The sequence below is a fragment of the Lytechinus pictus genome, chromosome 10 (assembly GCF_037042905.1).
Source record: "Lytechinus pictus isolate F3 Inbred chromosome 10, Lp3.0, whole genome shotgun sequence".
NCBI lineage: Eukaryota > Metazoa > Echinodermata > Echinoidea > Temnopleuroida > Toxopneustidae > Lytechinus > Lytechinus pictus.
The window spans coordinates 29,605,700-29,749,878 of NC_087254.1; the positions used below are offsets into that span (position 1 = coordinate 29,605,700).

Consider the following 144,179-nt stretch of genomic DNA (forward strand, 5'->3'; position numbering starts at 1 on the left):
ACTTGCCGAGTTTCACCCATTAGTCTTTTCGTCATTTAATTTGTCTTTTCGTCTTCTCATCTCGTCATTTCGTGGGTGCTTATAAGTTTCCGTACAATCATCATTACCATGCATTCATTTCCAAATCTTTACAGGTTGGTTCCTGAACACGACGGGTGACATATCGGATAAGTACGATGTATCCATCACCCCTGCTGGTTGGGCCTTTTCAATCTGGTCTGTCATTTATATCTGGCAAGCAATTTGGATCATCTACGTCATCGTCAACATCTTCAGAACAAACAAATTTGGAAAGGTACGCGTTTCCGCTACACATCGGTTGATAATTCATTCTCATATAGACAGTATACTTAGGTGTTCTATCAAATATTTAAATTAATCATTAGATTATCCTTCAACGTTATGTAAGAGAGAGATTTCTCTAGTCAAGACGCGTTCTCGGTGGAAAACTTCTTTTTTAAATAGAATTTTCAGAGTATTTCGCTACACATCGGTTGATAATTCATTCTCATATAGACAGTATACTTAGGTGTTCTATCAAATATTTAAATTAATCATTAGATTATCCTTCAACGTTATGTAAGAGAGAGATTTCTCTAGTCAAGACGCGTTCTCGGTGGAAAACTTCTTTTTTAAATAGAATTTTCAGAGTATTTTTCTGAGCACGGATTTATAATTTGGCGTATCTTTATTCTTTCATTTAGTGAATTCCTGTTATTTGCTAGTAAATTGTAACTTGGTCATTCTAATAAGACATGATTTATATAACCAAGTTTTGCAAAGAGAAGAAATAAAAGTAAAACTTTTGATGAATTCCCATCATTAAATGTACTGATCTTAACCCCGAATGAAATTCCTTGATCATGTTGATTTACCCAGGTGTACCTGAACCCATCGCTCGTCCCGCCAGTATTTCTAGCATCCTACTCCGTCAACCTAGTCCTCAACATTGCCTGGTTGTTCTGCTTTGATAGACAGTATATACCAGTCGCCTTCGGTGTCTTAGCCCTCATCGCATTCAGTGCCTATGTATGTCTCTTCATCAGCTACCGAGCCGTCAGTAGACACATAGATCAACTCTGGGAACATCACAGGTAATTTTCTTATGGTTAATTCGTCAAGAGTCCGCTGAATATGCCTACCCGGACGACTTTTATTTATTAAAAAACGATTTTGATTTCATTATTCATTTCATAATTTCTTTCTCTCAAAAGTTTTAGATTTGTATCTTGACTGATTCTGTTTTTCCTTTAACCCTGATTGTTAAAGTCATGTTAGTCATTCGCAGGTACAATGTCCAAATAATGAGGATTATTTCTAATTTGTAAATTCTGTAGAACCAAGTTGTTTAATGAACTTTGCAATTGAACGTATTTATACGACCATGTAGCAATTAAATATACAATGCATTTATCTGACCAATCTCGTAACTTCTTCTTTGTTCTTAAATACAGGCTCGATCTTTGGCTTAATAGTATCTTCATCCAAAACGGCATCCTCATATACGCAACTTGGTGTTCAATCGCAACTCTCCTCAACTTTAGCATGGTCTTGACCTACTGGGCTGACGTCGAAGAGAGGATCGCCTGCCTTATTTGTCTCTCCATCCTCGCCGCCGAGCTCGTCCTCTACTTCCTCGTCGATATCTTCTTCCTCGAGTACCACCTGCGATCTGCCTTCATGGTCTACCCGGTTGTCATCTGGGCCTCGACGGCGGTACTCGTTAACAACTGGGACCCCAACAGTAGTGTGTCTATTTTCACAGCCGTCATCGTTGGCTTAGCTTCCGCTGCATTCGTGGTCAAGCAAATCAAATCAATCATGACATGTTGTTGTTGCAAGGATCAAAAGACTGATGCAAGCAAAGAGAAAATGTCGATGGAGAACGTCGCCTAATTTCGACTGCCATTTCAATATTTTGAAGCAGTGGACTGTTAAAGCAAAGACTTTCTGTTGCAGGAAAGTAGTTGAAATACTTTTCATTAGTGAAATACCTTTATTTCTCCTGACGTCATATGCAGTGAGTCTGTAAATAATTTAATGAAACAATCAATAGAATTTTGCCCATAGTTAATTAGCGATCATGAACCATGAAAACATGTAATGTGACAAATGTTGGGATCATTTTATTACGAGTCAGTATCAAGCGTTTGTATTTAGAATAGACCACATGATGTTTCCTCGAAATGAATGTGGATAAATGCATCGCATTGAAATATCCGTATATCGTTGCTTTACCAATTCGCATCTCAATTTTTGGGCGGGAAATTCGCAAATTTCTTGACAAGTCACATTTTGATCTCAATGCGGTAGGCTCTATTTGAACGGATGTTCCCTTCTTTTTTTTAAGTGACCTGTTTGCATGAAAATAAATGTATATAATTTATCTTATGTAAGTCTATCTGGAAATTTTGGAAGAAAGGACATCCCTTGAAAGTTCCTTATTGGAGCCACACCCGGAGCAAGCTAAGGTAATTAGCGGGGGGGGGGGGCACAAAGTATATTTGACCACCGTTTTTCACCGAAAGAAGGGGGGTTGAGGTATTCGAATGGGTGCGTTTGCTCTTTCGCAATTTGAACCCTAAAATAAAGTAAATATTGTAATACCGTTTTTTCGTGGACATGATTGTGACTCCCTCCCCTTGGCTATTTTGGCAAGCTGGTGAGAGATTGAAGTTAACATGTGGATATCGTCTTCGCTGACTTCGTCGTCGAGTCAAAGTGAATAGGTATTTTTATTACCCCGCCCCCCCCCAAAAAAAAAAATAATGATAATAATAATCATCTCAAATAATGAATGCACAACCAATTTGTAAATATTTATCTATAATTTATGTACACTGTAAAAACGCTGTTTGAAATTTTAAGCACGTTGTTTAATACCGTCACTTGCTTGACGTTTTCAAGAAGTTGTTTTGAAAAAAATATTTACAAAATGGTTGTGCATTCACTTTCAAAGCAATTTAAACAACTTGTTATAGTGACGGGCTTAAACAAACAACGTTTTTACAGCATAGCAAGGCCTACTATGTACGGGATATCATAATTGCATAATTATGAATGTCTTTTGATTGAAACAAAGAGAGAGATATATACATATATATATATATATAAGATAGATATCAACTTGCTACTATTTATTGTCTTTTTCATGTATTTACTAATAAAAAATGAACTAACTACATTTTTGTACCCATTGTTTTATTTTGTATCAAATAAGTGGCATAAGATCCGTATTGCAAGCATGATCAATAATTAACACAAGTGATGTGGCACCGTTGTCCTGTAAAGCAAGAAGAAAAACTGTATTATTGTACTATAGAAAAATGAATGATATCCACTCCTCATTTACATTAAGAGAAGAATGAATACAAGTGATTCTCATCACTAATTTGAAGTGATCACAGGAATACTGATTACTAGGATATTTGACCACTCGGACAAGAGAGTATGGGGGATGAGAGGGGGGGGCACAGGGAACGGGAGGAAATATAAGACGATGAGGGAGATAGAAAGGGGGAATAGACAGACAGATAAAAGGACAGATAGAGAGAGGGGGATCCGGACAGAGAGAGAGAGAGAGAGATCGAGAGAGGTGGGGGGGGGGGGAGAGAAAGAAAATGGATGAAACTAAAAAATCATCAAGTATTTCCTTGGCTTGTTGTGCAGTTCGAAAGTTACCTATCTCGAAAAATCGGAAATAAAAATATTGTCGTGTGATGGAGCTATACTTCATAAATGCGACGTTATAGATCAACTCGCCCTTTTTCATGAGACAATCACTTCTTATGAAAACTGGTTTTGGCTAAATGATATCTGCTGGAGTGTTGCTAGACTGAATTTGTGTGAAAATTATTTTAAAATATAAACATGTTCACTTGTTCGATATTTTGAGATCGAAAACCCCATTACGTTCATTTTTTGGGCAAAATGCATCTTCACATAACTATCATAATATTGCTTCAAGGGGAACATCCCAGGCTGGAATATATGCATGTTGCCATGAATATACAATGAGTGAGCTGATGGCGTCACGTCAATCCCTTTCTTTTGAGAGTTTATTATATGAAATCACATTTCTTTCTCTTTTTGTATACATGTGTATAAAAGTATTTCATGTGACAGTATGAGTTACAACCATAATGATTTGACACCTCCCAGGCGTCCAATTTAAATCCCCATTGTGGGAGGAAAAAAATGAATGATTTTAATTTAATCACCAATAGTTGAATACAAAAGAATAAGATAGGAGATGATATCCCATGACATCATCAGCTCGCTTCTTGCATATTCATGACATGCATAGACCAGAGATTTGCTGAACTGATGCAGAACTAAAAAATGCCATAACTTCTTTATTTTCTCCAGTTTTTGATGAAGTAGAAAGGAACTACAAACTGGCTTATAAGCCAGTTTGTAGTTCCTTTCTGCGCATGATCAAAAATTCTGCGCATGATCAGAGGAAGGTCATTTGTAATAAAGTGACATGGTGGTTTAAAATCTAATGAGATAAGCACCAACTTTGATGTCTTGATTATTCATATATTCTTTTGAATTGTGTTTTTCATTTACATCCACAAAAAACAACAATGCGTCCACGAATGACTGGTATATTTCACAGTTTGCCAAGTAAATTGTGCAACATGCTATGATATGCATTTAAAGTAGGAATGCAACAAATACCTTCATAAAATCCAATCAATGTCATCATATTTTTTACAGGAAATTTGCAGAATGTCCATTTTAGACAGAGAAGCAAATTGAATTTAAAAAAAAAAAAGGATGAATGTATGAATTATACATCATATCTAGAAAATATTTTGAAATATACATTTTAGATATTGACGTTGCTGGCTTTCCATAGTTGTGGTTGATCGAATCAATCCAACTCTTTGTAATATGTGACCCAGATTAAAGGACAAGTCCAATCCAACATAAAGTTGATTTGAATAAGAAGAGAAAAATCCAACAAGCATAACACTGAAAATGTCATCAAAATGAAATGTAAAATAAGAAAGTTATGACATTTTAAACTTTCGCTTATTTTTCACAAAATAGTGATATGCACAACTTAATGACATGCAGATGAAAGAGTCGATGATGTCCCTCACTCACTATTTCTTTTGTTTTTTATTGTCTGAATTGTACAATATTTCATTTTTTACAGATTTGACAATAAGGACCAACTTGACTGAGCCATATAGTATTAAACAATGCTAATTCCACATGTTCAGGGAGGAATTAATCGTTGTTTCACTTGACAATGATGACAAAATTAGAATATTTCATTTAATAAAATACAAAAGAAAGAGTGGATGACGTCATCAGTCTCCTCATTAGCATACCGACCAGAATGTGCATATAACTGTTTTGTGAAATTTAGCGAAACTTTAAAATGTCATAACTTTCTTATTTTACATCCGATTTTGATGAAATTTTCAGTGTTATGCTAGTTTGATTTTTCTCTATTCATTTAAACATGTGAAGAATTATGTTTGTTGGATTTTTCTCTTTGTATTCAAATCAATTTTTTGTTGGGGTGGACTTGTCCTTTAATAATGCTTTTTGAGTCAAATGAGCTGATAAACTGAACCTCTACTGTTCGAGATTTATGTCACAACTGGCTTTCCATAGTTAAACCACAACTTTAGACAAGAGTTTAAATTAAACCTGACTTCAGAATACGGGCCTAAGAGTATTCTCTGTCTACTCAAAGAGACACATTTGCTTGAAGATCATACGATTTGTGTTGCTAAAACATACATCACAAACCAAGAATTTCTTCCTGTCCTTCAAACGGTTGGTAGAAGAACTGGTTGTATACAAGCTAAGATTAGACCAAGTGGGATGAGAACTAGAAAATGACAATGTACCTTCCTGTCCTCAACTTCCTGATCATAAGTACCATCACCAACCAAATAATCATCCTCACAATCACAAATTATCATCACCCAAATTCATCAACTTCATTTTCATCATCATAATATTAAACATTTAGCGTTTTAGTCATCTTCAAACAGTACCCCAGACATTTTCAAAATCAACATGATTTCATTTGCTTTAACCTCACCTTTCCTCTTCTCAGTAAATATCCGAGATGTGAGAAGTGGTCACATTATTACCAAGAAAACAAATTTGAAACAATTAGGAAAAAGAAAAGACATAACACTTTGTGATACTTGTATCAGTTCTTTGCTATATTTTCATCCTTTTTTTAAGAGCATGACTAAGCCACGTCTTATCATGCAAATGAAGGCCACGTGATGGAAACATAGGAATATAATCGGTTCTCTCGTATTCTCTTTTCGTTTCCTTGACAACAGTGGCCCTTATAGCTAACTAATCCCCTACACTGCGCATACTAACTCTGTCACACTAAAATACACCTGACAAAAAGACCTTCAAACGTTGATCTACCATCACATACAAAAATACCAAAACACTGCTCCAAAATAAATAGCATTGGACAAAATGGGAACAGAGATATTGAAATTTTACACTCGGTATCAACCGATGGTGCCCAGAAAGAGAAATTATTGGAAACAAGGATGGGACAGGATATTCATGATTTGTGCAAAATAAGAAATTGAGAAAGCTTGTAACATTTTAAATCAAAGGTGATGAATAGTATGTGTAAAAGAATAACTCACGAGGATAAAAAAAATATCAAATTCTGAATGTGAATAAAAAATAATATAAAAAACATTAAAATTCTGAATATATGTAGATTTTTTCTCAATGATTTAGAACTGAAAACACCAAGCATTGATTGTGTTATTTTTTGCCATTTCTTTACTAATAGCAAAGGAATTAAGGGAACAAAATCAAAGCTACTCAAAGACAGACAGGGTATATTACACCTTAGAAATGCCATTTAAAGACAAGGTTATCTCGAACAATATGTTAGGAAATTGAGAGGAATTGTTCACTGTTCTACAGCAAGTTTTCAATCAAATAAAGCCAGAATCAGATCAAGAAATCCTTAGGAATAGTATTTACTAGGCCTAGATAATATACAAAAATCATTGTTATTGTCCGTTTTACACTTTTTATATTGTTAGTTATCTCTATATGGGATTTTTGTTATCATTTACATATCTTTCATATGCGTGTGATATGGGATTGTCAATTACACAAAAGTAGCATCTTTTAGGCATTTTTTTCAGTCTGCATGAAGAAATAATATAAATACAGATGGAAGGCTAAAAATTACACTTATTACAATGTTGAACCAATAATAAAATATACCATAAATCATAGCTTTAATGCTACATACAGTATGTATGCAGTCTTGAATAGAAGTTTACATTGTACTGTATAGAAAAGTGTAGTGCTACACATTATGATCTTACACATGAGGAACGCTATTAAAGTCTAAGTATCACAGTGTTCTACACCAAGCTCTACATGGTAACATGGGAACACTACTTAACACCAGCGACAAGGCAGTGTTTACACTGAGAATTATCATCACTTAGCACTCCCCGTGTCCAGCATCATAAGTGAACTAAACGTTTGTGTATATTGGTTGAGAGCGCACAGCTTATAACATTATACACCAAAGTGCTTAACACTTTAGACCGTAATGTAGTGTAAAATATCAAGAGTAAAGGAAAAGGGTGTTAAAACGGTATTAAAATGTATTGGTTAATATAACCCAGGCTCTTCCAAGAATGATATAAGAAACCCATCAAATCACTTTGCACCAATAAGCGCAGTTCCAACTCAATGTCAACCAATGACCTGGGGGCTATTTCACAAATAATTAAGAATGACCTAATGCCATGCACAAGCCGTAACACCAATATATCAAATTCATCTCAACCATAAGAATGTGGTACACTATACATGGTCTGACTCGTGTGGAAAGGTGTTTTAAGAAACCACATGCAACTTGGACTTTAACTGCTATTTTTAAAATCAAACTTAACTATTTGTGGAAGACCCCCCTTGATTTCACCTATCTAGCACAGCAAAAGCAATATAAAATATTAAATCTGATTGGAACCATTAAATCCACCATCTAAAAGTTAAATAATCTAACTACACATTGTCTAGGTATAAACCCTAGCTCCACGACCACAAAAATCATACATAAACTTTATCAGCAGAAAAAAAATAGAGTGCTAATTTACATGCTATAAGATAAAAATTATTTCACACTAAATAATAAATCAATTGTTTTGTTGATTCATACAACTAAATCTCTATACACACTATACATCTGACTAGCTAGCCATCATCTACTACTATACTAATCTGGTCTGCTAAATACCTCTGTGAATATGTACAGAATCCACTGTACGATCCAGTCATTACAATGGTGAAATATTACAATCCTTCTCTCACAGTAAACACAAAAATTACAAAGAAACATCCAAACCATTAATATGGAAATATCTAATGTGATATCTCATGTCTATACACAACAATATGGAAAATTTCAAAGCTTTAGAGGGAAAAATATCTAGTCTATTTCTAATTCACTCTCCCTACTGATAAATCTTGAAAAGAATTATAAGAAAAAAAAGGAAATGTTGATGGTTCTAAAATGAGCCATCTTGGGAAATATATATTTATATATTCATGTATTATTTACAAAATTGAAATTATTGTGATAACGAAGCGACAGTAAAAATCAGCATCATGCTACCTTTCCACATCTCTTGCATTAACAAAAATAAGGATATACCAACTAATTAAAGATAACGAAAATCTCCCCAAAATTTTATATACAAATACATATAACACACTGATTATTCCTAATGCTTTTTTTTTCTTTATGCAAGGGGTGATAAACCCTATTTATCAAAGGAAAACAGATGCTCTGTATTGCTATACAGCTTGATAGGTTACAGGTGAACTATTTACAGAAAATATAGTTTAGAAATATATTTAGACTAGCAAAAAAAGGGAAAAGGTTATATACAACTATATTGGTATATTTACAATGTGCGTAAAATTAAATGTCACCAGTGCATTTTATATATATATATATTTCTTTTGAAGAACAGTTACCCATGTTCAAGAATATCCTTTGAGTGAATCTGTACATATTTTTGTTTCCCTATGCAAGGAATCGTGCAGAGTAGAAAAACCACTGTGCTCTATTTACAGCAATAGATTGAGTGAAAAATTGTGATGATCAAACAGTTTTTATCTGGTCAAACAGTAGAGAGATACCATCAAGGCCCGACTACACAAAACATAGGCATGGATCATATAATTGATTTTTACCACTGATTGTACATAATGACCAATACCATCAAGCTTACAAACATGCCCTGTGATCAATCGCTAAGTTTTGTGTAAAATGACCTTGGTCATCCAAATTGGCAATCCCAGTTGATCAACCAATACTTTTAATGCCATAAATAAAAATATGGAGTTCATAGATTATACCACACAGAATACATACTGTTAAGGTCAGTCGTAAATTTTCCACCAATATCTGTTACACGCCAGAATTCATAACATCCTGTCATCGACATCCACACATTGGAGAACCCCAAGTAAATGTACATGATTTTAACTGTGATCATCTTTAGATAAAACTTTCCATAGAATTATTTACATTTCTCACATGGGCATCATGGTACCTTACAATCAATACAGAAATTACCCTGAGAATGAATTTTATCCAATTATTTTGTTTGAAATGACCTAATATATTGCTTATGTTTCTCTTAAAGCATAGCAAAAAAACAATCCTACTATAGAATCCCCACACAAGGGTAAAATTTACATTGTAACTAGGAATTTCACAGCAAAGGCATATTTTCTTTCTTTATTTGTTTTTCTACAGGAATGTGACTTTTGAACAGTGTAACACTTTTGGTCAAATTCTACGAATAGTATATAAATTTGATAAGTTTTCCTGTCTAACAGTAAGCTTCAGATGTCAAAATAGTGGTTATTTTAAGCCAAATTTCTATTTACAATATAGACAAGATAGCTTTTATAGGAAGGTACATGTATATATATATCTACAAAGAGTACAGTCCATGTATCTATGTATGACATAATGTATAAATGGACACGAGATACATATTATAATAAAATACAATAAGCATCTTGCTATCTCACCCAGAAAAAAATTGCAAAATTTAAATTTACACCTCTTTGTTGATATCAAGACATCATGCTATTCACACAATTTCTCGGAAGCTAAACATACAATCTAAAGTTAGGTTACTATAAACAGTGTCTGTACAAAGTAAATCATTCTACATCTATGTACACCATACCATACTTTATATACTGAGTCACTACATAATAAATCCTACAAACATGCTAATCTAATGTTTTTGTATTTTTCATTTTTTTTATTGATTTTTTTTCCAATTATTTTTTTTTCTTCTCTGGATATACAAGAAACAAGCGATCAAATTCTGACCAAGCAAATGCAAAACAAGTTTTCACAACATATCAAATCAAGCATGATTTAGCAGCAGATTAAAATATTAATTTCACTTGAAGCAAAAAAATGACTAACAATCCATGACTGGAATAGGCAATAACCATCCATACCTAAACACTGCATTCTAGAATGGCCAAAAAGGGACATATACCTACATCACTATCACTTTGAATTTCACAATCACTGACTTCACCATGACAAAATATGACACTAAATTACATGCCAAGCAGTAGAAAATCTGCTGAATCCCTCATTATAAGCCAAGCAGGCAATTCAATTTATTGTGTATATTGGACATCTCTCTTTACAAAAAAATAAAAGCTATTGATTTCTGATTGCTAGTAACAGAAAAGGAATTGACTCACACTGTATAAAAACAAACCTTTGACACTAATTTTCTGGCAGCTTTTCATTTCAAATTTCATCATGAAGAGTTTGTTTTTCTCAAGAGAGAGAAGGTTAACTACTATAAAGTCTTGTCCAGTATGCTTCATATAAACAGTCAGCTCACTGAATAAGATCATTATATTCACCCTAGCAACCTACATCTCATATTAATCACACTCTGAATGTCTGAAACCAAACCATAAATAAAATCTGATTGCTTAAACACTTCACAAAAAAAAGTATCAAACCAATGAAATTTAAAAAATCGATCACAATTTCCACCATGATACAATTGAAATCACTCCAACTTTTTGTACTGTGTAAACAGTGTTAAAACACAGCATATACTTTTATCATGCATGATTTTTGCTTTTTTTTTAAGGGAAGAGATATTAATACACAAATACCCTTGGGCAATGGAACTGCAATATTGCAACTGGAATGCTAGATTTGTTTTGCTTTTTTAACTATGTGTAGTATAAATGTATGTACACTAGAATGTACTCGTTATGCATGGAGAAGAAAATGAACCAGCACAAAATGATGGGGGAATCCCCATAGTATGGAATGCCACAAGGTCAGTGTCAAGAATAGGTTCTATTGCAGATTTATGCAAAGATGTAAATGTGAATGTGACTTGAATGGCATTTAGAAAATCAATCAAGAAGTATGGAATGACTATTCATTAAATACATTTCTTCTACATTTATGAAGCATCTTGATAAAAACTAAACTTTATTCTTCATTATTCCAAATGATCATCAAAACAATAGATTAGATACATGATATTTTATATGCATCACTGATATGCATCCTGATTTTGTTTTAAATGAAATCATCAATGAAACAGCGATATAATGCATTGTTTGATTGCCAAAATAAATAACACAAAAAGAGACTTCTGTTAGTGATTCTTGTGATGAATTGCCAAACTGAAACCAATACAGAGTCCAACAACAGAAAGTGGTGTACTTATTAAAAATGCCATCCATGTCACATTAGAAGCTTTAGAAGATAGAGTAAAAGCCATCTTTTGTGTGCCTGTTACCAAGATCTTTAATCAGGGACAAGGGATCAGGGGATGCAGTTTTTGTTCTCTCATCTTTAGGTCGAACCTTAGGCTTTGGAGGTGCTCTAAGAGCACTGGCATAAGACATTGATGGCTTACTATCATCCTTGAAGTTGGTAGGGCTAGTGGACAAGCCAAGGAGACTACTGGTACTACCTTGCCCATATGGCGATGAAGGGCTCGGGAGGCTCTCTTGACTAGACAAGCTGGGAGTCGTAGGACTGAAGTTCTGGAGACCTCGCGACTGTGGAAAGTTGTTGTACTCTTGCTGATGATGCTGAGGAGAGAGCGTGCTTGAGAAGTTGTTGCTCATAGAAGACTGTGGCCATCTCTGGTGCCCAACTGGAGGAGCGGCACCGAGGGGACTTGTTGATCTGTCATCCTTGCTGACTGGTCTGAAGGTATGCTCTTTTCCAAGCATTGGCTGATGTCCAAAGCTTGTCTGGGAGTTGGGTGGTGCAAGGTGGTTGGGATCATCTCTTGGAGAAGTCAATGAACTTGTTCCATTGAATGAGAAGGACTTGCCCTGTGGTTTTCCAAGGAAACTGCCTTTCGCATCTCCTAACTGAATTGCCAGCTCCAGTGGGCTTAGGCCAGGACTTGCATCCATGAAGTTGGCAGGAGTGCGAGGGCTAAGGTCACTTGGTTGCACTGAGAAATCCCTCTGGTGTTTGGCCTCATGGTCATGGTAAGGAGGCATATGGGAGTCAACGAACACATTGGGTGGCATCTCCAAGGGACCGAATGGCATCCTATGCCCTGGTTGATTCTTACTGAAGGCTGGGCCTTGGTCAATGATTGCCGAATCACAAATCCTAGGCTGATTCCCTGTCGAGTCCAGGGTATCCCTTGGATTGTGTGACTTTAACCTTGAGGGCCAGGGGTCTCTGTTAGATTGGTTACTCTCTGATGGTGTATTCCAATGGTTGGAATTTCTGCTAAAGGGAAGCTGCTGTCCACTAGCTCCAATAGCTTCAGTCTTGTCTGTGTACAAAGATTGGCTTCGTTGCCCCTGCTGCTGCGGCTGAGATAGCTTTGATTGAGGTGCAGTGTCACTTGTTGGTCTTCCAGGACCAACCTTTGGTGATTGCGACCTCTTAACATTAGCCAGGAAGTTGTCTGCATAGGTTTGTCCTCTTGTCCTCAACAAATATTGATATTCCTCATTGATCTGCATCTCCTCTATCTTAGCCACTACTTCCTGTCTCTCATGTTGGCTTTTACTAGAATCAAACTGTCCAATGGGTAAGCTCATTGGCCTTGGGTCTCTTGCTGGAGAGCCAGGGGCAATCCTGTGGGTGGTGCCTGGATGCATCGAAGATGAGGATGCTGATGCCTCCTTGAATGCAGATCCCTGAGAATTGTCTTGAGCTGACTGGTGAGCAGGTGAACCTGGTTGCCCATGCGGATGTTTCACCCCTTGGGGGATCATAAATCCTCCTTGATGCATAAACTGAGGGTGGTAAGGCACGGCAGGTTCCATGTACGGGTAGGGAGGGAATGGGTAATAAGCATTAGGAACCATCCTGACAGGCACTGGCATATGCATCATAGGCATATAGACAACACGTCGTCCAGTGTACGGATCAATCAAAGGCACAGGACTCGCTGGCCTCACCATGTTTCCACTTGGTATGGCACCAACACCTCCGAAGAAAGGCAAAGGCTGGTTTCCTGGAACAGGAGGGGTTGGTGTGTGACTTGGTGATAAAACTGACCGATGTAGGTTGTGGTTGATGGTCGCTATACCTTGGGCGGGTGATCCCTGGATGAAAGGCACCCCCATCATCTGGTTGCGCATTGCTCGAGGGATGAATTCCTTTGCCAAAGGATTCAGGACATAGGTCTTCTTCATCTCCACATTGGAGAGCTGATTCTGGATGGAGGAGAACGTACATCCATGGAGACTGTTGTTGTCATTGCACATGGAGATGAATTTCTCCCAGAGTTTCCTGTCATGAAAAGACAGACAAATAATTAGTAGTATTTTATTCATCAAACATCAAACCACATTCAGTAAAACAAACATCAGGTGTGAATACATTATAAAGAACCGGTCTATAACAATGACAGGTTCATCTGGTCAGATGCATGGTTTTGATAAAAATTAAAACAAATAATTGTAGTCCATAATCTGTCTCCCCATACCTGACCAGGGGCTGTTTTACAAAAATTTACAATTACAGGAACTTTTGCAATGATGTTAACTACCATGGAAACCTTGATCATGATTGGTTGCTTAGAACTGTTAGGTTATTCCCATTATTGTAGCCCTATGTGAAAAAGAACCCTGATGCATCTGATTCAATATACATTTAAAAACTTGATTCAACTCTCAGAATTAAGTCACATTATTCAAATAATTTACTTCTCTTTCTTAACACTATCATCAAGAGTAAAACATAACACCAAGAACACATTAAAAATAAAAACTGTATTATTTTATTCTAAATCCCATTTTTCAGATATAAAAACAAACATTGGATGGCATTTGGAAGATATGAGATTTGAAGTCACCATCTGTCAATGCGATCTCTGTTGGACTAACCTGCACTTGCCGATTGAGCATGCAGAGACGGGATCCCCGACTACAGCCACAAGAGACTGAGCTCTGGTGATAGCAGTGTTCAGGAGTTTGTCATTGGATAGAAAGCCATAGTCTGGTTCATCTTCACTCGAAGACTGAGGAAGGTCTTTAGAAGACTTGGACGAGGCATTAGACTTCTTGGCAGGTTGGGCTTTGACCATATGCTTACAGGTGTGGTGTGTTCGTACTGTACTGATGAATAGGGCTCGGAACTGCTTGCCTGAGGAAAGAAGAGTGGGGACGCATAAACAAAAGTATGTATCCTGTCATGAATCCCACTATGAAGTGGTATGTGTCTTTCAAAGTGGCTACCCTGTATCCCTCAATGATTTGTCTATGATGTACATGTAATAGTGCGGATTATCTATGAAAAAGACAAAATGAAGGATGTCTGATGAAAGATGCTACACTAAATTTTGTGAAGGTGCCAAAGCGCACTGTCTTGTAATATATGTTTGGTTTCGATACGGATGGTTGTGTTAATTTTTGTGGGATTCCACTTCCACATAAATTTAGAAAACATACAAGCAGTGGTTATATGTGTTCAATTTATAAATCTCCTAAATAATAAACTTAAAAATCTTGTACTGCTTCTTTATCAGTATAATGATTTAAATGTCTGACAAAAATTCTGACAAAGAAATATTAGTGGATCGCTATGATGATTGGGACACAGATCAACATGGTGTAATAAACAAATTGTGCATTTGATTACTCCGTAAATTTCAAGTTTAACCCTTATAAGACTGGGGATCATTCAGGTAGGAATAGCAAAGCATTATTTGATTGTCTAATGCTTAAATTTACATATTTTGTGAAACAAAGACATTTTAACTACAAGATTGTCTGCCATAAGAATAAACAGCCATGCATCAAATCTTTTGTCAACTACAAAACTTGATTCCAGTGAAAACAAATGGAAATGCAAACCCTTTTTTAATGAAACAATCTATTTAAAAAGACCAATTACCTTACTTTTACATATTTTGTGAAACAAAGATAATTTAACAAGATTGCCCACCATAAGAATAAACAGCCAATCTATTGTCAACTACACTTGTTTCCAGTGAAAGCAAATGCATATATAAGCCTTGTTTTAATGAAACAAATATTTTTAATCTATTTCTAAAAAAAACATCATTAAAAAGAAGACCAATTACCTTGGACGTTCATGACTCTCTCAACGGATACACTGAAGAGTTTTCTCTTCCGTAGCTCATGTCTGATTCTGAAGACCTGATCTGAGTAGTGAGCTACCACACCAATGCTGTTCTCATCGCACGTCCCCCATTCCTCTGGCCAGGTCTTCTGAAGCTCTTGTACACGGTCACACAGTTCAAACACCTAAACAGTGATACAGAGTTGATTTATATTGTTAACCTCACGACTGATCACTTAAAACTTTAATGACATCTAGTGCAGCAGCCATCTTGCATAGCATTAACTGTACTCCTGAACTACTGTTACTTCATGATTGATAACTTTCGACTTAATGATAGAGTCTAAGAGTATTCTCTATCTACTCAAAGAGAAACATTTGCTTGAAGATCATGTGATTTGTGTTGCTAAAAACATACATCACAAACTAAGAATTTCTTCCTTCAAATTGAATAATTTCTTCGTGACTTATGATTTCATCAAGTCTTACAATACGTATCCATGAAAACAAATCCATCAGTTAAGCCATGGACCTATAAGAAATGGACGATTAACGCGAGCATTCTTTTGATGCAATCATAGTCGCCGTCTCCTGATTATGTGCATATTAATGATAACATACAGGTGCTTTGACAATAGCGACTACCAAGGCGAATCTGATCTTCACAAAGGAATGTTCTGCTCTTTTTGCCGTTTGTTGGCTGATGTCTTGTAGCAGATTATACCTTTCAATTAAGATGTTTCAGATTTGGAACAGCAAATTGAGAAGCAGACGATTTTTGTGATATCAAATTTATTATTATCGATTTGCACGCTTCTGCACACTCATAATGACTTTTCTAACAACGAGAGGGGGACGACCCCTACAAGAAACCCACCATGTTTCTCTGGAATATTATGAGGAAATCTTTAAAATGTGATTATAAATTACAATCAATCAATTTCATTTCAGCCTCTATCTTGAAATATTCATACATTTTTCCAAATAAAGACCATGGAACTAAGATAACCATTTGTAAACCAGAACTGCACATTAATTTCCGAGAATTCAGGTAATTTATTACCTTCTGCGCATACAATTTGTCTAATGTTAAATGTCTAATCACCGAAAACTTCTGTAACTCATGGTTTAATTGACGGCGACCATGATGGTATCACAGGAGACAAATATGAAGAGGATGTTATTCACATGACAATGACAGTCAGATGTTAGTGAATTCATTAACTAACCGATGAATGTCCAGCTTTCATAGGTCCATGGTTAAGCTAAACAACATCCGTGCTACAAATATGTTGGCAAGGAAAACAAAAACTTTTCATGTACAATTCTTTTCAAGCAATTTTTTAAAGACACAGCAATAGACTCCTCAATCACCTGCATGGCCATTCAACCATACACCCATTCCTGTATACCCACTTTTTTTTTTTTTCCGGGGGATTATGCTGTTGCTGGCTTTCCATAGCTATTACCCAATTATTTATCATGCAGGATGTTGAATGAAACCTACATTCAATTGTAAATCCAGCATTCAGCCTTACTTATTTACATATAATTTCTTTTAATTTGTTCTGTTATTATTGTCATCATGAATCATTATGAAATATCTGAAACTATCGTAATCATGATTTTTTATTAAATAATACATAATTTTTTCAATGTAATAAAAATAAATCAAAATCAAGCATATGGGCCCAAATCAAGCATTAACAGGGTGTTGCAAGAAAGTTGAATTGCAATGGAAGGCAAATGGACTACAATTTTTGTTAGATCTAAGGACTTATGCTTGATTTTTTAGTTTCTACTTGATTTGGAATTGAACGTAAGTTTCTTGCAACACCCTAATATAGAGATTCTCCTGTACACTGATTCTTGTAAATACCTCTGCATTGTTGTAGAAGGAGATACTGTTCTTTTCCTGGACATCCTCACCCCTGGCTGTGAAGAACGTCAGCGGGTACCACTTAGGATGCGGAGGCTGCTTCCCAGAAGCCAAGAGCTTCCCGTCATAGAACAGATCCGAGGTGTAGTCCACGATGGCATCATGAGAGCGGTAGTTGGCACACAGAAGGATCTTGCAGGGATGGGTGTCGGGGTAGTGGTCGTAGAGACGCTCCAGCAATGAGATGTGGAGTTTACGATCATAGACAAACTCACTGTGCACTTGCGGGCTGATCTGTGGCATACGCAACAAGGTTTCAGAGAGATATATCCAAGAATGTTGTATAAAAAGGAACTTCTACTTCTGACAGTTTTAGATTATAAGTTCTTAAAGGCTCCCTCATTGTTTCTTACCTTCTTTAAAAGACCAAAAATTATGATTTGACCCTGATGCTAGGCATGCATAGTGTCACTTTTCTAGAAACAATCTATCCTGATATAACATGCCTAACAGAAATGCTAATAACTCAAACATCTACTATGTTTAGTTTTATATCATATTTTGTTGTCCACATAAAAAAAGAAAAAACCTACTTTAACAGGGATATTAACCTTGAAAACAGCATAGTATCATTCTCATGGAAGAAAAGCTTTTATTTGTGGTGAAAACCCCCAATATTTTGGGCTGAGAAATATTACCTTTCATGTAACAATACAATTATGAAGAGCATTTTCCAAGAAAAATGCAAAATCTATGGCAAAAAGTAATTGAAGAAATATTGCAAAATGTAGGAGCTCGCAACTCTGCCTTTTTGTACTGACCTGCATGTAGTCTCCAGCCAGAACAATCCTGGTATTTTTGGTCGCGAGGGCTAGGGGCATCACTGTCTCACACTCCATGGCTTGAGCTGCTTCATCCAGGAGGATGTGAGTGAAGTAATCTTGGTCTAGCTCCAGGTGGGTCAGAAATCTAGTGAAGACAAACAAACAGGAATGAAACAGGGCTGGGAATGATGGTCTTATGTTAAATGTGGTCCATCCTTTCTGGAGATTGTGCAACTGATACGTGACATTCTTGGGAAGATTCCTGCAGAAAGACATTTCTTAAGGCGCACAAGCGAAGTGCCTTATAACAAGTGATGTCTGCTTTCAAGATGGATAACTGTGACAATTTTTGTGTGTGGGATTTCAAATAATTCTGGAAAACATACAAGCAGAGGTTAAATGTATGAACTAGATAAATCTTGTATGGCATCTTATAATTGTTTTATAATATTTAAAGTAGAAATATATTGCAAATCATAGAAATTGAGAATTATGTATCAAATTAAAGGAGAAAATAAGTAGAACACGATGGTGTAAATCGTTTATCATGGAGACCGTTGAAACTCAGTTAATTGATAGTTTAAATTTCTCTCTCTGAATGCTTCAAACACGCAGAATTACGTTCACGAAATTGGGGATTTTTGATGACGTGGATGGAAAACATACAAGCAGAGGTTAAATGTATGAACTAGATAAAACAATTTACCTCCATCCACATCATAAAGCAAAAAATTGAGGCAAATTAAAATTAGATATAAAAGATCATCCGCGTAGCTCGCATGCGATTGTAAACAATCAGCAAGGCGAGCAAGCTAACCCTGTGTTTGTGATGGCGGATGATCTTTTATATCTAATTTTAATTTACCTCAATTATTTCCTTCAAAAAAGTTTTATCGTAATTCAAAATTCAAAAAATAGTACCAGGTGTTACTATATTTTTATATAGAAAAATAATTCCCAGAGTTTCGTAATTTTGTCAAAATAATTTTTTCTAACGTACATAACAAGTGACAATCTATCCCAGCCCCGTAAAGTTCATCGTCGGTCCATAACGTCTGCTGCTATTCGTCGAGTTGATTTGCCTTCAGGTTCGGATATATTCACTTGTTTGTAAGTACAGTTATATCATTATTTTCCTTCTCATTATTTGTTGATAGACTCTGTCTGGATGTGGTCATGCTGGAATTCAATTTCATGGATTTGACCCTTGGTGCAGCTCGCAGCTGCATGAGTTGGTAGCGAATCGGCATGCAAGTTGAATTGTCCGACTCATCATCACCGGCGTAATTCCCCTAATTTACCTCCATCCATGTCACTTTGTTGTTCTAGAGCTACAAACTTCATCATCATTCTCTTTATCTTCAAAATCATCAATTTGAAAATCCAAATCTAGATAAACTTCTGGGTTTTCTTTCATTTCGTGATCGAAGTATTCAGTGACAGTGTGGAGAAAACGTACCCTCGCAACAGGTTTTGCTTGCAAGTGGAGCTTGACGGGGGAGAGCCAATCAGGTCTCTCGTACACTCATGCACATCATCAAATTCGAGTCAATTTAGAGACCGATGCGAGGCATATTTCGGAGAGGCATTTTAGCGACTTTTAATTGGCGATTTCCACCTTATGATAATTTTTGTGATCTTTTAATGACCAAATGATAATCCCCACATCATTACCTTTCCACTGATATATAATAAGGCCATATTCATAATCAATATATTTCTCCTTTAAATTGTTAACAAAAGAATTAGCCATGGTTGGTGATGATAATTGGCAAATATGGTACCAATGATAATATACAAACATATTTGATCAGTATGTAAAATTTTAATTTTAACCATGAAAAACCCTTGGATAGATTCTAACTTTGGGAACAAGGAGACCAGAGTTAGCCAAATGTAACTGAAAGCTTCAAATTTCTTTTTTTTTTCTTTTGTGGAAGCTTCACGGTCTAGTGGTTCTGACTTTTGCCTTTCAATCTGAGGGTCATGGTTTCGAATCGCAGCCATGGCATTCTCTTAAACAAGGGATTTATCCACACTGTGCTGCACTCAACCCAGGTGATGTAAATGGGGACCTGCTAGGATTCATTCCTGAAATGCTTGCGAGATGCATAAGGCTGAAGGGCTAAAGCTCTGGTAAATATATCAAAGTCCTTTGGAACAGCACTGGGACGCTATACCATAATGTCATATACAAGAACTGCATATCATTTTTTATCATTATACTATCTTTACCTTGAGGTACTGAGTGTGGCAACCACCACCCGATGCTTTTCCACCTGTTCCTTGGTAGGCATGACAAACCGGTCCTCCCCCTCAGACATGCAGCAGTAGAGGCGCACCACAGGGTGCACCGTTGGCACCCATCGATCCTTGAAATAGATCCTCAGGGGCCTGGCAGCGGTGTTACCAGACTCCACAAAGGAGTGGAAGTAGTCTCTGATGTATAGGTCTGCCGCACTGTGAGGGTGGAGAGAAAAGACACAAGGGGGTGTAGGATGGGATACTGGTCAAAAAGTACAGATATGTATATTTTCAAATACTAAGATAAGCCTAGAGACAAGAACTTCAATAAATGGAAGAAACACTGAAGTTCTTAGGAGAGCTGGTGGGTGTTTCATAAAGCTGTTCATAAGTTACAAATGACTTTATACATGACGAGTGACCTTTCCTTGTGCTAAATGATACATTTCTATGTAGCTGACTTAGCACCTCAGAACGTCCTCCAGTCGTATGTAAAGCCGTGGTTAATTTTACAAATAGCTTAATGAAACATCCACCTAAGGTGCAAAGAGAAGTGATAAAATGAGGTCTTGATTAGGTAGCAACCCTACCCATCAATTTGAGCATTTAGATTTATCAATTAAAGAGGAATAGACAAGGATACATCCCTCCTTACCTGTTGGAGTGGGTGCAGATAAGTATCCTTGTCTTGGGCTGTTGTAGGATGAGCCTGGTTGCATGGGCCAGAGTGTAGGTCTTCCCAGTGCCATAGGGACCAACAAGGAAGATTGGAGGAAGTTGATGGACTAGAGGAGTCGTCATGGCAACGATGGCTTCTCTCTGTTTGCTGTTCATCTGCATATCCATCTTATCACTCCATTGCCTGGAAAACATGAAAAGGGGTTCGAAAAACTCTCAAATACCAGAACAATAATCACATCACATTCAACCTGCCCAAGCATATTAGGTACCCACTTACACCTGGGTGAATGAGGGAAATACATACAAATTTCTTACCAAAATGGATTTGCCCCCCCCTTGCAGACTTGTCGATTGTTCCAAACAACCTACTGACACACTTTACAACTTGCCCTTTACAATTATCACTCTTAATCTCTGGATTCCTAATCTGCGAACAATCTGTATTTGTTATGGATCACTTATACCATTTTTCATTGTATAGAATGCATTGGGTCCAACACTCCTCGCTGGTATCCCATTGCCCCTGGGTGCAAAGTTGCAAATATAGATTAACATCTGTTTTGCCAAAACATGCTACTACTGTGGTGGGATTTGCACCCTGGACTTTGTTGGTCAACTGACTGCTGTTACGTTGATCCATTACACTTCTACCTGAAATTTTTGGGATACTATAGCGAGGCTTTTAATAAGAAAATAAATTCCTTTTCTTTAAGTACTCAATTCCTATCAGATTCCATAATTTACATACCACTATTGATAGAGATGACTATTGCACCGTACTGAATGAACAATGTTTTGTTATCTTACATTATCAAAATATATTTAAAAAAACACCTTAGCTTGAATTCTATTCAGACGAATTAACATAGATTTCAAAGGAGACTTACTTGTTTGGGGTCCATGGAACTTTGGCATTGGAACGTACATCAGGGAAGAGAAGGCTCATATCTGGGACCTTGTCTACTGCATAGTGCATTTCACATAGGTGTAATCTATGGTGAAAGTGGAAAATAGAAAATAAATTCATCTCCAAGAATGATAATCACCATAGAACACTAAATGAAATATTGTTTATAGAAATTAATGCTCATCCAGACGCGATTTAATTAATTCTCCTACCAAACATTCCTAATCATCCCATACAGATATCAACAATAAACTTGATATTCTGCTTGGGATCTGGAGATTGAAATTCACAACCGCTAAGTTTTGTGTACATTCTCAAGCCTTGACAACTCAATCTAAAATTCTAAAATCATAATCAATTAAAATTTCATCTAAATGATATTAAAAAGAGAAACTGTATGATAGACAAGGTCTTTAGGCAACAATTATGGAAAACCAGCAATAAATGTTATAATCCCCTGAAAAGACGTTTTATGTGGTAATATATCAATTGCACCAGGTACATTCCCTGAAGAATCAAATTTTCAGGTAGTCAACACTTCCTTACCTACTGAGCTGGAATTGTAACTCCACCTTGATCTGTGAGTTGTTCTTCAACTTCAGATCATCCACACACTCCTTGCTCAGGGTCATGTAGATAGAGTCCTTGCTCTTCTCTATGATGGGTGCTTCATAGACCTTTTCCGTTGTCTTCCCATCCTGGACCGGGGCTAGGAGCACTGAACTGCAGCTGTTGAGGATCAGTCGGCCACCTGGAGTATCGTCGGATAGGTCATCGTTGAGGTGCATGAGGGCGAAGAGCTGGCCATCCTGAGCGTAACGGGCACCGCTGTTCCGTGACGGCACCAGCATGAAGGTGGTGGCCATCTGAAGGGTTGTCCTGATGTTGAACCTTCAAATGAAAAATAACAAGAAAAAAAATTCATACTTACAACCGACCATAACCTTTTGGACATGGTTTGCGATAGACTTTCATGGACACTTAATTGTACAGTTGATTGTATATTATATCTTACAGAACCAAGATGTTACATGTCATTATCCGCAAGATCTTCAGTTTTATCAATCACCCATCATTTTATAACATCTGAATCAAACAAATCATACAAGACAAACCACATAGTCATTTGATTTGGTTATCTTTACCTTCACACATCTAACATTTCTAACATCTAACATGTGGAGCGTTGTGGCCCAGTGGATTAGTCTTCGGACTTTGAAACAGAGGGTCGTGGGTTCGAATCCCAGCCATGGCGTAATTTCCTTCGGCAAGAAACTGATCCACAGTGTGCTGCACTCAACCCAGGTGAGGTAAATGGGTACCGGTAGGAAGTAATTCCTTAAAAAGCTGTGTGCGCTATGAACACCTAGCTTAGCCGGGTAATATAGGAGCGCCTTGAGCACCTAACAAGGTGGATATGTGCGCAATATAAATACCCTATATTATTATTATTATTTCAAAAGATTCATGCCATGAAACATTTTACTCTCATCTGTAATGTCAGCCAGAAAAAGTTAACACATACTGTTATACTGCAAATAAATAGCTGGTCTAATTTTGATCTGGGGATGTTCTGCAAGCATTAAGTCAGACTAAAAGTCATGGCTGAGTGCTAACGTGCACATAATATCTATTGCAAATCTTATTTCATTGAGTACACCCTATGGGCATGATCTAACCAATGCAGTGATGAATTCTACATCCATACATATACCACACACAACTGGGAATTTAAGAGTGATTTTAAGTCAGACTTAATCTATGTGAAAAACCCAATGGTGACAGTTTCATTGGTGAGACGAAGGAACAACTTACTTGCTGATATCCCTAAACCTGGCTGTCTCCTCAATATACAGCAGATCATGCATCCTGTTCTTGTAGTTATTCTTGGTGATTGTCTTTTCCAATACCGAGCGTTTGAAGAGCTCTTCCGTCGAGTGCGGAGGCATGTAGAATGAAAGCAGACCTTTATCCTCCTCTGTCCCCATCTGGATAGGCGGACTGAAGTTCACCACCGTCTTGTTGGTTCCGTCCCAGCGCTCCGTCACACACATCATGGATTCCCTCACCTCCTCTAGCTCCTTCTGGTCCATGGCGGACACCGAGTCCACAGAGATCCTCTTCATCAGCACCGGCTCGGTGCCAAAGTCAAAGACCACCGACTGACGGAACGTGCCGAAGATCTGCGAGGTGAACTGGATCTTGACCCGGTAGATGCGCTCCTTGGACTTTGCGCTGTTGTAAGGGTTGATGTTGTTGTTGTTGGTGCTCATCTTGCTGCTCCACTCCTGACAATTCTCCGGAATATCCTGGGAGCTCTGACGCTTGGAGTCACCCATCAGGATGCTGGCGATGCTGAAGTGCGGTCGATGGACGTCGAAGAAGAGAGCAACCCGTTGGAGCTGTTTGCTAGGCTGTTATTAAGTAAAGAATGCAAATTTATTCGTAATTGAGCTTGTTTGTTATCATTGTGTATTTGCACAAAATTAAAGAATTGATGGATAACTTAGAAGTAACTTTACTGTATAGAAGTATAATGTGAGTCTTCCTACTCTTGAATTCATCTTTTTTTTTAAATTCAAATGGGTATCCCAGCCTAAAATCAAGATGAATCAAATAAATATAGTTTAATTACTATTATTCCAATGATTTGTTCAAAGGAAATAGAGCAGTATTTACTCATTGAATGAGGAAGACCACTATTGCTGGCACTTAAGTTGTTAAAAAAGGGAAATGCATTTCCTACACACATGTATAAAACATGAGAAAAGTTACTAATTCATACAATTAATTAGACAATGAAAGGGGATGATCTGACATCATTAGCTCACTCCTTAAATATTAATAACACCAGCACTTCACCAAAATAAGCCAAAAATTGAATTAATAACTTGGTTGTCCTTTCCATTTGATCCTGATGAAGTTTCAACAATTTTGCTCTTTCAAAAATAATCTGATTAAACATTTTGAATAGTATCGATTCCAGGCCAGAGAACCCCATCAGTCTTTACATAGGAATGCAAACACAACAACAGACATATTTCAACAACTTAAAGTAACACAATCAAGTAAACTCAAGACCAACGAAAGGAAATTTAGAATAGTGTATTTTGCTTTACCTTACAATGCAGTGTGAAGATCCAGGAATGTGCCGTGTTCTTACTTGATACTGTGACATTGGTATCAGAATTTATGCTAACCTTCACATCATCAATTGATTCACTGAGCTGGAAGGAAAAATGTAAAATAAATCTGTCAAATGATGACGACGACGATGATGATGGTGATGATAATGATGACAGAGCTGCAAAGTTGTATTTTGCATTTTCAGTATTCTTGTCCCCCAAAATCAGTATTTTGCAGGGTTGTAATAAAAAACATTTTTTATTAAAAAAAACAAATAAAACGTTTTTTATTGTTTTAAAACGTTTTAAAACGTTTTTTTCCAACGAACGATGTAATTTTCCTGTAAATCAATTAAATTATACGCTTAATACAATATGATTTAAGCTCTTGATGTTTTAATTACATTTTTGGAGTATTAAGAGATGACTACAATTTTTGTTACTGAATTTTCAACAGAAAAGTTCATATTTTTCCCAAAATTACTAAATCAAGGAAATTGAATGCCAAAAAATTAAGTTGACATTTTATAAGTTTATTCCTCATACATGTAGTCTCAGGTTTTTTTTAGTCTTATCAATCTATAGGGGTGAGAAGAAGTTGCACTTTGTAAGAAAACAACATAATCTATAGACTATAGGCTTTCAAAGCTTAATTTCATTTATTCAATATGCTTTATTTCATTTGTATCAATTATACAAATTTTAAGTAATAATAATGATAATAATAGTCCGCTTTTATATAGTGCTTAATACATTGGAACGACGTGTCTAAGTGCTTTACAGATATATAATTAACCCAGTCATCGGATTCAATCAGTCATTCCCGCACACAATGTATGCACATCCTCCACTCCCTGGGTAGTATTCCAGTCAGTCGCTAGTGAGGCGCACACAGGACTGGACAAGCTACAATGACTTTCACATCCTACCGGGTACCCACAAGTGCATGAAATATAAGTTTGGGTTTAAATCTATAAATATTAGGCCCTTGAACTGCTTATTTCTTTAATTGAGGAATTTTAATCAAATTGTTTTTTTCAATGTTTGTTTTAACTGTTTTTTTTTTTTTCTTATGTACAGTTTTGTGGTTACTTTTGTTGTTTTTTTCGTTTTTTAATGGAAATTATTGGCAATTATTTTCCAATCATTAACAAAAAGTACAAATATTGATACAGATAAAATGTTGGCAAAAAATTTGCATTGGCTTTACTTGTGTAATATCATGGAGCTATCAATGTGTTGATACATGTAGCTCCATGGTAATATCATAACCGCATATCCATGCATGTATCCAAAAAATAGTCTTTAACAATATGGCGTGGCCCTGCTGTTCTTATGGATTTATCATAGAAATTTTTAAGGGGGCCATTACAGTCCCCTGGGATTGTTAGGGTTAAAGGTCAAATCCACCCCAGAAAAATGCTGATTTGAATCAGTAGAGAAAATTCAAACAAGCATAATGCTGAAAATTTCATCGAAATCGGATGTAAAATAAGAAAGTTATGACATTTTAAAGTTTCGCTTATTTTTCACAAAACATTTATAACAACTCAGTGATGTGCAAATGAGGGAGTTGATGATGTCCCTCACTCACTATTTCTTTTGTTTTTTTAATTGTTTGAACAATAAAATATTTCAATTTATACATATTTGATAATAATGACCAACTTAACTGAACCAAAAAATGTTAAAACAATGGTAGTTCCACTCATGTTCAGGGAGGAAAAAAAAAATATTTCACATGACAATGAGAAAATAACGACATACAAAATAAATAGTGAGTGATGTCATCAGTCCCCTCATTTGCATACCAACCAGGATGCGCATATAACTGTTTTGCGAAATTAAGCGAAACTTTAAAATGTCATCACTTTATTATTTTACATCCGATTTTGATGAAATTTTCAGCATAATACCTTTTTTTGGGGGTGGACTTGTCCTTTAAGGTTTGCTAGCTGATTATCTTATTCTGAATTAAACTACTTTTCTTCATCTTTACAAAGCGCAAAGTTTCACCTACTTTCGTGTGTACCTCAAGGTTACAATGTCAGTTATACTGTCTATTTGCAAAATATTATTGTGCTTGTGCAACACTTCCATTTCATTCAAGTACTACTATTACATATTTGAGCTTATTTTAAATAGTGTTTCTTTCCCTGTCTAAAAGTGAGCACAACACTCAAATGCTTGTTAAAATGAGAATATATAGATTGATCTACATAATTGAACAGGAGGAAAGGAACATGACAAAGCAATGGAAAAGGGGAGAATAAGGGGGGAAAGAGAGAGGAGAAAAAGAGTGGTGGTGAGAAAGAGATTTAGTTAGAAGAAAATAATATACAACTTAAGAAAAAAAGTATAAAAAATATATTCATGTAAAATCACATCCATGCATATTTATAACACACAAGTCTATGAGGTGTTTTAAAACACGTTTTTTTTGTAAAAAAAACGGGTGTTTTAAAACGCGTTTTAAAACATGTTTTAAAACACACCGTTTAAAACGTGCCAACCCTGGTATTTTGACAAAAAAAATCAGTATTTTTACTGTGTGAGATAAATATGCAGACCTGCCAACCTCTGGGAATGAAAAACTGTATTCTGTGATAAAAAAAACTGTATTTTTCCCAAAAAAAGTGTATTTCATAATAAAATGCTTGGCGCACTCGCTCATCGTGGCGCTCAAGCTGCATGCAAGCTAAAATGCGCACTGCTCTTGCAGATGAAAAAAAAACATGTGTATATCTTCACCCTGGTTTTAACAAAATGATTGAAAAAAAAATAAGTTACCTGAAATTAAATTGATTTAATAACCATATTTGTGTACGTTTTATGAAATAGAGACATATAGAGATTATTTTTCTCAATAAATTACGATTTAGTAAAAAAAAAAAGATTTTTTTTTTTTTTTTTTTTTACAAAAATATATTTTCAAAGAAAAAACGTACTGCCGTATTTTGGTTGCAAAAACATACTAAATACGGCTAAAACGTACTGGTTGGCAGGTCTGTGATGATGATGGTGATGATAATGATGATGATAATGGTGATGATGATGGTGATGAAGATGAGGCTGATGCTGAAGATGATGATGAAGATGATGACAATTAAGATGATGTAATGATGATGATGAAGATTATGATAAAATAATTTGTATCTTTGTTCTCTATATTCGATATTCTATGCACGTATAGTATTTTTATGTATTTCTCACACGTAATCCATCCCTGTACTTAATCTACGTACAGGTCACTTTGCCGAAGTCAAAGCTATTGGGATTACAAAAATCTGTTTGACTGAGAAAAGATATATAAGACACATCGGCCCCAATTCACAAAGGTGGTTTTGAAAACCATTGGTTGAACCTATGGTTCATGCAGATTTCCTGTATAAATTACGCTTAATTTTAGCGCGTATACTGAAGTGTCCAATACTGATGCACGCTCTTGTCACAGTGAGACAAATTGACGCATGTTGCCATGGATAAGTACGCTATTTTATTCATGAGTCCACTATTTTGAATAGTGGACTCATTAATTCAAAACAGTGGACTCATGAATAAAATAGCGTAGTCAACAATGGCAACAGGTGTCAAATTGGTGCACTGTGACAGAAGCGCGCATCAGTATTGGACACTTTTCAGTATACGCGCTAAATCAAGAGTAATTCATACAGGAAATCTGCATAAACCATGGATTTTCAAAACCACTTTTGTGAATTCGGGCCATTAATTGCATAATCTGGGCCCTGTAACAATAAACTTAGCGATTGATTGTGGGGCTAATTCTACAATTGATTGCATCTAGTATGTGTAAAAGTCAGCTCCATGATCAATTGCTTGGCATTATGTTACAATACCCCCTATGAAAAACTGCTTTGACTTCAGGAAGTATATTGTGTTATGGAAGGTCGACTAATGCAAGTGTGACCTTATTTGTTTTTTTATGCAAAAGTGAAGTAAATGAATAGGAGAAATGACATAAAACTAGTATTCTGGGGTGGATTGAGACCTACCACATTGAGAGGAGCTGGTGAATTCATCCACTTCTCAAAGAGTTGCTCTGCAAAACTCATTCCATGTATCTGTTTGTCCCTCGCTCGTTGGTATTTCATCTGTCTATACCTGTAGCGTTCCTTCCACTCGGCTAATTCATCCTCACTATGGGCGTATGGACATTGTTGACCAAACCGGCATTTCAGACGACTGCAAATGAATCAGTTTATAATTATAGTGGTCAGTATTTGTAATGATTAGATATATATTTGTTGCTCTTGAAAATTCAATTTTGTGATGCTTCCTTTTCACGAAATGCCAATTTAAGATAAAATTGTATGTTAAAACTTCAATGTATGTTTCTGCATGCAAAATGGGAGCAAAATTTCTGTTATATTTTATGAGACTACATTTATTTCAATAAATAGATATCCGAGAGTGATAGCGAGCAAAGAGCATTTAAATATTTTCAATCTAACTTTGGAAATTAAAACAAACATCTTCATCACGATGATAAACATCATGATTTCATTATCCTCATCACCTCACATCATTATCATCATCATCCTCATCATCATAATCATCTTCATAACCATCATCATCATCATCATCACCATCATCATCACCATCACCATTATCATCTTCATGATGATGATGATGATGATCATCATCATCATCATCACCACCATCATCATCATCATCATCACCACCATCATCATCATCATCATCATCATCACTGTCATCATCATCATCATCATCATCATCATCCTCATCATCGTCATCATCAACACAACCATCATAATCGTCATCAATACTCACTCAGCACAGAGGAGATATTCCTCCCCCACGGCACCCCTAGGTGGCGGTCTATGCTTCCAATCCCGTCCTTCATCCGATGATATGATAGCTCTGTGACTCTCACTCATGCTATGGAGATGGATATCCACCTGGGTTGAACATTGCACTTGACAATAGGAACAGAAGTTTTCAGAATCTACAAAAAAATAAACATAATAAATGGAAAATATCCAACAAATTAAAGAAGATAGATGCACATGTAGGTTACTCTGACATGTATCTTCAGTTCTAGAATAGACATCAATTGCAAGATTTCTTAAATAAAAGTCTCGAGGAAGGTTTAGGGTTGATATTGTTCATTTCCTTCTTTTTCTTTGTCCTAATGGCATTTGCATAAAGATACATGTACATTTTGTTGTAGGTAAGGTCATATGTGACGTCATTATTATGAGCAATTTGTCAAATAAGCTTCTCAGATGACCCTGAATACTCTATTTTTTGTACTGATCAGAGGTGGATCCACCATTTTAGAATGGGGAGTGGGGGTACTGAAATATATACTTCATTTTGACAAAAGTAGTTGAATTTTGATGTCCTATAGCTATTTGCATGAAAAATATTGACTTCAAGCGACTTTTTTGTAGATTCTGGATAACGTTGGGGCCTGGAATCTGACAATTGTCACTTTGTGTATTAGAGCACATTGATCTTAAACCACAATGACATCACCTTTGCAGATAATTTGTAACCCCCTTCTACAACGCGATTACAGTTTTTAACATATTCAATCAATTCACATAGTTCTTGTCCTCCCTCCATTTTTGTTCTTTTTTTTGTTCAACTCTTCACCAAGCTTTTGTCCTATTTTTGTTCTTTTTCTTCTTTAAGAACAATTTTTCCATTTACAAAGGATTCCCAAATACACCATTTAAATATATTCAAATAAATGAATCACTTACTCTCTTGCTTACTAGCATCTTTTTTATGCTTTCCCTCAGATGCTGGTTTGCGTTTACCCCTCTGGTGATGAGAGGAGGAGGCCGAGCTAGCACTACCACCACTGGCTCCTTGGCCTCTTCCACTTGACTGTGAGGGGTGTAATGATGCTTCCGTCCCATTCTTGTCTCTTGCTGATGTGTTTCTACTAGTTGATGGGTTCTGTAAGATAACATGAAGAGTACATGGGGAATGTTCACCATTTACTTAAATCAATTCTACTTAGATGTAATCAAATTCATGTAATATCTGATTGGCCTTTAGCTTCATTCCATTAAGACTAGAAGTAAATCACATACACACATCACACCCATGTGGACATAAATAAGGTTTCCAAGAAAGATTTAGTTGGTCCATATCAAACTACAATACAGAAATTACAGAAATATCTGACTGGAATACTTTGATTTTATAGAAAACAATTTCTTTTTCATGACTATGGCAAACCCTTTCACTTATGCTACAGTAAAAAGATTTATTGAATCAAATAAAAAATCACTGCTCGTTTTTCTCATTAAAGTCGTTTTCAGTTTTGCCTTTCAATAAAGCTGAGATAATGCTGAAAACTAAAAATAAAAAGATAAAACTGACAAAAAAGCCTGACACAAATTAATTAAAACAAGTTTTGTTTTTTATTCGAATTCTCTAAACAATGAATATGTAAACAGCATTTTGCTTGTGCAACTAAACACATGTTTAATTCATTAAAAAAAGCCTTAGCACTGAGAAAAAGCAAGTCTCACATCTGAGAACAGGTGTTGGATAAAGCAAGTTAAATTCTTCTTCAAATACCAAAAATATTAGAGCTCTACTTACCTCTGTCTTTTCATCAAGTAATTTCTTAAGTCTGTTTACTTCTTTAGATGCTTGGCCATTCTGCATAAAGAAAAGTAGAAATTCACTGATACAAGAATATAGTGACCCAAATACATTGGATCAGAAATATATTTCATTTTTTGCAATATAAATATAAGTAGATGAATCTAACAAAATATATGCTCATCCAAATATGTCATTTCTAGCATGCCCATTTTTTACTTTGACAACAATGTTCATGCTCCTAGGCAAAAGTTTTTATTTCATTGTGATAATATGCATTCTTAATTCTACTATAACAGATTTATACATATACAATTTGCCTAGTGCTCAATAAAAGCAACCCTCTTAAAGTCAATAGTAGCTTTCAGCAGTCATTAAATTGCTAATAAAAAATGATATTGACTATGTCTTTTCATCAGGTTTGTTCGTACTTAAGGAGTTAAGGGTACTTTCATTTTTTAAATCATATCAAAGAGCAAACAAGCAAATTGCTCACTCCAAATTATCCACCCTCTGTAACTTTGTACAAAACACATTGACCTCACATTTTTTCATATTCAACACCATGCTGCTGATGATCTTTTATAGTGCCCATCACCCTTGGCAATGGGCATTTTTGGCAAAATATTCTACACCCAAATCCAGAGATGCCAAGCTCAAAGACCAGCGGGGAGTGAGATTTCAGGCAGGGAACTTTGACTCGGCGTGAGATGATCAGGCATTGTGTATAATATGTATGAGGATATGCTGTAATACAGGCATGAGAAAGTGATTTGGGGAAGATCAAGAGTCCAGAAGAGCGTGAGTTTCACGCCTGACTTGGCATGTATGCAAACCACCCTCCTCACTTTAAAGAATACCTCCATATAGCTTAATTTCAAAATGAAACAAATTGAATACCAATAGAATCTGAAATAAATAAAGATTCCATTGATGTATCATCCAATGGCAACAATAAGAATAAATAACAAGTGGAACGCCTCTGGCAGTCTTGCCTGCATTACGCAATTTAATATAGCAGCAGTGCTAACTTTGAAAACTACTATAAAATAATCATTCACAAACACACCATTCATATACCGGTAATGACATAATACCACGTTCATTGACCATAGATGACATTTGAACGGTGACTTAAGACTTGTCAAATACACCCATGTCCACATTTCATTCACTCTATCTATAAACTTTCAAAGTTATGATGGCAATTCAACAATTACCCCAACATTTTTTTTTTTTTAATCTTTTTCCCCTCCACAGGGATTTTATTGGCAATCAAAAATCAATAGGTACAGAGCACAATGAATAATACAATCACTGATATAAACAATGAACTGACAAGTATAACAAAATAATTTTACATGTTGAAGTCAAACAGTAAAAAGATTTTTCAACCGAAACCATCTTTTGTCAAATCTGCGTTGTTTGAAATTAAGTTGGGCAATGTATTTCTCATTTTGATAATAATTGATTATTGAGGATTTAATGATACTGAAAAGAGGAATTGTATTGTTTATTTTACAATCATATACAGTTTTTCTTACTATAATAAAAATACAATTAAGTGCACAATTGTTTTTTCCAATAAATCCGAATATTTTATTTTCATCTGAAAAGTGTAGAGTCTCACTGGTTTTGGTCCTAATCCAGTCCTCTAACTCTTTCCAAATGTGATTAACATGCCTGCACTCCGAGTATAGATGCAAAACCGTTTCAATTTCTTTTCGGCAGAAGGTGCATTTGTTTACTAAAACTAATTTCAATTTGAAAAGCAGATCATTTGTAAATAATATACGTTGCACAACCTTATATTGAAACCAACGCAATGTTACATCAATGGTACACTGAAAACCCAATGAGCAATAGGATTCCCACCTTTTATCGTTCAGATCAAATATGCACTTCCATTTAAGAAAGCTTTTGTTTTCTGTTTTTCGTCGTTTCAATAGAATGGAATAAATATGCGAGCATCCTTTTTTATGTTTAGTAATAAATGATAGCACATCTGGAATTAATGGTTGGGGGATTCTATTGAAAGTGGACCTTTTGTAGGCTTCCTTGATAGCAGCACACAGTGAATGATAAAAAAGAAAATTTGACTGGACATCATAAAGATCCTGAAAATCTTTGAAAGATAAAAAATGCCCTCCTTCATCCAAAATATCATTAATGAAACGTATACCCCTTTCACTCCATTTCTTCATATATATTGGCAAATTGCCTATTTTTATGTTATTATTCCATAAAGGATGTGAAGGTATATTGACATGATTATTATAATAGATATTTAAGAAATTACTATAAGCAAAAAACATTTCACTCCAGAAAGAGTTATAGGTCTGTTTTGATAATTCTCGAAAGTAGTGACTACCCATATATGTCATATACAAAAGAACATCTTGTAGTCTTGGCAAGGATAACGTAAGAAAGCTTAGAATGTAACTATCAATTGATCCGTTTACAATTCTCCTAATCCAAGAAATCTTTAATGATTGACAGTGTGAATATATGTCTATCATTTTAACCCCACCGTTTAAATATGTTTGGGACATTTGAATCCTACAAACTTTGTCCGGTTTTTCCTCCCATATGAATTTGTAAAATAATGAATTTAAATCCTTTAAAACTTCGTCACTAGGATTCGGAAGAGACATAATGAGGTAATTAAGCTTAGAAACCAACAAGGATTTAACCACAGTTACTCTTCCTAACACAGTTAGATATCTTTTTAACCATGATGTCATTTGACTCTTTATTTCTATAATTTTTTCGTTGTAATTATATTGTACCATCTTCTGCAAATCCGTACAAAAATCAACACCTAGATATCTAAAGAATTCATCAAATACCCATGTTAAATTACGATCAATAAGTATCTTGTCTTTTTTGTTTTTATTTAGCCCTATCCAAATCGCTCGTGTCTTATGAATATTTATTTTTAATCCAGATATTGCAGCATATTCATCTAAAATATTTAATGCGATATTCAATTCCGAAGCGGTACCGTTTAACGTGAGTAAAGTATCATCCGCATACTGAATCAATTTCAAATTTTGTTCAGATATCCTTATTCCATTAATACACCTTGTATTTCTAAATAAAATTCCAAGAATCTCTGCACACAAGAGGAAAATATAGGGAGATAATGGGTCCCCCTGGCGACAACCTCTTTCGATTCTAAATCTCGGAGTGAGGTGTCCATTTACCACAATACAAGATTGAATATTTTCATAGAAGACATTAAACCATTGTATAATTGATGGGCCAAAATTAAAGTATTTAAAAACTTTTATAATGAAGCTGTGAGAAATCGAATCGAAAGCCTTTTCGAAATCGATTAAAAGCAATAAACCGGGGATATCGTTCACATCTGTATACAAAAGCAAATCATATAACATTCGAATATTTTCACCAATAAACCAGCCCTCCATGAAACCTTTTTGGTTCTCATGTATTAAAAAAGGAAGCACCTTTTTGAGTCTATTTGCGATACATGCCGAAGCTATTTTGTATGTAACATTCAATAAAGATATAGGTCTCCAATTTCGAAGATAAAGTCTTTCTTTTTTATTTTTTGGAATAAGAGATATCACACCAAGTTTCTGAATCTGTGACATGCTACCTGATTTAAAGGCAAAATTTAAGCATCTAAGCAAAAAAAAGTTAATATCTTTCCAGAAATGTTTGAAAAACTCGACTGTATACCCATCTAGTCCGGGAGATTTACAATTCTTCATATTTGACAATGATTGATATATCTCCTCTATAGTAAGCTCGCCTTCCAAAGATTGAGATAAACAGTCTGTTAACTTGGGTACATCAGCATAATTTAAAGAGGTGTTCAAATCAATATCAATGACCTCGTTCTTTCGATACAATTCTGAATAAAAACGTAAAATCTCGGATTTAAGATTTTCCTGAAGACAAATAGTTTTATTTTCGTTATCAATCAGTCTATTTATTTGTTTGTTCACTGCATTCCTTTTTTCTAAATTTAAGAAGTATTTTGAAGGTTTTTCACCAAATTCCATCCATTTGACTTTTGATCTCATCTTTAGACCATCTATCTTTTCTTTTCTTATCAAATATAACTGAACTTTCTTGTTTTCCAACATCTCAATATATTTATTTGTATCATGTCCATTTAACATACCAATTTCTAGAGCTACAATTTCTTTTTCTAAATCATTTTCTAAATCACGCATTCTTTTCTTTTTATTCACAGAATATGAAATCGTCTCACCCCTTATTAAAGTTAATAAGGTGTCAAAAAATAATTGGTCATTAACCATAAATTTACAATGCTCATAGTTATCGTGCGGGAAGTTTATATCACCGTCACGTTTTACAATATAAGTTTCAACAGTTTCTGCAATTAGCTGTCTTATTCTACATGTATAATCACCGTCTTTCAATAAGGAGTTGTTAAATTTCCAATAACCGGGACCGATTTTGTCACGATTCAAACATAATGTTAGGTTTACCCATGAGTGATCTGATCTGTAACCAGGTACTACCTCTGTACTGTCAATTACTGAAATTAATTCTTTTGATATCAAAAAGAAATCTAATCTGGCAGCCTTGTAAGGTGTAGGCTGACGCCATGTAAATACTGTATCACTGCCATGCAATTCCCTCCATGGGTCAATCAATTCTAAGTTAATCTTCATCTCGTCAACCCTTTGTTTCGCTTTGGGATTATTTAGTCGGATATAATTGTGTGTATCTTTTTCAAAATCCTGAACCAAATTCCAGTCACCACATATGATTGTAAACGGGTTGTTGAAATCCAATATTAAGTTCTCAATGTGTGCATAAAAGCCGACATTATCCGTGTTAGGACCATACAGTGAAATCAAAGTAATACTGTAATCATATAACATCATATCTATAGCAACAAAATTTCCATCATTACATTTTTCAGTTCTTATTACTTTCACTGGTACATCATCACGAAATAAAATCACAACGCCTCTTGCGTTTGATGTTTTGTTACTAAAAAAACAACAGCATATATGATAATTCTTTAATTTCAATAATTCAAAAACATCTCTTCTCTTCACTGAATTGCCTAAACCTCGGCAGTTCATTGAAACAATCTTTATACTACTCTTCATAAAACTGTTTTTTCTTTATATTATAAAAACCAACAAATCCTGTGGAGTTTATCCTTTCTTTAAAAACAGAACACGACGTTATTACTAAAATAATAAACAAGCTACAAATACAAAAGTGGTTTCCACTTCTCCTGAACAATGACAAAATACATATATAATAATTCAAGATAAGATAAGGTGGTCTGTTCAGTCGTGGTTTTAGCCTAGACTTATAGGCTCGAGGCAAATAACCAACAAATACAAATGAGACAAAACACATAGTGATCCTGGTGTAATTACACACAGTGTTCACAATTAAAAACATTCAGATAGAGGACTGATCTTTACTCCAAAAAAGAGAGCAGGAGGATTTATACTTTCTCTCTTTTTAAAAAGGTATGTAATAGCCATACTAATATCATAAGTATTAAAATAAAAACATTAACCGTCTTCTTGGTCATGAAAATATTCTGTTGATGTGTCGATGATGATCATAATCTGTCTTTACATTTATCTCACTCCATTTGGTTTCCTCGATTATTTTTTTGACACATTTTACCTTTTGGAATGATTCTATTGTAAGTCTGTCACGCGGAGTGTTTTTAACGGTCCTGGACTATCTTTAGCACCTTCCTTGTACTTAATTACTCTGGGAATGGAGTTAGGTATGAACGCAAACTTTCCTTCTTCTCTTAGCTTCTTCACTCTTATCATCAGCTTTTTGTGCTCCTCGCGTGTCTCCGGATGTACATCATCGCTAATTCCTATTTTCTTATCTTGTATGCGGACGTCCTTCAGCGCAGCACTCCTTTTCAGAATCTTTTCTCGGTCGTTGAATCTCAGTAGCTTCACGTGAATGGGACGGGGGCGTGCTGTTGCCATGGTTGCATCTCTTTGTCTAGATCTTCCACCCGGCGTTCTATGTGCTCTTTCGACCTCTACGTTGGAAACATTCATATGCGTATCGAAGAATTCCTTGACGAAATGCGAGCAGTCATGCGCGTCACCTTCGACTCCCTCCGGAATTCCATGGAGTACGACGTTATTCCTCTTGCTCCTATTCACGAGATCAACAACATTCCGCTTTAACTCATTTGCATATTTCACATCCGCTTTCATTTCCTTCATTTCTTCAACTTGCCGTTTCAAATCCATAACTTCTGTTTCAATGAACTCAAAACCCTGCTCTAAATCTATGATCCTTGTATCCAATGCTTCTACTTTCCTTTCAATGCTGATAACTTTCTCAGAAATAATATCAACTTTCTTATATAAATTTTCCAGGCCGGATACTTTGTTCAAAATTTCTCGTAAGAGTTGGTCAGTAGAGTTTGGATTCGAATCACGTACCTCTGCCATGTCCGTGTTGGGATCAGAGCTGGGTGTGGCGCCTCTCTCACGAACTGTCGTCTTAAAAATCCTGTTTTCTCCTCTTTGTTCTTCCTCTTGAGAAGGAGATCTCAGTCGTTTCATAGAAAACATCGTAATTAATATCAAATCAGTACCTTGTTGACCGAAGATGTGTATTCCAGGCTAAAATACGGATTTTTTTCTCCTGCTCTCCTTTCTGTGTCTCTTTAGCTTGACATCAAGGGCGCCCTCTCTTGACATCAAGGGCGCCCTCAACATGGTCTAAGTTTATTGACCTTAACTGACATTTGACCTTGGTTTTGTGACCTGAAACTCACAGGGGATGTTTAGTGATACTTGATTACTCTTATGTACAAGTTTTATGAACTAGATCCATAAACCTTCAGAGTTAGGATGGTAATTTAACAAAGACCCCCAACACAGCCAAAGTTCATTGACCTTAAATGACCACCGACCATGGTCATGTGACCTGAAACTCAGGAAGGATGTTCACTAATACTTGATTAACCTTATGTCCAAGTTTCATGAACTAGATCCATAAATTTTCAAAGTTATGATAGTAATTCAACAAATACCCCCAACTTGACCAAAGTTCATTGACCCTAAATGACCTTTGACCTTGGTCATGTGACCTGAAACTCGAGCAGGATGTTCACTAATACTTGATTAACCTTATGCCCAAGTTTCATGAACTAGGTCCATATACTTTCTAAGTTATGATGTCATTTCAAAAACTTAACCTTCGGTTAAGATTTTGAAAATAATTCTCCCAACATGGTCTAAGTTCATTGACCCTAAATGACCTTTGACCTTAGTCATGTGACCTGAAACTCAAGCAGGATGTTCAGTAATACTTGATTAACCTTATGTCCAAGTTTCATGAACTAGGTCCATATACTTTCTAAGTTATGATGTCATTTCAAAAACTTAACCTTAGGTTAAGATTTGATGTTGACGCCGCCGCCATCATCGTCGCCATCGGAAAAGCGGCGCCTATAGTCTCGCTCTGCTATGCAGGCGAGACAAAAATACATCCGTCCTACCTTTGGTTCTGCGGAGGTCCACTGTTTTGCTGTTTCGTAGGCTTCTTGGGTCTTGCGTAGCTTGCTGAGGGCTTGGGTTTTGCGCATTAATAATTTACCTAGGCTACTTCTGGTTGGAGACATGGATAATAACTTGTTGATGTCATCTAGGGCTTTTTCATTTTTATCCTGTGGAATGAAAATTTCATTGAAGGTCAAAGGTCACAGTCAACTCCATTCAGAAAGATGATGAAATTGGTGGTGTGCACAAAGATTTAAATGTAAAATCATGCTTAATAGCTACCAATGCTATTTGACATGTTACCTCTCAGCATGGTCTGACTAATGTAGTGACATGTTATAAATGTACATGTACATCATACAACTACTAGTTTGAATGAGAGTTTAATTTTAAGTCACATTTTATCTTTGTCAAACACCACCTGGATAAGATTTTGATAAAAAGGATTGGGAAATGTACTTGAAGTTGTCTTGTTAGCAATTTGAATATCCATTTTGTTATCAAACTCTCCCTGGATAACAAAGTAGTTTGCCATTGTACTGTTCAAGCAAATATGTGGCTATTAGATATGAAGGAATTTTTATACATGTATCTAATGATGTTTACCTTAACCTCTCATCCTTGTTCTTTATCATTTCATGGTGACAGAAACAAGTATACAGTCCTTCACACAAGACTGAATTAATACAAGAACACATCCTTGATTGGGTAAGATAAAAGAGATTATGACAAAAAATGTGGATTGTTTATATCTTTACAGATAAAGTAGGCCAACACCTGTTAATGAAAATATGATGCACATGAATCTAGATCTACTCCTACGATACATGAATTTTGAGAAAAACAAAGTTCATGTGCTATCCATGCACATGTAAAATGTACAGTGCATTCGTACAGTCTCAAAGTCATAAATTGGGAGTGAAATACATTTGATATAGAACAACCCTTTCTGCATTGTATTTCTTCTGAAATCTACAGGTATCAAGATTTTATTGCTTGGGGATATACAATTTTACTCTCATTTCCTGTTATGCTGCAATTTTCATTCAAAACAATTTCACAAAAATTTAAAACAAGTCAAAAAGGTTCCATCACATTCACTACTCACAGCCTCTCCATCTGTATTATAAAATTTGCTGTATAGCAGTCTTGGCTTTATTCAATATTTTTTTCTTTCAAAATTACCATCCTGGAACAGGGGACTCAGATTTCAACTCAATCATAATACTGTGTGGTAGTGGTACTTCTCATAGTAAAAGAAATGACCTTAGGTAATATTTCTTTACATTATGCTGGTCCTACACATTCACAACACAAATAGCCTACTGTACATGTAATTCAATGACTAACTTCAACATGGTTTTCAAGTTTGACCAATATATGTGTAAAAAAGAGAATAATTTCAAATTGGATAAATGGGAGGCAATGATAGTATAATTTGCTATGAGGATTGATGAGAAAATTTCAGTCACAATTTACATGAAATAATTTCAACCCTTTAATATTTAACAGGGGGGGGGTCAAATTGACCCCCCAGTTAAATATTAATAGGTTGACCAATTTTGTCACTACGCAGACGCACACATTTTTTTTTGACTGCGCCACTCACTGACTCATTACTGTCAGGTCGTGCGCATCTTTTGAGACCAAATATGCGACGCCTGGTTACGAGGTTCCGAAATTACATAACATTTTGTAAGTGCATGTCAGACCCCAAATTGCCCCAAAACATGATTTTGTGTACTATTAGTCAATGCCAGTTGTGTTTTCAAGAAAGGAAAAAAAATAAATGTATGCTTATTTTTATTTTTGCTTATTTTTAAATGGATTTACTTTATGTTATTTATGATTGCAAAAGTGTCCCTGACAAAGTTCATTTAAAAAAAACAATAAAAACAAAATTTTCAAAAAAACAAAGAAATACATATAAGAATTTAAAAAACAATCAAATACACGGGAAATTAATTTTGGCAATTTTTTGTTGATATTTGATAGAATGAAAAATTTGATATTTTCACTCAAAATTATCACTCTAATAGCTATAAAACTTGAATTAAAGGCAATAACATACACAAAACACATTTAGAGCAAATTTCATACATTTATTTGCATAATCAATAAAAAAATATAAACAATTTATTGAAAATGCTACTATAGTTTTGTAGTTTACATCAGGCTCTACACACGTGCAATTTTTTGCAGTCATTGATCAATCTGCAGCTGAGATCAGAAGGCGGATCAAATTGACCCCCCCCCCCCATATCCTGGTGTGAAATAGCTTTAGGGTTACCGGTATTTTTTAAAGTGAGTTGATTTCATCAATGATGGAATAAAAAACATGCTTCATACATGTACATGAAGACCAAATTTCTTTCACCTGGCTTCAAAATTCTGCAAAAGATGTTGCAAAATATGACGTCAAAATTTTAATTAGAAAGTTGATACCAGTTTTAACAAAGGATCGTATAAAATAATATTAAAGTGCAATCAGTTGTACAAATCAGAATCGCTATAACCTGTATGTTACGGCCCCAGGTTGTTGTATGATCATGACATGTGTTTATTACATACTGTACAGTATGTAAAATGGTCTACTGCAATAAAGGCCCATAGACATGTTTACTAGTGTTCACACTGAACCATGACCTGTAACAGTAAATTACTTAAAGGGGAATCCAACCCAAATAAAAACTTGTTTTTATAAGACAAAGAAAAATCAGACAAGTCGATAGGTGAAAGTTTGAACGATATTGGACAAACAACCAGAAAGTTATGAATTTTTAAAAGTTGTAAATATTGGTAATCACTATACCCATGGAGACTTCAAATTGGCCGCATATGGGATGTCATAGTGATGTAAGGCAAGGACTACTCTTCCATGTACTCCAATACATATTATGGCTAAATGTAATTTTTTCCAAAGGTTTTATTTCAAGTTTTATTTTTCTTTCATGAGGACATAAAACAATATACTACCTGGATTATATTAAGATTACTGCCCCAGGGGAATGGGTACTTAGGAGAAAACCACAAATCCCTGATAATAAAGTACATGGCCTATGGGAAAGTTGTCCTTGCCCCTTGTCATAATTTACTTACCCAGTTGCCAATTTGAAATCTACATACTATTAGTGATCTCAATTTTAAAGCAGCTATAACTTTCTTATTGCTTGTCCGATTTCTTTCAAACTTTCACCATTCTGTTTAAATCATTTTTCTCCTTCCTAACACAACATTTTATGGCCAAGGCTGGATTTCCCTTTGAGGTCATTCGCTTAGTGTGAACACTAACATGTCTCTACATGTAGGCTTTGTGCTGAGGTTAATTGCAACAAGGCTTAAATAGTTTTTTTTTAAATCCACTCAAAAAATTGTCATCAATCACTAATCAGTGTTACCTACATGTACCAAGTATAAACCAAATGATCTGAATCTAAAATGTAGCAAAATATGTGTCATACAGGAGAGGAAAAATAAGCAGGTATTTGTTGACATTAGCTTTTTCCTTGAAAGGAAGGTCTAGAGGGTGGGAGGATATCATAGTCCAATCATAACATTAGCTGGGATTAAATGTTTACACAATGAAAAGGAAGTGCAGTTCCTGCAATTCATGGTGGTTTACTCTGAATCTGAATTACAACAGCCACTGTAATACATTATTTCCAATGTTTTCATCTGTTTTCTCTGCGAGTAGATTATGAAATGTTGTACGGATAATCTCCTACATGTATCTACATGTACCATGCCATTGTAGTAATGATACATGAATAATTCAGAATCTCATGCTTTTCCCTTAGGCTGGTACATGGAATATACACAGTCTAGTACTAATGAAGGAAAAATGAAATTTTGATTATCTTTTGTTACAAAATGACACTTAAATGTAAGTATTGGAGCAAAGGGAGTTGCCCCAACCCTTCATCACATATGCCACCTATATATAAAGCTAATTACTACCACAAAGGTAGAGGGAAATTAATAATGTTTTTATTGTTAGTGTGATTTTGTTCAAAATTTCAAAACCATTTGGCTATCATAGCTAAATTACAGTTCTGGTATAAAAATCAAATTTTGACAGGAGTGGTTGGAAGCAATTGTTAAGTTTTCTCATTCCAGAATGCTTATTTCGAATAACAAAGTTAAATTAAAATAGATAAGGCAAAATTAAATTAAATTCAGTTCATTACCAATACCACATGCTTTTCCTGGTGTAGCTAACACAGGAAACAACATGTGGGACCACTACAGACAGGCATTTTTCAGCAATTATTCTGATATTTAAACGCATTTTCCTGAAAAATTGTTTGGTATATCATTCATTTATAGTCTTTACAATTCTGTGCGAGTTTTGTTCAATTCTAGGAACATTTTATTTTCTGTTGTTATCAGTACTGTACAAAAGTTATCTTAAAAATTAATCCTTTTTCAAATAAAAACAATTTTCTGTTTGTCTTGGATTTTTACCACACACGTTCTGTATATGGCCCTTCGTAAAATTTCAATTCTTTCTTTGTTCTCTTCTCTTTTCTATTTCCAGGCTTACCTCGAAGTGTTGCATTGCAACCTTTCAAGAAAAACAGGGAAGGTGCCAACACCGCAATGATGCACTTCGAGATGAGCCCTTTTTCCAAGGGTGACATTCATTGAGAAACTTACCAACTTGAGGAAGCAGGTGGCACGTTTATTGAGGCAGGAGAGGTGGAGATCTCGAGGGTGATGGTGAGGGTTGGTTGAATTGTGGTTGTTCTGCTGCGTGTGGCTGTTATTACTGTGTCTGGGACTGCTACTTGTTAGATGTTGCTGCTGTTGTGGGGTCTGCTGTTTGGTGTTGCTGCTGCGGCTGTTGCTGTTGTCCCCCCATGAGGAAGTTGTGGCTAGCTGCTGCAGAGCTTGGGTGAAAAGCTCTGCAGCCTGCTGGTACTGCTGCCGTGAAAATAAATCATTGGCCCGGTCATGGAGCTGTTTGTGCCTAGTGTCCATGGTATGCCACCGGACCTAGAAAGATAGAAAATAGACCAGATAAGCATTTTTTTCAACTTCACCGAGCATCCATGAACTTGAAAGCTGCAAATGTTTAATCTTCAAACTTTAATACATGTACTTGATACTTTAGCCTTGGCTCTTGTTTTTTTTTTCTAGATTACATTTTTTTATACACAAAATATGAAGAGTCAAATCCAAATGCTTGAGTGCCCGATCAAGGTACTAGCCGTGTTAAAGCCGGGGTAATACATTTTATCATGTTAAGCAGGGCTCGCTGAGAGAACAGTTTTCAGAGCTGAAGTGGCTACCCTGGGTAAAATATAACTGATGTTCATTAACAAATATTTACAAGCTGAATCATTAATGTAAAGGATTTCTTTACTTTTCACTGAAAGAATACCATTTTGATGCATTGTAGATAGGTATAGCATCTAATGGGAATCTGCTTGACTTGCTGCAATCGCAAGTGGTCATACATGTACTTATGATTATGCAACGTTTTTTAATCTGCAGTGAAATGTGAAGAAATGGGTAGGCCTACAGATTTTGAATAATTGATTTTGAGACTGATAGAACCATGGAAACACAGTGAACTAGCTGTTTATCATTAGGGCTACAGTCAGTACTACAGTACTCATACAGTGTACCCAATTGAGTGTACATGCCTGGTAAGTTCATATTTTGCATCAATTATTTACCTCATACCTCATACCTTGAAATTACATGTAGGCATAAAGCTATAACTTTTTGCCTTTGGGTGTCTACAGATCAGCAATAATCACTTAGAATTAAAGCATCTTGTTGCTGAAGAATTGCATGGACAATTAAATAGCTCATCAGGATTAAACTTGTCCTTCTTCTGTGACAAAAATTTGTCTAGGTTCAATAACAGACTTTCTGCATACAGTATTTATAGATATTCAGTTGTAAATGAACGGTCCAGATTCTAAGGACTCAACTCCAGTTGAGTCCTTAGACCATTGTCTGAGCCGAGGTAAACAGTTAAGTCCTAACTATTTCACTGACGACACTTTCTTGGTTAGTTATGGAGATCTAATATTATCTTCCGACAATCAGTAGAGGTGCTGGTCTGAAAATGAGGTTCATTCCTGTTTACAGGGATTGTCTTGTTTTTGGTTACTCCTGTCCACACACAAAACCTAGGAAAGTTCTTTCACTTGTCAATCATGTGTGTTAGTCAACAAAAACATGTTGGGTTTCATAACAAGAGTACAGGAAGGTAGCAAGTGATAAAAAACAGAGGTGAACTGGGGGGAATTGAGGTCACAGAGTCTTATTTTTAGCACTCGCAATTTCTGTAATTGCTATCTATGTGCCACAGAGAGAAGTACCAAAAAAAAACGTTCTCAGTCATTAACAAGGACAATCTAAATTTATCAAGATGTGGATGTGAAAACTATGACTGAGGAGACCTTGTTTTCTGGGACTATCACCATTTTTGGAGTAGCAGGCAGCACCGACTGACAGTCAATGTGTGAACCTAGTTCAGCCAGTTGAGTAACTTCTAGTCCAACCACGACAAGTCTACATCTGAATTCATCCTTTAAATGATGCATGCACTAATGACTAACGTTAGATGTTCATGAATAAGGGTCCGGGTTTATCCCAAGTTGAAGACGTCTTCATCACGTTCATCATCTCATGTAGGCTTTTGTAGCCTTAGACAAGGCCCTGTGTCTGGTATGACGTGTACACAGTGTATTTCATTTTTAGAAACTGAGCGACTGGTAATCAGCAAACGTATCGTTCGCATTCATGAACCCTGACCCCGTACCATAATTTAGCAGCAATCATAGATCTAGTAGGATGGGGGATCGGGTGTCCGGACACTTTATATTTTTGAAGCCTTCTTTTTTGTCTTAAGATTACACTAAAAATATGAATTCAATAGTTGTAATCATCTTCTATTTTGTTCTCTATAATATTTTCTAAAATTTTGTACTAAAATTTGATGAAACTTCAATTGTAATTTTTTCCAAATGACTCTCTAAAATTGATCGTCCGGACACACAACCTGTCCGGACACACAACAACTGGGTATACTAGTTACATGTCCCATAAGGCATTACATCATCAGGCATAGAAAAACATGTAGATCTATCGTTAGGCCAATAAATAGGTCTATTTCTGTCAGGGATATGCTCCGCTGAGACTTTGTCTGGCTCCGCAGCATCCCCTCGGTCAATAGACCGATGATAGCCATTCGGTTCGTACTGGTGGAGCTCCACGGACGCCTTATCTCGACTCTACAACGTCTATGGAGAAAAGGGTGCAATTTCGCACCCTCCTTGATTACTCCTAAATCCGCCTCAACTTGAATTGTTTATTTTTTCCTTTATGATGCGGGTTATTTCCATTGTGTTTGCTCATTCTCATTTCCATGATGTAGGTACAGGCTTTCTATCCAAAGGTATTGGAATAATTATTACGAGCACCAAAAAATACTCTAAATTCTAACTATCGATTTGATCAGTTAATTAAGATAGAAAAAACAGCTTCATCTTGCCCTTCCCCCACTTTTTTTTAATTCATAGTTGACGTGTAATAAAAAAGGAATGTATCTATTATTTTTTTGTTAATATAAATCAAGAGCCGGTTTGAGATTACTTTTAATCATTGAAAATTGTTGGATTGGTGTTGAAGTGATGAATGATTTAAAAAACTGCGGTAACAAAATGAATACCTGACGAATAAAATACATAAATTTGCTTTTTCACATGCAGCCTTTCATATTTTCCTTTTCAGTCTCATACAGTCAGACTTGTTGATTTTGTTTACTCCATTCAAACCCTATTTTAACCTCAACAAAAAACATTTTAAGCATAATTTTCAAAATTCTCACTTCAAATAAGTAGACCTATTAAATAAAAATTCAGAATATAGAAATAATATTATGTCGAAATTACTTAGTTACTTTTATTTTTGGACAAGTGTCTCTTTCATTGAAAGGTGTCCTTAAAAGGGCACCATGTTCTAGAATACTGAAAATAATTAAAATTCAATTTTATCCAATTATGGTTGTGGATCTTTAAAATTGTTTCTCCCTTTACCTTGTAAAGTAAGCTCCATAGAATAAATCAATTCTACAAATTGTAATAAATGAAAAATTATTTGGTCGCTATTTATTGAAATATATGATTTTATGAAAAGTCATCATTACGTAGTAAAAGGTTCAGGTGATGATGAAGACTAAATATTTTGCCAATACTATCGATATCAAACAATGTCACAGACTTGGGACACAAAATTGCCTTTGTGAAACGGAAAACACTGATTTGTCGCCAATCTTCCTATCTCGTAAGAATGGTCCTTGGAAGTTCCTATGTATCGCTCATCTAGTCAATGAAACAGGCCACAGATCTCTTCTTCGAGTCGACCACTACTAGATACATGTAGATCTAATGTTAGACTGGAAGATCTACATAATTTTTCAGCCACTAGCTGTCACTAGATTTAATTGACAAAGATTAACAATATCATCTATGTCCCGATGCCTTGACAATAGACCTTATTGCAAATAGCGTTCGTCGCATGAGGGCGTATGTCACCGCAAAGGATCACGGGAATAAAAGGGAGCAAATGCGGAATCGGCTTTCGGGAAGCGATACAACGCCATATGTTTTGTGTAGTGTCACTCAAAATCCAGACTTTTTTAAAAGTCTGATTTCTTCATATTGAAATTATTTTGGATACTTGAATGTGAATTTATAGAACAATATTTGTATCATGATTGCACAGTGAAAGTATAAACTCAATGCTCACATTATTTTCAAAGTTTTCTGGGGCTAAATTTGGGAAGACTTTGTAGGAAAAGTGAGCATGGTGATTGCGGGACAATGCCGATCGACTTTTATAGAAAAGAGCACGTCGCCGATCTGAAGAGAGCCTGAGGTTATTTTTCCATTACAGAATGAGAATCATAATGTAGACCATAATATATATTTTATTTCCCTAACTAGTAAATTTAGCTATTTTTTTTATTTTGGGGGGGAAATGTAGTCCTTGGCAAATCAGGCTTTTGAGTTTGATCATTACAAGATCTATAATGGGGGGGGGGTGAGACTCCGGGGATCGAGCGCCCAGAGAGACCAAATATAAAGTATATTAAAAATAAGCTAGTGTATATATACATGGTCTCCCTCTAACCTCTCTGTAATTTTATTTTGTCTTGAAGCAGCTGATGTTTAATTCATATAAATGATATATATTCCATTGTTTCAATACAACAAATATTATTTCAAAATTTGCATCTTCAATTAATTTCATCGCATTCACTCACTATATAATTCTCTCACAGATCACCTTCCTCATTTCATTTTTTTAAACTTATTTTTCTCTCATTATACTTTAATCTTTTCTCACATTTTTTCTATTTAATTCATTATTTTGTCTTAATTGCAGTATTATAAAATCTTGGGACCAGGCCACTAACACTTGTTCACTGCAACCACCCTGCCTGTGGGGAATCTACAGGTTGGACTATGGCATGCCAATGCTGTACAGAGCACACACTTTAAAAAATGATTAAAATATCACTTTTGTGACCAAAATTACTAATTTCCATACAGTTGCTATTTATTTTTAATTAGTAACTTGAGAATGAATTTTGTATTCACTAGAGCGCTCAAAACCTTGAATTTTTGGGCATATTTTTGTGGAAAATAATATGGCAAGAAAATTTTCATTTTTTTATCTCTATTTTTAATTAAGAAAAAAATAATTAAAAGAATCAAATTTACTTAAGGGCCAAGTTCTATGACGAATAGGTGTAATGGAAACTGTCAGTGTAAAAAAATCAAGCATTTGTCCCAAGGAAAAAGAGAAAATAAGCCAAACATTGCCATCCTTATTTTGCCACACATGGAGATATAACTGAGAACAAGGTTATATCATAACCTTGTTCATTGAATGAGTGGCCACTAATAGAACTTCAGAATGTCCCACCATAATCCTGAATTACATGTAATGGAGAGAAAAAAGAAAACACAGCTAGGTTAATATCTGAATAAAATCATGATTGAGATAATTATTCATGAAACATGTATTCTTGACAATCGATTGATATATTACTAAAATGACTAGAATAAAGTAATCAAATCTACTGCAGAGTTTGTTTTAATGATCATCAATTTATTATTTTCCTTGGAATTCCGGGACTTTCCTCCACCTCCCCACTGTCCCTGGGCCGAGAGTGCCCGCAGTCCTGCATAACGTTACAAGCGCACTTTGCACAATCACAGCTGCACAGCTCAGAATACGCACAGTGCGCGAAAATGACACAAAATTGCACTTGTCTTCATAAATTTGTGGTTAATTCTTGCAGCTATAGACAGCACATCTATCTCTGCCACCCGTAATTAAGAAGAAAAGTGATTGTTAGACTTAGACTCTGGAACAAATATGAAATATTACTGGAAGTTAGCAAAATGTTGGCTGCGGGCGTCCATCATATTTTGAAACACTATGGAAATCGTACACGTTATTGTTGGCTGCTTGCATTCGCATGGTCGCATCCGGACAATAGCGGCGCTATCGCTCCCTTTTTGATCCCATGATCCTTTGCGTGAATCTATTTGCGATAAAGGTATAGTCTCTATGCCAGCTACATAGGATGGGGGGTCGGGTGTCCAGACACTTTATATTTTTGAAGCCTTCTTTTTGGTCTTTGGTTTACACTAAGAATATGAATTCAATCTTTGTAGTCATCTTCTATTTTGTTCTTTAGAATATTTCCTAACATTTTGTACTAAAAATTGCTGAAACTTCGCTTGTAATTTTTCCAAACGACTTTCTAAAATTGATCCTCCGGACACACAACAACTGGGTATACATCTCATGCCCCCCCAAAAAGGAGTTAATATTCATATCAAAATGTAACCCAGGGAGCACGGGCGGGAGCCCAGGGGCTTACCGTGTATTTGACCATACTCACGGGACAAGGGTGATTTATGGTCTAAATATTTATAAACGAAAAGTTCTCTCCTTCTACCAGTCTCGATCGGCCATTTTGTTACGATTCATAACAAAAATGGCCGATCGAGACGGGGGTAGGAGAGAACTTTTCGTTTTTTGAGGTTCCAGTCTGTGCCCAGATGTCAGGAAACTGCCACTCGTTAGACCTTCATCAGTAGAGGCGCACGGTCAATATTAGAGACTGTCTCCAATGTGGGAGATTATCTCCAATATCAGAGACTTTTGTAAAGAATTTGGGTATCCAATTTCAGAGACAGTCTCCAGTTTTGGATACCAATTTCCTTTGTTTACATTTGCTGCAAAAGGATTACCTTGGCGGCAAATAAAAATGTGATAAGCAGATTCCTCATGAAAAATTACCCCTTTTCACCGTCTACTTTAAAAATTCACCATCTACTTTTGTTTTGATAAGGATTTTTGTTGTCAATCACACACAAAACGAATGGGCTTCTGACCTCAGTGAGACAAAATTTTGGGTGGAAAAAATCATGCTTTTGTTGGTGTTGTTTCTTTTGTCCTTTTGCAAATTAAGCAAGTCTCCAATGTGGGAGATTGTCTCCCCTATTGGAGAGAGTCTCCCATATTGGCCGTGCGCCTCTACTGTTCATCCATATAATCGTGGTAAGTGCATAATTTCTGTTTTCACAATTCATTTGGAGAAATATTTAGACCATAAATCACCCTTGTCCCGTGAGTATGGTCAAATACGCGGAAAGCCCCTGGGCTCCCGCCCACTGCGCGGGCGGGAGCTCCCTGGGTTAATCAAAATGGTACGCACCTTAAACAGTTAAAAGTAAAAACCAAGATAACAATGGCGAGCAGCGACCATTCATTTTAATTTCATGCACACTTCTCTCTGTCACTCTGACCAAGTTCAGCATGTTTCATGTCCGGGGTTTCATGTTATTGATGAATAGTGTAGCTCACCGACTAGTAGACAGTCATGACAGTAAACTTGCTGTTTGTGGAAATTGTGCTGTGCGTCGCAATCAATGAAACATTACGAAACAAAAAAGACCTCGACAATAAAACATTTTCAAACTTAGCATTAAAAACCCAATATTCTACAGGCATAGCCCCTTTCCACATCTTCAGTTGTATTTATGTTAGGAAAAATATCAGGGAAAATATGATGGGTTTTTAACTCACCTAAAATTGCACAAACCTTGTCAAGTATCTCCCTCATCCTCCGCCATTATGCCAACAACACGATTGTAACTAGCGCGCGCGCCTAGTCTAGCTAGCGATCGAGAATATAGCAGCGCTAGCGCAGCATGCATAGCAGCAGTGCTCGGGTATGATCAGCTGACTAGCTAGCTGACCGTCACGGCGCGCCCGTATATATTCATCTTTATTGTGATATGCCTTGAACGTGGAATACAGAATACTGTAACTCATATAGTATGGCTACAAAATTTAACAAAAATTGATAGGGCTCAATTTGATCGAATATGGCAGACCTTTTTTCATGCATTGAAAATTAAAAAAATAATCTTCTTTCTCAAATTTGGATGTATGCAGTTACTGGCCCTCACTGGCGGCCCTGGCGGCCGGGGATGAGGTGGTGCACCTGTCACTGCATGAGCAATGCTGTCCAATATCCCCATATCCAAAGTAAAAGTGAATTTATATGTGAAATATAGGCCTACAGTGACAAGATATTGAAATATCAGTATCTTGTCACTGTGAGCTTTGTATCCCTGACAAAGACGTGAGGTTTGTGTCGAAATATATATATATATATAATATAAATGTGTGAAGTTATACATGTACAACAGCTTTGGCAACTAAGTTGTTTAAATATTTTGTGAAAGAAATGGATGAAGAGAACAATTATATATATATATAATATATATATATATAAAATGTATATATATATATATATATATATATATATAGATGCATATATATATATATATATATCTCCCAGGACCAAAATCCAGTTGAAACCATGCATTAGAGCAAAACCAATTTGAAACCAGTTGCCAATTGGTTCCAGTTAAAATCAATTGGGCAACTGGAACCATGCAGTTGGCAATTCGTTTCAATTGGTTCCAGTTGAATCCAACTAGGCAACTGCCTCTCAGTTGGTTCAAGTTGTTCCAATTTTCCTATCAAAACCAGCTGAATCCAATTGGAGGCAACTGGTTTCAATCCAGTAGAAACCAATTGGAGGCAACTGGTTCCAGTTGAAACCAATTGGTTTCAACAGGAACCAGTTGGAACTTTCAGTTGGAATGAACTTAATTAATTACAAATTAATTAGCATTTGTACTAACTATTGCTTATGCCAACACAGAAGCATTGTTATATGTCTATTAATACCAATGTAAAGGTCATTAGACTCTCGTACATATATACATGTATTTATATGGAGGAGCTTCGAATATATGTATTTGTATTTGATGTAATTTGGTAACAGTTAGTGGTGTACTAATTATCTTTTAATCTGTTAAAATCCTAATCTATAATAATTTTAAACATGGTTTTCACTGCTAACTATTCTAAACATTTATCTTAAACAAATGAGGCACTAATTGAGAATGAATAGATACATTGTGGCGCAGATAATCTACTATAGATTGAAGAGCGCCAACTTAACTCCAACACCAACCAACCATTGTAAATGATGATGAACATTAATCTGTACACATTGGCAGATAATATGCAAATCAACTGGTTTCAATTGGATCCAGTTGGGTAACTGGAAAAATTTCCAATTGGAAACCAATTGGAAGTCATTTCCAGTTACCCAACTGGATCCAGTTAGGATTTCCAGTTACCCTACTACTGGTTCCAGTTAGGATTCCCAGTTTATCCAACTGGTTCCCATTAGAAGTCAGCAGTAGTACCCAACTTTCCAGTTAGAAGTCATTTCCAGTTACCAGGGGAGCGTTTCATGAAAGGACTTGTCGGACGTTTTATCCGACAAGTCCTGTTTTATCCGACAGTTGCTATAGTAACAGTGCTTCTCAACCAATCAGAATCCAGGAAAGTTGTCAGATCTGACAACTTGTCGGACAAAAATATTGATGAAACGCCCCCGTGGTTTCTGTTTCTGTTTCTGTCTGTGGTAACTCCCGTAGGAACTCGGCAGGACAGCATTGTTTGCTGGTAAACGCCAAGCTGGTATATAACCAATTACCTTGGAAACATTTTACGTCTAGGTTAATCAGTCATAGTGGCTGACGTAATAGACGACAGATATCACTCTTGGGCCTTTTTATCAAAGTGGAGACAATGGCAGAGTTAGGATTCGAACTCACAATCTTGCGATTATGATTCCAATGCTCTAACCACTGGACCACACGACCCGTGTTTCCAGTTAGGATTTCCAGTTACTCAATATATATAATATATATATATATATGGAAAAACAGAAAACATTCAGGGAAAATACTATTGGGGCATAATCACAATTATAAATATTGTCCCTTAAAAGACGTTTAGCTGGCTTCATCCAAGGGGGGGGGGGCGAAGTAGGCGTAGAAGGCGTGCATGTCTCGACCTCCCGGGACATTGCGAAAAAGGGGAAGAAATTCACCAAAAACAGAATTAAGATAAGAGGACGAAGGAAAGTAAGTGAAACCAGGAAAGTGGAATGACTGGATAATAATAATAATTATTATTATTATCATTATTGATAAAATTAATAATGATAATGATAGCAAACTTTCATGGGTCATTGTATAAAACAGAGAGTTTCGCTTGCGCTTCGCGCTCGCGCTGTCTTCAGTGAGATAAAAATTTGCTCAAGCTGGGGTTCGAAATATATTTTTACAACATATATCCCGTTTTCTGAAGTCGATACGCACAAATTATTATCCTCGCGATTTGAGCTTTCATTACATGTATTTGTTTCAGCGAGATATATATTTAGGCTTTATTTTTTCCACGAGGGAGCGTAGCGACCGAGTGGTTTGTCACAACTTTTAAATCTGAAGTTGTAAAACTTACTTTTTGGGTCATGGCGCTGCATCCTTAAAAGATGTTGAGAGCGCTAATCGCGAGCTCACAAACTTTTGGACATTTCATGTAATACAAAGGCGTAGGCTGGGGGTGCACTCTGGTGAGGCAGAGTAGTTCCGACATTGGCAAAACGAAGTTTGTACCCCTTCTGCTTTCATCAGCTGATTTTCCGAACTTTGTTCCACCTCCCAAAGATGTGCACCCCCAAAGGCGGATCCAGGGGGGCGAGGGGCCCGGGCACCCCTATTGGCGGAGCAAAAAAAATGAAAAAAGAGGGAAAGAAAGAAAAAAAAAGAAAAAGAAGGGGAAAGAAAGGAGGATAAAGAGGAAAAAATAAGAGGGAGACGAATGAATAAAAATAAGGTCAGGGAAGACTTGGAAAATGTCACTATATTAAATTTTCGCTCGCGCTTCGCGCTCGCATAGCCTGTTGATGAGATACACATCTTGCTCAATAGGCTGATATGTAGCTTAAAATATCAATTTTTGAAGTCAATATACACAACATATTTCAGCTCGGATATCGAGCTTTCATTATTTGGTTTGATTTACAAATTGATTTTTTTAAAGTGCTCTGTAATGTCAGTTTTATGTTGTTAATATCATTAGCATCTTTTTGCGCTGTGCGCTCGCATTACTAGTATTTGATTTGCCAAGTAGGCCTACATACAAAATGAGTCGTCAATGTAAGTGCCCCCCCCCCCCCCCGGGACTCCTCACAACCCACCAAAATCTTGTTTCACCTTCCAATGAGGAGAAAATTAAAATATTTAATATATCATTTAATTGAATACAAAAGAAATAGTGAGTGAGTGACGTCATCAGTCCCCTCATTTGCATACCGACCAGTATGTGCATATATAACTGTTTTTAGAAATTTAGCAAAACTTGAAAATGTCATAACTTTCCTATTTTACATCCGATTTTGATGAAATTTTCAGTATTATGCTTCTTGGATTTTTCTCTATTTGTTCAAATCAACTTTTTGTTGGGGTGGACTTGTCCTTCAAGGGTAGGGTTTTACACGCCAATACTTGTTAAGGGGTGCATTTTCAGTATATGGAAAATATGTGTTTAGGGTGCTTTTCGAGACCCCATGGTCGCGCAAGGTATCCACTCGTGAATGGAAGTGCCCCCCCCCCCCCGGGAGTAAAGACTAGACTATAATTAAAGGAAAAGAGGAAAACAAGAAGAAAAGAAAAAAATGATACAGAGAAGAAAAGGAAGAAAAAGAAAAGAAAGACAAAGAAAGAATGAAAGATCAACAGAAAAGAAAACAAAAGGAGAAAAAATGGAAAAAGAATGAGAAGGAAAGAAAGGAAATAAAATAGAAAAAAAATGGATGAAGGGAAAGAAGCTTTTCATCCTCTCAAAGAAGGCCCCAAATTCAGCCCCAAAAGCAGTGGCAAAAAATGTCATTTTTTACTGGCTGCCAACACACCACAAGACAGAAAAAGAAGCGCGGTGTCTTTGTCAGAGCATGGACCTATTAAATAGGTCCATGGTCACTATGGACCTACTGTGTGTAGTAGGTCCATGCTATGGTCCATGGTCAGAGCCAGTCACAGTACATAGTGAATCTAGTCTCACTACTTCAGACTCTCTGCATTGTGCACTATGCGAATTACGAAAACCATTTAAGGGTCTGTGCCTGCAGACTAACAGACGTAAAGCTCACGTAGCTAGCCTGCCTACGCTGCATGATTATGGGCAGCCTGAAAGACCAGAATAAATTGTAATGAATTTGTGCGCTTGATATATATAGAGTCTTTCATTTTGAGATTCTCAACATTTTCTGCATGTATATCTTTATTTTTTGTTTTTTTTCTTCTAAATTTCATTTGCACATGGCTGTTTGCAGAATTTTTTTGCGGGAGGAGCCTCGGCAGGATCGATGCATACAAATTTTATAAGAAATTTGAAAAATGATAGCGCGAAACGACTAAGCTTGCATTTAATTGGGGCGATCTTGCATTTAAAATTGCATACTTTGCATGCCTGATACTTTGGGTGAAAATTTTCATTAAAAGAATTGCCCGAAGAACTGCTTGCAATGCTTACAACTTTTTACAAGCATTATGCTTTTTTAGCAATCGGGTAAAAAAAAAATCACCAACATTTTATTTACCATTTAGCGCAGGGGCGGATCCAGCCTTCGCCAATAGGGGGGGGGGCGGAATTTTTTTTCAGCAATATTTTCCCAGATCGGCCGCTCGAAGATGATTTTTGGTTTCTTTGAAGGGGTAATCCTAATAGTCACTTTTTAGCTCTATTCTTATTAATCAACATGAATATATAATATCATAATCCTTATTTATATAATGCGAGCGAGATATATTTTGACATTTCTACGTAAAGAATGGAAAATTTCAATAAATTTTTACAATCGTGAACAAGATAGCAATACAACCGCGTAGCCAGGATTTCATTTTGGAGGGGGCAGTAAATGCACGCGAAGCGTGCCAGCACTTATCCTGAAGCTTACGGTGTTTCATAAATTAAAATGAGAAGGAGCCGTCTCTCTTGTCTCTAGTACCTATATCAGCCCCAATTCAGTTGACTATATTGTGATTTTGAACCTTGTTTTCAAAAGTGATTGTGAACACACAAAAAAGGGATAAAATGGAGTAAATTTGAATAATATTAACCACGCATGCACGAAGCGCGGAAGCTTAAGCGTTTTATCAATTTTTTTGCAAAGAAAAGGGTCCCGAGAAAAGGGTATTCTCTATAAGTTATATTGAATACTTCCCTTGGAAAGATCATATTTGATTACAAACAATTTAGCAACAGTGCATATCTTAACTCGCAAAACAGAGGAGAAGAAGAATATATGCCGGGAGGAAAATATTCCTCCCCGCGCAGAGCAATGAAAATCTGAAATTTCAAAGGGCGGACGTTTCATCAAAATAATGCAGATATCTCTAATACCCCATCGGCTCTAATTCAATTTATTTTCTAATATTATTGAACTTCATTACAAGGAAAATAGTGCGCAAAAAGTTGAAACTTCTGTGATTTATTGAAATTATATAAAATAGGATGATATATAATTTCTTTGACTTATCCTGATGCGCTTCATTTTGAATGATGAAGAAACTCAAGAGTCATTCAAAATGTCAAACTGAGGGCGCAAAACATGCAGAACAGGAAATGAATGTGCAGGGAAATGACATGAAGTTTAGTAGAATTTGATAAAAAATATTTTACTTTTTTTTTAATTTAATACGGCACGAATTTTATACCTTCCACTTTTTTTAATTAGGAACTTGTTTGCCCCAAAATTATGGTTGTTTAGTATTAAAATGAGCTGAAAAGCGTGAGAAGTTGCCTATATGGAGCTGACGGCAGAAATTGATATTAAGATTTTACCCGCCCGGAGCCGACCCGACCAGAAGTTACGCGATCAATTAAAAAAAAGATAACTTCATATACTTCGGCCTATCCTTACTCTAATTTCATGCCGTAATGTATATTTGAACTTTAACTGGCAAGAAACAAATTATAGCTGAGGTGGAAAAACAGGGTTATAGAAAGGGTGAGTGAAACAAAGGAAAACTGCAATAATTATTGTCATTTAACCGCGCGCAGCGCGGAAGCAAAATTCATATATATATATATATGAATTTAGAGCAAGAGTGAAGGAGTTTCTTTTTTGGGAAAAAAAATAAAGTATAAAAAGAAAAACCCACAAAGCTACCTTTCTTCCCTTTCCTTCCTTCGCTTTTCCTTTTCTCCTCTCTTTTTTCCCTTCTTTTTTTTTTTTTTTTTGGGGGGGGACGTTTTTTTTATTGGGGGGGGGGGGGCGACCGCCCCCACCGCCCCCCTGGCTACGCGCCTGTAGCAATATAACTAAACAATTGATGCGAGCGCGAAGCGCGAGCGAAAATGAATCGAGATTTAGACCTCAAAACGGGACACTCTATTCATGTTTTGTAAATCATGAAAAGAATGAGTAATAAAGGGAGCTTTCTACATTAATAATGAGAGCACAAGGCGCGAGCAAAAAACTGTTGATATTGTGATCTGAAACTGGATAATGATAATGTCCTTAGGATTATGTCATCATATGAAAATGAAGACTGTCTTCCTATTCCTCTTGCTAAGCTCGAGATGAAACAAAAGGGACAATTCAATTATTAAATTAATATCTTATTCATTAATGCCTAATGAGAGCGCAAAATCATGATGGCCTGAAAACTGGACATTTCAATCACTTTTGTAATTATAACTAGGATGCATCAGTAAATATATTATTAACTATTAATTCGAGTGCAAATTGCGAGCCAATTTTTTTCTGTACACTGTCATGAAAAGGGGATTTTTAGTAGTTTATTGTATAATAAATATTGAGACATAACTCGCCAATCAAAATGCGAGCGTGCAGCGCTAGCTGATACGTTTTGACAATCAGACCTGAAAAGGGTTATTTTGAAAACTTTATGGAATACACGGAAATAACAGGTACCTGATAAATCAAAATTTGCGAGCGCGCAGCACGAGCAGAAAATGTTATTATTCAGACCATAAAACTGACATTTTTACAGAACACTTTTTAAAAATCAATTTGTAAATCACACAAGATAATGAAAGTTCGATTTCCGAGATGAAATATGTGTTGCATATTATATATTGATATTTAAACTCCATATTGAACAAGATATGTAAATCACCTAAAATGCAATGCGAGCGCGAAGCGCGAGCGAAAATTTTATTTAGTGGCATGAAAGATTTTCTTAATTATTTTCCAAGTCTTCCCCTCATCTTATTTTATTCACTCGTCTTCTTCCTCTTTTGTTTCCCCTTCTTTTTTCTCCTCTCTATTCCCTTCTTTTTTTTTCTTTCTTTCCCCCTTTTTTCTTTTTTTTGCTCCGCCAATAGGGGGGCCCGGGCCTCTCGGCCCCCCTGGATCCGCCTATGATTTAGCGTGATGTATTTTGCTGACTGAAGGATACAGATCATAGAGATATATACTAATAACGTAATTAGTATACATCTCTATGATACAGATACAGACACCATGAAGGTTTTCCAAATACCCTTATTTTGCATTGTCGGCTCCGGCTGCCCATAGTACACCCGTGCAGCGCAGCTACGGAAACCCGTTACCGTATTCGGTATCAGTAATTCTGCGATGCAAAGGTAAACATGGCGTCACGGAAGGCCCGGAAGGTGCCATCAGAACAGTTTTAAAAGCACTTTTGACGGAATTAAATTTATCAAACACAGCATCACCAGTTGGCCTTCAACGCAAGGGATCCAAGCATAAATCATTCGGCTATATTGTCGAGAAGAAACCATTATTTTTAGTATTGAACCGTTTGAAGTTCACCGCATCACGCCAGTGGAGCAGGCCCGCACGCAGTCAGAGTTCGACCCTTTTCTACATTGAATTGAAGACTATCATCACTATCAGAAGTTTAGTTGGCCATACGGTACGCTACGCCAACGTCTACGATTGTCCAACTGCAGCCTTTGTGCTGGGTTGTCGTCATTGACTTAGCCCGATCGTGATCTGTCTTGGACTTGGTCTTGGAGCTGGAACTGTTCTTCCGATTTTAATTCAAGCCGTAAGTTTATGAAAGTCAATGTTAATTGTTATCTCCTGTCCTGGTAATCAGTAGAGGCGCACGGCCAATATTCAGATATTGGACTCTTTTGGAGACTGTCTCCAAAGTGGGAGATTGGGTGATTTCAAGTTCGGTGTTCGGTGTTGGTGTTGGTGTTGGTGTTGAGAGCGTAAAAAGGCAGCTGAACCGAGCTGGGTTCAGAGGAATGATAGTTGATACCGATTGCGTTATCGATAGCACATGACGTCACGCCTCTGCGCTGCGCTGCTAAATGATTAAATCATAGGGTGTCTGAAGCCACACTGAAATTAGTGAAAAGTGTCGGCATAAAACAGGCTGATTTAGGGGAAAATATGGCACATTTTTTCGGGGAAGTTCAGGCTACTGGAAAAATGTGATCTGAATTGATTAAATTATTAATTTGTGTTTGGCATGTATGGAAAGAGAAAATTCAGGGGCTTCTTTTTACAGTAAGGACAAGTTTATATGATCATTTTAAATAAGGATTTAGAGATAAATTGCAAACACTTATTTTGGGGGTGTTGAGATTGCCATTTCTCCATGCGTTTTCTATGGGAAAATGAAATTTCTGTTTTGCACAATTTTTTTCACTTTGTCGCAATTTTTCATTGTGATCTGGTTTCCAAATCTTTATAAAAATCATACCATCAGATAGAGCATAAAAAATCCTATTGGACTCTTTATGGACAAGTTTTTGGCATTAATAATAAATTTATAACAGCTCTCAGAAGCTAAAAATTTTGATTTGTGTGTGTCCATTTCTTAACTACACAGTCTATGGCAGCCGGCAGAGAAATGCTGAAAATTGACCTAATTTCATTCTTCTTTTTTGCAGCCAATAATTTGATTTTTTTCAAAAATGTTACATTTCTGTCAGTCTGAAGGTCATTTCTCTTCAAATTCACAAAGAAAATGTGATATTTTCTTGAAATAAGAAAAATAATTTTTTTCTCCAGACACCCTAAATTCTCAACTTCACGCGAGAAGTCTCGACGACGAAAATGAAATCGGAGAGAAATGCATTAAATTCTCATCGTACAGAATACCAATGTTTTAATTAATTCAAGAATTCGAAAGAGTGAAAATTATTCTTCATCAAAATATATACAGCTCAAATGATTTGTACTCATCTTAACTGTAAAAGCTAATTTTACGGGGATGTTTCATCGTGTTCGCCGCCTGTTCACGAGCTTGAGATTGCCAACACCAAAACCGAACTTGAAATCATGATTTTCCCAATCCCTGGGGGTTGGTGTTGGTGAATGGGGATATTGCACGTAGATCGTCAACACCAGCCGCAGTGCTGGGTTCAGCAGATGACATTCAACACCAGCATTCAACACGAACTGCCGGAAATACGTCATATTTTCTGAGGTCAATCCCAACACCAGCCTGATTTCAAGTACGGTGTTGTGGCTGGTGTTGGTGTTGTCACAACACCAACACCAGATTTCAACACTACTTGAAATCACCCATTATCTCCAAATCCAATATTAGACTTTTGTAAACTAAACTTAGAATTTGGGTATCCAATTTCAGAGACAGTCTCCACTGTTTTGGAGATCAATTTCCTTTGTTTACATTTACTGCCAAAGGATTACCTTGGCGGCAAATAAAAATGTGATATGCAGATTCCTCGTGAAATATTACCCCTTTTAACCGTCGTCTTTAAAAATTCACCGTCTACTTTTGTTTTGATAAGGATTTTTGTTGTCAATCACACACAAAACAAATGGGCTTCTGACCTCAGTGAGACAAAATATTGGGTGGAAAAAATCATGTTTTTGTTGGTGTTGTTTCTTTTGTCCTTTTACAAAGCAAGTCTCCAATGTGGGAGATTGTCTCCCCTATTGGAGAGAGTCTCCCATATTGGCCGTGCGCCTCTACTGGTAATAGTTGTTGTCAACTCATGGTTGTGTGTCCGGACCATAGTTATTAGTATGAATTATGATGGGGTAACCATAATTTGTGCACATTATAAAAATCATTATGAAGTTCCATTTTCAATCAAAAATTTCTCACAGCTCACACTAGATTAATAAAAATGATTAATACCAAACGGAAGGCAAGATCCTAAAGTCAAATTAGCTTGACGGAATTGTAAAGTAGGTCAATGGTTTCGCTGGTATATCGCGATCTCAAAATTCTACGGCGATTGACTAGTGCGCGCTCAGCTGAAGAAGTGTCATAAAAAAGTGTGACCTTAATTTGCACACGATTGTTTTGCAAAGCTTTAGAAAATAAATCAAACAGACAAAGGTAAGATAATTGTGTCAGATGGAGGTTGAAATGCCATAAATTTGGTTGGTATATATGGCAAGTTCCCCCAACTTCCCAAGTCTGCGCAGTCCCCTTTGTCTGCACACATGCGTATTTCCACTATTCTAGTATAAGAAGATAGGCAACGAACACAGACTTTACACATGCAATAAGCCAATACATAGACAGATATTCATTAAAGGTCAAGTCCACCCTGGCAAAATGTTGATTCGAATAAATAGAGAAAAATCAAACTAGCATAATGATAACACTGAAAATTTCATTAAAATCGGATGTAAAACTAAAATAAGAAAGTTATGGCATTTTAAAGTTTTGCTCATTTTTCACTTAACAGTGATATGCACAACTCAGTGACATGCAAATGAGTCAGTCGATGATGTCCATCACTCACTATTTCTTTTGTTTTTTATTGTTTGAATTATACAATATTTCATTTTTTACAGATTTGACCATAGGGACCGACTTGACTGAACCATGATATAGTATTAAACAATGCTAATTCCACATGTATAGGGAGGAATTAATCACTGTTTCACTTGACAATGAGGAGAAAATTAGAATATTTCATATAATGAAATACAAAAGAAATAGTGAGTGGATGACATCATCAGTCTCCTCATTTACATACCGACCAGGATGTGCATTTAAGTACTGTTTTGTGAAATTAAGCAAAACTTTAATAAAGTATCATAACTTTCTTATTTTACATCCGATTTTGATGAAATTTTCAGTGTTATGCTTGTTGGCTTTTTCTCTTTTTATTCAAATAAATTATTTATTGGGGTATACTTGTCCTTTAAAAATCTGACTCAAAATGGTAGAAAATGAATTTTTTGGCATTTCATGTGATGGCCTCAAAATGCAGCCTTTCTCATCAGAATCTCTGAATCGTGTGCAAAGTTAATGGGTGCGCAGACATGGGGTACCATTTTTTTTGTTAAATCTGAATAATGACTTTCTTTCAATTTTTTATGAGATATTTGGTACACTTTTTTACTCATAATGATATAACAAACATCTGAAAGATTTTGTGAAATAAAATGAAATTCATATTAAATCCGAACTCAAGTTGTTAGGTGCGCAGACTTTGGGACCACCATCATAACATTTGACTCATTTGGATACCTCTACTTGCAAACTGGCGATTTCGTGATGCTTGTCGAGAAGTTTGGATTTTCTTGGAACAGACGCAAAAGTTAACAAAATTTGCTGATGTTTTGCCAATATTTTCAGAAATTGAGATCTTACCTTCAAGAATTTTTTTTACCATACTAAGTAATTTTGGGTCGATTTTTCTGTTGGTGATATCGGTTTTTCAATATAGATTTATTAGATATTTAAATATTCGACCGTGTGCAAAATTAGATCCTAGAACGTAGTAGATTTATTGAAAATGCCTTTCAAATAAAAAAAAAGGAAAGCTGATCAGCCTGAGAGAAAAAGTGCAAATATGTCGTTTGTCTCGAGTCAAAGACAAAAACTGCTGTTTTGATTCACCAATTTTTGACAGAAGGGCTTTTGACAATAGATGTACATGTATGTTCTTGAGGTGTTGTGGGTGCATGGGGGAAGTGAAAACTCCCTTTATCAATTCTAAGAAAACACCTTTTGGCCATATAGGTGGAAATAATTTTCTTCACACTTAAAATATAATGCAACTATTATTACATGATCTTTGATGTTATGACATGTATGAGATAGATAAAGCCTGAGTCGAATCGATTTTAAAATCGGTGTTCGATTGATGTCATCGAGCGCCGGCGCAGATTTTGCAAAATCGGTACATTGAAAAAAAAACTATGTCGGCTGGCAATTTCGTTTGATTCACACAATGATAAATATAAACAGTAATGACTATTGAACTTGACTACTACATGTACTTACCCGATTTATATTCCCCCCAAAATGAAACCGATTGTGTAATTATGATGCATATTCAGTTTATTCACCATTAATTTGAAGTTTATTTCGATCAGAGTTCGAGTCTTACTCATCTGCTCGATTGTGCTGAGATAATTTTATGCACGATGTATTAATGAATGGAAGCCATCTCCATCGATCGCGCATGCGCAGTACTGTGCTTTAATCAAACCAGAAAATTGACGTGATCAACTAAATAAAATTTGCTTTCATGAACAATATTAATTTTTTATTATCATGACCATAGAACATAATTTAATCGTAATATTTAACAATAATTTGCATATGATAATCATTAATATGAATTTAGAGCTTGATGTGAAACATTTGTATTTTGTTTCAATTTTTAATGACGCACATCACATCATGATCGACGTGAGTAAGTGCACTTGTCTGAAAAAAATGATTATCACGTCAGGATTGATTCTCGAACATTGTCAACATGCAGAAACTCTTTTCAAGATCGTATTATCACCATAAAATAACATTTTACATGACAAAACAGAAAATTATGTTTGATATTTTTTCCATCAATTTGAAGCTCGTTTATGCCCAACTTTGGGCTCTGAATTCATGAATGGAAAATATTTCATATGTCATCAAAGGCGCATGCGCATTGCGCTTCTTTTCTTGGAGACGTCCAGAGATGGAATAAAAATAGTGACAGTATTAATACTTCCATTGAACATAACATACAATGTACTTTCCTGTCATTGTCAATATTTTTAGTATTGCCATAAAATCTTATTAAATCGTAATTATTTAACATCCAATAATAATTTATATAGATTTAGAGCTTGAGCCGAGCTTTAATTCGATCAAACATCGATGCATCGAAATTTGAAGGCGGGGAAAATACCAAAATAGAGTAATTTTTTTTGCTCCGGCCGACCGTCGATGCATGCGCTATGCATGCACCACATGCACTGACTGTCTGCGCTGGCCGGGTGAGCGTTGCAAAAGCAGATGACAGAGCAAAGTTCGTTTGTATTTTCCATGATCACAAAACACAAAAAAGGCTGGGGAGCAATGCAAAATTCTTCCCAAATTACCTTCAACAATGATATTTGCAGATGATAACATATGAGTTTAAAATGAAACAATATTAAAGACATGAATCACGCAGAGTCGATCCGAATGATTTTCGGTCAACTAGCATTCGCAGTCCAAGTTGTTTTTTTTTTTTAAATTACCATCATAACTTTAAAAGTTTATTGGTCTAGTTCATAAAACTTGGACATAAGAGTAATCAAGTATCACTGAACATCCTTTGCAAATTTCAGGTCACATGACCAACGTCAAAGGTCAATGAACTTTGGCAATATGGGGGTATCTGTGGAATTATCATAATAACTTTGAAAGTTTATGGATCTGATTCATGAAACTTGGACATAAGAGTAATCAAGATCCCATCAAAGTTTCAGGTCACATGACCAATGTCAAAGGTCATTTAAGTTCATTGAACTTTGGCCATTTTAGGGGTACATGTAATCATTAGATTGCTGTCATAACTTTCAAAGTTTATAGATATACATCATGTAGTGTATAAATATGGATATACATGTAGGGGTAATCAAGTATCACTGACAAGTTTTAGGTCACATAGTCAAGTCAGTTAAATGGATTGTAGAATGGATTGACCAACACCAGGATATTTAATACTTATTTCTGTTTCATTTTTACCCACAGGACTGACAGGAAGTGAACAGAACTGGAATATAAACAACAGCGAGAAAATAACGCGAGCAGTCATGTCCTCTGTGCACTACAAGTTTAAGAGTAGTATTGACTACGACACGGTGACCTTTGATGGCCTCCATATATCACTCGCAGACCTGAAGAAAGCCATCATGGAACAGAAGAAAATTGGCAGAGCAGAGTTTGACCTTCAAGTGACGAATGCACAAACGGCAGAAGGTACAGTAGGTTTATTAACCTAACAATGATCTGATATTAAAATTAAAAACAACAAAATTGTGTATAACAAAAAGTTCTGGCTTTTTCAAAGTTATTATACCCCCGCTAAACAAAGTTTGAAGGGGTACATGTAGGCATCAGCGTACCGTTGGTCGGTATGTATATAGGCATCAGCGTACTGTCAGGTCGGTCAGTCCGTTTCAAATCTTGATCATCAAACTTCTTTCAACCAATTCTCATGAAATTTGGAACACACATTGGTCTTGGGGTAAAGATGTGTTGCCATGGTAACCGCTTGTAATTTAAAAAAAAACTCAGGAAAACTACTTCCTCAGTTTTTAGCTCATCCGGCCCAGCTTATGCTGTGGCGTCCATCATCCGTCCACAATTTCAAAATGCTTCTTCTTCGTCATTTCAAGTCCAATTTCAATTCTGTTTGCTTTGTATGATAGCACTAGGTGGGGGGGGGGGGGGCTCAAAACTTATACACAGAATTTTGAAACTCATTAAATATGCTGATTTACGCGCATTTTTCAAAATTCACAAAAAATGCATCTTTATTTCAGGGCGCGACAAACCCGCTTGCCCTGGGCAAGTGAAAATGACGTGCGGGCAAGCATTTCTCAAAGTCAATTGCCCGATCGGGCAAGTGGTTGTTTTGGAAATAATAAAATATCAGTAGACCATCTGAATTTCACTATCTTTTGGATAATCACAACTATCTCATATTATGTCGAACCAGTAAAAAAAGAGTGGAAACTGATATAAAATCAGCGCCAATTACCAATAATTTATCGCCAGGTACCTCGTTCGAAAAACCGTGCCATCGCATCTTACGTTCTGTGTGCAATGACTGCGCATGCGCTACTATCTTGCGCAATTTGCTGATGCAAACCAAAAAAAAAAACCCACCAAAAGTGGCTAAAATTTCACATTTTGCAAATATCCATGAAATGGTTATCTATTTTCCATATTACCTTGAAATTGTTTTGATTTAGTTGGAAACTACCGAAAAAATTGAGAATATTCAGCTCTTTCTTGACTCTGATTTATGATGATGTTACACTCGGTAAATGTTTTTTATTATTGTGGTCCCACATGTAGACTTTCATGGTGTGGACCAAGTGTAAAACGATCAACGATCGTTTTCTGTTAATGTTGCAACACCATTAAAAAAAACATGAAAGTCTACATGTGGGACTACAATAAAAAAAAATATTGACCCAGTGTAACATCATAAAAGGATGAAGAAAAAACAAGAGAGAGGTGAATATTCTTAATTTTCTTGATAGTTTCAAGCAAATAAAAAAAAATCAAGGAAATATGGAAAATAAATGACCATTTCTTGGATTTAAAAATGTGAAATTTTGGCCACTCCACTTTTTTTTGATGATTTTTTTTTTTTTTTTTTTGCATCATAAAACAATCTTTTTCAGAGTCAATAAAATGCTGAATATTTTTCACAGGCTTTCTTTATAATTTCCATCTAAATCAAAACAATTTTAAGGAAATATGGCAAACAGATGAGATAACCATTTCATGGATTTAAAGATGCAAAATATGAAATTTGAGCAACTTTTGGTGAAGGTTTTTTTTTTTTACCTTAAACGCCCATTAATGAATAGCGAAAGGTTTTTTCAAAATAAACGTAATGACTCAGGCCTACGTTGCTGAGTAAACTTATAAATGTATGACCTTTTATACTATACATGATTCTCAATTGTTATTTTGTATGACCTTTAAAAATAAGAGTAGTGCCATCATAATAAAACTATAAAACAAATTGGGCAAGCAGTTTTTTCTATCGGGCAAGCAAATTTTTTCATCACTTGCCCAACAGGGCAAGTCACAAAGATTTTTTTTGTAGAGGCCTGAAATTTGTTGACCGATTTTGATTTTTTTTTGCTCCCATCTGGTAGAGCTCCACGAGGTTCACCAAACTTCTGCACAGAAATTTGAAATTTTGACTAGAATAATTTTTATGCTAATTTATGCATATTTTTCAAAATTCACATAAAATGCTTCTTTATTTGTTGACCGATTTTGATTTTTTTTTCCCTTTCATCTGGTAGAGCTTCATTAAGTTCACCAAACTTCTACACAGAGTTTTGAAATTTTGACTAGAAAATTTATGCGACATTAATTTATGCATATTTTTCAAAAACCACATAAAATGCTTCTTTATTTGCTGATCAATTTTAATTTTTTTTTCCCTCCATATGTAGGGACAGTGATTTTCCGTTTCAAAAAATTGCCTTTTCCGTTTCAGAAAATCTCAAATTCCGTTTCAGCATGTCAGAAAACGGAAATTCCGTTTCCCCATAGACTTTGTACACACGGAAAAGTGACAATTCCGTTTACACATTGAATAGCAAAATCACAACACATACACTCGCGCTGGTCAAAATTTGTATCTGCTACTGTACCAACAACACAATAGAATCCGTTCTAATCGGATCTATTCGGGTGCATAAAATATTTTTACAAACCCATTTAGTATGCATACATCCTCACCTTTCACATTATTAGCATTATTTCATGGTGAAATGATATTTTATCGATAATTTTGGGGTTTTTTGGACATCGTTATCATCAGTCAACAGCTTTTGCCAATCCGCCATCTTGGATTTTAAGACCACGATATCGTGCTGTTACATCTTCAAACGTAGAGGGCAGCAACACACGACCGTGTAGTTGAAGGATATGTGTGCATGTGAAGCCCAACCCGGCGCCGGCCGGCCGGGTATGGGGTACAATCGAGTGTGCTGATGTCGAGTGCAGTCACGATGTGTGAATTGTCATGATAGTAGCGAAGTGAGATCGTGTTTTCTGGGGTTTTGTGACCATATAATATTCTCATTTTGTTGTGATTTTGGAGTAATTTCTGTTGCTATTCTATGTATTTTGAGGGAAAATACATTTTCCGTGATTTTCCGTTTGAAATGCCACTTTCCGTTTCAAAAGGCCCTTTCCGTGAATTCCGTCCGTTTTCCGCGATTGCGGAAAATCACTGTCCCTACATATGGTAGAACTGCATGAGGTTCAGCAGAACTTTGAAATTTTGACTAGAAAATTACTTATGTTAATTTTAATATGCAAAATTAATTCATAATCACAAATAAATGCTTCTCTATTTGTTGACCAAATTTGATTTTTTTTTTCATCCATCTGGTAGAGCTACATGAGGGTCACCAAACTTCCACATAGAATTTTGACATTTTGACTTGAAAATTGAGCTAATTTATGCAAAATTTATTCATAAATCACAAAAAATGTTTTTTTTCCTTCATTTCTTCAATAATTTCGATTCTGTTTCCTCAATTTATGTCCCCAATATGATTCACTACAGTGTCAACTGGGCTGAAATTAAAAATTGTGTTGAATTTCTTTGTGAGCGAGATGCCGAATGAGCTCCACATCATTGATGTGCTAGTTTTTTTACCATTTGAAATTTGGCCCAAACATTCATCTTGGGTAAAGACATGCAAGCTTATTAAAGTGTATTCGAAAATACATAGCCATGGTAACAGCATAGGGCAGGGGTATTAATCTTCTTCAGTGATATCTGATAAAAATTCTTCTGGGGTGGACTTGACCTTTAAAGGTCAAGTTCACCCCAGAAAAATGTTGATTTGAATAAATAGAGAAAAATCAAACTAGCATAACGCTGAAAATTTCATCAAAATCGAATGTAAAAATAAGAAAGTAATGACATTTTAAAGTTTCGCTTATTTTTCACAAAACAGTGATATGCACAACTCAGTTACACACACATAGACAGTCGATGATGTCCCTCACTACTTCTTTTGTTATTGTTTCAATTACACAATATTCCATTTTTTACAGATTTGACAATAAGGACCAACTTATGTTATAGCTTTCTTATTTTACATCCGATTTTGATGAAATTTTCAGTGTTATGCTTGTTGGATTTTTCTCTCTTTATTCAAATCAACTTTTTGCTGGGGTGGACATGTCCTTTTAATAAAGATTGAATCATCAAAAGATATTTTTCATATAATTTAAAATTATTTGTGGTGATAAAAAGAATGAAATTTTGAGGCTATTTTCTTGAATTGGTTATTAGAGATTCTCTTCGGATAATGGTACTGTCTGGTTAATTATTTTTCATCAACATAATATAATGAATTCGCCTTTGAAAAGACCTGGAAAGCTCTTCATTGTCACTAAAGTAATAATTCTGAGTGATATTCAACATTTATTGATAGTTTCACATGATTTATACTAGAGAGATGTCCTACTGGTTTTGTAATTCATTAAAAAATGTTGGCACTGTAGCATTCAGTTTAGCAGGGAGGGGAAGGTTTCTTCCCTGGTTCTGGCGGCCTAGCTATCTGCTCTTTAGTGCTGTGGATGAGTGAGTGTGCGTGCAGTGTGATTGAGGCTGAGCTGTGCACATCTGAAGTGATCTACAATGTACGATGGTACTTATGTGGAATGATTTTAACTCCTTATTTAAAGATCTATTTGAATTTTACATTAGGTTGATTCATGAATAGTTTTTGATATTCGTGGAATGTTACTTGCATTTTCTGAAACTTTAAAGGGTACTGTTTGGCAATAGCAATCTTACTTGGCAAGAGAAGTCTGAGTTGATGTGAACTTTTTTTTATTTCTCTTATTCTAGAATTTGGTAGTTTTGTTAGGAAACTCAATAGAAAACAATGAATTATTTTTAAGAAGTGGAAAGGAAGCCCCAGAAAAGTGGAACCCTAAAAATTTTCACCAGAATTGATTTTGGTGCCCCTGAAAAAATTTTACTTGACAGATCTACACTCTGATAAGGAAGTGTCGGAGTAGGTTGCACTACAAAGGCATATTATATAGGGGAGATCAGGGTTAGTTGGAACGCGGGGTAAGTTGAAACATTGTAATTTTCTTTGACACCTGTAAAATAAATTTATGCAATACTGCACTCAATTTATTGCTATTAATAATACAACACTGTTGTATTATGCAATAAATTGAGGGCAGTATTGCGTAAATTTATTTTACAGGCATTAAAGAAAATTACAATGTTTCAACTTACCCCGCGTTCCAACTAACCCCGATCTCCCCTACTTGTCATTTTTAGAAAAATTTGCCTTGGTGCCCTTTTGACCAGAATGAAAGTGGCCTTCATGCCTTTAGAATGGCCTTGATGCCCCTTGAAATTTTGGGGCATCCAAGGCCACTTTGCCCCAAGCTGAAAGTGTCCTTTTAAAAATGGCCTTGCCCCTCTCTTAATTTGAGCCCTGATCTCTAGTTACTTTCTCAAAACAAGTTGTTTCAAGAGGTGTCAACTTGCTCTTTTACATCATATTATAGTTAAAGAAAAATACTTCAGGTTTCATGAGAAATACCCACCCCCCTAAAAAAATATTCTACTGTAGAATATGTAGTACATGTAGGACTATGTTAATTGCAGGGCTCTTATAAAAATTATTTCCTAACCCAAGGCTCGACATTAGCGGTGGCCCGGGGCCACCAGAAATTAACCTCGGGCAACCATTATTGAAAAAAAATTAAGTTTTGGTGGCCCGAATCGGGCAACCAATAATTTTCAGAATAGCGCAATTTTTCTCCCCATTTTGCACGCATTTATCAACTTTCTACAGTTCAAATTGCAAGCCAGTTCGTCATGCGCCCTTTTTGTTGATCTACACACAAACACACACACAAAGTTGGCCTACCGCTATAGCATTAAGTAGCTTTTATACAGCCGGCCGCGCCGGCCGGCTGGCGTGAGCTATGCATGCTTCAAGCAGCTGTGCGTTAGCAGCCTATTCAGACTCAGGGAGCTGCAATACGAAATGTTGCTGCTAAGAAATCTTCCACAGAACTGAAAATCCAAGTCAAAGTCACATTTTACACCAATGAAATACCCTTCTACAGACCTTTTTGCTAAAATCTGGTGTATCCTGATTATTTGTAAGCATTAAAAAGAGGAATCATGACCTCTCTTTTGACTCAAAAAGACCGATTTCCAAATGAAAATAATACTCATAAAAACACATAGGTGAGTACATCACAGTCCCACGTGTGCATTTGTATGTATGTTGTTACTTGGTTTCTTTCGAAGCTGTGTTTTTTTCCGGTCTTTTCTAGCCAAAAATAAACAGACAGTTACTTTCTTTCTTGTTTCTAAATGACTTAACTTAAACAACTCTTGAGAAAGAAAATACTTTGGGAAGGCATTTCATTAATATGAAATGTGATTTTTTTCCAACATTTGGCAAATATAGGGAAGGAATTTTCTCACACTTTTTTTTGGCCGTTTTATTATTTTCTTTCATTTTTTTGACAGTGGTTAAACCATTTATTCATTTTTAATGTTTTTCTTTATATTTTTCGGGCCACCAAACTTTAATATCGGGCCACCAAAAAAAATTATTTGAAAGGTTTTGGTGGCCCGAATGGGCCACCACCAAAAAAAGTTAATGTGGAGCCTTGCCTAACCTCATTTCTGTCCTATTAAGGATTGATATTTTTTTGACTTGAATCCCATGCTTACTCTTCTTATTTCCCAGCAATTACACAATTTCTTCTACACATATTTGGTACATATTTTTTAAAGAGAAATGCCAGTAGTTGCAGTAAACACTGATTTCATGAGAAAGTCTGTAAACCAGGCTTAATTGTCAGTATATCATCGAGGATCTAGATCTGGTACAGTTACATAAACTGAACTTTGTGAAAGCATAAAATCTAAGCTGAAATACGATCACACTGAAGATCGCCAACACAGATAGGCACATGTGGGACAGTTTATTATTATTGCTGGAATAAAGACCCGACGGAAGTGACCGAATCCGCGCTTATTTTGCTTATTTCTCAGCAATTACACAATTTCTTCCAGAATCCTTTGGCACATATTTTTTATTCTTACAAACAGACACTTGGTGGTCATTATATTAGATTCTGTAAAAAGTCATTTTGAGATCGTTACCAGAACTGGAATTTACCTTTAATATGCAAACAGACATTTAGGTGATAATTTTATTGGATTTTGTATGAAGTCATTTGAAATTGTTACCACAACTGGCATTTATCTTTATACATCATAACTTGTGTACCATAGGACTACCTTAACCCATTAAAATTAAAAAAAAGGAATGATAATTTGACTATGTAAATTTTTTAGATGCGGACACTTAAAAAGTTTGTATTGTAATATTCTTTTAGTTAACTCAGTTCTTATTGTCTTCTATTCAGAATACAAAGGAGAGGGAGATCTCATTCCAAAGAATGCATCAGTGCAAGTCCGCAGAGTTCCACTTGGTGGAGTTGGAGCAAACCTAGTTGCGTAAGTACAGATTATTATTTTTGGGGGGGAATAGATGGTAATAAGAAAAGTCCTATTTGTGTACACTTCTCTTTTTGCTTTTTTCTGCATTTCCAGTACATGTGTGTCACCTCTTAAAGGTCAAGTCCACCCCAGGAAAACGCTGACTTGAATAAATAGAGAAAAATCAAACTATCATAGTCTGAAAATTTCATCAAAATCGGATTTAAAATAAGAGAGTTATGACATTTTAAAGTTTCGCTTATTTTTCACAAAACAGTGATATGCACAACTAGGTGAGTCAGTCGATGATGTCCATCACTCACTATTTCTTTTGTATTTTATTGTTTAAAATACACAATATTTCATTTTTTATAGATTTGACAATAAGGACCAACTTAACTGAACCATATAGTATTAAACAATGCTAATTCCACATGTTCAGGGAGGAATTAATCGTTGTATCACTTGACAATGAGGAGAAAATTAGAATATTTCATATAATAAAATACAAAAGAAATAGTGAGTGGATGGCGTCATAGTCTCCTCATTTGCATACCAGCTATTATGTGCATATAACTGTTTTTTTTAATTAAGCGAAACTTTAAAATGTCATAACTTTCTTATTATACATCCGATTTTGATGAAATTTTCAGTGTTATGCTTGTTGGATTTTTCTCTTTTTATTCTAATCAACTTTTTGTTGGGGTGGACTTGTCCTTTAAAGGTCAAGTCCACCTCAGAAAAATGTTGATTTGGATCCATAGAGAAAAATCACACAAGCATAATGCTGAAAATTTCATCAAAATCAGATGTAAAATGAGAAAGTTTTGACATTTAAAAGTTTCACTTATTTTAGTCACATGCAAATGAAAGAATCGATAATGTCCCTCACTTAGAATTTCTTTTGTTTTTTATTGTTTGAATTATACAATATTTCTATTTTTACAGATATATGACAATAAGGACCAACTTGACTGAACCATGAATGTTAAACAATGGTAATTCCATAAGTTCAGGGAGAAAACTTTGTTTCACAGGACAATGAGGAGAAAATAATAAAATGCAAAAGAAATAGTGAGTGATGTCATCAGTTCACTCATTTGCATACCGACCACGATGTGCATATTACTGTTTTGTGAAATTAAGCGAAACTTAAAAATGTCATAACTTTCTTATTTTACAATTTACATTCAATTTTGATGAAATTTTCAGTGTTATGTTTGTTGGATTTTTCTCTTTTTATTTGAATCAACTTTTTGTTGGAGTGGACTTGTCCTTTAAGTTTTACAATGGCCAGTACATAGAGATGCTGGGTAATATTTTGATGTGATGGAAATCCAAGTTATGTTAGATGGTGCGAAATTTCGAAAAATGTATTTAGCGAAAAATGGTGCGAAATTTCGCATGAGGTGAAAGGAAGATGCTCTATTCAACGAGGCGTTCATCTAACATCACTTGGATTTCCATTCACTCATGCCTATTCGCAATTTGTATATTAGCTTAGACTGAAAATTTGAATTGGGTTTAATGGTAATGATACACAATGCTTTTCCCAATAGGGATAGTCCCTGGGTATGTTGTGTTACTGAATACCCTCGATGTGTATGTCTGGCATTTTACCAATTAATGTAAATTAGTAATTTCAGGGATGGTGCGAAATGATAATGGTTGTTTTGATTATTTATATTCCACCAAAGAAAGATTGAAGGGGATATATAATAAAAAAACGGCTTAACGTTGAGCAGTCGGTTTTGTCCGTTGAAAATCTTGTGGATCAAACTTCTCGGCAGCCACATTGATCCTGAGATCGAAGATGTGCAAGACACATTTTTTGGAAGTGTCAAATACTGTAAACGCTGTTATTTTCGCGGAATTAATATTTCGCGCTTGGCAGCTTCAAAACATATTCACGGGTTCTTGAATTCGCGCTGTACACTCTATAATCACAAATTCACTTCCTTCTTCCACTTCTGTGAATGGTTTAATTAACATTTCAGCGACAAAATTCTATTATCTGATCATAATACTAGCTCTAAAGCGGCGTAATTCAGCATCGTTTTGATCCAATCATGAGCTTTTGTGACATTTAGCGCAACTTTTTGCGGGACGGACATCGGTGAAGGCAAAACGGAGGCGCTGCTGGCCTGGTATGGACGGCCGAGCACCGGGTAAGGACCTTGGGGATTATGGCTATTCAAAGTGCACGGGATCAATCAACAAACCTGGGCGATCTACCCAACGTCTTCTTAAGCACTAAACGGATCTAGACACTCACCAAACAGCAAAAGAAATTTATATTTCAACCAAAATCATAATTTAAATACCGATCTGCGACTTTTAAAAAAATAATTGCATTGCTTTGGAACAAATTCTCGCGATGTATATGATTTTTTTTTTTTTTTTTAAAACAAGTGCACACCTAGTTACCAATAATGCACATAGCATTTCCATTTATTTGAAAGCAGGATAAAAGTGCAATGTAGATTAAATGCCTTGCTCAGGTGCAGAGGTGCCGCGGCCCTTACATGTAACATGTATAGCCAGGCGCCTTAGACCACTCGGCCACGGCACCTCCACTTTGGAGCTCAAGATTGCTTAAATGTCGCCCTCTATAGGTCAAATTATGCAGTCTCTTTGACAAAATAGTTACATACGATTGAACCGCAGTTCAAACCTCGCGGTTCAAACCTTGCATTGAAATAGATACTCATAAATTCGCGCTTGCCGATCTTACCGCGAAAATTTCCACTTTTACTGTAGTGTTGCCATTTTATGTCAATAAAATCAGTATTTCAGAGGGAACCACTTAATTTTTGTTCAACACCCATCAGACTTGGTACACACATTGGTCTTGAAGTGTGTTGATTTATGATTACAACATGTGGCAATAAATGGGGGATTTCGTGTGTGCTTATGACATGTTTTTCTGGAATTCCTTGTTTATTAATTGCCTGTGATATAAATTCTAGTCATCCTTCATTTTTAGCCATATTTCCCCCCACTTTCTTTCCATGCAGGGCCCCTGTCAAAATGGAAGCGACTTCGTCTACAAAAGCAGTACGTAATCAGACCTGGTGGTATCTATCCCATTTCCATTTTCTCTTATAAGAAATTGCAAGTATTGAATGTAAAACATTCGGTCAGGTGAGGTGCACAATGTGTTTTGTTTAGCAAAACGTCCACTCTTTTTCCTTTTTTTTCTTTGAATTTTTAACCAGTTTTATATATTCTTTAATATGTGAACTGGATTATTTTTTCTATGCAACTACTGTGGATTTGTGTATAATTATTGCTGTCATATTTAGCAGTGTTGCACAAGAGAAGCTTGGGACTGCTTTGAGGGCATTCCAAGGTCATTATTGAATAGTATACATGTACATGTAGTTTCCATTCGTCGATGTGACTGATATAATTTCAAAGTATTTGTAAATCACATCCTGCGTTGTTCCCCGAAACGTATTATGGAAATAGTTTCAATGACTTTGGCACTGGTCTTCAGCTCTTTTTTCATTTTTTTTTTCATATGGGTCTTAGATTTTATTTAGATTTTCCCTTTTTGGGGGTTGAAGGGAGTGGGGGGGGGGGGGGAGCCTCAGGATGAAAAATTTGCTCAGAGAAGCCTTCCTTATAAGCGGCTTTTCATCTTGCCGAAAATTTTGCTGTTTTAAGCAAGCAATTGTTTATCCATTTTTGGACATAATGTCACTGTTCTAAGTGATTTTTTTTTCATTAAAAATTGTTCAAGTCATGAATGAATGAATATGTATCACTGTTTTAAGTGAAAGCCACTGTTCATATATTTGTATGCAAATATTGATGTCATTTTCTTTGATTGTTTTTATAATTACAGTCAAATTTTAACTTGAGGTTTGCATTACAACATCAGTATGTACTTTCTATAGTGTAAATCCTGTATTATGAGGTTGTAACACTCAATTGTGCTGAAAATCTCTTTCTCAAATGAATAGAAATCAATAAAATATAAACTTGTCTCGTGTTTTTATTCTTGATATCACTTTGTGCTTGACCATTAATAAATTGAATGTTATGTAAAAATGTGTGTTAACTTTTGATGCAGTGTGAATGTATTTGGAACATATAAACAGAATTTTACGATTTTCACTGGGAGAAATATGGACCATCAGATTTTTTGTCTGTCTTGCAGTTAGATGATAGCAAATTATTAGAAAAGAATGGCATCAACAAAATAGAACTTCCGCTCCCACAAAAATATACAAATAAGCAAAGAAGACTGCAGTATATCCAGTATCTAATCAGGTATTTTATTATAACACTGCCCTTTTACACGGTAAAAAAAAAATCGTAATTTGAAACTTTGAATGATTCCAGTGAAAAATAAGGCTTATGACAAATATTTCGCACGTGTGAAACCAAACTATAACATGATTAGAATCACAAACGCTAATCACAATCTTAAATTAAAACTGTACTTCGGAAGTGAATTCCAGTTAGTTTCACTCAAATTATGGTACAAATTTTGCGTGAGAAAGGCTTGACCTCCAAAACATCTTCGGGGGCGGAGCTTACGTAACCTTTCAAACACTTCTGTAGATAATGTAATTGTCATGTACTCATCGTAGTTTGTATTTGCGATGCCAAGCTTTGATTGACAAGTCACCAAGGACACATACTACCTTCGCTCATGATTTGAATTCAACTCAGAGTTTTTGAGTGAGCATGTGAAAGGTCCGATGATTCTAAAGACGAATAGCAATCATTACAATGATGATTCAAGATTCACGTGTGAAAAGACCCACAGACTTACATGTATGAAGAACTTGATTACATTCGGTAATCATTCCGAGTGAATTGTCAGTAACTGAACTGTTATCCTTTTGTGGCATACCATAAAAGGTCATAACGCATAGTTGCTCACCAATTCGTCTTTCTCAACATTGCTTATTATTTAGTAATGAAATTAATTCAGACAAATAAATCCTTTCATCACGATATTTCCACGTTATTGGGACATTGTGCAGCTAAAATTATGTGCACATTTAATGATGACAAATAAAAAAAAATAAATGGCAATCTACATTGACATGTATATTTTAAGATTGACAACTACCAACAAGATAGTTTTTACCTTAAAAAGATGTTTTTGAGTTGTATGACTACTATACTATGGGAAATTTATGATAGCACTATTACCATGCTGAATTTTACACACACAAATGTTTCATTATAAATGTTGTATGTGTATTGCTGATGCATTGTACTGTGGTGATTTGTTTCTACGTCTGAAGTGATATTTTGTAGCAATGAGCTTTCCCGATGCAGAACGTCTTTGACCAGTGGATATCGCGTGTTGCTGCTGTGGATCAACGTGGTCAAAAAAAATGAAACGGAAACCCATTAGCGATATTCAGTGCACGCAAGGAGAATTACATTTAGAAGAAACATCATGGATTCGGAACCTGAAGGACATTTTTCTTGCATTGTTTACTTGTTCATTTACTTTTTTTTTTACCTCTCATACATGAACATGTGTACATGTATTTCACTTGTAATGTAATGCATTTTGATAGGTAAAATACATGTAGTTCATGAAGTAACATCAACATAGTAGTGAAGTGCTTAATAAACTTGAATGAATATAGGCCTAATTGAATTTCAATGAAGTGAACAAATTTATAATTACTAAAATAGCAATATTAACATCTTTTAAGATTCCCCTAATTTTGTAAATTGATTTATGCTTGACTGTTATCAATGGAGTCTGATGCAGACATGCTGTATGTAGCAAAATAAGCTTTGCAGAGAGATTTTCCAGATATTTTTTCCACATAGGCACAGACAGTTCCTATGTGAATATTGAAATTGGTTTTAGGATCTGCATAAACTTGGATATAATTTTTTTATTAAAGAATTTTTTTTCCTTATTTGAGCTTAATTCATGAGATAACTATTAAAAATTGTAATTTAATCAAATAAATGAATCAACATTGTTAATATTGAGTTTTAAGGTAAAGCTCAATTATTTTTTCAGAGCACCTTTGAAATTGCCTTTGATACTATTTTTTCAAATTTTATAAATAAGAATACATGTATACGTATCTGCTTTGCATCAAGTTATAAAATGATTTAAAGGCTTGTTCAGGTACATTGTACACTCTTGACATGACAAATCCTGCATTGTTTGAATGTAGGCTGGTGCGACAAAGGGGCAAAGTATGAGAAGGGGTTGAACCAGTCAGACTCTTTATAAGTTGCCAATGTATACAATGTCTGATATTGAGAAAAATTGGGAATGTGTGAGCACTTAGCATTTCATGAACAAAAATGCGCTAGTAGGGCGCCATACCAAAACTGTCGTGTATTTTCGCAAAATTCCTTCCTAGTGTCTTTCACTGGCAGGATTCTTGTTGACGGACACAGCTCTGATTTTTGGTATGGTACCTAGTATATTAGCGGTTTGTTACTCAAATGAATATGTTGCAGATTTTTGTCATGTCGCTTGAACAAGGCTCAACAACGTGAATGTAGAAAGAAATAATGAGTGGACATACTGGTTAAACTGAATACAGTCAAATTTTCAGGATTGATGAAACTTAGACTTATTGAAATTTATTTATTATGAGAGGTATTGTAGTATCAACATGTCTTATATAAACTGACCTGGAACCAGTGTGCTTATTCATCTTCTGATTTGCTTCTGAATAGTTTATTGTACATGATTGTTTCATGCAAATGTATTAACTATTCTACTTTAGTTTTCCCATTGTAATGACTTACGGTACATTTAGGTGTGAACATCCATGGTGTGAAGGAAATAAAAAATATGTACATGTCCCTCATATAATTGCAATTTGCAGATATTTTCATTTTATAATTTCTGTCGTCACATCTTAGTTATTGGGGCAATACAGTACACCAGAGTTTTTGTATGGTAAAATGTTGATAATATATCATTTTCAAATAATATTGGTAGTATCAAACCTTGCGTGTATTTTAATAAAACTGAATGGGAAATCTGTTTTCTGATCTTTTTATATTTTTCCTTTACATGTACGCATGTTTCCCTAACTTTATTAAAATCCAGTATTAGAAGTACCCATATTTGTTAATCCCTAAGTTTTGTCAGGAGATTTTCTTTCCCAAATTAACTTCTTTTTTTGGGGAAAAAATAGAGCTTTACTCGTTATTGTGTTAATTCCTTCACAGAAATAATGATTCACTTATTTTTTGACAAACTGATACTACATGTAAGGTCTGCTTGTTCCATTCTCTGGGCTATTCCATGACATTGGCCCAAAAAAATAATGTACATGGTCTCAAAGGGTTGCAGAGATACACTTTTCTAGTTCAAAATGTTGACCAAAAAAAAATGTAGTAGCAACCCCTTGTCCTATCAGCCCAAATGAGATCAGCTCATTTTAAAGCTAGAAAATAGAACTATTTAAATAGAACTATTTATGTTAATTCATACATCTAAGAAAAAATTAATAGACTGCTTACATAAAATAAAGAACAAAAGGGCATCAGAATGTATAATGTGAGGTTGGGGAGGTGGAGGAGCAGCTATGTGGGAAAATGTGTAAAGAGTCAGTGTTTCAAGTCGCATTTTGATTCAAGTTTTTTGTAGCGTTTTAACTTCAAATGTATAATGAATAAGTTCTGGAGATATGAACATTTATAGCATTTTCCTATCCATTTAAAAAATATTTTTTTGGAGGCCCATGTTGTATAGACCGCTAAAATATTGAAATGAGAAATCAAGTTATCACCAAAGACTATGAATATCACCAACATTCAGGTCTATATTTCTTCATCTAGATATTTATCAGAATAAAACTATATTTCTAAACCTTGAATCAACCAAGCAGAGGTTTTGAAATAATAGTACAGGATTTTTCAATTCATTGTGAATTTTTTGGCCCATAAAGCCACTGCAAAAATGCAGCTGAGTAACTAAAATTCGGAAACAGAACATAATGGCTGCGCCCATGCACCGGGATTATAAAGTTATGGGCCGATTAATTCAAGCTAGAAAATTGAGAAGTTCTGCTTGGTACTAAGTGAACTCTAACAAGGATGTGCATTTTCTCACCAAGTTGTCTAAATACCATTTTGTACTTACGAGGTTAGCATTCATAATGGGATTTAACCATGTTTTTTAAACTAAATATATTTTTGAAAGCCTATGCTTGTACAAAAAATGGAAATTTTATGGTTCACCTGTGATCCAGCTGCATACTGAATTTCAGTCTGTTTGTTGCTACTAGAAGTTGCTGGATTTAGGGTGCACACAACAACATTTGCCCTGTTATGGAAATTGCAATGCGTTTCTGTTTCTGTGACATGAAGGTTGATTACAGGAACAATTACCCTGGTATCATAATATACTTTGTATTGGAATTTACGTTTCAGATGCAGTACCTTCATGTACTGTATGTATATGAAAATTAAAATGGATGATATCACACAGTAACATTCACAATTGTTTGCATTCCAAGGTCTTTTAATCTGAAAGAGAAGTTGTGTAGCTTTAATGAAAATGTATTAATTGCAATAAACTCACCATTCTCTGCACTCAAAATCGTTTAATGATAAATATAAATGTTCTTTTATATCTGTTTATATGTGAGTAAAGTTTTTAACTCATGTCATTTGTGCTCTAATCATTGAAACGTTTTCATATTTCAATTTGTCTTTTTATGATATTTTTGCATTTAATTGATTTACTCTGTAACTGTATGAAGACCATTTTATCCATATTTAACTTTTGCAAATCAATCATGTTCCTTTGTTGGCATCTATTTTTGCATTTCAACAGTGACAGATATTTCATTTTTTCTTAAATATATTTACTCTCCCAAATGTGATACAAACAATTATGTTTGATTAATTGACTTGCATCACACATTAACGCAATATTCAGTGTTTTGTGTTGTCTTTTACATAATTTACACCCATAATAAATTATCATTGAAAACAATGGCATTTCAAGGTCATTTTTGTTGACAAGTTTGGGGGAAGCACACTGTAGATAGGATGTTTACTACTGAACAACATCACATGCCTTGTTGGTATAGTCCGATCCCAAACTCTTTTTTACAGTCTCTTTTTTCTTTCACCCTGCAGAAATATTTTCCTGAATTGTTTGATTAGGAATGTGTGATTGTGTGTATGAGTGCTTGTTGTTTGTGAATGTATCCTGTAATTTGGTTTCCTGTGCCAGTTCAAGTCCTAGTCCAATCCATACATAGTTTTTTTTTTATTATTATTATTGAACACATATCTTGGCCTTTTCTTACTTTTTTTGAAAGACCATTTCATGACTTATGAATTATAGAACTGGCAACATTTTCCATATATTGTGTATTCCTTCTAATCAATGAATAGATACATGAGATCACAGATGAACAAATCAATGCAATTTCTTTTACAAATATAGAAGAATCAAATACATTGATATTTGTAATTTAAAATGAAAGCCAATTGAAATAATTGCGTTGTGGGGGTTATTTGCTGTCCATTTTGTTTGAATTTTGTTTGATTCTATTTTTATTGAAAAAAATCAAGAAAATCACAATATTTACAAGAATCATTGCACGATTAGAATACAAAATCAGAGAAAACAAAGAAATTTAAAATAAAAGTTGTTTGAAGATAATTTGATTCTCCAGAGTACATTTAGTTCTTGGCACTATTTAAAGAACACATTATTTTTTGTTAAGTTAAGAATTTTTCAATTTACTTACAACGTTGAAACATGAAATTAAAAAAAGCCTGTGACTGAGTTTTTTTTTCTATTTTATGCATTTTCTGTATTTTTAATACACTTTGGTGATTGCAAATAGGCGATTAAGGCTAGGAATACAAGAATAATGATAAGAATTAGGCCTATTGACGAGTCCCCTCACTCTTTGATTCCTTGTCCTGTCCGAAACTTTGAAATGCGAGTCCTGAATGCTGATTATGATGCTCCAGACCCCAAAACAGTTTTAAAGAGAGCTTATAATTCTGATTATTTCTAGCTTTCCCACTATATCAAGATTCAAATTTGATTTTACATCAGTGCAATAAAATGATGAAAGTGGGACTGGCATATTGCATTTCTTCCATTTCTTGTCTTGGTTCGTCAGTGTCTGAGACGTCTTCTGTGAATGTTGTAGCCATAATGCACGCTTGTGTCTCCATGATGAGCGTATGCTATCTCCATGCAGTTTATCACGATGATAACAAGAATTAGATGTTTGAGATTGCTATAATAAAGCGCCAAATGTGGCAAGAAATAGTGCATGATATGGCTGCATCCTTTGCGGAAGATATAAACATTGGCTATTTTGGATGGGAAAATGAAGAGCGCTGAAACTAGTGCTTATGAAGAGGATTGGAGGAAAGCTGCAGAGCCGAAGATGATGGATGACATACAATGTGCAACCTTCAAACTACAGTGCGTATATAAAAAAAACGGGACAGATTTGAAAAGTCTATAAATTTTTTTGTTTCAAATTATGTCTATATTTTGGTGTTAATAGGTGCTCTGAAGTCTTATCTTTCAAATGCCATTAAAAGATTTTAGTTTCGTTCATGCTTGAGCAAACACGGAATGTTTTTGTCTGGGGTTAAAAAGGAGGCTTGCGCCAAAATGGCATAAAATGATAAATATGATGATCGGACTTCTTGATAATCAGCAGACTTTTAACCTTTTCATTATCTTTGACATAATTTCAAATTATGCGGTCAAAATTCATTTTTAAATCTATTCATTTGCTTGAATTGTTCTGTTTCTTTTTAATATTTTCTCTTTTAGCTTTGAATACTCCTTCTTCAAGCAAAAACATTTTTTTTTTCAACCGAAGTATGGGAGAGCATTTATTTTTTTCCAAATCCTTTCATTGTGTGCTACAAAGGTTATGGTGCCTTTTGAACAGTGCCATGCAGATGGGCGGGGGCTCGGGGATGCTCCCCCTTCAATAAAAAAATCATGACCAAGAGAAAAAGTGGAAAGGAAATAAAAGGAAAGATAGAGAGTAAAATATGATATTATTTTCGGAATATGTCAAAATATATCACAATATTTCATATTGTAATAAAAAAAGTGGGAATATTTGCGTGCTCTCTTCGCTCGCTCACAACTTTTTAATATATTTTACCCAATCTGCAATATCTAGCTCCTTCAAAATTGACTCAATGCACCATTGCCATTGAAAGACATGAATCCCTTCCTGTTTGTCCTGTCAAGCATATAATTAAACTTGGTCAAGGAATCAATAACCCCTTGAAAAATGGATTCATGTCTTTTAAAGTTACCATAACATAATTTGCTTCACATGATAAAAAGGATTTGAATAATTACAAGTTTTCCCAATTAATAATGCAAATCTTCTTGCTTGGGTTGACAAAAAGTCTTCTTTTCTTACTTTATGAAGGAAAATTCAAAGGTAAAAGAAGTTTAAATGAAAAAACAAAATAATTCAAGTAAAAAAATTAATTTGTAAATAGAATTTGACAGCATAATTCGAAAATTATGGCACAGGTAATGAAAAGGTTAAGAGGAAGTCTGCTGATTAGCGAGAAGTCTGATCATCATAGTACTCATATTCAGCCATTCTGGCGCAAGCCTCTTTTTGAACCCGACAAAAACGTCCCGTGTTCGCTCAAGTATGAACAAAAATTTTTTTTTTTAATTGCATTTCAAAGATAAGATTTCAGAGCATCTATTAACATCAAAATATAGATATCATAATTTGAAACAAATTTTTTATAGACTTTTCAAAACTGTCCTGTTTTTTTTATACGCACTGTAGTTCCTGCTTGCGTCGAGTTAAATCGCGGCAGTTCGTAGTAGGTTTAGTTAGACCCATACTTCACTGAGAAGTTTTGGGAACTCAGGGGATGGGCCATTTTATTTAGCTATTAGAAAGTTATGCACAACTTTACACACTTCTAGTGACCCATTCTTGTGTATCACACATCCCTTAATGTTCAAATGGCTCTTTTCAAAGGAAATCATAACTATAGAGAGGGAGCACTGAAATATTTAAAAAATCAAATATTCACAAAGAATCATATGATGAAAAATGATTGAAAATTCATCACCTTTTGTAAGATTGGAAAGTTAAATGATACACCCATTATTATTATTTACATTATCAAACCTTAAGACTTAACCAGAGCTGTAGGTCATGTAAACTACCGATCTAACTGTTGGGAAATAGTAAAGCATTGCTGAAATATGACTTGTGACACAGTCTTTTATTACATCGTAATCTCTTATTTCGGTTGTCCTTGTGTTTATTTAAAAAAAAATGACTGTGTTGGGATCGAGCTTGATGGAATTCCTGCATAACAACAAACAAGAAAATATAATCAATACAAGGCTTTCAGTAACTTTAACATATTCATAAGAAGTACATGTAAATACCACAAGTGAAAAAAACTTTAAAAGCTTATTCCAACTTAAAACGTTCAAAGATTACTCTTCAATTAAAAATCTTAAGTCCTTCATGAATTTCTTTCTCCAGAGGGCTTCACCGTGTTTTCTTTAAAAAAAAATTAGAATTCAAATAAAACTTTAGTGTTGCTGAATTCAAAAGTTAAATCCAAATATAATGAAACACTATAATTCCCTTCGGTAATTTTTGAAATAAAACTAGTCCCATACCTAATCACTTAATACTTATTGATGTTACATGTATTCATCCACTCAAGAATTCACCAAACTTCCACAATATGCCTACATACTTAACATACATAAATGTCCATCCAGGAACATATTTTTGTTCTTGAAGCTACATGTATATTTGACACAACTGGTAATTTCTCCAACTAAAAATGTAACTGAAAATCATCTTTCAAACGTCTCTAAATAATCTCTAACTTCTATATCCCTTCTCTCTTGAAAAGATGGGAAAATGTGATATTAAAGTTCAATTACAACGAAATTACAGATACTACCTTCAAATTCAACAGTTATGACTATATTACCCATCTTCAGAACAAACTGTTGACAGAGAAAAAGTGAACTAAAGGGATTTCCAGTCTAGAATTTCTGTAGTCTGTCCCAAGTCTTTAGCTTTCGTAATTTGATAAAACTGTACTCTAGATCCAAGACACAAACATTGATTCCTGTGGACATAATTATATTAGCCGACATGTTGGGATTTTTTTTATCAGCAAATTTACTTCTCTGGCAATTCACAAAATGAAAGATAGTAACTTTGTTTGCTAACTTCTCCTTCAAGCTAGTAAACTGCACATCTGCTGTTATTTTGAATTGATTTTAGAAATCACAAATTTCAATATGTCTTCTTTGTCATAGTAACCATATGTCATATTGTAGTGACAACTAGTTTTGGGGGTCAATAGGTGAAAGGTCACAAAGGTATTTACTCAAAGGTCAAGTCCACCCTAGACAAATTTTGATTTGAATCCAAAAAGAAACATCATACAATCATAACACTAAGATTTCATCAAAATCAGATGTAAAATAAGAAAAGTTCTGCTTTTTCGCAAAACATTTATATGCACAACTCAGTGGTATGCAAATAAGAGAGTCGATGTCCATCACTCACTATTCCTTTTTTTATTGTATGAATTATACAATATTTCCATTTTTAAAGATTTGACAATAAGGACCAACTTGATTGAACCATGAAATGTTAAAACAATGTTTATTCCACATGTTCAGGAAGGAAAAAAACCTTTGTTTCACAGGATATTGAGGAAAAAATTAGAATATTTCATGTAATAAAATGCAAAAGAAATAGTGACGTCATCATTTGCGTACAGACCAGGCTTCGTAACACAAAGATTAGCAATCAAACACTAAATGAACTGACCAATCAATGTTAAACACGCATTAGGTTTATAATACTGACCAGGGACCAGTCAGTGTGGTTCTTTCATATTTGCAATTCATTGCAAACCTTTGTGTTACGGAGCCCAGGGGAGCGTTTCATCAACATTTCTGTCCGACAAGTTGTCAGATCTGACAACTTTCCTTGATTTTGATTGGCTGACAAGCACTGTTACTATGGTAACTGTCGTATAAAACAGGACATGTCTGATAAAAAGTCTGACAAGTGCTTTCATGAAACGCTCCCCAGGATGTGCATATAACTTTTGTGAATTTAAGCGAAATTTAAACTTAGAGTATCGTAACTTATTTTACATCTGATTTTTATGAAATTCTCTGTGTTATGCCTGTTGGATTTTTCTCTTCATATTTAAATAAACTTTTTATTGAGGCGAATTTTCCTTTAATTAAAAAAATTTGTACTGAAAGGGTGCGTAGCGTCATTTTAATGGTAACCTCCCTCCCCAACTCTGCCATTCTGATTAGTTTTACCATGGACCTATGAAGAGATGGACATTCATCGCTTAGATAATGAATTCACTAACAGGTGACGGTAATTGTCATCTGAATAACATTCTCTTCATACTAGTCTTCTTTGGTCCTATGATCGTCACCGTGAGAAGGGACTGAATTAGTTCGTGATTGGACATTTATATTTCACAAATTATATGCGCAGTTGATAGAAAATCAATGAAATAATGGATAATCGATGTGCAGTTTTTGTTTACCTTTGTTAATCTTAGTTCCATGTGTTTTATTTGGGGAAACGTCTGCATATTTTAATATAGAGGCAATATCGTGATTGATTGTTTACTATTTAAAATTCAATTTTCCCAAGTTTCTCCATAATATTCCAGATATACGTGGCACATAACATGTGTAGATCGTGTATCTTTCAATGTTATTGAGGTCCTTATGTGTGAGCGGTAGTTAGCGGATCGAATAATATATTTTATATCATAAAAATCGTCTGCTTCTCAAGTTTGCTGATCCATATATGAAGCATATTGACTGAAAGGCACATACTGAAACAGGGGATCAGCCAACAAAAATCAAGACCGGGAAACTGTTCCGTCTTTGAGTGATCAGATACCCTTGGTAGTCATGGTAATTGCTATTGTTACAACACCTGTATGTTCTCATTAAGATGCGCATAACCAGGTGACGGTGACTATCATTGGGTCAAAGAAATGCTCGCGTTAATCGTCCATCTTTTCATAGGTCCATGGTTTCACCAAGTTTTGAATCTATATCTAATCTTCAAACAGCTATCATCCTGTTTGGTTAATAACCACTTGGTCTACAGCCAGTTCTAATAATTTAATTGCTTTATTTTCTGCTTTCATTTTGTCAGATTTACAATAATGATGCAGTTAATTTAGTATTATGCAATCACATTTCAAGAACATAAAAAAGATCAACATTTACAGTACAATAAATATCAAGACAAAATATATAAATTGACTGAAAACTGAAAAAGCAGAGCTTGTATGATGTATCCCCACCCCCCTCCGGAAAAGTAAGCCCAGGTATCTACATGAATTGTTGATATTAAAAAACAACAGAAATAAAAAATGGACCATACGTCTACATACCAAATGACAATTAGACCAAGTGGTTATTAGATGATGATACGCCAGCTGAGGTTAAATAACTGGGCAATGGACCAAAAGAGTTTCACACCACAGTGCTATTTGACAAATTTGGTTTTAATAGACCATTTGATGATTAAGGCGAAATGGCAATTAGACCAACTAATAATAGACCAAATCAATATTTGATTAGACGAAAATAATCAAATCGGTATTAGACCAAATGACTATACATGAATTGACTGTAGACCAAATAGTAAACCAAATAACAATTAGACCAACTTATAATTATACCAATTGATATTAGACTGAATAATGTTTGATAAATTGTCTATAAGACCAACTGACTGTAGACTAAGTGGTAATAAATCGATCCTGATGATAACCTCTTTGAAGGTAAGTATGAAAACTTGGTGAAACTAATCAAAATGGCAGGTTTTAAAAGAAAAGTCCCAGTGCACCCTTTTAGCAAAACCGAGGGAAGGGGGCTTTGGAGGAAGGGTGGGGTTCAAGTCAACCTGACGCGACCCAACGTTTCTAACCCACCCTTCATTCAAATGGGGGGGGGGAGGCTTTCACGCTACTCACTCCTTCGGTACAAGCCACTTGAAAATATCCTGTTCTCGTGATTACCTAAGAACTGTTTTAGAGTTCAACTTCAAATTTGGTGCATGTTTACGTATTTAAGAGATGATCAGGGGCCCGTAACAAAACTTAGGATCGTAGGACATTTTTCTCCAATTGATTCCAATGACTACAATGTACAATCAATCGTGAAAATCGATTTTACACTCAATCGCTAACCTTTGTGTTATGGGACCCTGATTAGATATAGAGTTGTAAGGTCAGAGGTCATCATACATTGAAATGTTGAGTTCTTGTGGTAACAAAGGTATAAGAACCAAATTTCAAACTTAGCTCATGAATGTATGCCTATTGGAGGGATTGCAATGACCTTATCAAATTTTGAGGTCACAAGGTCGAATGTTTCAAAGGTCATATACCTGAAAATATCTGCTATAGAACATGGTTCCACTTCAAAATTGGCTCATGTGTCCATAAGGAGGGGGATGACATGGGAGGTCAAAGGTTAAAGTTCACAGGAGTCAGTATATGTTGGTATGAAGTTAAAGGTCACAATGGTAATTTTATACTTGAAAATATTTCTACTTAATGATAATCAAAAAAACATTAAAGAGGTATCACTGCCCATTCCCCATGATTTTTCAAGTAATGGGGGGAGGGGGGAAAAAAGAGATAAAATGAAGAACGGAGAAAAATCACACAATGGGTCATGTAGCTCTATTGTGCTTTTCACACTGCACTTTTTCGTCTCACCTGTATAGCAGAGTGAGACTATAGGCACTGCTTTTCCGACAGCAGCAACGGTGTAAACATCAAATCCTAACCGAAGGCTAAGTTTTTGAAATGACAGCATAACTTAGAAGTATATGGACCTGGTTCATGAAACTGGGACATAAGGTTAATCAAGTATTTATGAAGATCAAAGGTCATTAAAGGAGAATGAAACCCTTGAAACCAGCTGAATCCATATCAAAGAGAAAAATCAAAGAAACATATTGTTGAAAGTTTGAGGAAGATTGAATGAATAATAAGAAAGTTATGAGCATTTGAATATTGAGATCACTAATGCCATGTAGATCCTCCTATTGGCAATGCGACCAAGATCTGTGATGTCACACACGTACAACTCCCTCATTACTTTAGTACTTATTTCACTTATATTCTCACTTTTATAGAGTCTATCACAATGTGAGGTGTTCTCTTTATGAGAGGACAAGTACAGAGGTTTCACAACATAATATCATTGATGAATCGTTTGTCATATGATTAGAATGAGCAAAAAGAGATGTTTTGGGGTATATTTTCAGTGTCCAAAAGGGGAGAGTTGTTCATCTGTGACATCATAGATCTTGGTCGCATTGCCAATAGGAGGATCTCCATAGCATTAGTGATCTCAACATTCAAATGTTCATAACTCTTCTATTGCTAGTCCTTTTTTACTCAAACTTTTGTTGATCTTATTCTTTGATTTTTCTGCTTTCACAAAAGCTAACTTGCTCCAAGAGTTTCATTCTCCTTTAAGGGTCAATGAACTTAAACCATGTTGGGGAGTCAATTTCCGAAATCTTAACCTAAGGTGAAGTTTTTGAAATGTCATAACTTTAAAATTATATGGACCTAGTTTATGAAACTTGGCCATAAGGGTAATCAAATAATACTTAACATCCTGCCTGAGTTTCAAGTCACATGACCATGGTCATTTAGGGTCAATGAACTGGTCAAGTTTGGGGGGTTTTGTTGAATTACATCATAATTTTGAAAGTTTGTGGATCTGATTCATAAAACTTGGAAATAAGAGTAAGCAAGTATCAATGAACAACATGTGCGAATATCAGGTCACATGAACAAGGTTAAAGGTCACTTAAGGTCAATTAACTTTGGCTACTTTGGGGGTATTTATTGAATTACCATCAAAACTCTGAAATTGTATTGGTCTAGTTCATAAAACTTGGACATTATAGTAATCAAGTATCACTGAACATCCTTTGCGAGTTTCAGGTCACATGACCAAGGTCAAAGGTCATTAAGGTCAATGAACTTTGGCCATGTTGGAGGTAATTATTAAATTGCTGTCATAACTTTCAAAGTTTATGGATATAGTTAATGAATTGTGGACGTAGGGGTAATCAAGTATCACTGACAAGTCTTAGGTCACATGAACACAATCATGGTCAAATGTCATTTAGGGTCAATGAACGTAGTATTGTATCATTATATGAATGGTGTTTTTTGTGAATAATTATTTCATAGAAGTTTTCAAAGTCAGCACTACTTGTATATTGAATCGCGTAATGCAGGTGAGACTGCCAGAGGTGCTCCACTTGTTTCCTTTACCCTGGGAAATAGGTGGGGCTGAGAGATGCAATGTGAAATGAAACAGGGCTAAGGAAATGTGGGGCTAAGCATTACCCAATCACAGAAGTTGAAATTGCGTATTAATCACGCGCTGTGTGGCAAAATGAATCATCAATATTCATGAGCTGTGTGATAGTCCAGGGTTAAGGCGTTAACCTCGGGTTAAGAAAATAGGATGGGGTTAAGAAAGACAGTGTGAAACCAAAATATATATACCGAGGTTGTTTTACCTGACTGCTAAGAAAGCACGAATGCCTGTGAGCAAGCAACCAGGGGACCAACGGCTTAAGATCCTCTCCGAGGGACCTGGTAATGAGGATAAATGCCTTACCAAAGGGCACTAGCGCACCACTTGGGAATCGAACCCGGGTCACCGGAATCCGAAACCCCCGCTCTACCGACTGAGCTATCGCGCCTCCCCCAAAATATAGTGTGGGGTTAAGGAAATGCAGTGTGAGAAGCATATAAGTTACTCCCGTTATTCATCAAGATAAGAAAATTGCAACCTTTAGCTGCCCCCCCCCCCACCAATCAAAATACCAAGGTGACTGATACATATGCAAAACATTTTTAGATAGCTTATCCTTATTACAGTGTGAGAGATAATTGTCTCGAGTGACACTAAAAATATTATTCCCTTTCCAATAAACTATTTGATTCTAACCAATATTTGCCATTCCTCTTGTCCCTCTGCTTAAAGTGATCATTTCACTTTGTTCTGATTTAAAAAATTATCCTTTTGGTTCCTGAAAATGGGCTAAACATTAGGCTTATAGTGTAAAAATACCATCCCAAAAGTTTCAAAGTATTATATTTACAGGATCAATTTTAAAACCTTGGAGATGTAAACCAAAGTTTGAAATAATTCTCGCTACCCCAAATAGCGATTTCGCCGAGATCCGGGAAAATCCCTGTAACGCGCATTGCATTATGGGATAGCTTTTCGGTATTACAACTTCCTGTTCGGAAGTCCAATGCACTGTTTTGCCATTCAGATCAACAGTGCCGTCACGCACAACAACACAACGTCGCTTTCGCTCAGAAAGTTCGTGATCACAACCCTCTCTTTCACGATACAGTTTAACGACCTTTTCTGCTAAAGTCACCAATTCTGCCCGATGCTTTCCATTGCACGGTATTCCTCTGTCAGTTAAGATTTTTTTGAGTTCCGAAACTGTTTTTTTTATCCATTTTGTGGTCGACGAAAACTTGAACGGAATGAATGCTGTATATATTTAGCGTCTAGTCGAATACGATTGTGATGTCAGGCCGGTCGCTAAATGCAAAATTTTTAGGTATTCATTTTTTGTTTACTTTTTTATAACCAAATAAAAACATTAATAAAAATTATTTTCACGTAAAATATGTTTTTTATTTTTATTTATAATTCAAATGGAATCAAAACTGACCAAATTAAATAAAAAGTATTATAATTTGTACATGTTACGCTGATTGGCATCGATTTCAGCGTGGTGAAAAAACTCAGTATCGCGAACCTCGCGTGAGCATGACTCTGAACCGGAAGTGGTGATGACGACCCGACGGAGTGAAAATTATCTCGTCTCGCGCATTATGAGATTTTTGTTCCTATTTGGGGTAGCGAGAATTGGGAGTTGGTTTCAATGACTATGTGTATACAGGGAATCTGTGCACCACAACACATTAATTCTAGATGAACACAGCATGACCTACATACAGTGTGTATAGGAGATACACATAACAGAAGGCAGTCAAAATAGCCAACAGACTTTTTGAATTGGAGAAAACTGGTCATAAGCTGAACCGGTCTACTAGACGGTTCTCAAAATCAGGCTAATAAATTGCTACTTGTATCTAAATTAGAGTTTTTTATCCTATATTGTGGTCTGTTTCAGGGTTTTTGAGGACAAATACAGGCACTCATACGCACGTTTCAACTCAGTTTGAGAATTTTTTTTAATCAGCTGCTCACAAAGTTAAACGATCCCTTTAATAAGTCGCTCAGCTCAAAGCCTGTCTATTTCTCAATATTATCCTTGCACTTACTAACTTACAAAGAGGTATTTTTATCTTAAAAATGATACTGATAACTTTATTAAAGTCTGGCCTCTGTTAACATTCAGATGTGTATTCAGATGCTTATCCAGACTCACTTATGGGAAGATAGAATACAGTGAAACACACAATTTCATCAAAGATAATACATAGTATGACATACTTTGATTTGTGTCTATAAAAAAAACAACTATTGTGAGTATTGTCAAGTTCTTAAAATTAGAGAAAACAAATGTACCAAACACCAATTTGTGTTTGATAGATCAATCTATCATTTACCATGTAGTACACTTTCACAAACCAGGCAGCAATATTATTTTGTATATCTACATAAAATAATCCACATCAGTGAGGAGCATTAGCAAGGATGACTCACAGAACAGGGTCATGTTTCATAAAGATTTGTTATACAGTAACAAATGCACAATTCCTATCACAATTCAACTTTCAGCCAATCAAATTGAAGGATTTCAGTAGCTTTGATCTGTTAATGCAAATTTGTTATTATAGCAAGCTTTATGAAACGGGCACCTGAGTTTGGATTCTTTCGAAGGGATCAATTGGAGTTAATGCCCAAACAAAATGATGTGTATAGTTCGTCTTCTGTCTCGAAAATATCACTGGTAAATGACACTTTAGTAATGACCGCTCGTCATCGGTCATAAGTAAAATTCTGTTGTAGGCAAAATACATGTCTGGTCACTTGTGAGTGCACAACTAGTCATTTATTAGGATCCACTTCATGATTGAGAAATCTAAATAGTTTATTTAATGGCCTACTCTAACGAAACAATTCTCGGTAAATTCAATGCACCAGTAAGTACTGAAATAAATATTGATGATTCTTTTAGCCATAAATCTGATTGATGATTGTCTGAGCTATGTTGAATGGTTGTGATTTGAAGTTGAACCTATTCCTTAGCAGATGTGTGAGAAAGTTGAGAAGTGTGAAAGCCAGGGCTTATTTCTTCTCCATGGCTATACCATGCATCAAATCCACAGTGCCCAGCTTGCAGTCATACAAATCTATGGTGGCAGGCCAGTGAGCATTTCACGAAAGGACTTGTCTGATGTTCTATCCGACAAAGTATGTTTTATCCACAGTTACCATAGGAACTGCTTCTCAGCCAATCAAAATCAAGAAAATCTGGTAACATGCTTCCCAGCCCAAATCACTGAACTCCAATTCAGCAATATATTGCTTGGAAGCATTAGGGTGAACAACATGCACACTCTGTTCTGTAGAGAAAGTGAGTTTGGCCCTGTTGCATAGAAGTTATTTTTCGATTAACTTTGCCATTGTCGTTCAATGGCAGTTACCACAAAATTCTTGAATTTGATTGGCTGTTGAGCAATGTTACCATGGTAATTACCATTGGATGGCAAAGTGACCATGAAAGTAACTTTCATATAGCAGGGCACAGGAAACGGTGAATATTTTGGACTCTGAGACAAATAACCAACCAATGCTTTATACTAAGGAGGGTAGAAAAGTCCTGGCTTTGATGAGAGAAAGAGGTACCAAAGTGAACAAGAGATATCAGGAGAGATGACTTGTGAGTAATGGTGGCTGTGGTCTTCGAGTGTTGCATAAGTTTGAATGAGTCGCAGTGAAAGTGCCCTCTGCAAAGTTGTAAATTGCTTCACTTGTTTGGTTTTCCAAACTGAAAGCATGAAAATCTATTCATTTTTCTTTATCTGGGAATCCTGAACAATACTGAGCAAAAACTCAGGAATATTACTGTAGTTTTTAACAAGGGTATCCCTGTGGTATCCAGAGGGGGAGGGTGTTTCTCAAATGAGCCTTGGCTGTTTCCATCTCATTTCCTCTCTGTTTTCTTGTTTAGACCTTTCTTCCCCCTTTTTCTGTATATCTTAATACCCTTATTTTATTCCAATTTATATATATATTTTTTTAGGGGGGGGGTGCTAACTACGACCTTGGGCAACCCCTACTGCCACCTTGGACCGTATTTCCACACAATGTCTATATTAGAGATAGTTCCAGAGATATAGCTTTTTTGTATCCTCTATCCAGTTTTCTTTCTCGCGATAACCGAAAAAATGTTGGACTGATCACCTTCATACTGGCCAAGTATAGCTATAGGAGTGATCTAAGTAGTTTGGGCATTGCAAGGTCAAAGGTCTCAGTTAACTTTATTGAAGTACCTTGTTCCTGTCCCTGTGATTAGTAAAAAAAAATGTTTGAGGGATCAACTCAAATTTACTTGTGAGTATATGTAAGGGGCAATGATCTCATTTGTGGTCATGAGGTCAAAGATCAGATGTCACAAAGATCATTCTATATCTGATTTTTTTTTTTGCGATATCTAAACTGTTTAAGGGACCAGTTTGAACTTGATGATCTGATTAGATTTGGTGGGTCACAAGGTCAAAGGTCTTGTTCCAGAAAATTAATCTTGTGGTAACTGGGAAACTGAGGTTCAAAGTCGGTTCGTGTATCTAACAGGAGTGAACATCTGATTGAATTTTTTGGTCAAAACTCACAGTGAAAATATGAAAGTCACAGAAATTGACAATTATAAAAAGCCGGGTGTGTTGGACATTTCCAAGCCAACGATGGCGCGTGTAGATATTGATCACGTGCAGTCAAGGTCTTTCCTTTTTTGTTTACTTTGTTGTTTGTTGGGGTTAGGGGCTACAAGCATACTACAACCTTGGGCCATCCCTGTTACCATCCCTGACCTCCATTCACATATTCCCATACACCTTGTTAATCTTAGGAACATTTTATTCATGAATTTCCCAGCCCCTCCCCAACGGCATGCACCCCTTATCTGTACCATTAACACCTTGTTCTTGAAATTAAATCCAATGCATTGTCATATATGGTTCTCCATCAGCCCAAGTTTGGTCATTCTCTTGCCTAATGATGAGCCTTTCTTGAAATAAAACTAAAAATTTAAGAATCCCTTCTCCTGGGTGGAATGTGATGCTGAGTTACACTTTGGGGGCCTCATACATGTATTAAGATAACATGTAATTGTATGGTATCATGTATCTATTGTCCTGTGCCTAAACCAATTGCATCTTCACTTCCAAATGAGATGGATGATTCTCCAAATTGTGCATTTTATTCACTAAATAATCCAAAGTTGAAGTAGGACTGTAGTCTAACTTTAGATTACATAGAATCACCAAATAGTTTTGATCAGAATAGTTCGCTTCATAAAAAATAGTCGGATATTATATAAAAACTTGGGTTGATGTGGATGGGCCTTTAGAGAATGCATTCTTAGAAAGATCCTTTCTGGTAAGTATTATTAGGCTTTAGAATGGAAGATACAAAAAATGAAGACAATATTGATATTTGTCGAGCTTTTCATGAAGAAACAAATATAAAATTTATGTTCAACAACCTATATTTTGACGTTTTTGTAAACGTAGTTTCTGCTAACTTTGCATATAAATTGAAATTACTCTAAAATATGGAGGTGGAGTTGACGTTGCAAAGTTCAATATTCAGATATTAAAAGAAATAAATAAAATGGTCTAATGTTGGACATTATCAACTCTAAATTGAACTTCAACAAGCTTGAGAGTAAATGTGAATTAGCTAACATCAGAAAAGTCTACCCCTTAGCAGCATTGCTGTATTCATTCTTACCCAATTACAATGCTCGCGCATTTTCCTTCTCTTAATCAACATTTTATTTATTCTACACAGGGTCTAAAGATGACTATAGCCCAGCTAAGCAAGGTGAGATAAGTGTTTCATAATGGAAAAAAAAGGCTTTCAGGAAATAATGCTTAAAATAAATGACTAAACGACACATATCGTCAGTGATTTTACAGATAGGCTCAAACCTCGACTGGTCTCCAAAACATGATTTTGAGATAATCGCATTTAAAGTTTGGATGTTTTTCAGACGCTCATAACTTTGTGCTTTGAAAGAAGCCAGATCAATTATTTGTACCAATTTAAAGCATATATTCTATTCAATTATAATATACAAAATTTTGTTCACAATTCGTATGCATTCTTTCAGTATTTGAAATGAAGCGCATGTATGCATTTCAGGAGCTGCTCATTTTTACCCAACTGGGGGGGGGGGGGGGTTGAGTCACTTCCTAACATCACATGCACCATTCCAATGTGCACTGTTTTTTAGCGGCACAAACCACGGTTTGAGCCAGTTTGTTTAATCATTTATGCCATGCGCATGTTTTTTTTAGAGGCACAAACCATATACATTTAGGTCAGGTCTTTGACATGTGAGCACCATTCTAGAGACTTTATAGTACACAAAGAATGGTTTGAGCCAGTTCGTAAAATCATAGGAGGGGGTTTAACTGGTTTTAAGAAATTTAAATATGCTCTTATTCTTTAAATAATACAAATTTTGATCTGAAATTTGGCAAATCAATGGAGTGAATCACTGGCTTCCAGAATGTGTCCAAATATAAATTAGAAAATTTTACCGAAAATTAGGTTTGAGCCGGTTCGTAAAATCATTGACGTTATGAAGGATGTGGGGATGACATGTACATTTCCTCTATTCTCAATTTCAATATAACTAGAACATGTAATTTTAATTTTCTTGAGGATAAATTTGATGTATTCTGCATATTTTATCTTCATCCGATGTGATTGAAATGGCTAAGAATTTCAAGTCTACACCTTATTATCAACCTGTTTGAGAAGAAATTACTAACTTTATAAAACACTTGCCCCAAGCCATTACCCTTCTGGTATTTTATAAAAATATTTTGGAGAGCCAAATGGGATCCACATTAAGTTCTAATTATATGAAATTGAAATTGAAAGGTGAAGATATAAATGAAATTTATTCCAAAGTTAAGAAAAAAAATTATGTTTGTATTTGAAACATTTTTGCAGTAATTAAATATCTAATTTGGTTTTACTAGTTTGTTGAATATAAAAGATAGGATTAAGTGTGATAACAAGGCCTTTGCCGCATTAATTTTGCCAATTTGGTAACTTTGCCATATTTTGGTAATTGCCATGGTAACAATGCTCAACGACCAATAAAAACCCAGGATTTCATGAAAGTGTCTAGGGTAGATATAAGTGATATTGAAGGATTTCATGTACTTTTGTGAATTCTGTGAAAATTTTCAGTAAAAAGAAATTATGTTTTCAAAATATATGGGGGACAACTGCCCCTGCCCCTCCCCCACCCATGTATTGAAGAATAGGGAAGCAGACCACTTAGAAGCCATATTGATTCTATTTGTTAAAAAAAAAAGTCCACACCTTGTTCAGTGGCATACCTGGCAAACTTCATCAGGAGGGGGCAAAATTTTCTGACAACTTAAAAAAAAAAAAAAAAGAGAGAGAAGGTCACTACAATCTCTAGAAGAACTTTCTAATTAAAACTAAATAGGAATAGATGAAGGTCAAACACTAGTCATAGCAAAGGCCACCAACATTTAAAGCATGTGAAAATATGACAATGCCCCCCCCCCAAAAAAAAAAAAAAAAAAAAAAAAAAAATGTGGGGATGACCCCTGTACCCTAGTGACCCTAGCTAACTGTTATCTAAAGAGACCATTTATGATAGTACATTGTATAATTGTTATTTATGCTTGGATGAACAGGAAACATGCAGAAAAGGAGTATACATGTATACATTTTATCTTTGATTAAAATTTTGCAATCAGTGCACTACCATAGAAATATTTATTTTCGAGCATTGTTCCCATGTTGGTAATTATTTATGGCAAATCCACCTTTGTGTGATGCAACAAAGCCTTGAAGGTATATAAAACAAGCTTCTCAGTTTTGACCATAAAGCCCTGTGCACACAACACCATCCATTTGCGATCTGAATATGGACAAATATTAGAATAGCATTTGATATGAATATTCAAACCCATAAAAAAAAAATAAAAAAAATCAGATTGCCGGATAAGGGTGTGTATATTAAAAATTAAAGTACAGGCCATTACAAGCATCCCTGAAGGAATAAATGCAAAGTCCATCCATTTCGAAATGATAATGATATCATAGTGATTTTGCCATCAGCTACAGGCTTGAAGCAAAGCAGAATTTTGATTTCAGTATTCCTGATATTATTTTGAACTTAATAAGATGTAACTTGTTTGAACTTTCATATTTAATGCAAAATGCGATCTGTTGAAAAAAAAAGTCAGAATGCAGTCGGATCTTGTAATGTATGGAAGACAAAATTGTTGCTTGAATACTTGATATCTCTCCCACATTGCAACTTCATAGAGAGCAGATCTGGTGTCCATTGATGCCTCTGAAGATGACAAGATATCCGCTATGGTCATGCAGGCTGGACAGGAGTATAACCCTTCAAGGTAAGAGATGAACAAAAAGCAACAACATAACATGAAATCTAGAAGCAAAAAGACAGGGGCATCAGGGATAATCGATGAATTCGAGATAAGAATTGTAAAGTTCTTGATTGGCAATGATGTCCCACAACTTGACAAGTTGCCAACACCATGTATGAAAGTTGAACAGGCCTGATTCTATTTATAAATAGTGATAAGTATGGTACACTCCCAAGTGCATCTTGTAGCAACATATTCCTAAATCTGAAGATATGATTAAAAGGAAAAAGAAAGTAGAGTTTTGACAAGCATTTTTGGTTGAGATTGGCCCAGGTGGGTGTTTAATAAAGTTGTTCGGAAGTTTAGAGCAATGACTGGTGATCCTTTCTTTGGTAAATGATATTCACCATTAATGTTCATTTGTGATTATTTAGCACGTAAGAAAGGTTCACCAGTCGTTCTTTAAGTCGCTCTTAACTTACGAAAAGTTTTATGAAATGGCTCCCGGATTATAAGATAAATCCAAACCAAAATAAGAAAACTGTTATTGCCCAATCTCTCAGGATTAAAACAAAGGAGTTAGGTTGCAACTTGTATCATATCTCCAGATCTTATGCCTAAATCATGGTGAATTTATGTCATTGATGATCATGATTTTATTTCTGTCAAGGTACATCGACACAAGGCACTTGAATCGCAATGCCCCGCCCCCACGAAACTACATATGCCACCACTGCCACAAGGCTGGACACTTCAAGCACAGATGTCCCCATTTGATTGCTGTAAGTATTTAATCTGTCTCTGTTTATGGTAATTCCCGTAGGAACTCAGTAAGACGGCTTTTGGCTGGTAAACGCCAAGCTGGTATACAACCAATCACCTAGGAAATATTTAATGTCTAGGTTAATCAGTCATAGTGGCTGAGGTTATAGAAGACAGATATTACTCTCGGGTCTTTTTATCAAAGTGGAGACAATGGTAGAGTGGGGATTGATTGCACAACCTTGTGATTATGAGTCCAATGTTCTAACCACTGGATCACAAGAATTGTCTGTTTGATGGACTGTAATGATCATTTCATTTTTATTGGACTCGTGCTATTCCAATACCATCATGGACATAGGTATAGGAATTGATGCCCAAAATTTGTAAATCGACACTGTTCAAATTCATTTTCAGGTCATTAACCTAATTGTATGTAATAGCTACTTAATACATTGATACATTCAAGAGTGATATTATTATCATTGTCACTGGAATGTGGCTTGCCCATGCATTGTAATCATAATTGGGGACCATTCTTGCAAAGTTGCCAATATTGCTTATCATATTTTATTGGCTTTCACATCCTGTGACATGGAGACTGGTGAAGTATAGATTCACTGATTTCATGTCAATTTCTTTCTTTTTATTATTCACCAAAGATGTGATTTAAAAAAAAAACATTTTTATTACACTATTATTACACTAGTATTTGTCCTCAATATCAAATAAAACGTTTCACATCAATTCCTGCAAGGAATATAAATTCAATAATCTTTTCAATGTTCAATTTTCATTAATAGGATGAGGATAAGATGGTGTACGGAGGTCAGCGTTTGATGATGAAATCTACCGCAGGCATCCCAAGATCTCGCATGACGACACTTGATATTCCTTTAAAGGACCTGTAAGTTGATTTTATTTGGTTAATAATATGTTTTCCCCCTGATATTATAGGATTTTGTCATCTGCAGTCTTTGGAATAGTAAGCCTCAGTTTAGATTGTAATTTAGGTGGAAAAAAAATAACGAAATTATGTTTTAGAATACAGTCACAGAAATCACCCAGGCCCAGGTTACGTCATATGCACCCTAACTATCAAATGCAGCCCAGTTTCACAGAAAGTCCCTTTTAATGTTGTATCAGGTTCTATAAAAGTATAATTTTTGAGAGAAAAAAAGAAAATGAACCTAAAGAGTTTTCCCTCCTGAAATAAATATTGTTTGTCAATTTAGCTTTCAAATTGAATCTTATCTTGGTAATTGTCTTTGTCTGTTTTTTATCCAGGCAAGCCTACCTGATTGGCAAGAAGGAGAAGCCACCATTTGTCAAGAGCAACACACCAGAGCCTGAAGAAGAGCAACCAGAGGTTCCTGATGAATTGCTCTGTAAGCTGTGTCAGAACCTGATGACTGATGCTGTCCTCATCCCCTGCTGTGGCAATAGCTTCTGTGATGAGTGTAAGTATATGATGACAAAATGCATTGTGATCAAATAGTTGGTTGTGATTGCGACCAGTCATTGCGTAATTTACAATTTTACGTATGCCTTGTTGTGATTAGTTTTCAAGCATTTTGACAGGTCACGGTTTTGACATCTACATTTTTCTGAAATAAAGCAAATAATGCACATAATACTCTATTTCTTATTGTTAAAATACTATTCTAACTGTTCCAGTGGTATCATGTTTTGGCAATTCTTACCCAATACTAAGGTTTATCGTTTGTGTAGCCTTACTCAGAAATGGGGGATGTCATTGGCTAAGTTTGCACGCACACCTTTGATCCAAATAAAGTTAGGATACTTGCCTTCCTGATGTTTTATAACTCATACCATATGGTGGAGAATAATTTCTGTTAAATGTCTTCACAAAAAAGCTTGAGGAAGAGAGGCTAGGGTATGAGAGCTTTTGTTTTTTCAGAAATTTGCCGAGTAATCTTTTGTTATCTGCCCTTTATGGGAAGGTGCTTGCTGCTGAACTCGTCCACGTATTTTATCATCTTACCACTTGTGTCTTTCTGCAGGTATTAGGAACTCTCTACTAGAAACAGATGATCACATATGTCCTATATGCAATGAACAGGATGTTTCACCTAATTCTCTTGTGCCAAATCAACAACTCAGAAAGGTGAGCATACTGGGTACTCAACCTTGCTATCATGATTACAGTTGATGTGTCGACTGCTCAAGAATCCATACATTGAAGCATGTAGTGTAAAGATATTCAGAAGCATTGTCTTAAGCTTTGCATCAGTTTATTTTTTGTCTGGAAAACCCCAAGTGCTATCTTCTTTTGATTAAAGTAACTCTTTGAAACAATTTCATTGTAGCACCACACTTGCTGGAATAAAGAGAAGAGCTTGTTAAAAAGATTAATGTCATTTTCGTGTTCATATGAATTTAGTTGCACTGTTTCACTGCTCAAAGTGTATGGAAAATAAGGTGACACATTTGGACACTAAAGTGCACAAGCCAAAATTTGATGATCAATATTGTAACTGCCTTTTAGGTCTCTTAAAATCCCCATTGCTTTCAGTTTGATAACTGTGAATTGTAATTATTTTTATTTTCTCCCCACAGTCTGTGCTAAGCTTTCAGAACGAGACCAGCTACGTGCGACGTCCGAAAACCAAGCCTCAACCCCAGCCCCAAGCCAAGGAGGAATCACCCCCTCCTCCACCCCCACCCCCTCCCCCGTCAACCTCTGCACCCTCCACAGAACACACACAGAGAAGTCAAAGCTCCTGGGAGGATGACAGATGGCACTCAAGGGTAAGTACTCAGACGCAGGGGTATGGGGATAGGTGTGTAAAGTTCCGTTCAGATATGGTTCTGCAACATTTTGTTTGCAATGTTCGTTTGGATATGAGAGATGAAATAAAGATTGCAGAGGCAGGAGTTTTGTCTATTGTTGCCTGACTACAAAATTTATGAACCAATCAATTCTAAGAAAGTTCAGCACTGAATTGTTGTTGCGCAATGATGCAGCTTGAAAAAGCAGACATGATTTTAATGAAATGCTAATACGTTGATCACCCACGCAACAATCTAAATGATAGTTGACCTGTTATATGTACATTTATTGATACAATATGTCTCATCGTATCTGAACACCGCATACTTTTGTAAGCTTAGTTGTGACATATCTTAGCTATGAGAAATGGAGTAAAATTATCAAATATTCTTTTCACTTATTACCTGCAATGCCAGACTCTAGAATTTTCCTAACCATAAACCTTGACACTAAAAAGACTGGGGGAAAAATCTTTTCCACTGCCTTGCTAGTATATCATGTACTTTTGTAAGCAATATTTTCCATTTTTCCCTCAGTCCCTTCATTTTGTTTTCTCTTCTTATTTGAGTTGTGACTATATTTACTGTAACACTATGATGTTGAGAAGGACAAACCTAATTTATTCTTTGAACAAATGGATAGAATATCTGTGAGTGACCGATAAATCATATCCATTGTAAGAGTCAGTCAATTTTTGTTGTCTCACCTGCATAGCAGAGTGAGACTATAGGCGCCGCTTTTCCGACGGCGACGGCGGCGGCGGCGGCGACGGCGGCGTCAACACCAAATCTTAACCTGAGGTTAAGTTTTTGAAATGACAGCATAACTTAGAAAGTATATGGACCTAGTTCATGAAACTTGGCCATAAGGTTAATCAAGTATTACTGAACATCCTGCCTGAGTTTCATGTCACATGACCAAGGTCAAAGGTCATTTAGGGTCAATGAACTTAGACCATGTTGGGGGAATCAACATCAAAATCTTAACCTAAGGTTAAGTTTTTGAAATGTCATCATAACTTAGAAAATATATGGACCTAGTTCATGAAACTTATACATAAGGTTAATCAAGTATCACTGAACATCCTGCATGAGTTTCACGTCACATGACCAAGGTCAAAGGTCATTTAGGGTCAATGAACTTTGGCCGAATTGGGGGTATCTGTTGAATTACCATCATAACTTTGAAAGTTTATGGATCTGATTCATGAAACTTGGACATAATAGTAATCAAGTATTACTGAACATCCTGTGCAAGTTTCAGGTCACATGATCAAGGTCAAAGGTCATTTAGGGTCAATGAACTTTGGCCAAATTGGGGTATTTGTTGAATTACAGCCATAAATTTGAAAGTGTGTTGGTCTAGTTCATAAAACTTGGACATAATAGTAATCAAGTATCACTGAACATCCTGTGCGAGTTTCAGGTCACATGATCAAGGTCAAAGGTCATGTAAGGTCAAAGAACTTTGGCCACGTTGGGGGTATTTGTTGAATTGCCATCATATCTCTATAAGTGTATTGGTCTAGTTCATAAAACGTGGAAATAAGAGTAACCAAGTATCACTGAACATCTTGTGCGAGTTATAGTAGTTTTCAAAATCAGCACTGCTGCTATATTGAATCGCGTGATGCAGGTGAGACGGCCAGAGGCATTCCACTTGTTTGTCAAAGAGTTTTCTTTGTAAGATGGCTCACAACGTTCTTCTATGAACCTTGAAATTGATGTTCAATATCTCCAATCCTTTTCTTTTCTCATTACAGTCAAGGGACAGAGATAGGAGTTATGACGACAATTACAAAGGTGAGTCTCAATGATTGTATTTTAATGTTGTGCAGCTTATTTACTTTAGAAATATATTTTCATGTAATGTCAAAATTGAGTGACTATTTTATAATCTGAAACAAAGTGATATATTCTTTAAAATTTTTATTGGATCCAATTTCATTGTTGTACTATTGTCCGATCATGAATTGTGTCGTTTAGTAAATGGAAATTTTCTCTATACCAAGTTTCTTAAAGGAACCATCTAACATCGAGAACAAATATATGTAAGATTGACTTATCTTATCAAAAATTATTTACTTTCATCTACTTTGTATAAATTGATATTTTTCAAGATATGTAGTCGCAAGTGTTATGTTTTTGTTGACTTTGTAAACTTACAAGTTGTCTTCTCTTCCCTTGTGTGTTTTCAGGAGAGAGTGGCTCTTATTACAGAGGAAGAGGGAGAGGTTCATATAGACCGTACAACTCGCGTCCACACTACCACAGAAGCTATGAGTATGATTATGAGAGTAGGAGGTACAAAAATGAGGAATATTCTGAACAAAATAATGAACAATCACATTCAAGTGAGTCGGGAAGATATGAACAATATCATCAACCTCCAGCCCCACAGCATCCTCCTCCTGCAACATCACTTGCCCCTCCTGTATCATCACATCATCCGCCACCAGCTGGCTATCAACAGTCTATGCCACCTCCAGGGTATCCACCAGCAGTTAGTCAAGCTGCTCCTGCAACTCCTAGCCATCCACCTCCAACACTCCAACATATGCAACAACCGACAACTCATCAGCCTCCTACATTGATGCAACATCCATCCCAACCTGGTCAGCATCCACCACAACCTGCTCAACAACATCCACAGCCAGGACAACATCCACAACAGCCTGGTCAACATCCACCACAACCTGGTCAACATCCACAACAGCCTGTTCAACATCCACAACAGCCTGGTCAACATCCACCACAGACTGTTCAACATCCACAACAACCTAGCCAACATCCACAACAGCCTGGTCAACATCCACAACAACCTAGCCAACATCCACAACAGCCTGGTCAGCAGCCACTGCAACCTGGTCAGCAGCAACAGCCAGGTCAGCATCCACCACAGCCAGGTCAACATCCACCACAGCCTGGTCAACATCCACCACAGCCTGGTCAACATCCACAACAGCCAGGTCAGCAGCCACTGCAACCTGGTCAGCAGCAACAGCCAGGTCAACATCCACCACAGCCTGGTCAACATCCACAACAGCCTGTTCAACATCCACCACAGCCAGGTCAGCATCCACAACAGCCTGGTCAACATCCTTCACAGCCTGGTCAACATCCTTCACAGCCTGGTCAACATCCTTCACAGCCTGGTCAACACCCACCACAGCCAGGACAACATCCACCACAGCCAAGTCAACATCCACCACAGCAAGGTCAGCATCTCCCTCAACCTGTCCAACAACAAGCCAGTCACCCTCAGCAGCAATCACAAGTAGGTCAGGCACAAGCTCCACCTCAGACTACTCAACCTTCACATTCAGGTCCACCACAAACAAGCGTTGTGTACCATGTTCCAGCTGGACACCAACCTCTTGCCAGTCAACCGTTGCCAGCTCACCAAACACCTCCTCACTCTTCTGGGGCTGTTGCTCATTCACAAGCAGCACATCCCACATCTGTATCTGCCTCGCTGTCCCACCAATCTATGAATCAGCAGGTGACTTACACCGTAGCTGGTACAGTCCAGACCAGTGCTGCACCTTCAACTGTACACCAAGTACATCATACAGTGGTATCTACTGCTCAGCCGCCACCAGCCGCTTCCCAAGGGGTCTCACAGCATCCTGCCAACATAGATTTCAACAAACCCCCTCCAGGTCTGCAAGCTGGAGCTGCTCCTGTCATCGTAGACTTCAGTAAGCCACCACCCAGTCTTGATGTCGTCAATAAGGCACCTCAAGCCGAAACTGCAGTAGTTGGAGCTTCTCAAGCACATGTTGAACAAAGTTCAGCACTACCTGCAGCAGCAACAACTCAGCTTGAAGTTTCTTCTCAAGGTATGATACCTTCCATTATAATTTTGAATTTATTGTTTTAGCAGTACCTCTATTCCAATGCCTTGAAGAAATTTCTGACTCTTCAATAGGCAAAAATTATTATCAAATGCATGAATCTTCATTTCAGATTTTATTTTGATTGTCATTGAAATATTGCAATGATCATGCAGTGAGAGTGCCAAAAGTTGTCCAAAACAATATTTCCATTGTCTCAGAAGTTTCAGAATGTTTTTCAAGGCATTGGAATGATGGTTCTGCATGAATTTAAAATTTGATATAAAGGGGTTTCCTGGTTTTCTTAGCTGAAAACAATGAGCCTAAACACTGACAATTCCATTGAAATAAGAAATCAAAATTAAAAAAATATCACAACTTGGCAATTTCGTGAGTAGAGTTGTTTTTGCTCACTCATGCATGAATGAGAAATAATGTTAGTAATTTCAGATGAAAGAGGAGATTCTAAGCTACACAATGATAGGTCACTTGTCTATTGTATTTGTGATTAAGTTATGTTAATCCTCAAACAGATAATGTCTGTTTTACCAAGTTTTGAAAAAAGCATATTTTTCCAAGAAATTGTTTTTCTCCGGTGTTTCAGGAGAGGGCATCTTGATACAATAAATACACCTGATCTTTCTTTCTTGCTCCTCAGAAACCAAACCTCAAACTCAGTCCTCAAGTGAGTCTGGTGTGACATCCGATCATCCAAAGACTGAATCGTAAGTATACTTGACATGCACTACGGCTATGAATGATTAACATTGTAAGCAAGATGATATTAAGAGATCTACCCCTAACAGGTTGCTATATGATTTCTACTATCACAAAGAAGGATACAAATATTATTTTCAAGTCAGCTTTATCTAATGTTTTTATAAATAATGAAACTATTTGAAAAAAATCCTTGCATTACTATAATTGATTTGACTGAATTTGTCAGAAAGTTTTGAGAAAGTGTGCAATAATTTTCTGTAGTAGAGGTTTTATTTTTTTTCTCTCTTTCTTTATCAATTTTTGTATCTAGGCAAGCTGATAAACCAGAGGAAACACAGGATGATGTTGCTGCAGAGATGGAAAAGTTCTGTCAAGCTCAGCAAAGGAAACTGCGTGGTTCATATTCTAGGTCAAGAAGTTCTGGGTCATGGAGTTCAAGCAGATCACGGTCTAGATCAGGTTCATGGAGTTCTCGGTCTCGATCGTGGTCCCGCTCAGGATCCAGCAGATCGTTTAGTGGATCTCGGTCATGGACGCGTTCATCATCCCGTTCACGCTCCCCACAACGCAGACCACACAGAAATAGATACAGATCAAGAGAAAGATCATACTCTCCCAGACACCGTCAGATGTCAAGAGAACGATATATGCAGAGAGATAGGCAGTACCAAAGAAGAAGGGATTTCTCACGCTCACCTCCATCAAGGAATTTCTCGCGCTCACCGCCACCGGACTATCGACGAAGAGGAAGAGGGAGAGGCAGGTTTTACAATCAAAGAGGTTATTCATACCGAGGTAATCAAAGGTACAGACCAAGATTTCCGCGATATGATGATCGGAGTAGACATTATGACCAATACGATGAAAGATTCAATGATCAACAACACTTTGATAGGTATCATCCAAATGCTCCTCCGGGTCATCATCCAGGTGGACCGCCTAATGGGCCTCCAGGACAACACGGGCCACCACATGGCCCACCACATGGCCCACCACATGGCCCACCACATGGCCCACCTGGTCCTCGGGGACCTCCAAATGCCCCACCAGGTTTCCCACCCATGCCTCCACAAGGGCCTCCTCACGATCATAAACAAGGTCCTCCACCAAATTCTCAACAGCAGGGTCCTCCGCAAGGTCCACCACTCATGCCTCCAGCTGGACTTCTCCACCCATTACCTCCACCACCACTTTTACCACCTCCTCCCTTAAACCCCCCACCTGGTGTCCCTCAACAAGGCCTGCCTCCACCAGGTTTACCTCCACCTGGTTTGCCTCCACCAGGTCTACCTCCACCGGGCTTGCCTCCTCCTCCAAACTTTCCTCCATTCAATCCAGACCATCCAGAATTCAGAGGGCCACCTCCTCGACCATTTGGAGACTATCCCTTTGATCCTCGATATGATGATAGGAGGGATGAAAGAAGGGATGATAGAAGGGACGACCCATACTGGGGACATTCTAGAGATTCTAGGTATCCACCAGACCACCAGTACCCTCATCCTAACGGACCACAACCTGCATATGCTGATGAAGATCCTCATAATAGAGAGTATAGACATAGAGATCGTAGAGGAAGAGACCATGACAGGAATAAAAATAGAAGTAGAAGTATAGACAGGAAAGCCAAAGACAAAGAGAGGAAATCTGAAGATCTAAAGGAGAAGGAGAAAAATGAAGAACGCAAATCAAAGTCTCGCCATGCCAGTGAAGAAAAAGAGTCAGGAGACAGGAGAGGTACTCCGAAAGAAGAGTCTGCTCAAAAGGATCAGTTGACAAAAGATGGTAACCGGTCTAAAGACAGAGAAAAGAGACTTGAACAAGACAAAGAAAGAAAAGGTGACAGTAGAGAAGTTAAAAATGAGCAAGAAAGGGGTAAAGATGCAGCCAGTGACAGGGGACAGGATAGAGAACGTGAAAGGGATCGGGACCATGAAAGAGACAGAGACAGGGGGAGAGATCGAGATCATGGCAGGGATAGAGAACGGGATCCTGGAAGAGTTCGAGATGAAGAAAGACACAGAGATCGCGAAAGAGATTACAGACATGAAAAGGATCGGTTGCCTGAAGTGGATCAGGAACGCTATGACAGTGAAAAGGCAAGATGGGAACCTGAAAGACGAAACCACGACAGGGAGCGGTATGACAGAGAAAGGATCAGATATGACAATGATCGTGGTTATGAAAGAGGCTATGATCGGGAAAGGGAAAGGTATCCTGACAGAGACAACAGAGACAGACACAGGGAAAGGGAAGTTGATCGAGATAGAGAAAGACCATATGATGACAGGGAGAGGGACAGTCGTCGAGATGGAGACAGAGATCGCCAAAGAGAATATGATAGAGAAAGGGAAGATGATCGAGACAGAGAAAGATACTCTGATCGAGACAGAGGACAGGACCACGAAAGGGAAAGAGACAGTGATAGACATAAGGAGAAATATAGGAGCAAGGAGAATTCAGAGGATCATGAAAGGCACAAGAGAAGGGATACTGATTTGGAAAGGCATAGAAGGACAGAAAGGGACTATGACATGGAACGTGAAGAAAGAGTAAGGCATGAACAAATAGGTGATGAAAAGTACTTTGAAGAAAGGGAAAGGGACAAGGAATCCAGGCACAGACATAAGCGTAAACATCGAGACAGGAGGAGTCAAGAAAGTGAACATGCAAGGAGTGATGATGAGAAAGAATCTAGAACATCAGTGGACCACTCAAAGAGTCCGAGCAAAGAAGATCATTCTGATAAAGAGAGTAACAAAGACAAGGATGCTTCTAAAGAATCTAAGCAAGAACCTGAAATGAAAAAGACAAAGAAGAAAAAGAAGCAGAAGGAGACAGAGGGAAAAACCAAAAAAATTAAAAAGCATAAGATTAAGACTGAGAATGATAAGGGTAAGCAGTCAGACAACGAAGAGCCACCTGAGAAAGAAAAGAAGGTCAAGAAAACAAAAAAAGTAAAAGATGCTGAAAAAGAATCAAGTGAACCAAAAGTTAAAAAGTTAAAGAAAAAGAAGCCCAAATCTGTTGTTGTTAGTGATGATCCTGATAAAAGTGCTGTGAAGAATTCTGTCAAATCAGCAGTGAATATTGTGGACTATTCGAGCACTAGTTCTACAGCATTGAGTCCGAAGTCTAAAGTCCCAATACAGGATTCGCCCTTACCCAAAGGCTCCAAACTTGAGGGTCGACTTGGAGCAACAGTTGGTGATAGCAGGCGTGTTGTCGTTGGAAGATCCCCAGAAAGAGTCAGAGAGAAATCTCCATCCAGACATGCAAGTAGCAAGTCTTTCAAGAGAACTGTGAAACAGGTTAAATCTAAATCCATCAGAATAAAGGAAGAGAACATGGAAGAAGAGGAATTGGACGAAAGCGAAAAAGTCAAAGAAAAGCCAAAGAAGACGAAGGCTAAGGTGAAGAAGGAGAAGTCCAAGCAGCTGAAACGCAAAAGCAGTGATGACAAGCTCAAGACAGAACACATTAAGAAGATAAAGGTTGAGAAAGAAGAGAATAGTGATGAGGATACTAAAATAAGTCTCGAGAAGATTCCAATAAAAGAAGAAAGGATGGATAGGAGTGAGGAAAAAGTAGAAATCAAATCAAAAGAGAAGATTAAAGAGGAAAGGCAAGATGAAGATGAACCAAAGAAGGTCAAGATGGAAAAGAGTCCAGTTGATGACCAGAAGGAGACCAGTACTACTGAGAAGAAGGCAGGCAGCCCCAGTGAGGTCAAGAAGTCTGGAACATTAATAGACATTGGTCATGATGAGGAGACATTTGATCCTGACTATGAAGAGGATGCTGAAGACATGGATCACCATGAGGTTAGGAAACCAAGACCAAGTGTTGGTGAGGAGGACTCAGACCATTCCACACAAAGCGAGGAAGAAGAAGAGGAGGAGGAAGATGAAGAGGAAGACGATTCAGCAAGCCCTGAGGACAGCCCAGTGAAAAAGAGCCACAAGAAACATCGCAAACACAAGAAGCATCACAAGAAACACAAGAAAAGTAGCAGTAGCAGTAAGAGGCATGAAGATGGGGAGAAGAAATCATCATCACATAGGCATAAACAAAAGAAATCCAAGAAGTCAAAAAAGAGTAGTAAATAGTCTTGTTGTTTTTTCTACATTTTTTATGCAAGTTCTACTAATCATGGTCAAGTTCTACTTTATAGAATCAACCAAGGACTATTGAAATAGTACTTATTTTATACCAAATTAAGAAGGACTATCAAATTCAAGTCTTTTCTCTTTAGATCCATTTAAATTGCCCTCTGTGCTTAGACTATGATTTTTCACCAGCTGGTGGTTAAATACATGCACAAAAAAATCAAATCTATGGAAGTCTAAAAATCAAATTAACTGAATTGAAGAAAAAAAAATAAGAAGGGGACTATTTTATGCCCAGGTTTTATTTGCAATCAACATGCAATCAACATGTAGTGGATGTTACCATGGCCCTGGGAAGCAGGGGTGCTGGGGGTGCTGAAACACCCACAAGATTTTCCCTGGGGGTGCTGCATGTATTATTTTCCATTGGCAGCACCCCCATGAATTTTGGTAGGTGTTAAAAAATTGAGAAATGTAAGCAAAATAACCAATATTTTGTAGTGAAAACCTTTTTTGTTGGGGGGGGGGGGGCTTGTCAAATTTCTCAGGAAAGAAATAGCCTTCATTTTGTGGTAAAAACCCATTTTTTTTCCTTGTCAAATTTACATCAGCACCCCCAGTTAAAAATCGTTCCCCGGGCCTTGGATGTTAATCATGATTTTTTTTTTCTCTCAAACAAACCTCAATCACATTTTTATTTACTATTATTAATATGAAGTGCATTTGCCTTGTGCTACTCATGCCATTGAGGTCTGATAGGATCGGTGAACATTTTTTGTTCGCCCAATATATATTATTGTACAACGCCTACTTAGCTTGTTGTACGCGAGCAAATGGGAGGCTGAATGTCAAACATTCGTACCGTTGCACTGCGTTGCACACACGACGTACCATCCAAAATGTACCGTCCAAAATGTACCGTTGCACGGCTTTAGGAGGTGACGTCACAATACGATTCAATTCATTGCGCTCGGTAAAAATGCAGGTGCAATACGCGTATAGCCTGCTGGCTAAATGCGCAATGCTGCCCGAGGTGTTCGCTTGTGTGGGATTTTGCTTTTCGCTTTCCATATTTTTGCTCCCTTTTGATAGATTACTGCAGGAAATTTTTTTTTTTCCCATAAATTCGCTTAACTCCGAGGCGTTGTACAACACAAATAGCGAATATTCTTATTCGTGCAATGGTGCGAGATTTCGCATTCGGTGAAAGTAAGAAACACTCTATTCAACTCGGCTCACGCCTTGTTGAATAGAGCATCTTTCTTTCACCTCATGCGAAATCTCGCACCATCGCACTCATGCCTATTCGCTATTTGTATAATAATGTACAGTCAAACTTGCCTGTAACAAATCTTGTTGGGACAGATTATTGTAGTATTGACTTGTATATCCAACAAAGTTTGACTATAATAGATGATTGAAGAGAGAGGTACCGACTCATGATTTCTGCAGACTTTAGGCTCATTCAGAATTGACATTTCAAAGCTCAGCAATGAAGCTTGACAACAAAATTGTAAACGAATTGAAATATGAGGCATTCAGAATGTTACAGGGCCTCCCCCCAAAAAAAAAGAAAGAAAAAGAAACTACAATGTCTGAACTGTAATCGTTATGTCATAGGTTTTGTCCACTCAACTTTAGATGATTTCCTAATTTATGGCAACCATAGACAAGAAGTTTCATTCAATTCTAAATATTTGTTGTATTTTTTATGTGATGCATATACAGAAAATGATGTTATGACAAAATCATATACAGGATTGAAACTATATGGACATTGTATGTTTTAAAAAGGCAGAAAAGTAAAATGAATATATTTATTAATTACCAATATTTGGTGTGATGGCCGAAATAAGTGGACCTCTAAATTGTAGTGTTAGATGGTTTTTGTGTTTGTAAAGCAGATGGGTTATTGTGCTATGATTTTTTTTTGTGTGTTCCAATTATGTCCACATGAAATTTCGAACAATTTAAGGGTGTTTCCTGAATATATTGAAGAATCAATTTGATCGCTCTTGAAAATGGGTCTTTTTCATTTTCACTATTTTTGTTTGTTTTGTATTATTCAAGGTTTTGTGCAATGAGTTTGAATTTTATACCTTGCAAAATTGCTAATAGCAAAGCACAATATTTCTTGTACATAAATTTCTTCTTTCTCTTTATTACAACATGATTCTTTCCTTAATTCAATTTGCATATTTTTTTGTCTTTGAAAATGCAATCTCCATCACTGTCTTGCATCCCCTTAAAAAGAAGCAATTGCTAAGTACACTGAATATATTTTTTCTTCATTTTCAGTATTGATATGCAAACATTTGTATGAACTTAAAGAGGTTTTTGCATTATAGGAAATGCTCATAAATAATGAAGTTTTTACTTCAGCTGTTTTCATATCCACCCGATCACATAAAATACCACCTTATTTTTTATCAAGAATTCTAGTTCCATCAGAAAGTCCTTGGTGTTTTACAAGCGTTAAAGCAAAGCACATGTACTTGTAATATCCCTTTTGAAAATGCCACAGGATAGTAGGTTCTTTATGGAATTAGGAGAAATTTCACAGGGATATATGCAGGCAGTGTGAAAGCAAAACATTTAGCATCTATTATCTAAGACAAGAAGAATGTACATTATTATTTACAGGAATGCGAGTTGAAGTATGATAATTTACAAGAGCTTACTCTGGATCAATTGGATGTGAACATGGGAATTAATATTGCCTTTTTTAGGCTTTAATAAATCATGCAATTTACAGGTATTTTATGATCTGGTGGATATGAAAGCAGTTGATGTGGTAGAGATGATGCTACATCATCAATGACAGGTGTCCAATGGAATTATTGTTCTTCAAATCAAGCTTTTAAACTTGAAAAGAAACATCACAGTCTAAAAAAAATAGAATTAGAGCTGAGAGCTGGATTTCTTTTTGTATGCTGTGCTACTATTTATGTGTTTTTCTATTTTGGGATAGGGTTTGCATTACATCCTCCATTATGATTTTTTTTTTAAAGTATTACGGGAAAAAAGGCAAAAATATGGAAAAGGGAAGGAAAGAAGAGTATATAAAGAGGTCTTGGTTGTTAATTCCCACGTATTCAGTTGAAAAATGAAATAAAAATACTTTGTCTGGCACCATTCGTTTTAATCCAATATTTACTTTTCTTTTTCAATTTACTTTAATTTTTGATATTTCCATATCATTGCGATGTTAACCTTATTTTTTTGCACACCACAATATGCTTACAAAACAAATATATGCTGTCACAGTTTTAAACCTTGTTGAATGTCAAAACTTTATATCATCTTCACTCATTTTCCATAAGTGTGTCTCTTGTTTTCGAGAAAACTTTGGGTTTTTTTTTTCAAATTGAATGTACAACTTAACAGTGCATATTATCTCCATGGTGCAAGAAGAAATTATTATATTATGTATGCCTTATGTAACATAACAGGAAAAAAATCTGCTGTATGAGTTGTAAATATTTATCAGGTGTTTCTTCCAAATCAAAAATCAAAATCTGAAAGATTTGTGTTTTAATATTTTTTGCATCTATAGCTTTTGCAAATGGGTACTAACTGTACTATGTACATAGAGAAAATTATTTGTTCAGTTTGTATATAATTTCTGAAAATAAAGAAACATTAATTTAACTACTCAAGTGTTACTGTGTGAAGCTATTGCAGTGGAAAGTGATTCCAATATAGTTATTTTTACAAAGACTTGCCTTTTTCTGAGCTGAAATTTCTGACAGTGCCTTGGTAAACAATATGGTAATCACTTCTTCATGGCATTGAGAAAGAATTTGACCGTAGCTACCTATTGTTGGAATCCAGTAAAAGGCTTGTCTGTAAATATTCAATGATTTGGACCCTGTTGCATCAAGATTACCATGGTAACTTTGCCATCTGATTGTTACTTTCATGGTAACATTGCTCAACAGCCAATCAGATAATAGGATTCCATGGAAGGTACAATTTAAAAAGCAAAGTTCCCGTAATAGGAACTTTTCTGCAATTTGCCATGTAACAGACATTTGCAATCCATTGCAATATTGAACAATGATATCAGTTTATCATGGCATTGTGTAAAATATGTGCATGAAACTACAAATTTGATAGACCATTTTGCTTAATTGCAATTGATTGCAATGTTTTGGTTGTCTTGATGCTCTGAAACTTAACTATGGCAAGTGGTTGATTTCATACGATTTTATTCATGTAGGATACATATGGACTCCATTTGTAAAAAAAAAAACAAGGAGCTTGCCAATCAGGCACTGCGTAGGGGGGGGGGTCAGAGGGGTTCACCCCCACCCTCAGATTTTTTGAAAACTTTTTTTTTTTTGCTTGTCAGATTTTCATTTAACTCGAAACCCCCCTTTCAAAAATACTGTGTACACTACTTCCTTGTCGAAATTGTTGCATCAATTTTAAATTTTGAAGATAAGAAATTCTGATTGATTACTTTCAGTCTGTTCAACGTATTGCACATTCAACAGCAATGCTGATTGGCTATTGCCATTTTGCGACTGATTGCAAAGCTTTATGGTAAGGGGCCCTGAAGATGAAGGTTAATTATATGTATCAGTCAATCAAATGTGTCCATTTTTACAGCAATAATTGCAAACAATGTGTCAAATGAGAATTACCAAGCTTCCAATAATTGGTTAAATTCCTTGATGAGAACAATGTTACCGAAGAACATTGCAGACCTTAAATTTGTGCATTTTGCACTGCATTCACCGTGGTTCCTTTATCATTTAGATGTGGGACAAATTCTTGCAAATTTAAAGTGTATTTATTTGTTCAATGCGATCGCATATCTTAATGAAAGGATATGTTTGTTTGATCGATACATCTTAAATAGTATTTCTTGAGAACAAGAAGATAAGCAGAGAGAGGGGAGGGTAAGAGATAGGTTTCTTGAGGGGCAAATTGGTTGAAAGAGCAACAGACTGAGCCGGAGAAAATAAGCTGAGAGTTGAAGGAAATGTAGATAGCGTGATCATCATGGGGCAGGCGATCGCATAACTCGAAAAAGATATGTGTGGTTGATTGATCGATACATCTTAATTAGCATTTCTTGATAACAAGAAGATAAAAAGAGAGAGGGGTCCTAGTAGATCTAAGGATGTGTGAGGGACACTGGCGTAAATCTGTGTTGATGGGTGGGGGGGATGACTGAAATATTTTGGCATTTTTTTGCAATCATGTTTTTAGATATGCAAGGAATTGTCATTGATATGTCCACAGTGGCATACCGTGGGTCACGGCATTGGGGGAGGGGGGGGCACCAGCAAAATTTTTGAATCACTGAGTGAGTGCGCTAGTGAGCGCGCGAAGCGCGCTCAGTTGCCAGTTATACTGACCTAATAGAGACATTTTAAGGACAATGTCATTAAACGGATATGTATCTCACTAATCAAATAATGCGAGCGCGAAGCGCGAGCTGAAATTTTGTTATATTCACACCTAAAAAGGGACATTATAATCAAATTTGTGTAATCATGACAGGTTCCTGTCTCGCTAAACAATGCGAGCGCGAAGCGCGAGCTGAAAACTTAGATAATTCAGACCTGAAGTGGGGCATTCTAAGGTTTCTTTGTAGGAATTAACTAGGACCATACGTATTTCATTAACCAAATGATGCGAGCGCGAAGCGCGAGCTGAAAATTTTGGATATTCAGATCAGAAGAAGGGACATTTTAAGGACTGATTTTAGGAATTCATGAAGAGCAGACATATCTCACCAATCCACTAATGCGAACGTAATCACGGACAGGAAATGTTTCATATATACGAAGACCTTAACATGAGGCAATCACTTTTTGCCGGAGTCATGAAAAAGAAGCATATGTAACTACGTAAAACAACGATAACTCAAGTGCTAGGAAATATATTTGGTTTATATTGACTTGAAAACGGGATGTTTTAGTACAACAGGATTATACATGTATATCTCGTTAAACAGACAATGCGAGCACCAGGAACAATGAAGACGTAGGCCCTGGGCAAATTATGTTTCATAAAGTTATGATAAAAATGTTTCTTATGTATAATGTAACATAACATAATTATAATATAATATAACATTATAATGAATAATATTTTCTTCTTTCCCATTTCGCTTCTCTTCCTTTCTCCCTCTTTTCTCCTTTTCCCACTTTCCCCGTTTTTTTTTTTTTTGGTCAGCCGATGGGGGGGGGGGGGGGGGGATGTGCCCCCATGCCCCCCGTAGTTACGCCACTGTATGTCCATATGGCAAATACCCTCCAATATTATTATCTTTTTTACCCCATGATGGTTAATGGTTTTATTAGAGATTACATTAAAAATGTTTTGACATTCCATCTTAATCCCTTCCCAAAGACCCCAACATTGATGAATTGGAAGAAACGGGGGTTTCTCTTTAATGTTATAATAAGGACATAAGTATTTCGTTTGGAAATGGTGAACTGGCTCTTTATTTGCATTTTATGATTCAATAATATTGTTTTATTTGTTAAGCGGTATTTTAGGAAGAATTTTCACCAATAAAACAATTATCTCTTGTGATTTTTTTTCATTTCTTTCGTAAAAACTGGGGGGGATGTTTGTACAGGCCATCCCCCCCTCCTCGAAAAGTGGGGGGGATATATCCCCCCCATCCCCCCCCCGGGATTTACGCCAGTGGTGAGGGAGAGAGAGAGAAGGGCGAGGGTTAAGGACAAATTAGTCTAAAGAGTAATAGAACATTAAGAGAAAATGAATTGAGTGTTGAAGGTAATATTGACAGTGATCATCGTGGAGCAGGGGGGGGGGGTGAGATGGGGAAGGATTGAGAGAATAAAAGGTGAAAGAGAATTGAAGTGACGCTATATAGTTTGTTTGAGAAGAAAGATGTGTGAGGAAGATGATTGGTATAATGACGATGATGATGTTGATCTTTATCATTATTTTGATAACCATGCTCAGGAGAAGGATGATAGGCATCCTGATCGGCCAGATTGTGAAATTATTATAGGGAATAATATGATAGAGAGGATGATGATGGTGAAGGGAGGGGCAAGAAGGAGATAGACACCATATATACGAGGAGGATTCTGGGAACAATGCTGATGCCCAGAAAAAGGACGATAGAGCCTCTGGTATAGGTAGCGCCTGTAATGCCACTTCTTGTGGAATTAGAATGAAATTACATGTGCAAACCCGACACCTGACCGGCACTTGACATGAAATCTTGATTAGAGTATGAATTGCGTCGGCCCCATTGGCTGAAAGTTATTTCGGGGGGATTACGCAACATGTTCGTACCGGATCTCTTGTAATTTGCGCATGCGTACCGTACAGCGATATTATGTATGCTGTCATTGCTGTGTTGATCTCGGAGGTCTGGTTATGACATAACCCGATGAAGTCATAGAAATCGGCGAAGGTAACCAAGTTTTTCATCATCATCATCATCATCATCATCATCATCCATCTATAATTTGAGGTAAGATTTCGTATTTAATACCCACTCTCTATGCACTGTACTCTGTCATAGCTACGTATTTTCTTTGAGTTTGAATTCCATTCTAACTTCAAATTTCTTGTTTATCTTTTATACTCTAGTCCCATACCTTTGATTTCATGTAGCCAAGCTAAGCCTAAGGGTGATTCCCACTCACACGTATTGCCACTCATTCAATGAACAAGGTTATGATATAACCTTGTTCTCAGTTATATCTCCATGTGTGGCAAAATAAGGGTGGCAATGTTTGGCTTATTTTCTCTTTTTCTTTGGGACAAATGCTTGATTTTTTTACACTGACAGTTTCCATTACACCTATTCATTCTTCATATCAATTATCATACAAGTTACAACTTGTCCCTTAACTCTTAAGTAAATTTGATTCTTTAAATTATTTTTTTCTTAATTAAAAATAGAGATTACAAAATGAAAATTTTCTTGCCATATTATTTTCCACCAATAGAGGGCGTACACAAAAATATGCAAAAAAATCAAGTTTTTGAGCGCTCTAGTGAATACAAAAATTATTCCCAAGTTACTAATGAAAAATAAATTGCAACTGTATGGAAATTAGTAATTTTGGTCACAAAAGTGATATTTTAATCATTTTTTAAAGTGTGTGCTCTGTACAGCATTGGCATGCCATAGTCCAACCTGTAGATTCCCCACAGGCAGGGTGGTTGCAGTGAACAAGTGCGTATTGCGAGGTTAGTCACTCACACGTATTGCGAGGTTTGTATGTTATACGAACCTCGCACCACGTAAGTGTTTACTACGCTATGGATTTTAGAGTTGTCCGTTAACATCGCTTCATAACGCGAATAATGTTAGCCGAAACTCATCCTGCTACTCACCAGGGCTTTTTCCGGTGAAAAGTGTTCCATTTTCAGTTTTACAAATATTTTTTATGTAAAAATCATATAAAAAAGAGCAAAATCGCTTACCTCGGCTTGGAAAGTTGCTTCGCATGTCTCCTCGATGGAAATATAAGGAAGGTCGTTGGTGGCGCTAATAGTACAATTCACAACTTTAATTCAGCTTGTCGGTATTTTTTTAACTAGATTCTTGATTCATTGTATGCGCAGTTCCAATGATTTGATAAAATAGAGACACCAATAAATGCAATAACTTAAAAAACACACTTTTTATATTACTTTTGCTGACGATAATACTTTTTGGAAAATATTCAAAGCGATGACAAATTAAACAAAAAATATAGAAAATTCTACGTATCTTGAACTAAGCCCCGCAAGTGCTACTGTTCATTTGTCAATTAACGTTCCACCAAAGTCTTTACAGTAAAAAGATTGGACACTTTGCTGACTTCGCGTAACGCCTTGCATCGATTTACGTGTAAAATAGTTTTGTGCCTAGTCTTTGCCTTGTAGTGTCTTTGATTTGAAGATATATCGCGCGCCCTCTTTAGCTCATTAGACAAATAATTTGGGAAATCGCAAGCTCGCTCCGTATTTTGGCAACGAGAAGAAAAATCAACGCTTGAATAACGCTATTTGAGGGATATTCATCATATTAGGGGGAACTGACTTCACATTGTTCGATGAGTTTCTTAGAAGTACTTGGTTTTACAAAATTTCTTATGAAATTCGCGGGAGTTTGTTGCAACTTTGCATGCGCCGTGCCTTCAATTTTCCTGTACACGGTGGCAGTAATGCACCCATGGGTGGGCGATTCCATGTTCAGTCACATTATGCATTACCAAGTGTCGTTTGACATTTCTATTCTTGGTATAGTCACGTATTGTATTACCGGACACTATTCCGGACGTGCATATTACTGCGTTCGAAAACAATTTCGTACCGTAAGACTTCCGCAATTCAATTTTACAGAGCAATACATTGAACAAGATTGCAAAAACAAGGCGAAAAAAATCAAACTTTACCTTATTTATCTCTAAAATGACAGAACATTTTTTAAATATCATATAACATAGTTTTGCATTAACAATTGATTATTTTCTGACGGAAATATGGTCCTGATTTGCCGAATTTCAATGATGAGGTGTGGTGTATTGAGGGTGATCGTCAACGGCTAGTTTAAGGTACCCGTGCGCGAGGTTTACCATGAGTAGAGTCGTCGACGATCGGCAGCGCATCGATAGAACTTGATGAGCGTCACGATACGAACAAGCATAATATTGGAAAGTGCCATGGAACATGCAGCTAACAAGAAAAAATAAAATAAGTTATCAAACACGAATTTATCACCAACATCTGCTCAGATTCGATATAAAAAAAAGCAAACAAAAACTTAGAATTTAAGCATGATGTGATATATGAAGAAAAATCACACAAATTCTTTCTTACATCATTATAATGGAGAATATCTTTACAACGACAAATCGTCCATAGACTGTGTACAAAAGATAGATTGTCTCCGCACAGCGATTTGGAGACCGCTGATTGGTCAATTGCGCAGATCACGTCATGACTAGTTGGTCGCCAAAATAATTCCTTCGGACTGCGTGCGGAAGTATCGATAGCGATAACGATATCCGGTCACGTTATGTACGCGGGAAATGGTCTTGGTTCGTGATCGGATCGCTCCGGTATCGATCGAAAATTATCGAAACTCTGCAATTTCATGCATATTCATGCGACCCTCCGAAACCCGGAAGCCAATTGACTTTGTGCACGTTGCGATAGACTCTACAAATTCCAACGAACACGATGCCATACCGACGCTAATTCATAAGATTTTGACGGAAAAGCAAGAAGTAATCGAAATTCGCTTACCTGTGCGGTATCGGTGAGAAAATAGATCCTCCGAGAATACCTTTCATAATTCATATATAATATAAGAAAGTGAAATTCGAGGTCGATTTAGGTACGAGGTGATAGAGAATTGCACACTTGTTTTGGTGGAATACTGTGTGGAGAAATGGTAGGCTTGCACTACGCATGCTTACTATATTTTCATTCATAAATTGGCTCTCGGCAATGGCTGGATGACGTCGTGTAATAAGCAAAATGTACACGACCGCTAAGTTGAACGCTCCGCTATCCGTTGTACACAATTTGTCGCTGTGACCTGTCAGGCGCGCGTCCGGAATCATGATGTAATGTGTCATGCACGAAAATAACTGTTTTTCGTGAAGGGGTATGTGACAAGTGCAAGGCAAAGAAAACGGTTCGTTAATATAAAATGATTTTATCATATTCATAATTTTCATAATATTTGGAATAGCAAGTGCAAATTTTTCTTGATTGTATTGTCTCTAGTTGTCATTTTTAAAGCACTGAAATAAAGGTGTCCTGTAATAGGATACACTGCCATACTGTCAGTTTGTTCTTAATCTGTCATGTTTATACTGCTAATTCAACTTGACAACCAAACCATTAAAGCAATACATTTGGAAAGGTTGCAGGCTGTATATGCCATGACTGTACTAGACAGCTGGCAGCCGTCTCTTTCGAGGAGTTTTTTAACATTTAATTCTTGTTTTATTTCTCCTCGTACACAGACGGCTCATTGATTTTTGTCTTTATTTCATAAAAATATATAAAAAGGACTGGACCAAAATGAAGGTTATTATTCTGTTTTGGCCTGAAATGCACCGAAACGGGGAAAAAATAAACTTAAAAGGAAAAAACAGTGACTTACTTTGGCTGTCACGCAACTTCCACTTCCCTGGTTTATCCGAACTTCATACATAAACATATGCCCGAATTGGGCAGGCAAAATTCTCACAGTAGAATGACCAAAATTAGGGTCAATATGATATGATATTGACCCTAACTTTGGTCATGGCAGGCAAGATAAAATCACTTTGGAAAAAGATATGCAATAACAAGGTAGATCAGTTTATGCCAAAAGAGAGAAAAAGTTCAATGGTTTGTAAAGCCGCAAAACTTCTTTTTAAGAGGTAAAACCTTTTTTCAAGGTTTTTTTTCGAGCAGTGAAATAGATTTTTGGGCAAGTATATTCCAACTATTTAAAAATTTACTTGCGTGACCGGGCAAGTGCTTCTTTAAAGTTATGTAGCACCCTGCTTTAGTTATTTGTTGGTTTGTCCAAAACTACCCAGGGTGTTTCATATAGTTCAGAAGTCTGATGAATTCACCTTCATGTATGACTTTGACAGCTTGAAAGCTTAGTGTCAAAATATGAGTCTGAAATCAGTTTTTTTTCTTCTAATTTCGAAGTAAGTTTGACTATATTTTTTATAATCATATTGATATTATGTATGGTGTACAAATTCTTTGCTCTAAAGCTATTCAATTAAGTATTTTTGACTTAAGTTGATGTGTGTAAGATTTAAATTGAGTGAGAAATCCACCTGGCTTGACACAAATTTCTAATATTTACACCATTGATGAATTTACTCAAGATTCCAAGATGGGTTTGTTGTGTACAAAGAAACAATCAAAATCTTTGCACTCTTCCATTAATATAATTGTGGCTCTACCTGTTTCTTTGTGTAGAATTAATTTATTTATTGGATTATATTTGTCAATTAAGATTAAACCATTAACTTATTAGTATTATTTTTTATTTTCGATTTTGCCACCGTAGGATTGCTGAAGCAGCATGATTAGAGTAATATCCAACCAGCTTAATGGGCTCTCCAGGGCTACATCATCTCTATCAATTCCTTGGCAACAAAACCTCTTCAAAGGTAACTTACTTCAGGGCACCAGCCATTTGAAATCATCTGATCATCACTTCCTGTCAACCAAGGCAACAGCATCTCTCCATCGGTCACTATTAACATCACACCGGTGGTGCTCAAGAACTGAAGCAAAAACATTCAGGATTTCTCAAGGAACCTTAAAACTATTGTCACAGTTTGGAGGAACCCACCTGCACACTTCATCCTCATTAGATCACACAGGAATCATTTCAAGACTCACCAGGCCTTACATTGTGACATATAATTTCACATGTAGGAACTGTGATCGTAATGTTAGAAGTCCGTTTGTGCCAGGAACTGTACGTTTGAAGAGTTCACATAGTAGGAGCCAGCAGAATGCATGGCGTGAGAGGAATAAGTCTGTCATGTTGTATGTTATTGCTGGAGCAGTCCTTGTGGTTGGATTCTCTTATGCAGCTGTTCCTCTCTACACAGTGTTTTGTCAGGTAAAATGTCAAATATTTACAGTACATAACATAGGTAAAGGTAAAGTTTTGAAGATGTAATCTGTACTGTCATTTATTTACAACATCAACTTAAAATATGAAGGAAAAAAAAAATTTCATTTCTCCTTCAGATTTTGAAACTTTAATCTCCTTGATATTTAATCAAAGAAGAAACTTACATTAAAACATTGATTTTTTATTTTTTTTTAGATTTGCTTGTTATTTTAGACCGGTCATAATTAAGGCTCTACCCAGAATAATTTTCTTAGGAGGACAATGATCAATCATGTTTAAGATGACTCATGGAAGGGAATGCAGCAATCAAGCTGATTCAGAGGATGTTTGTTTATATTTTTAATTGAAATTGAAGGGTCTGTTGCACACTTGGTGGAATTTACCCCCCCCCTTCATGGAAAGAGGTGGGGGCAATAGTAATAGCCCCTCTCCCAGTGCAGCCATATCTATTGTTGTTTTGTTTTTTTGTGAAATTTGATAAAATCTTTGATGTATACTGTATGTAAGGGGCAATATAGTTGATCATCAAATGTCTGTGAAAGTATTTATTGATGTTATTGGTATATATATTTTCCAGAATAAAGTTTCAATAATTCATACCAAGATTGTTCTTTCTTTATTTATGAATCTTCTCCCTCCAGGCAACGGGTTTAGGGGGTCAGGCCACCGCGGGTCATGATATTGAGAAGGTAGAGACCATGGCTCCCGTGCGAGGGAGAGAACTTGTGATACGATTCAACGCAGACACTGCTGCAAGCATGAGATGGAACTTCAGACCTCAACAGACTGAAGTCAAGGTTAGTCTACTCTAACCACAACAAAGATGGGCAGGGATCCAGTGGTAGTCTCGTGGGCTTATACCAAGTAGATTCAGGGTCCAAATTCCAGGCAATGCACTTGTATCATTTGATAATGGATTAGTCCCCCAAACATCCCTTTAAAAGTTAATCCATTGGCCTTGCTGCACACATGATTTCATAGTTCTCTCCTGGGTTTTGTTTCTGGAGGTGGTTTCAAACCGCCTCGATCATAAGAATCCCCGTTAAATTACGAGAACTTTTTAAGGCTAAAAAATACCCATTAATTATTCCTGCATTCACACCGCCCCGAAACATACCCTTCAGGATAATTTTCTGAAGTTACGAGCATGCGTAGTATAGTCTGTATAAGCAGGCAAGGCGCGAGATTCAAAATAACTAGCCCAGCAGCCACCCACGGCGCCCGCGCCCAACGACACGCTGGGCTAAAAGTTCCCGTAAATTGCTTTCACATTGCCAAAATACCTGCGACCTTGGAAAAATCCCCGCGAAAGTTCTCGTAATTTCGCCAAGTACCTACTATTTAGCGGGTATTTTCTTTCGGGGAAATTACGCGTAGTTTGCTTTCACATTACCAAAATACCTGGTATTTTCTGATCGTGGTAAATTTCCCGATCAGAGAATACCTGGAACTGACGAACTTCGAGGCGGTCTGAAACCACCTATTGAGTTATTTGAAAGTTACACACAACATTACACTGTTGACCCATTCTTGTTTTCTGTTTTGGTTTTTTTCTGTTTTGATTTTGTGGGGTGAAATAACCATGAATTCATCATGACAAATAAGATTCAAATTTATTTCATTGTTCATAATGAAAGTTCTGATTCATAAAAATCAGATACGAAAAGAGTTGATGGAAATCTTAATGAGTGAGAATATGATTTACCATACATTAACAGGCTACCATTTATGTGTATAAAGTTGTGCATAATTTATTAAGAGCTTTATGACACAACATAGATCTCACATTGTGTTTGTAGAAACACATGTACAGACTTGGGGGCTAGAAGAAAGAATATTGTGAGTGGAATACCTTTTTTTGCTTAGACTTAATTTGCTCAATATACTTCAAGAAGTCAAGACCTCCAAATATGTGGAATTAATTATTATTTTGTTAGTAGAAATTACTTTAATAATGAGACATACCACAAACATTCTTTATTACCACAGTTCAAGTATGGTAATCTGATGTGGTTATTAAATGATATGCTCAAACAAATGTTATTTAGACTTGCAGTGAAAGGACAATTGACACCATTATTTCATGTCATCCCTAGTGACAGATGTCTTCTTACTCTTCAAATGTTAGTTTTTATGTAATTACCGAGAATTTCAAGTTCAAATATAAATCAGTATTTGAAGTAACAAGAAATCAATTGAGAGTATTTCATATTTGAATAACTCCATTTATCTGCAGGTTGTACCCGGTGAGACTGCCCTAGCCTTCTATTCAGCAATGAACCCTACAAATAAACCCATCGTTGGTATCTCAACATACAACGTAGTGCCGTTTGATGCTGGACAGTACTTCAATAAGATCCAGTGTTTCTGCTTTGAAGAGCAGCGGCTGAACCCTCATGAACAGGTATGATACATATAAGCGCTACCCGCTATCGAGCCAGCAGCCTAGATTACCTGCCATTTATTGCAATTTTCAGGCAACCCTTTTTCTTTTCAACTACCAGCAAACAAAATTTAGCATTGCAGTGCTAATTGCAAGTATTTCATCAATGTGACACATTAGTTAATAATTACTTGTAGTATTTATGTAGTTAATTCACCTTACAAGGACGAGAAGAATACAGGACAATTTTTATAGAAACGAATACCATTGAGCCTTTTATTTTATTGCATATATCTTGCGAAGCGAACTACCGTTTTGCGTAGATCCTCATTTTCTGCGAAATACCCATGAGAGTTAGTACACATATTGGTCTCAGAGTAAAGATTCACAAAAATTAGATACATTTATTGATTGTGGTACAGAATGTGTTGCTATGGTTAATGATAGATTATGAGGATAAATCAGGAGAAAAACTATTCTCACATTTAATAATAATAATAATTATATTATAAATGTGATTTGTAATGCGCCAAATCCACTCTGCAGAGTGCCCAAGGCACATAAGGCTTTCATGATAGTGCAGATATATTAATCACCTTCAGTGATAATTCTAGTTTTCATTTTGGATGAACTTTGTAATAAGTTTCAAATTAATCTGTGGGGTGACTACTGCACTTGGTGAATATTCTGATGTTCAATGAAACTGTGCCCTTCTGATTTGTGGATCCTTGTGTTGGCTATTCTTAAATCTGAAAAGCCATGTGTGATGCTCACTTCCCCTTCTCTTCTTTCATTGTTATATTCTAGGTTGACATGCCAGTATTCTTCTACATCGACCCTGACTTTGATGAGGACCCTAAGATGGCCAAGGTTACTAATATCACTCTATCCTACACCTTCTTTGAGTCCAAGGAGGGACTTGAGCTTCCTGACCCTTGGTCAAGACCAGAATGACCATCAGGGGGAATTGACCATCAAATTTGATTTGCGTGTTGAATAGCCATCACAAGGACATTGTAGATGAGATTGACCATCAGGCCATTCATGGCTTCAGTAATGACCGTTGAAGTGACTGTCATAGTAGCCATCATGATGAATAGCACTATTCTGAATGGCTGTCAAGATTTCCGTCAGACTGGCTAATGTGGAAATGTCTCATGCATTAAATTGTCAATGAGTAGTTGCAATTGTTACTGAAATCCTTGCATCTGATTGGCTGAGAGCTATGCTGTCATTAAAAATGATCGACAAATAGGATACATGATATTGCTTCACGATATTGTGCCCAGATTTACATTAGAGCACTTAACATTTTTACTCATGCAGATTGAGTAAAATTAAATTATGCAGAACATAGAACACTAAACATTTTTACTCATGCTGTTTGTTATTTCATTTTTACTCCACTGTATGTTTTTTTCCTTATCCTGTTCAGATACACCAATATTGCATTATTTATTATGGTACCGTAATATAACTAATGCACATGTCATTAAACACTTTCCAATTCCTACAATTTTATACTGTGGTATGTCATCTGAACGTACAGTCAGAATGCTGTAATCATGCCGCCAATAAATATCATCTACCAACAACAGAGCATAATTAACTTATGTAACAAAGGAAGTGATTGCCTGGTAATAAATTGGTTGTTAATGTCAATTGAGCACAGAACATGTCAACATGATAGCTGCAACATTGCAGTTTCTCTTTGGATGTAGTTTATGAGTTGTGCTTTCCGCAGCATTGGGTGATATTGTGATATTCTGTCTAGGGTCCTGTTCGTAAACCTAATGCCATTGTGTGTTTAGAAGCAAGAAGCAAATACCAGGCATTAAAAAAAAGATATTTAAATACTTCAGTCATCAAAGGAACATCCATTAAATTGCTGCAATATTTGTAGCATTTTAGAGATAAATGGAATATATGAACATGGTTTGTAATATCAATTTCATAAAGCTTTTCGTAAGTTGAAAGTGACTTTAAGAGTGACTGGTGAATTTTTCTTGTGGTAAATGATATTTATCATTAAATGTTCGTTGAAGATTATTTAGCGTGTAAGAAAGGTTCACCAGTCGTTCTTAAAGAAGCTCTTAATTTACAAACAGCTTTATGAAACACCCATCCGGTTACATATTGCTATCTTAAAACTGACCAAGCATATATGGCCTTTGTACCTTCTCCGTACATGGTGAATGCTTAATGTTTTTCCCCGAGCCGGGAGAGCCCTTTGACTTTGCTGAGCCAAAGCTCTCTGAGGTTGTTAGCTTTTTGGAAAAGACAAGAACAGGTGCGGCGCCAGGGCCTTATGGTGTCCCTTACAACCAGGTTTTGAAGGACGGAAAAGGGAGTTTCCCACAGCATGTGATGGTTACAAATCTGCGATCCGATATTGTATTGTGGACTGACTGCAAAGGTAATAGTTCTAGGAGAGTTGACCATCCCTTGGGAGGATAATTTTGACTATGCCTTTGAGCGCAAGCTCACAAGATATTCTGAACTTGTGGCAGAGTTAACAGGCAAGGGCTGGAAGGTGTTTTGCTTCCCCTTTGAGGTTGGTTGTCGTGGGTTCGTAGCAAAATCATTGCCTAGGTGGTTTGGGAGTTGGGTTTCTCAAATAGAAAGAATAAGCATGCTTGTAGGGATGCTTCTGAGGCAGCAGAGAAGGGTTCTGCTTGGATTTGGACCAAGTATGTCCAAAGGAAGAGGGTGACCAGCAATTAAGCAACTTTTTCTTTTCGTTTATTTCTTTCTTTCTTTTCTTTCCTTTTTTTCTGTTACCAGTGGGGAAGGTGGTGCTTTGCACTGCTGGCCCACCACCAAGAGGGAGTATTGTTTCTAATGGGCCGAAACTCCCAGTGACTGGTAGAAAACAACTGAGGATTCCCCCTGGTAATGCATGAGGCAGCGTTCTCGTGTTTGTTGAACTCAATGTCATTTGAATTATCAGAAGGTGATGCTGCCCTCTATTGATTAGCAAGGTTTAAGTATGATTCCCTTCTTGACATTCATAGATACAGTGTAGGTTGTAAGATACTCATTGTAAAAACAACAAGCATTACTTTTTTACTAAAACACAACATTTATTTGATTTATGATTTCAAAGCAATATCCTCGATGATGAATTGACTTTGATGTTTTGAGGATAAAATAATGTACATCATTACAAATTTTGAAGATATTTTTCCTCTAAATGATAATGATAAAAATGATTCACTCAAACTAGTCAGATATTTCACTTCATTTCAAGTTATTGTTTGTCATTCAGTCTATTGTAAGTTACCTCATTGCACTTTGCAGTTTATTTTCTAATAGGGATTATGAATTCATTTTCTCAGGTATGATCATTGAATTTCCTGTGGCAGGAAAAAAATATTGCTTGATCCTTAACTCAGATTCAGAAATTTTGCCAGTTTGTGAAATGGATAAGAGTGACATGAATTATTGAAAATGATAATTAGTTACCTGTCAGTATATACCCTACTATTAAATTGCTTGTATTTTGAGATGTGTGAATAACCACTATTTGTATATTGCTTGAGGAGAAAACAATATTCTGTAAGCGAAATAAAATTCAAAGATTATTTCTATTATATATAATTCTCTCATTGCATATTTTTGTTGTATATCTGTGAGAGGATATTGTAAAACTAAGTAGATGTCAACCAAAATGTCAGGTTCATATCTTTCAAATAATATCTGCAATATTATGACATACCATTCTGTATGTAAAAGAAAACAAAAGTGAAAGGAAATTGTGGAGTTTCTGAACAAATAGTCTTAAAGGATTGTAATGGTGAAGTGCATGTCCATTTAGAAATGTGACATACCTCCCTGTATCCTCATTGACACTAATGAATACATGATGGAAGCCTTCATTCTTTGCCATGGAAAACCAGAAGAGCAGTTAACTGTGAAGTATTAATCTGCAATTGGGATATAGTTGAAAATAATGGGAAAGGGAGAAAGATGGGTGTGGTGTCTTTGTATGTGAGGGTGGGCATGTGCGAGTGGGTGTGTGTGTGAAAGAGAGAGAAAGGTAGGAGGGTTGATGAATGAGAGCAGAAACAGGAAAAAAGGGAAGAGTAGAAGTAGAAAGCAAAAGATATAGAGAAAGAGAAGCTCGTATGACAGATGGGAGGATAGAAAGGTAAGAAGATTTGAGTGATTAAGAATCTCATTTAATTTCTTGAAAATTTCTGAAAATTTCTGAAAATTTGAACCGATGTCCACAAAAAGGCAGTAGGCACAGGGTGGGGGCATATATATCTGCACCCTTACTCAGAATCGTACCATTTTTGACATCCTTGATCTGCCCCTGAATATGCGAATTTGTTCTTCGTCTGGATAATAATAGTTTGTTACACTGTTTTTTGTTGTTGATCATGAAAATTGGTTATTGTGTTGTGATTCTTCTTCCACAATCTGTAATGAAATATAGTTTAGCTTTAGGGATGAAAATATATATTTTTTCGAATTCTAATTATCAGATTCCAAGGGAAACAAATATTTTCAAACGCCTTTTGCCATTTTTAGTCAAAATCGATAAATGATCATATTTGTTTAATGGAAAGGAGGGGGCTCCATGCCGTTATCTTTAAACACAAACTTTAAGTTATGTATTTACCCCTTTCTAGCGAGGTATTACAAATTATTACCATCAGCACTTCGTATTTATGTTACCTTCATAAATGTCCGTTTCTAGGTTATTGTCAATGGTGAGGGACATCGGGGATGGTCGTAAAACTCTTGACCTTTACGGCTACACTTTAATCGCAGGATAGCAACCAATCGACCCTCTTTAGTATTTTAGTATTCTAAATAGATGAATTAGATTGAGCAAGAATGAATGAGGAAGCAAGGCTTGGGGTCTGAAAACAGAACTTTGGTTTACGAGTGAGATTTAATTACAGATGCGGAGTTATTTCATCAATCGTTCCATCGTAACAGGCGTGTATTCGGAGGGATGTCGCAGATGCTTGTTTGAAAATGCAGTAACTGATACTGATCTCATTTATGGTCAATGTTGCTTATGAATAGTTTATATTTGATAAAGATGAATAGGCTTGAATTATCAATCAATCAATCAATCATTCAACTGACCAACAGATGAAATAACTGAATTAATCTATCTTCGTCACTAAAAGCATGCCCTGTCGCTAAACACTCTGAGAATCCCTAAGCAGCAGTTGCTCTAAGGACAAATTCCCAGACGACTTACTCGTCCAAACGTCACTTTTTATGACTACAAACATTTCTTTTATCGCAGGATCCTAAATCAAGGATGGTTCTACTTCGGCAGTCTTGCAAAAAAAAAAAGATTTTCTAGTCGAATTATTTTTTTCGTCCCAGAATTGCAAGGAGCAATGATTGTCGGCTACCCAAGATAGGGTTGAGGCCTCTTTCACCCTGAACTGTTTTCAATGGCCTGAATGGTAATTTCCTTTCAGATCGAGCAAGGGGCGACTGGGGGCGACTTAGTCCCTTTGGATGCGCTGTCTACTTTTTTTTTCATGATTATAATTATGCTAGGCCAACACACCGAAGGCCTGCATTATGACCATTAATAATACAACGGTTAAAATAATTGATAAAAGCTTGATCATACGACGGGTAAATCTAGACGGATTTGAGAAATGAGACCTCTCCCAGGGATAGAAGTGAATAGTCTTGTTACCATGGTCACAAATTACAAGGGTCTCTTTTAGTATTTTTCTAATATTATATCCACAAAAGAAGCTGCATATACGTCATTTGTGACCATGGTGAGAGTTATTTATAAATACAATCTTATGATAACAATTTACGGTGGTATATTTTGAAGAAAATAAACGAAAAGTTTAATCGCAAAAACCATGTACTTTCGTAACTTCAGGTGGGGGGGGGGGGGGCAGAGAGGACAGAGAATGAGTGAAGGAGAGAGGAGGGGTGGTAATAGCGAGTTAGGGAGACAATGATAGAAGGGAGGGGGAGAAAAAGACTGAGAGTGACGGGTTAGAAGATTTTGTAAATTCTCTAAATGGAATAGTTTTTACTTGCTACCAAAATATTATCTGATATTTTTATTTATTTATTTGTTATGTTAACCCAGGGAACCCCCGTCAGTGGACTAACTACTGGGTTTTTTTTGGGGGGTGATAACAAGTAAAACAATAAAGAGTAACAAACAATGAACAAATAAACAAAGAAGAAGAATGTATTCATAAAGACAACGAAGGGGCAGGCATTAATGAATGATTAACTTTCGTCAAAAGTAATTGAACTTTTTGGAATTAGACTTTTAAAATCCTTTTCACTCTTACATCGTCTTTGAAATGTATTTAGTATACTTCTCAGTCTTTCATCTAGGCTTAACACCCTCCTGTTATCTCTCCCATTTGTTTACTCTCTCCCCTCCCCCCTCTCTTTCTCTCCCTCTCTTTCCATCTTTCTTCCCTGCCCCTCTCTCCCCTATCCCTTTCTCACTCTCCCTGACAACTAACTATTCTGTTCCCACACTTCGCTGAATTTCAATTTGGGGTTTATTCTTGCGAACTTTTTTTCTTTTACAAGGATGTAATTAAGAATGAGAAATAGCATGGACAGTGCACTTCACAAAAGCCCCCCCCCCCCCCTACGGAAGCATTAAAGTGCCATCTGTCATGTCCAAATCATTGCCTTATGATGTCGACTTGTAAACTTTGTCAGTTGACATCTTGCTAAGTCGACTTCTCATATTGACTTAATTTCTCGTAAAGGCGACTTGGGAGGATACCAATGTTACCATGACAACATGTAACTTTAAGAAGTCAGCTCAGCGGGATGCACTTATAGGTCGTGATGACGACATTACCCCCTTATAAGCCGACATGATAAGGCTCCTATATACTTAGTAAGATCTAATATCTCACCCTCTCGATCGCCAGTCCAATTTTATTTGTTTTGTCTTTATATCAGGTATAGTTTACAGTGTATTTAACTGGTTATTTTAATGTTTTTATCTGTGTAGACAGGGCCCCTTGGTAGAACAATACTCGTTATTGAAGGGCTCTCCTGTATAAAGATGACCGAATTAATAAATGAATTAACAAATCCCGTCATTTAGATACAACATGCTCTTGTTGGGGCTAAGTTTGGCCACACTTAATAGCGTCCGTACATTCAGTATGCGTTATTTGCGTTTCATGTTTTTACCTTAACATGGAATAACTTCTTGGCATTTCCCTCCGAGCGGAATTTAATGTCCAAATAGAATGCAAAGTGCAGAAATAAAATGTTTAATCATCCGTAAAAATATAAGAAAGCGATAGGCCTACATAATTATATTCGGAGGCCTGATGTGGAATGATGTATTAAAAGAGAACAAGACGCATGTCATGTAAAGAACGGTTTTTTAATCTTCGAACATGCAAGCAGTATAGGCCTATACCATGTAAACCTTGTTTTAATTTCATGATTGTGGTGTGGAAATGAAACTGAATTTGATAATTATTGCTCCGTCAATAATATATGAGTATTCAACGATATATATTAGACAGCTGCATGATCAATTTTATCAGTAAAAAAGAAAATTTGATTATACAGATTCGATCTAAACAGAGTCTGTTTGATGCAGTTTTATGTATTGCTTTCTTTGTCTTCTTCTTTTTAAATTGGGGGCTTTTAAAATGAGATACATGTACTTTAATACTTGTTTATTATTTGATACATGGCTTTCTAGTTTGGAACATGGATTTATAGGCACTTTATTTCGACAGTTTTAAATAGAATAGGTTTATAAGATTTCATATCACATTAAAAAAAATACATTTTGTGTTTATCCATTAATTGTCTTACATACTTACCTTTTCTTTCTATGCTTCTTTCCTTTTCTATAATTACATCCTTCTGTTTCATCCCTTTCTTTCGTTCGTTTGTTCCCCATTCCTTTGTATTTTTCATTCATTCTTTCTTCCTTTTGCATGTACTTTACAAAATACAACCCTGTATCCCAATACAGACTTTTCATTATAATGATCGTAATGCATATCGTTCCCTAATCGATTATGCTCTACAGTATACACATCACATTCGTTGCTATAGTAACAGATCATTTCGACATTCATCTCCACTCAATAAAATGGAGATAATTTATGGCGTCCTATAAACGCTTTAATTGACTTTATATTTTGAACACGTTTGGGATACTTCCCTAGGGATTTGAGTCATACATTAGTTTGCAAAATAAATATCACAAAAATTTTAATCGGATTTTTTTTTTCAATTTGTTTATAAAGATACTCTTTATTAATATTCTATGAGTTTGCCAGAGTTTGGCCGATTGAGTAAATTAGTTAATTAATTGAACAAATCGTCATTATCAACTTGTGACCCTCTCCAAATAAGCTGTTCTCCGGGGGCCGTTTCATAAAGCTGCGCACTATACCGATGACCCTATTTTGCTAAATGAGATACCCTAAATTTTCTAAATTTTAGCCCACTCCATTGGAATGCTTGCTGAACAATAAAAGTGATCATTGGATTTAAACTTCAGTGAAACAAAACTGGTTTAAGTCAAGAACGGGTTACCAGTCGTGCATATAAAGTAGCGTGTAATTCAAGGGCCTCGCAACGGTTTTGAAAGTGGGGGCTGAGCCGAAAGTAGGGGGGGGGGCTGACCATGCAAAAATACAATCAGACGGTAATTTTTTTAACGTTTTTGTACACGGTTTTGGAAAAAAGTAGGGGGCTAAAGCCCCCCTCCCTCCCCCAGCCCCCGGTTCCTCGCCCCCTGTTTCACTTACGCACAATTTAATGAAACCCAACCCAGCTCATTGTTTATTTTATAGATGAAGTATGTTGCTGCATGATGTATCAAAGTGATGCAATCTGCATTTTTCCTTCAAGGTTTTATGATAATTATACCTACAAAGCGCAAATTGAATTTGGGAATGGAAATTATCATCACCATCATCCTCACCAACATGACCAACGCCATCATTACCATCATCATCATCACCATCACCACCATCATCATCACCATCACCACCACCACCACCACCACCATCATCATCACCATCATCGTCATCATCATCATCACCATCATCATCACCATCACCACCACCACCATCATCATCATCGTCGTCGTCGTCGTCGTTCTCATCACCATCACCACTATCATTTTGTCATTATCTTCTTTCAATATTAATGTTAATCCATAATCATTAATGCTTTCTCCATTCTGCACAATAAAAGCGTGAATAAGTTCCTCGATTTCGTTTTGGGCTGTCGTTGCTTATCCAGACAGTTCTGCTTCTGCAATAACTTCATGCTGGAAAAAATATTAGTAATTTGTGAATTATTTGATTTTGATCTTATAGTTTTATATTTTCTTAAATTTCTTACATTTTTCTTGTTAGAGTTTACATAATTTGGTATCAAACACATTTGTATTTTTTTCCAGTGTTATACTCATTATAAATGCAGAAAAAAGTAGATAAAACAATTCATGGTCGTACGCAATTTTTTTTTCGCTGGGGGTATATAACACACATATACTTTTTCCCCAAAAAAAATCCAAAGCGAGGGAACGAAGCGACCGAGCTTGTCATTGGCGCGCTTTTGCCTCTTTTACAGTTGAATCGAAGGATTTCTTGCACACTTTTGGTGGATTTTGTAAAAAAAAATCAGTAAGAAAATGTAAGTTTTCAAAATTTCGGGGGAAGGGGGACTGCCCCCTGCCGCGTACGGCCAAACAAGTTTAACACGAAACAAAGATGAAAAACTAAAAACAAGATGTAATAAACTGATTAAAACAAATGATAAGGGACAAAAAAATAAGTTGCAAAATTACATGCTAGATGAGAAGAATGAGATTAACAGCTTGCGTAACAACACGACGTTGCTTTTTGTACCAGTCGCGTCATTTTGTTTTGTCTTTTCCTGCCGAAGGCGAGGAAAGCACCAAGTCGCGTTGCTATGGAAACTTATAGTTAAGGAATACCTGTCGATGAAGATGTAAATTCAAATGATGAAGTGTGGCTTTCGTGAAATGAGATTTGATTATCAAGTGAATCAACCATGCCCAAAGCGTTAAAGTAAGAATGGAGAGTGTTTGCTAATCCATTTAGACAAACTCTCGAATAAAGTAATAAAAGCCCGGGATGAACGTTTGCTTGGAAGAATAAGAAAAAAAAATGACACTACGTCTTTATTAATATTAATAACAACAAAAATAATCATGATAATGATGATGATGATAATAATAATGATAATAATAATAATAATGATAATAATAGAAATAATAATAACAATCATCATCATCATAAATCATAATGATCCTAATCCTTGCTGAAAAGCAAATTTAAGCTGATAGCAGGCTCTATTAACTCGTGATTAAATCAGCAAATACACTTTAAGTATAATAGTGATACCTTTTTCCTCACGTATCGAAACAATGCATATTATTGGTGCTTTACGAACGTATTATCAAAACCAAAGTTTGAAGTTGACCCCTCAAATTATCTGGTTTTCGCGAGATATATATAAAATGGGACGGACCAGGCGCTGTGCAGCGGATGGATTGAACTCGTGAAATGCATCTGGCACTCACATGACTTGAAGGGGGCCGAGAGGGGGGGGGGGTGTAATATGAATTATATCAAGATGCGTAAAACTAAGCTGATGTGATAATGGCCTGTGATAGATTAATAAAATACAATGTGCAACAATGATACGGATAGTGTCCTCAGGGCCCTTAGGGACACATCAAAATATATTTTTCTTAATTGAGCTTGTGTCGTACTTGTGACGCACAGGTTCGGCACCATTAATGATAAACGCATTAAGATTAACGAGACAACAGACCGACCAATATTAAGACATCTATTTCACTTAAATTTGGGCCATAGTTTATTCACTTGAACAAGGACAACACACATAACTCTTACGTACAATGTCGCACCTGTATGACCGTGATTAATGTGTAGCCAGACATCGTATTATAGCACACCCAGAATGAGTAAAAACTATACGCCCCTTTTCATTCTTTTAAACACCTTTACTTATATTTTACATAAAATAATGACGTCTTTCTTCTTTATTCAATGCTGTCTGGCACAATTCAACTGTAAACATTTCTGAAATATCCACATTTACATTTTCTCCCCTTCAGCTTTCTGTGGGCACATGACGGTTTGACTGACAGTGTGTTTACTTTTCCCTCTGAAATTTTGTTTGAGGAACAGACGAATAAATCTTAGATTTTTTGTATAATTGAGTAAACCTCAAGTTTATTGAAAAAGAAGAGATTTTTCCCGGAATACTTCGTTCCGTTACCAAGGTAACTTTCTGGATGATTGATAATTGCTTTGCCTAACATGCATCACAATAAATGTAATATGTAACAATACAATGCATTGAGGCATGTATCATTTGAATCATCATTCGATATTTTATTCATGATGCAAATATCAAACGGCAAACTCTTATGTTTGCTCAAGAATCGGAGAGCCTACACAGGGGCGGCGGAACGTATTTTCATTTGGGGGGCAAGCAAAAAATTTTTTACTCATGTAAAAATGGGCAGTTTAGTGCGAACGGAAATTTTCACCATGAGATTTAATCTGCGTGAAGTAGTTGTGAGTTTTGTAGTGATTAAGTTGAGCAAAGCATTTTTGAAGTAATTTCTGATTGATAAGGTGCGTATTTAGGCTTTATTCTTTTTCGCGGAGAGCGTACCTAACTAGAGAATTAGCGCAAGCGCGAAGCGGGAGCTGAACATTTTCATATACTGACAAGAAAAGGAACCTGTTAAGGACTGCATTTAATGACTCATGAATAGGATGCATATCTCACCAATCGAAAAATGAGAGCGGGAAGCGCGAGCTGAAAATTTGTAATAAATTATTCCAACTTAAAAAATTGACATTCTAAGCATTTTAAAACCAAGAACAGAATGATTTGTTACTAATCAATAATCGAAGCGAGCGCAAAACGCGAGCAAAAAAAAACTGGGCATTCTACGCATTTTTGTAAGCATGAACAGGATAAGTAACTAATTTACTAAACCTGATAGATGATGCGAGCGCGAAGCGCGAGCCAAAAATTTTGTGATTTTCTAACCTAAAGTTTATTATGTTTTGCTTCAAAAAGTGTATTTCATTTTGAAAAAGGGCACATTTCATTTTTTTTTTTGGGGGGGACCGTTCAACCGCCCATGAGCCTACACATGGGTGGTACTACAGGGACACGTCTTTGTCTGTATTTTTTGTCTATATAAGAATTATATCTTACCTTTAGGGCATCATGCCCCCCCCCCCCCCATTTATTTACGAATGACAATGTCACATCAGTAAAATAATGATACATAAATGTATTTGACATCCAATTAGCATTGTAAGTATATGAAATGAATGACAATTCTTGCTGGCGTTGTAGATCGTATTATGGATCACCATACTGACCCACATTCTGTTTCCATAGTACCTATAGGCAACAAATGTTCTAATTCAATAAAAAAGATTGCGTCATTCTTGACACTCCTCTTTAGAAACAAAACTATACCAAAAGTTAACATTACTTCTCTACGGGGAAATTAATAGAATACTAGTAATGCTATATTGTTTAAAAACATGGTCACTCGTTACCATGGTGAAAATGAAATAGTGTTACGTAAACCCTGTCTGGCCGTCACTATATCCCGCTCTAATATCCACTCTATCCCTCCTTACGCTGTTTCTCTCTCTCTCTCACACACACACTCTCTCTCTCTCTCTCTGTTAATTTTTTTTCTTAAAACATTGCGTGTCATAATTTTTCCGGGCAAACAATCTCAACTTAACAAATATTCAAGGCAAGAAAGTAATTGATTTACAATCCCATAAAGTCATTGATGCTTATTTTTAAAGAATTCATATGCCCGTCAGTACTGCATAATCTTCTAAAGGTAAAACGTGTAAAAAAAAAAGCCTTGTGTTCTCGTCCGATACGTCAAACTGTACTGACACTCTCAATGATTCAATTTATAGCCTTATCAGAAGATTCTTGGATTTTTTTATAGAGGTTTCAAGAATGTATTGGAATCATGATGCCCGACAAAAATAAAAAGCAGCTGGGTGGTCTTTGTCGAAATATGGTGAACCCGAACAGCAGTTTCGTCGTAAGTTTCGGAGATGACGAAACATTACAAATAATGTCGTTTTTCCAGAGTCCAGGACGAAACTGCTGCTTTGATTCACCAATTTTCGACAAAGACTTCTTGGTTGTTCATTGTCATGAAGGGCAATACATTTTCACTCGGCTGTTATAAACTCTCCGTATACGTCACGTAAAGAAAATTCTCTAATGGGTAACCAGGCAACGAATCATTCCACTCAACTCGGTTGTACATGTACACAGCCTATCTATGTACACATTCTCAAAGTGAATTAACTCTTTTGCCAGTAAGTAAATCCATTTTTTCTTCTTGCTAATTCCCCATATTTTGGATTCAGGAATCGTGTACACAATAAACAAAAAATATTTTGTTTAAATTGTTTTCATTAATAATATGGCAAATAAGATTGATTTATACTAGTACGATTATCCACATAGCAGATGTTTTAATTAATTAAAGTCAAGATCTCTTGTTGTTATATGACTGGACAAATGAAGAGAATCTGAGACCGAAATAATGCAAATTACCAAAATGATATTCTGTAATTTCCAGGAAAAAGGCCTAGGTCAATATCGAACATACGAGTAATAAAAAAGCTTCATTCATTTTCAGGTTCATAATCAATATCGCCAGTTTTCAATTAAAGACACATTTAGGTCAATCTTTGTTCAAAATGCCATTGGATAGGACAGTGTTGTAATACTGCGAATTGATGTTATCACGAGTCTCATCACGAGTCTAATCACCAGCCACTTGTTTCTCTTAATTCCTGTATACTCGGCATTTTCTTCCCTTCATCAGAAATCTCGCGATTGTGGGCGGTGACGTGAGCGTCAGCGAGGTCCGTTGCCGAATTCGTTAAGGCATTCAACGTCACAACGTCCGCTTTCGACGTCGTGGTTGTCATGGTAGTAGTGTTGTTGGGGTTTCCTGGAAAACCTAGCGACGTTTTACTAGTGATAGTATACTCCACACTGCAACGTCGACTTGAACCGCATCGCTGCGGCGTTGGCTGCGGCGTCACATGTACGCTATCTGGCGCCACTTTACCAAGTTCGTCTTCCGTAGCAACGACGCCCGGTGGCAAAACAGCTGGGTCGCTCGTCGCATCTTCATTCAATACAATCGCAGTTTGTACAGTTATCAGCTCCGACAAAAGTCGACGAGTATCAAACGGCTGCGTGACGGCGTTGACGCGTCGCTGTGACTTTGACGGGTAACAGCTCGGTACGACGCCCATGACGTTAGATTCCAGTCAATCACGTGACCGGAGCACTTCCTTTCACAATAACCAATATTTTCTTTACAACGAAAGTCGTTTGGAAATTACGGGCGTTCCTCGGGATGATTTCGTTTATTATTCCTTCCTGTCAACCGTTTAAGGTGAGTTAGGTCGTTCGTGCGGCAGTAAAAGCTTTACGGCGAATTCAATCAAGCGATTTTTATTGAAGATCCCACCCCACCATAGGGAAATACGATTGATCGTTGGCTCGCTAGTACACTATCTTATCCCGCACCTGTTTGCAAATCAACGAAAGGAAGCTCCCTTTGCTGCATACATAATATACAATATCATATCATTAGTGTCGCCTTCCTTGGAGGAGATCTAGAAAGGCAAAAGAAGAAACATAAACAGTGTTAAGCGTGTACTTTATATTCAAGACTATAAAAAAACATTATTAGGACAAGTCAAAATGGATGCTTGATTTACAAATCAATTCTTCAATTTTTGTAGTAATTTTACAGACTTTCATCATAGATCCCACATTTCTAGACAAGATAACTAGTGACGGTCTATCAAATTTAAATTGCCAAAATTCGTATTTATTCAATTTCTAACAGAAGAAAAATAAGAAATAAAATTAGATTGCATATGATATATAATCATACGAACAATATAAAGTGATATGAGGGTTTAAAGGAGACAGCAACAGAAATAACCAATAGTGCAAAAAGTATAGAAGATAGAAAATTACATGTAGAGGAAATTATCATTCCATTAAGACATATCTATACTCTATATAAATGGATATCTGCGTCCTTTTGATAAGTTCAATCAATGTAAGTTTTCTGAACGTCTTGAATATTCAACTCTCAATCGAAATGATATTCACTACAGCTTTCCAAGGGATCATCTACAGTGCGTATAAAAAAAAGCTTACACTTTGAAAAAGACCTGGGAATTAAAAAATATACAACGTGTGGGTATTTTTTTCACATATAATCTTGGGTTTGGGTCTCATCTATCCAATGAAAGTAAAAGTTTTGACAGAATGTTACACCTGAGTGAGCACTGTCCATTTTTGTAAAGCTCGCAGAAATCTGTTTGCGCAGAAATGCTCGTTTTCAAGCTGTGTCAAGGGGAAAGGGCGAAATTAAACTTACCCTGCGATACGTTTCTCATACATTTCACTGTCAATTGAAATAAAACGGATACATTCAAGCATTTTGTTACAATTTTGCCACCCAAATTGAACCTTTACCCTTTTTGTGCCAGCTGGATCTGAGGACATAACTGAATCTGAACAAAAGTTTATATCAGACATCTCCAGCATTTTTTCATTAAGTTTTTATCATTCAAAGTGGTATGTTTCATTTATTATTTAATACTTGTTTCTCCACACTTTTCCAAAGCTTGACAATGATGAACAAAATGAAAATCAAGCCATTTCATGTAAATAACGGCTCAGTGTAAAGCAAATATCGTCACGATGGCCTCTGTGTGTGGGGGAGTGGGGTGGGGTGCAATGCACTCTTTGAAGTGTTTTGGGCAAGGAAAGAAGTTAAAAAAGGTAAAAGATATCTTCAAATCAATTTTACTAGCTAAATTCCACATGTTCTTCATGATGAAGGTCTACTTTTATTCGCATAACTATTTCAAAGTTATGCGCAAATTTTTTTCACTAACTTTACACAAGTAAGTGGTGCTCACTCAAGCGGAAATATTTTTCGACAGTTATATCGTCATTTGCTTAAATGGATCTGTACCAATGTTAAAATGTGGAAAAATCTTCAGGATATTACAAATTTATAATTTTACAGGAGTTTTTCTAAGTGTAAACTTTTTTTGATACGCACTGTATAGTGAGAAGGAATTTGTATAGAAGTGCATATATCGTACGTGTGTAGCATGAATGAATATACTTTATGTTGAGAATAGCCGAGGATTCGAAGTTCACATGAACAAATCGTGAAACGTAATGAAATCGTTAGGCATATATTGGAATATTTCTCACAAATTAATTTATGAACTTGCATTATTTTCTTAATCCGGTAATCCCATTTTATACAAATGATCTTTAATACGGAAGAAAATGAAATTGCAGAAATATTTTAATCCGATTATTTCTCTGTGACGATGTGATAATAATTTCCAAGATGTAATGAATAATGTAACCATGGTTACGTGTACAATAGATTTTAAATGTTTACTTTTTAGACATTGTGTTTTCTGTTCGGCTTCTTAAATGGTTAACGTTTCTTTTTCTTCCTTCCAAGCTCATACGGTTTGGTAGCCACCACAGATGTAAATCTTGACTATTTCTGCGTTTAGTAAACTTTACCCAGAACTGAATTCTCGCTTGGAAACATGAATCCCACGAAAACAAGTGTCATCGCTGTAGGCTGTGTGTACAACAGTAATGTATCAATGATGCAAGATACTCTTTACCCATGTCAAAACTTTTAATTAAGATTTTTTTTTAAATATAGGGATAAAAAATACGTAGGCCAGCGGTCGTCATCAAAACGTTGGGTGATGATCAGTAATTTACTTCATAATGTATCTTTAGCTGCTACAAAGTAAAAAACAATATTGGGTAAAATATGTATACCACCA

At 36.1% G+C, this 144,179-nt stretch overlaps 5 protein-coding genes across 8 annotated transcripts in view; 4 read left to right on the forward strand and 1 right to left on the reverse strand.

The window, feature by feature from the left end:
* The window catches only part of LOC129269442 (uncharacterized), a 7,377-nt gene extending 4,195 nt beyond the window's left edge, over positions 1-3,182 (forward strand). Inside the window, exons 3-7 of one of the 2 annotated variants that reach the window (XR_010294905.1) lie at positions 135-295; positions 880-1,094; positions 1,455-2,374; positions 2,467-2,553; positions 2,593-2,749. Coding sequence is in view for 1 of the 2 variants with exons in the window: in XM_054906943.2 (XP_054762918.1) it covers positions 135-295; positions 880-1,094; positions 1,455-1,896 (818 nt within the window). In the remaining variant the exon portion in view is untranslated. Of the gene's footprint in view, positions 1-134; positions 296-879; positions 1,095-1,454 lie in introns of both variants that reach the window. The other variant, XM_054906943.2, reaches the window with a different exon arrangement.
* A 2,994-nt stretch (positions 3,183-6,176) lies between these two features.
* LOC129270459 (probable helicase with zinc finger domain) lies at positions 6,177-51,962 on the reverse strand. 2 transcript variants are annotated; one of them, XM_064105768.1, is made up of 19 exons: positions 51,526-51,615; positions 44,311-44,394; positions 44,056-44,277; positions 39,399-39,566; positions 31,886-31,945; positions 31,033-31,231; positions 30,095-30,269; positions 29,296-29,485; positions 25,277-25,384; positions 23,973-24,571; positions 22,704-23,048; positions 22,138-22,242; positions 21,225-21,431; positions 20,561-20,785; positions 18,323-18,470; positions 17,502-17,795; positions 15,624-15,807; positions 14,425-14,683; positions 6,177-13,828 (listed from the first exon to the last, which is right to left on the reverse strand). In XM_064105768.1, the coding sequence occupies exons 2-19, from the start codon at positions 44,377-44,379 to the stop codon at positions 11,815-11,817; spliced, it is 5,571 nt and encodes a 1,856-aa protein (XP_063961838.1). In that variant the 5' UTR covers positions 44,380-44,394; positions 51,526-51,615; the 3' UTR covers positions 6,177-11,814. The 2 variants fall into 2 exon arrangements, with proteins under 2 accessions (XP_063961838.1, XP_063961837.1); XM_064105767.1 differs by having other exon boundaries at positions 44,056-44,394; positions 51,526-51,962.
* Positions 51,963-59,455: 7,493 nt separating this feature from the next.
* LOC129270453 (E3 ubiquitin-protein ligase RBBP6-like) lies at positions 59,456-78,366 on the forward strand. The gene is made up of 4 exons (XM_064105770.1): positions 59,456-59,915; positions 65,826-66,053; positions 73,269-73,359; positions 76,359-78,366. Exons 2-4 carry the CDS (start codon positions 65,888-65,890, stop codon positions 76,447-76,449), a joined length of 348 nt encoding a protein of 115 aa, XP_063961840.1. The 5' UTR covers positions 59,456-59,915; positions 65,826-65,887; the 3' UTR covers positions 76,450-78,366.
* An 18,959-nt stretch (positions 78,367-97,325) lies between these two features.
* Positions 97,326-115,891, forward strand: LOC129269443 (E3 ubiquitin-protein ligase RBBP6-like). Of its 2 annotated transcripts, XM_064105769.1 has the most exons (12): positions 97,326-97,456; positions 99,956-100,044; positions 100,691-100,802; positions 101,586-101,689; positions 102,070-102,242; positions 102,807-102,910; positions 103,363-103,554; positions 105,339-105,378; positions 105,774-106,381; positions 106,412-107,417; positions 108,070-108,136; positions 108,442-115,891. In XM_064105769.1, the coding sequence occupies exons 1-12, from the start codon at positions 97,373-97,375 to the stop codon at positions 112,238-112,240; spliced, it is 6,378 nt and encodes a 2,125-aa protein (XP_063961839.1). In that variant the 5' UTR covers positions 97,326-97,372; the 3' UTR covers positions 112,241-115,891. The 2 variants fall into 2 exon arrangements, with proteins under 2 accessions (XP_063961839.1, XP_054762919.2); XM_054906944.2 differs by having other exon boundaries at positions 105,774-107,417.
* Positions 115,892-119,552: 3,661 nt separating this feature from the next.
* On the forward strand, positions 119,553-130,820 carry LOC129269445 (cytochrome c oxidase assembly protein COX11, mitochondrial-like). The gene is made up of 5 exons (XM_054906948.2): positions 119,553-119,714; positions 124,266-124,829; positions 125,486-125,641; positions 127,081-127,248; positions 128,035-130,820. Exons 2-5 carry the CDS (start codon positions 124,281-124,283, stop codon positions 128,179-128,181), a joined length of 1,020 nt encoding a protein of 339 aa, XP_054762923.2. The 5' UTR covers positions 119,553-119,714; positions 124,266-124,280; the 3' UTR covers positions 128,182-130,820.
* Positions 130,821-144,179: the final 13,359 nt, after the last annotated feature.

Excerpts from the sequence above, each read along its gene's own strand:
- LOC129269445 (XM_054906948.2), top strand. The coding sequence starts at position 124,281 with ATGATTAGAGTAATATCCAACCAGCTTAATGGGCTCTCCAGGGCTACA. Across the intron at positions 125,642-127,080 it reads CTCAACAGACTGAAGTCAAG|GTTGTACCCGGTGAGACTGC; the intron begins GTTAGTCTACTC and ends ATTTATCTGCAG. Across the intron at positions 127,249-128,034 it reads GGCTGAACCCTCATGAACAG|GTTGACATGCCAGTATTCTT; the intron begins GTATGATACATA and ends GTTATATTCTAG.
- LOC129269443 (XM_054906944.2), top strand. The coding sequence starts at position 97,373 with ATGCTCGCGCATTTTCCTTCTCTTAATCAACATTTTATTTATTCTACA. Across the intron at positions 103,555-105,338 it reads ATGACAGATGGCACTCAAGG|TCAAGGGACAGAGATAGGAG; the intron begins GTAAGTACTCAG and ends TTCTCATTACAG. Across the intron at positions 105,379-105,773 it reads TTATGACGACAATTACAAAG|GAGAGAGTGGCTCTTATTAC; the intron begins GTGAGTCTCAAT and ends GTGTGTTTTCAG.
- LOC129270453 (XM_064105770.1), top strand. The coding sequence starts at position 65,888 with ATGTCCTCTGTGCACTACAAGTTTAAGAGTAGTATTGACTACGACACG. Across the intron at positions 66,054-73,268 it reads GAATGCACAAACGGCAGAAG|AATACAAAGGAGAGGGAGAT; the intron begins GTACAGTAGGTT and ends TCTTCTATTCAG. Across the intron at positions 73,360-76,358 it reads GTTGGAGCAAACCTAGTTGC|GGCCCCTGTCAAAATGGAAG; the intron begins GTAAGTACAGAT and ends CTTTCCATGCAG.
- LOC129270459 (XM_064105767.1), bottom strand. The coding sequence starts at position 44,379 with ATGGACACTAGGCACAAACAGCTCCATGACCGGGCCAATGATTTATTT. Across the intron at positions 31,946-39,398 it reads GGACCTCCGCAGAACCAAAG|AATGGCCAAGCATCTAAAGA; the intron begins GTAGGACGGATG and ends TTCTTTATGCAG. Across the intron at positions 29,486-30,094 it reads GAATATCTCCTCTGTGCTGA|TCGTCTGAAATGCCGGTTTG; the intron begins GTGAGTATTGAT and ends ATTCATTTGCAG.